At 38.2% G+C, this 144,179-nt stretch overlaps 3 protein-coding genes and 4 pseudogenes across 6 annotated transcripts; 3 read left to right on the top strand and 4 right to left on the bottom strand.

Moving 5' to 3' along the window:
• Positions 1-8,799: 8,799 nt before the first annotated feature.
• LOC149050473 (uncharacterized) lies at positions 8,800-13,498 on the bottom strand (annotated as a pseudogene). Its single transcript, XR_016182630.1, has 5 exons — positions 13,304-13,498; positions 12,699-13,148; positions 10,762-11,788; positions 10,515-10,713; positions 8,800-10,050 (listed from the first exon to the last, which is right to left on the bottom strand). The product of XR_016182630.1 is annotated as an uncharacterized LOC149050473 (transcript).
• A 5,227-nt stretch (positions 13,499-18,725) lies between these two features.
• LOC113682173 (uncharacterized) lies at positions 18,726-24,333 on the bottom strand (annotated as a pseudogene).
• An 11,123-nt stretch (positions 24,334-35,456) lies between these two features.
• Positions 35,457-38,192, top strand: LOC149050472 (uncharacterized; annotated as a pseudogene).
• A 40,781-nt stretch (positions 38,193-78,973) lies between these two features.
• On the bottom strand, positions 78,974-96,234 carry LOC113669699 (cytoplasmic polyadenylation element-binding protein 2). Its single transcript, XM_027185776.2, has 9 exons — positions 94,883-96,234; positions 94,310-94,391; positions 88,212-88,256; positions 86,441-86,560; positions 85,653-85,742; positions 84,820-84,938; positions 84,053-84,254; positions 83,496-83,590; positions 78,974-83,004 (listed from the first exon to the last, which is right to left on the bottom strand). Exons 1-9 carry the CDS (start codon positions 95,747-95,749, stop codon positions 82,780-82,782), a joined length of 1,845 nt encoding a protein of 614 aa, XP_027041577.2. The 5' UTR covers positions 95,750-96,234; the 3' UTR covers positions 78,974-82,779.
• Positions 96,235-96,632: 398 nt separating this feature from the next.
• On the top strand, positions 96,633-105,122 carry LOC113669700 (E3 ubiquitin-protein ligase MARCHF5). 2 transcript variants are annotated; one of them, XM_027185777.2, is made up of 3 exons: positions 96,633-97,217; positions 99,856-100,546; positions 103,849-105,122. In XM_027185777.2, exons 1-3 carry the CDS (start codon positions 97,183-97,185, stop codon positions 103,954-103,956), a joined length of 834 nt encoding a protein of 277 aa, XP_027041578.2. In that variant the 5' UTR covers positions 96,633-97,182; the 3' UTR covers positions 103,957-105,122. The 2 variants fall into 2 exon arrangements, with proteins under 2 accessions (XP_027041578.2, XP_027041579.2); XM_027185778.2 differs by lacking the exon at positions 103,849-105,122 and adding an exon at positions 101,053-101,308 and having other exon boundaries at positions 96,639-97,217.
• Positions 105,123-111,705: 6,583 nt separating this feature from the next.
• On the bottom strand, positions 111,706-124,514 carry LOC113669677 (tRNA (guanine(26)-N(2))-dimethyltransferase). The gene is made up of 8 exons (XM_027185753.2): positions 124,177-124,514; positions 122,979-123,177; positions 121,754-121,985; positions 120,016-120,220; positions 116,934-117,143; positions 114,899-115,090; positions 113,668-113,872; positions 111,706-112,897 (listed from the first exon to the last, which is right to left on the bottom strand). The coding sequence occupies exons 1-8, from the start codon at positions 124,466-124,468 to the stop codon at positions 112,654-112,656; spliced, it is 1,779 nt and encodes a 592-aa protein (XP_027041554.2). The 5' UTR covers positions 124,469-124,514; the 3' UTR covers positions 111,706-112,653.
• A 13,003-nt stretch (positions 124,515-137,517) lies between these two features.
• On the top strand, positions 137,518-138,852 carry LOC149050471 (uncharacterized; annotated as a pseudogene). Its single transcript, XR_016183486.1, has 2 exons — positions 137,518-138,106; positions 138,315-138,852. The product of XR_016183486.1 is annotated as an uncharacterized LOC149050471 (transcript).
• Positions 138,853-144,179: the final 5,327 nt, after the last annotated feature.

The following is a 144,179-nucleotide window of genomic DNA, read 5'->3' as shown; positions in this document are numbered from 1 at the left end:
TTTTAACTTTCCCCCAGCTAGATTCATGGTGAGATGTGTTGCTGATCCTTTTAAGCCAAGTTTTTTGGCTGTATTCTTAAAGAGGAGGCTGGTGGTAGATCCAGAATCTAACATTGCGAGTATAGCGAGGAAATTTCCGTTCCTGTTTATGACTTTCACCTTTTGAACAGGAAACAATCCAGTGACAGATTTTAATTGTCCTTTCTGCTGGTATACAGCGTTTTCGTGAACGTTGTTGCAATTCTGTGTAACTGGGACATCTAGGATACCGCTTTGGAATGGTGCTGCTTTTGGATTTAACCTCGTGATGGTTTCATTTGCCTTGTCATTATGTAGAGATCGGTGGTGGTTTTTTCTACATTTATCGCAGGTTGAGCCATCTGGTTTCTTGCATTCGTTTGTGTGAAGTGCTCTTAGACACTTTTGATATCTCCAATATTGTTTGACAATTCCCCACTTTTGGTTGACTGTTATAATCTTGAAGATAGGACAAGCAGCGAGATGATGTTTTGCTTTACAACTAAGTGGACATGTATTATCATCAGTTTCTTCGCCATCTGTGGTGTTCTTTTCCGCCTTTTTTAACCCTTTTCTTGGCGACGTTCTCTTTGCTCCCCAGACACTGTTACTTTTACCACAGGAACGAATGCTTGTTTCTTGATGTAACCAGGCAATAACGTTTCTGACTTTTTCTTCTTTGCCATCTCTTCTCATCTCTCTACCAAAATGTTTGTTGTTGTTTACATCGAGTTTAGACAAAATTTGAGACATAAAGAACGGTGCCTCTGAAGCCTCTAACAGGACACCCATTATCTTCTGTTTATGTAACAAGATATTGTTGTGGCGAAGTTTGTTGAAGACTTGGAATCTCGTTGGACTGGCCTAAGATTGTTTATTTCAGACAGTAATTCATCCATTAGTTTTCGCCTGTCTGCAAACCCCATATCCAAGATGTTCCAGGCACTCTCAATAGTTCTACAGGTTTTGATTAGGTCTGTCCACCATGATCCTTTAGGCATCGCGTTTCGAAAACGTTATAGTTGTTCCTCTTTTTCATGACCATATTTCATCATCCATTGATGAAATTCCTTTTTCCAGGTGGCATGCGATCTGCAATTTCCATCCCATGTTGGTAGCGGCAATCGTTGTAGACCACTTAAGTTTTGTTTTGATCCTAAGCTTTCCACCATTTTCGTTATACTACTAATAATAGTAATGTAGGATTTCTATAGCGCTCACCCTAGAGTTCAGAGCGCTTTACAATATGTGCAATTAAAATAATTATAGATAATTAACTAAATTAACCAGGAAATAATACTAGCAAATTAATTAATATTAATAGTCCTACTGATCGAAAGCTTGACTAAAAAGATAGGGCTTGAGCTTTGACTTAAATGTCGCAGGTGATGGTGCCTGTCGTATGGTGTCTGGGAGCTTGTTCCACAGGTAGGGCGCAACATAACTAAATGACCTGCTTCCATAAGTCTTAAGTTTAAACTTAGGCACTTGCAAGAACTGTTTGTTAGAAGAGTGTAGAGTTCTAGCTGGTGTGTACTGCATTAGCAAGTCCGATATATTTTGAGGCGCCAAGGCATTCAAGGCCTCATATGTAAGTAGTAATATATTGAAAGATATACGTTGTTTAACAGGTAGCCAATGGAGATCCATTAAGACTGGCGTAATTCTATCATACTTGTGAGTACGGGAGACTAAGCGCATTATGAACATGCTGAAGCTTATCTATTAAGTATTGTGGCAGCCCAGCCAATAATGAATTACAGTTATCTAGCTTGGTCGTTATGAATACATGGACCAATGTTTCCATGTCTTTTAGAGAAAGACAATTCCTGATCCTTGATAGACTACGTATATGGCAAAAAGCCATCTTACAAATATGATCAATATGCTGTTCAAGGTCCATACGACTATCAAAGATTACCCCAATGTTTTTAGCTTTTATTGACTTTCCTACTTTAACACCAGCGATTGTAATCTCGTCTATTGGTGGGCACGGGCAATGTTTGGCATGTATTACTAAAAACCCAGTCTTTTCACGATTGAGTTTTAGTTTATTACATGCCATCCAAGCGTAGATCTCACTAGCACAATCCTCCAGTTTTGCAAGAGCAGCAGATACTTCATCAGGACTTGATTTAAACGACACATAGATTTGACAGTCATCTGCATGGAGGTGGTAAAGGAGACCAAGCTTTTGAATGATGTCAGCAAGAGGGGCTGTGGAACGTTTATACAAAATTGGCGCAAACACAGATCCTTGAAGCACTCCCCATAGTGGCTCCGTAGAGGACGATCTGGTATTCTTTACTCGGATAAACTGTCAGCGATCGGTGAGATTGGACGCAAACCATTGAAGGGCGTTTCCCTTGATCCCATATCGAGTGCGCAGTCGGTTTAACAAGATGATGTGGTCGACTGTATCAAAAGCAGCTGATGAGTCTAACAACGAAAGAAGTACATTTTCCTGTTTAGCGCTTGCATTCAAGATATCTGACTGGACTTTTACGAGAGCTTTCCGTACTGTGAGCAATTTTATAGGCAGATTGGAGCGCTTCCTGCAGTCCATTAGTATTAAGGTAGTCGATAAGCTGAGAAGCAGCGGCTTTCTCAGTCACCTTGGACAATAACTTTAGGTTAGAGATGGCCCTAAAGTGAGGGAAATATTCATAGTCCAGAGAGTCCTTTTTTAGCTTTGGTCTTACCATTGCCTCTTTAAAATGGTGTGGTATATTTCCCGTAGTTAGTAACAGGTTTACAATTCTTGTGATGACCGGCAGCAATAAATTCAAGCATTTCCTTAATAAAATTGAAGGTAGAGGATCTAAGTCACATGTCTTAAGGCCAGAAGAAATTAAATAGTCACTAACTTCAGCACTGCTCACAGTACGGAAATCTGGAAATTCCCATTGACAGCAGGGAGAATCAGGCAGTGGATTAATCACAGAATCAGATTCAGTTGATAAGGTACAGCGCATCTTAGATATCTTCTCATGAAAGAAAGCAGCAAAGTCATTAACAAGTTGTTCATTTGATGATGATGTAGGATAACAGAGTTCTGATTTCCTGTGTAGTAGCTGATTTCCCTTGTTTTTCGTAATAATAGAGGAATAGTGATTAAATTTTGCGTTTTTTATCATGTCATTAGTCACACAACACTGCGTGATATAAAGCTCCCGGTCAATACAGAGCCCTAACTTACGCCATTGCTGCTCTAGCTCCCTTCGTTTCTTCTTCTCTACGTCAATAGAATCATTATACCAGGGTGCATGGGGTCTAAGAATAATTGTGCGCTTCTTAGTCGGTGCGTGTGTGTCTAAGAGACTGGTCAGAGTACTCTCAAAGTTCTCTACAAGTGGTGTAACTTCCATATCTCGATAATCAGATAGGAGCGTCGAAGACATGATGTCAGTCTGCAATAATTTAGTGTCTACTGATCTAAGCTTCCTGTAAGTAATATCTTTTTGCTCGAGTAATGGCCTTTTGAGCTTCACTTAAGAATAAACTGCATAATGATCAAACAATATAGGGTTGAAGTCATCATCAGCACGAATGATGAGCAGATCTAAGGTATTTCCATTCTTGTGAGTTGATTCGCTTACATGTTGTTCGATGTTAAATGCCTTTAGCATGCGAAGAAACTTCTTTGGATAGGTTCATTACTGCTGATGTCATCGATGACATTGACGAGGCTAATGTTTCCACGGTTTTGGCATTTTTAGAAAACAATTCAGAATCATTTTGTTCCTTTTGATAGGCGGCAAATTTCAGCGCAGTTTGAAGGAAATCGGCCTTCACCTGGTCTCCAATTTTCTTAGTTAATAACAAGGATTCATCATCTGTGGCGGTGCCTTCATCTACCAATCTGTCTAAAATTGTTTCTTTTTTGTTTTTTGGTGCTTTGTCTCTACTTGATTTAATGCCGCTTCAAGAGTTTTCTGTTCTGGCTCATGGATCTTTCTCGAAAGTCCCATAAACTTTCCGGGCCCGAAAAGCCACTTAAAAAACTGCGATCTACTTATTCCAGAAAGCTGGCCTTTTACTATGATTTCAAGATATGAAAGGGCAAAGTTATTGCAAAATTTTACTCCTGGAAACGTCTTCTTCTTTGAGATACATAGGAAATTACAGCACCCGAAATTGACCCAGAAAGTTTCGGGAGTTTCGAGAACGGGCTCCAGGTGAGGCTAGCAATTCACGATTCACAACTAAAATTGAACTCTTTACACGAATCACGACCTTTTTCCCCCTCAGATCGGGTGTCTCGAATAACCCTGTACCACCCTGTTCAAAGAAACTTTTGTTCTTGCAGGAAATCTACGAAATAGCTCACTCGACCTAGCACTAGCTAGCTGACGGCGTATTAGACAAGATAGCTGCTGTTTGAGGAGGGATACTGCTGAGACTGAAAATGATTTGCTACACCGAGATATCATCGACAGACGACTGACATGCTGCCGACAGCCGACCATTAGGTAGCGATCGATATGTCGACTGAGTGATCACCGCTAGTATCGATCGACACTCGATGGAGTGTCTACGAAAAGTAGGATTCTATTCATCGACTATCGACCGACTGTCGACTGACATGTCGACCGAGTGTCGACCGACATGTCGATCGCCACTCGACTGCGGGTGCCTTTAGTACACATGATCCGAACAATCAACTTTGTGTACGAATAAGACTAGGTATGTACTGATGATGCTCAAAAGAACTATCTGTGGTACGAGGGCAGGCTTTCCTTTCCTCATCAAAAAAATACTGAGGTTATCATCTTTCCACAAGCTCAGTGGAACGTGAGAGTGAGAAATACTCAATGCGACTATGTTATTTGAGTAAATATCCAGAGAAGAATAAAAGGCAAGATATGGCACAACTTCCTTATTTTGATGTTATAACCTATTAAGCTAAGTCATTTATATTCTTGCTTTGTGCATCATGTGAATGCCAATCAATTTAATTTTATTCATGCAGGTCAAAGTAAAAGCATGGATTAAAATAGCAGAGCCCACTTTAATTTCAGTCCTAATTAAAGGGGTATCTTTGCTTTTCCAGTTTCAAGCCTTTTAAAACTCATGTATCTTGTGACCAATTCCTTATATCAATGTTTAGTTTGGGTACGAGTATTGGTAAGAAACACCATGCGTTAATGAATGAACAAGAGTATTTAATGCAATTCAAATAATAATATTACATGTTACAATGTGGCAACTTACCCTGCTTCAACTTTTGAGGGCTTGAGGTAGAAATAAATAAATATGGTAAACAGTTATAATTAATACAAAGTTGAAAGTTTGAAAGCTAAGAGATATACATTACAATTATTAAATCCTTTGCATTTTAGCAAAAAAGGGTCAGTTACTGTGTTGGTTCTTAACTCCGAATGAGCACAAACAAGAAACTCAACCAAACAGTTTTTAATCAAGTAAACAGATCAACCTAAACCAACTGACAAGAACGTCAACGCGACGTTTTTTCTGAAAACACAATATTATATATCAGCGGTATTGGCCACTACTTCGTAAATAACATCACAACTCCCTTCTCATAAAAAAACTTATTTGCAATGAAACAATCAAACAATCAGTCAGACGACGACTGTTCAAAGTCCTAAACAACGTCCTTAAACAAAGTCTCGTAGTCGTCCCGGTCTATGAATTATTCTCCCAGATCTTGTTTGAATCACAGGTGGTCCTTCCACTGGCAAAGGGGTATTACTAGCTGACATGTTTGCTTGGGATTCCAAATCCAACTGTGGCGATGGTTCCTTGGTCTTAACCAAGTGTCTTCTATTTCTCCTGAATATAGTTCCTTGGAGATCTACCTCGTAGGAGCGAGGTGCTACTTGCTTGGCAACCGTCCCTTTTCTCCACTTCTTTTCTTTGTCTGACGGCAGCGGTTTTATGCGCACTGTGTCTCCGGATTGAAGCTCAGAAAGCTCTTTTGCTCCTTTGTTGTAAAACAGTGCTTGTTTCGTCTTTCTTTCTTTGAGCTCGTCTTCTGTTTCCACCATGGTTGTAATAACTTTCCTGCTGTAGGTTACAGTGTCTTTGTGCGTCGTCTAAACAATCTTTGTACTGGTGAGCCAGTCCAAAATGGCTAGGTATGGATCTTGTCCACTTGCCTTTGCTTTGGTTAGTAACTTCTTGGCTATCTTTACAGCATTTTCAATTTTGCCATTTGATTGTGGATAGTGTGGCGAGGACGTTTGGTGGTCAAAATGCCAAGCGGATGCAAATTCTTTGAATTGTCTGCAAGCAAATTGTGGGCCGTTGTCAGAATACAGAGTATCAGGTATGCCATGGCGTGCGAACTGATTCTTGAGAGACTTGATAACAGAACTTGAGTTGGTACTGGATAATTGGTTCAGTTCAAAATAATCTGACCAATGGTCAACGATGATGAACCACTCTTTGTTGTCAAAACTAAAAAGGTCTGTTAAAACATGAGACCAAGGGCGTTTAGGTGGATCATGAGGTATGAGCGTTTCTTTCTGCTGGTTTGTCTGATAACTGTTGCATGCTTCACATTTAGAAACACAGTCCTTGATCTCGGCAGTCATGCCTGGCTAAAACAGGGCATCTCTTGCTTTATTTAAACAGCTTGCAATACCAAGGTGGCTTGAGTGTACCTGCGTTATCATGTGGGGCCTTAAGGCTACAGGTACAATGACTCGATTTCCTTTAAAGAGGATACCATCTTGAATGCTGAGCTCTTCTTTGAAGTTTAAATATCCCCTAATTTCTGATGAGACTTCTTCTTTTGTTTCTGGCCAACCATTCTTGATAATATGCCTCAACTGCTGAAGACCTTCGTCAAGTTCAGTTTTTTTTCTGAGATCAATAAGGCGTTCACTCGTGATTGGCAGAAACTCTACCATGCTGATTTCTTCAATGGATTTGATTAGATACTCTTCCTGCCTGACTACTAACACCTCCGAGTTCAACTCTTCTGTAGTCGGCTTATTGGGAAGAAATGCTCGACTGAGTGTATCGGCAATGAACAGTTCCTTTCCAGGCTTGTACACTTTATTCAAACTATACCTCTGGAGCTGTAATAACATTCTTTGGAGCCTTTTAGGTGCTGAAAGGAGAGATTTCTTGAAGATGGTCTCTAATGGCTTGTGATCTGTCTGTACTGTTATTGACCTACCATAAACGTACTGGTCAAAACGTGTGCACCCGTGAACTATGCCGAGCAGCTCTTTCTCTATTTGAGCGTAATTTCTTTCAGTAATCTCAAGTGCTCTTGACGAAAATGCTATAGGCCGACCCTCTTGCAGGATGACAGCACCAAGTCCTGATTCCGATGCATCGCACTGCAGAGTTACTTCTTTACTGGGGTCGAAATACTTCAGCACTGGTTCCCTTGTGATCAACTGTTTCACTTGTTTCCATGATTTCTTGTGTGTATCGTTCCAATGCCATTGCACATCTCTATCTAAAAGACGTCTCAACGGTTCCGTCACATCAGACAGGTTAGCCAGAAATTTCGCAAGATACGTAATCATTCCAAGCAGCCTTTGCAGGGTCTTCTTGCCTGAAGGGGTAGGCATTGCTACAATTGCCTTGACTTTACTTGGATCCGGTTTGAGGCTATCAGGGGTTAATACATCAACGATGTAGGGCACTTCTTGCTTTCTCAACTGTAACTTCTTTGAATTCAACTTGATGTTCTTCTCACGACATCTCTCCAGGAGTGCAATTAGGTTTCTGTCATGATATTTAACCGCACTTTCATAGGTGTCACCCTCGCCAACACAGAGTATGTCATCTACAATGTCTTCTATACCTTTGAGACCTTGTAGGCTTTCATGGATTCTTCGCTGGCACTCTTCTGGGGCTGTAAGCGAAGCCAACGATCACGACCAAAAGGCGTATTAAACGTGGTCAAGTGACGACGGTTTGTCTGAACTTGCCAGAATCCATTCTTTGCATCCAATACCGAGAAGACTTTAGCCTTGCATAGCCTTGTGGCCACGTCTTCAATGGTGGTGAGAGGATAATGGACTCTCAGCACGGCTTTGTTTAGATCTTGTGGGTCAATACAAATTCTTAACTTCTCTGGCTTGTTGACTAAGACCACTAGACACCCAATTAGTAGGTTCTGTAACGGGGGTGATAACTTTCTCTCTGACTAACTTGTCCAGTTCTTCCTTTAGACGGTCTCTCAGTGCTACAGGTACTTTCCTAGGGGGGTGAACAACAGGTTTTACAGTTTCATCAAGTTCCATATGGTACGGGCCATATATGCATCCTAATCCCTCAAAAACATCACTGTACTCTTTCAAAATTTGATCTCTGGTTAGAACAGTGTGGGCAGTTTGAACCTTGTCATTAACTGCATTCACAGTTTCTGGTTCTGAATTGCAGGGCGTGAAATTAACTTATTTTTCTGATAGCCATTTGGCTTCTAAATTTTTCAAAGTAGTAGCCAATTCAAAAAAGTTGGTCGCCATTTTTAGAGACACGCAAAACCGTTTTTTACGCTGTCAGCGGTCTATATAGACCCTCCAAAATTAAGTTAGGAAAGATCGTTCATTTCATAGATTCAAATCGAAGAATCGTGACGTCGTTTTCTTTAGAATGGAGAATAAATTGCTCCTGAATTACTCAGTCATCTAAAATTGCCCAGGCCCCAGCTCAGAGAACAAACTCACTAACTCAAACATATTTATTCACGTTCAATACCTAGCCTCCACATTGTGGAAAATAGATGTTAAATAATTACTAATAAGTCGATTGATAATCATTTCTCTAACAAATGGAAGGAAAAGTCTTTCCACAATAAAAGTTGTCCTTTCATGCTTCGTTTCGCTACTAATAATTGATTGTTCTTTATCATACAGTGTTAAACACATACTTTGAACGCAACAAATGAAGGTTTACAACATGAACTTGACAGCCCTCATGGTCTATAATGATTAAAGTTTGTGCAACCATCACTGTTATATTATCATATTAAAAAATGCAAAAATTAAACCCGTGCGGAGATTAACTAGATTAATTTTATTGGCTGGGAAATACATCGTTTCATGAAAGAGTTAGTTTGTATGACTTTGAAGCCTCAGTTTCTTTGAGTCGCAAAAAGCCTTCTATTTCTGGCGTTTTAAGAGATTTGGCCTACGCTACCTTTCGCCTTTGCTCCGGTCTCTCGCAAACCAGCGGTCGACAGAAGGAACAGGATCAAATTCTTCTAGACTCGGACCCTGAGCTGAGATCCTGATTAGCCCTTCCAGTGATGACGTCTTCAAGGAGGCTCTGAGGCTACCCTTGATTCTGTTTTGGGAGGAGACCATTCTTTCACACCCAGCAGCTGATATAGGAAGGACACGCAAGATTTCAACCAGGTGAAGGATGTCCTTGAGATCTGACTTGTACGGGTCTTTGACCAAAAACATCTTCCACAAGCTGCTGTAATCTTTGTCGCGGAACTGGGAGTTAAACATGATCTTCATAGACCGCCACTGTGGGAGAATATCATCAACCTGACATCCGGCCCTTTGCAGAGCTGGTTTGAACCAGTTAATTAGCCTCTCTACGTGGTCATTACCGAAATCGATCAACTTTGAGTCGTTTTGTGGCAAAGTACAAGTGCATACTGACCAGTTGGTTCTTCTGATGTATTAGCATCGCCCGACTTGATAAACACTTTCAACGCTCGGCTGACGTGTTGCAACCACCGTGTCCCAGATACTTGAGTCGGTTTAAGTGCATCTAAGTTTAGCTCACTTGCAAGAGCCTTCAAATCGCGTGAACTTTTGGCGCTATAGTGGTAAGTCTTCCACACAAGGTTAAGCACGTCATAGACTTCTTCGACTGACTTGCAACTCTTTTGCATTTCGAGGAGAGCAAGTTCAAGTCTGTGTGGCAGACAGTGGAAGTCTACAAGATACGGAATATCCTTTCTCATCAACGCCGCTACTCCTCCCTTCTTTCCAAGGTTGACACTTGCCCCATCAGCGCCGAATGCGACAACTCTTTTATCCCAGTCAGTGATATCATCACAGGAGTCTACAATTACTTCTTTAATTCCTACAAGAATCATTACAAAAAGAAAGAGGTGGTCTAAAGACAATATTAAGGATAAAGACTGCATTCACTGTTTAATGAACCATTTCTAAGTCTCAGAAATGGCACGCTTTCAACCATGAGAATGCATGCATTTAAATTATGGGGTGCGTTATGTTTATAAGATCCCCGTATCATAGTTAGCTCGGTGTTTTTTTTTTTTTTGTTTTTTTTTAACATGATAGACTTCGTTCTACCTCGCCATATTCACTCACCTCCTTGCAACGTCGAACTGAAGTACTTTTCTTTTACTCTATCTGTTCAACTTGCCAAGATACTTTACCCCTACTGTCGCCTTATTATCTGACTTATCTTTCAGGTGCAGCTAGAAGCTAGAAAGTTGAATGGGTAGCGGATGTGTCATTTTACCGGCTGGTCCATTTAATAGACGGAATAAATTTAATTATAAAAATAAATAATAAACTTACCCTCGGCATGAGCATGTGTGACAGCCTTGTGTCCTAATATGCAGTTTACAGGCACTCCATCTCTCACAAAGCGGCAAACTACCGTTTCATTCTCAGTACCTCCAAAGTCAGCCGTTCCATCTGCCATTAAACTGAAGTAATTCTTCGAGTTCAGCTCGCGAGTGAGGTCATCCCTAAAGCCGTCAGACAAAAAAGAAACAAGTTCTGCTCAGCTTTTCTTGTTTGCCTATGTGTTATTTAGTATGACTCCATTTTTTTCTCTGCAACGACAGTAGCCCCTCAAATTTTGAAAAAGGCAGCTCTTCTTTAGCAATAAAGTAAGCGGTGTTGATTTTGGCTTCCATTTCTTTCCGCTGTTGATATTTCATGTCTTTGTTTATCTTTGAAAACGACTGAACGAGCTGGCTTTCCACGATCGACTTTTCCTTTGCCTGCGACATGTCCCTTGCACGAATATGACCATTGCTGTTGGCGTGCTTCCTGCTGGTTTCTTTTTTGAAGTTGGAACATCCTTTCAAAAAGTATGTCTTACCGGCCACACTTGAATTTGCCCAGCACAAGTTGCAAATCATCACATTTTCTTCAGCATCGAATAAGAGCCAGGGAAATTCTTCTTCCCATTTTGGGTTAAATTTTCGCGCTGTGCTTGCCTTTTCTTTGCTTGCTTGTTTCTCTAGATTAGGCGATTTTGATAATAGACCTGTTGAAGTTTCATTTGTGAAGCTGGAAAACAGTTTCGTATCGTCAACTTTAGGCCTCTTTGATACACTTGATCCTAGTTGAAAACCAAAGTCTTCAAGACGTCCTCTTTTCTTTGACGTGGTATTGCTTGTGCCGGATGGTTCACTTGGTCTTGAACTCTTCTTTCCCTCGTTCTCTTTAACTGATGTCTTTCCACTTTCTAGACTTTCCGTGCTTCCCTGGATGCTGTCTTCCTGATCAGGCTTTTCCGGTTGACATTTTTGCCTCTTTTGTCCCATGAAGTACAAGGGTACAAAATGATTCGTGGTAAACCACGTACCAGCTCTGTTATCCAGGTCACCATCTCTCGACCACAACAAGAAGAGCGGCTCCGAAGAAACCAAGGTAGAATTTCTGGGACCTTTTTCATGGTGCAGGAAATCGCGGATCCAGGTGTTACAGTGCGGATAGGTTGAGAAAATGGGCCTGGCAAGAACGCTTGATAAAGAAGAAATATGAAAAAAAACCACTCCACTCGCATGACTTACTTGCAACACGCGCCTCAGACCAGATCGCTTTTTCTCTGCAGCAGCCTATGTCGTGAAAGAATTGATCACTGTTGGTCGTCAAGCAGAGAGAAAACAGCGTGTCGGGATGGTGGGAATCGCTGTTGGAGAACGAAGTTAGTCTTGGATGCTGAATGTAGTAGTCCTTGTTCAGCAAGAGTTCTAGGGCCACAAGTAAACGAAGAAGACTTGTATAGGATTCCGTACCATTCAAAACCAATGACACAGCGTTATAAAGACAATACCCATTGCCCGTAGTTTTTGCAGCCACTAGATTCTCTTCTAGCTGCAGAGGCAGATCTTCAGGAATCAATGCCATTGATATTTCGTCTGCCGGGAGACCCACGTGGGCGATGAATTGAAGGCGACGGATGAACTCTTTTTTTCGGCATATTTTTTATCCAATATACGAGCAAACGCTAAAATATCTCCTTTCATGTAAGTGCTGTCGAAATTATTCAAATGATTACATAGATCATTACGATCACTTTCCACATCAATACTTTCCTCGCTCATTTTAAATTTCAATCAGCGAACTCGACGAACCGCAGACGTGGCAAATGTGATAAGCTGGCAAAATTTGCACGTGTTACAAAGTGGACACTAGGATGGATGATATACAACGTTCAAGCTCACCTAAATCCAAGATGGCGTCTAGCTATCGATCGAAATGCATGTTCTGCGCTTTGGAAACAAACGAGGAAGTTTGTCGCGAATTTATCTTTGCAAATTTTTTAAATTCACCATATCTCTAGGTAAGGTGAAGTATTTTAGTCGTCAATTTGGCGACTAACTTTCAGGATTTGGTCGCCAAAGTGAAAAATTTAGTCGCATTGGCGCCTGTATTAGGCGCAAGTTCACGCTCTGAAATGTCACTTGTAATGACCCTAATTAAGTTCAGTTCCTGACATGTTTCGGCACCTAATAGAAGTCTGACATCCTCATCAGTTATAAAGAAATCTGCATCTCTACTCATCTCACCTTTGACACATTTGAGAGTGCAATTTCCAAGGGGAGTCATAGTGGTTCCATTGTACATCTTGAGTATTGCAGATGTTTTCTTCATATAGAGATCTTTGGGGTTCCCCTTAATGCTTGAGAATTCTTTTAGTGATAACAAATTACAAGTTGCTCCACAGTCCAACTGAAATGTAACATCCTTAGCATCATTTACTTTGACTGATGTAAACAACTGTTTTGGGTATTTCTTTTCTTCAACAGCACTGACTTGATACGTTATTACATCGATAATATACTCTTCAAATTGACTCTCATCTGAATCTTCTTGAACATAATTCAAACGTTGATTGGCATGTAAGTTACGACTGGACTGCTTTCCTCCTGTGCACTTCGCAGCAAAATGGTTGCATTTTCCACACTTTTTACACTGTTGGCCATATTCAGGGCACTTTAATCTGTCTGGTACATGTTTCCTGCCACAAAACTTGCAGTTGATCTGCTGAGTATTTCCGTTTGCTGATTTCTTTTTTTTTCGTCTTTCTTTCTGAAAAAATTTTCTTTCCTCTTCCCCACTGTATTTACCTCGTGAAGGTTTTGCATTTGTTTTAACTGGCTTTGGGTTCTTTCGGCAGCTCGTGCAATTTTTAGAGCTTTGTTCAGCGTCAAATCTGGGACTCGCAGCAAACGCTCTCTCACGTTGTTATCAGCGATTCCAAACACGATGCGGTCACGTATCAATGAATTTTTCAAATCTTGAAATTCACAAGTGTCCGTCATGTTACGTAGAACTGTGGCATATTTATCAATGGGCTCTCCACTTTCCTGTCCACGCGAAAAGAATAAATACCTCTCGTAAATAGTATTCTTGCGAGGCTCACAATACTGCTCCATCCATTTTAACTTTGTCTTTGTCACTGTCCCACGTGAAAGCATTGTAAACATCTAGCGCTTCGTCGCCGATTACGGTGAGAAAAATTGCTACCCGAATGGGGTCTTCCTTTCTAGCTGTTCCGATAGCGAGCTCATAGTTACTCCACTTTTGTTTAAATCTTTTCTAATTTTGAGATACATTTCCACTTGAAAGCTGCAGAGGATCCGGCGGGTTCAACAAACGCCTGGCCGCCATTTCACACCACGCGGTTTCGATTTATGCGAACAGCAACGGACCAAGGTTTCCACAAGACAAATATTTCACAAATATGGTCGGCAAAAAACAGCTTCATCCACTTACTTCTGACACCATGTGTTGGTCCTGAACTCCGAATGAGCACAAACAAGAAACTCAACCAAACAGTTTTTAATCAAGTAAACAGATCAACCTCAACCAACTGACAAAAACGTCAACGCGACATTTTTTCTGAAAACGCAATATTGTATATCAGCGGTATTGGCCACTACTTCATAAATAACATCACAGTTACCATTACAACTTCTCCCAAACATTCATAATTACAGGAAATCATTAATTTTTGTCAGTGGTGGTACTGTACTTACAATAGTTCCACTGACACAGATGCATTTTTCTGAAGTTATCTCATAGGTTATGACTGTACAGGTTGTGTGGATGGTTCCTGCTTGGGGACGTTTTAATTACCTCAGCAAACTGTAATCATCAGAGTTGCAAGTCAAGGTGTATTTACCAAGTATTCAAGTTTCAAAAGTAGTAACCTAATTATTACAGTTGAGTTCACTCCTTTTTGAGGCCATCTTTAGCTTGATCATCCTGTTACATGTGAAAACATCAAATGTTACTCACATATTCAAATACTTGCTCGAATCAAAGTGATAATTTTTTTAATAACCTGCTTCCTTTAACCCTTTAATCTCTGATAGTGACTACCATTTAATTTACCCTTTCAATATCACCCCTGAATCAAGCATTAAGGTTATTTGAATAAAGGCAATATTATTTCAACTGAAGAACCTCTTAATTGTTAAGCAAATTCTCCCTGCTAGCACATAAGGAAATGTATCGAGAACAGTATTAAGAATATGCATACTAATGTTAGGGTGTAAAGGGTTAATAGTGCTTCAAAAATAGTATTGGAGAGGAAGAAAGAAAGTTCTTAAAACATTCTATGTTAAATGAAACTTTATTATAAATGTTAGTTGTGACAGCAATGAAAACATCTGTGAAGCTACAATAACAATTACCTTTCCATGTAAGCAAACCATAATGAAGCATGATGTGGATAAATTTAATCTCACCCAGTTTGAATGTAGAATCTACAATCTAATAAATGTGTTTTTCCTACATCTGTCCTTCTAAATATCACAAATCAATCATGCCACCACTTCAGTGGGATTTTTTTTAAGATGTGTACTTTTTCTCATGATCATCTATTTTTAGTATCTATCTTTTACCAGCTGACATCTGAGAAGAATAAAGTCCACACTGATGATTTGACACATTGTTAGCAAACCCTGCAACTGATTAAATTTTATTTGATAAAAAAATGAAGGGCAATAGAGGAAATTGATTGGTACAATTCAAGTTTCCCTTCTTAAGTATTCTTTTTCTTCTACCATAGGGTAAATTTTACAGTTTCCCTCATTTCACTGTCCTCTGTTCATCTGTTTGCTTTCCTAAAAATCTTAACTATTGTTGCCAACAAATGCAAGCTAGGAGCATATGAAATGTGTACAGTTATTAACACTAAATTCCTGAGTGACTAGTATCTAGTTTCTCCTTTCAATATCATCCCTAACTCAAGCATTAAGGTCATGAAGATAAAGGAAATGATAATCAACTGAAGAACCTCTTGATTGTTAAACAAATTTTCCTTGCCAGCACATCAGGAAATGTATGGGGAACAGTATGGAGAATACGGATACTTATGTTAGGGTGTAGAGGGTTAGAGGCATCATGTAATCAGTGTTACATATGTAGAGTATTGCTTGAATATATAATTGTGGTGAATGCCACTGCCTGGTAAACATAAATCTATGGTCCTCTACTCTTCCTACTTGGAGGGTGCCTGGTAAACATCAGTCTATGGTCTTCTACTCTTCTACCTTGGAGGGTGCCTTGTGTACATAAACATTGAAGTTCAGTGCCTTTACCAGGAATGCATGGCTGTGCTTGAGAGGTTTGTTGTCCTAATATATGACCGTAAAGCAGCCTTACGAAAGTAAACGAGGAACAACAAAAGCTCTCTTCAAAGAGGTGTAGAAGCTTAGATAGTATCCTTCCCACTGGAGCATGACTTGAGCAGCACGTCAAAAGAGCAGTGTTTCAAGAAGGCTACGTATGGGGCCAAACCCTCCTTTCTCATGAGGTGCTTCAACAACTTATGGTCACCATTCTGGAAAGCTCTACTGCAAGCAAAGGAATCTTGTCACGAACTCATTCGATGTGGATGCAGAGCTTCTAGGAGGATGCTACTGCCTAAAAGCTAATTTGGCATGCACTGGTTTGTCACTGTGGCGGCAACTGCCGACAGCCATAAATATTTACAACGATGTCTCTAACCACGAGAGTAGAACGACTAAGAATTAGGCATCACATCAATTGTTCGTTGAATTTTGGTTAGATAGGAGAACACTGTAGGATTTCACCTAAGGCGCCGCTCAGTGAAGTGTAGCTGAACAATTTACCACACGTATCCCAAATCTGTTAACCAAAGCTTGTTTATAACAGCTGGTTAATTTTACTAAAGTAACGGAAGAGAATGTCAAATCAACCAAAGACACAAGCTTTACGTTACTAAGGTAAACAATTTTTACCAATCGTGATTCAGAAAATAACGTAAACACGTATATTTCACGTTTAAACATAGGGAACCCACACATGAAAAATATCATAGAGGAAAATCACGTAATGGCATACGATGAATACGAATGGACAGAAAATGACTCGGTTGTTATGTTTGAAGGCTTTTGTCGCAAATTTCCCCAAGCAATGTGGTTAAAGAGGATTTTTTTAATTCTTAGCCTCGTTTCCATGTCAGCGAATGAAATGCTTGGTTCTCGTCATCAGAAGTTAATTTGGATTGGCCCCATATCAGAAAATATTAGTCTTAGGGTCGTAAGTGTTATGGCAAAGTTTCAAAGTTTATCATTGATTTGAACAATTTAGTGTTTTTTTGGTCGATAATAGCTGGACTTTAAGTCACTCTACTAAAAGTGGGACGGGAACGTGAGGACTGGGACTCGGGTTCGTAAGACTCGGGGACGTGGGGACTCGGAGAGACTCGGGGGTGTGATGAACAAACCTCATTTTGGTGCTGAATTTGTAAAGTATAATGTTCGGTGGTCTGAAGAAAGGTGTGTTATATGCTGGAAAGCTTTTCAGTAGTAGCCGATGATTTCCAACGTCCATGGTTCGGCCGGATGTGTTTGCTTTCCTGTTTGACCGTGAGAATCCTGGGTACAGAATAGTGGATAGGGGATTTAAACATTGTGGGCTGCCATGGAGGACTTTCCTGATAAGTAACCATGTTTTCGTACTTATTCTTTTAACATCTGTGCCTTATCCTTGCTAATTTCGTCGCTGCTGTTTACCTCAGGAAAACCGTTGTCCGAAAATGTATATTTTTTTCATTTCATTCCTAGAATGTGCATATAATTCTCATAATGATCTCGAGCTGGAAAGTGATTGGGAACCGGAGAAATGTACGTGTGGAGAATCCGACGATAGGTACATAAATTACTCTATATAGCTTTCACATTTCATTAGGAATTGAAATTGATCGTTATTACTAAAGCAAATGGAGCATTATTGATTACGATGTGCACTATTTGTTTATGAGTGCAATAAATCTACGATCTCAACACTTACCGGTAAGTCATTTGTTCATTCTCATTTGAATTGAAACCAACAGGAATGCTTTGCAGGAGACTAGTCTCACAAGGCTTAAAACAACATTAAATCACTAAGTTGTGCATGCCAGCTAAAAACACAATTTCCAACTTAAACCAGATTTTTATACTAATGACGTTGTGTTCTGTCCATTGACCTTAACACCATTTTCTAACCTTTCTGAGTGAGTAGAGCTCAAGATTAAGCATAACGTTATCCCCTTCCGCCAACGGCAAAAATTCCACTTTTGTCATCAGGCATTTGGAAAACGAAAATAAGTGGCTTCGTCCTTGTCGTAAAGGTGTCATTTTCTCCCTACTTTTCAGAGAATTATTGAAGAATTAAATGTCAAAGTAACGAAGTCAACGACAAGAAACGCTCGCCGCCGTGAAACGTCATGCTAAAAATTTCTCTATCATCGGTCACTGTTGGCAATACATGAATTAACAGGAAAAAGTCACATCTTGTGATATGATAATGATAAATGTAACAGAAACCACATTTATACGACTTTTGTTTTAGTAACGATAGTTGTACCTTTCTTATCATATTAATTGAAGGGTATAATGGCTGTTTTTTTTACCGTTAAAATACCAAGTGCGCTGCCCAAACCTGCGACTGTCACACCCAAAGTTAATTCCGTTTAAATGCAGCTGAAAATGTATAACTTAACTACAACATATCGCATAAACTGAACGTGAAGATTAAATTTCAGAACAAGTTCACTAGCTTGCCACATTTAGAAATGTCAACAAAATACTTGAGCTGTGGCCATGGTGAAGGCGTTGTTGCATAGGACACAACGGATGGAGCACGCAGCACCTATATAACAGAAATTCAGCCTACATAGCAATGTAGAGTTAATTGAATGCCTTGAACGGCTACTATTACGGAATCTCTTATTGTTCTCATGGATAATAAAGCAAACACCGTAGCAAAACGTAAAGTTATGAGAAAGAATAATATACCTTGGCAGAAAAGATGGATATTTTGGTTATGGAAAGGGGGCTTAAATGCCAGTGGTTGACCTTGACAGGTTCAAAAGATATTAAGAGGACACCAAGTAAATGCAAACATATACAGCAGCCCAACATTTGTGCTTGTGCTAGAGACCTAACTACAATTATTCCTTTTGTGTTATTTTCCGATAATTATTGATTGAGCTTGTTTCACCATAACGACACTGATCGAATACACTGGATATTAATTTTGTGGCGAAATGTTCAGCTGGTGATACAGAAAATCTTTGTGTGCATTGGTCAGGCGTCCCCTGACAATGGCATTGATTTGTAATTTGGAACTATTAAAACTAGCACTATCAGTACTATTTCCCTTTCTGACACAAGCTAAATTTACATGAAAGTAAACACCCTGTTCCTTCCCTACTTTCAGAATTCCTGTTTTGTCTTTCCAGGGACGACAATTGCCGTGCGTAATAGCAATGTCATGTGGAGGAGGAGAGAGAGGCCACCATCTGCCATGCGTGCGAATCGTCTGCTACATCCTGTGCAAGTTGTTACACAGGTATGATCGGAAAGGAAGACAAGAGAGAATGGATTGACACTTCCACCACTAACTTCATGTTGTCCATTTCTTCGAATAATCGTTAGTTTGACAGGTTGTTGGACATCCGCAGTTCTTTGCAGCCTGTCCACGTGTTCAGTTACAAAGCTTTCTTCCCTCTTAGACTTTTTTCCTCTCTTCTTTTGGTGAGGCTTTTTTCCAGCACTGCCAACGTCAAAGCCGTAAGTGGACATTTTGGTTACATTTGCCTGCATAGCATTTGAAACTTACCCTTGTGTACCGCGGCTGCCAATGTGTGATCACAGAGGCTTGAGTGTATTCTGTCACCACATGTGGTTTTGTAGACGTTTCCGATACTACCAGTACAGTGTTGTCGTGTTGGAAGCCATCTGTAACTCTTTTCATTTGCAGCAGCCTCCATGCTTTGGCAAAACGCCAGTAATGCCAGACTGCTTACATGATATTGACGATGTAGATGGTGTTTGCGACACTGGGCCACACTCCTTGGCCTTGTTGGTGTAAGCCCTCCTCTCGGGGGGTTCATTTTCTCTACCTTTCTGGGGATATCTTGAGGTGGCTGTACTCATTTGTCAGTCTGCATTCACCCTGATCTAGAATTGCTCCTTCCAACAGTGCATCCTGTTCCTTCACAGACTCGTGGCTTTTGGAAATGAAGATTACCAAACTGACACGCTTGTGCTCAGTCTTCAGCTTTAAAATGTGGTCTTCTGCTTCGTTGTCATGAATGGAATACAAGTCTCCTAGTCAAGCCCTCTGGCGGAGGGGCTTTAGCATAGAAGTTATGATCGTGTCAGAGACATTCCCCACAAACCAGTCATAGAGTGCTGGTTCTTGGATGGTGATTTCCCTTTCGCGGTCATTCCAAACGTTTTCCAGAGAGCAAAATTTTGCGTAAAAATCATCTGCTTCATTGGAATCTACAATTCCATGATATGAGGTGGCAGCGACACTTTTTCCAAATATTTCACACAGGAATTCATTTTGATCCTATCCAAGGATACCTAGACTAGACATCTTCATCTCGACGTTCTTTCGAAGATGGATAAAGCATCTATGATGGTCAGCCTCCGGAAACTCTACTCTAAATGCGTTGGTTACGCACGTTCACCATCCGTCCCAAACGCATTGAGTTGTACAATTTGTGGATTGAAATGCTTCATCGCTGAACCTAGATACCTGTAAGTCTGTTCAGTTTTACTTTGATGAACAAGAAAGGGTCCAAGAAAAACAGGATGCTTACCAGTTCTCACGTCCACGCCAAGAATGGAAAATGAGCCCACTTGGGCACTGTACAACTTGATGTCTTTCAATTGCCGGTCAGAGGCAAGAAAGGCTATAGGTTCTGGAGCACCAACAACTTCTCTAACGAAACTATCTTTGCTCTTGTACTTATCCATCGCCTCTAGCAAGATATCTCTTCTTTGCTTGGTGGAAGGTTGAAAGGAGGTTGTAGACGAAGCTAATGCGTTACTAACTTGTTTCGCATTTCGCGGCAGCTCACTTTTAGAACGACAGAATTCCAATCCCCCTTTTCGACGAACTGATTCGAAAAAGACTTCCCTGGGTTGCCATTTCCTTGATGATACAGTTTCCCTCAGTTCTTGAATGGTGCTTGGTCTCGCTGGTACATAGGGTTCGTTGCTGTTTTTAGAGTTTCCATGCGGTTTAAGTTTCAGTTCACTTCCTCCTCTTCATAATAGTGCTGAAGTAAGACAAGTCGGTGCCTTTGCCAGTTGCTGTCGTACAAGAAGGATAATGGGGTATTTAGTATTCAGCTTCCTTGTCATGATGATGATAGTGCTTGACAACCATTATGAAGCCGGCGTCGTTTCTCTTTTGCCTCGTTATCTTCATATCCAAGATATCCCCACGCACGTTGCGGTCGACGGAAATGTAGCTTTTCAGAGAACGAGTATGCTACTTGCCAAGATCGTCAGCTTTACAATCATGCGGATGGACAAGGGCGTCTAAATCAACAAAAAAGGAGGTGTTTTCCATAACCTGAAATGGCACTTTGGTACAGACAGGCTCTTTTACTCTCATCAAAATGTCGACAACCTCTTCACTTGAATATGCAAAGCTTCTTCCTTTCTCGTGGTATGGGATACGCTTGTCGTCTTCGTAATACTTGTTAGATTCCTAGAAAGAGAACATCAACATATCACATCTTGCATAGCAAAGGTTCCAAAACCGCACCAAGTAACGGAAAGCCCACAAGGTAAAAGCAAAACGAAAATAGATGTATACTGCCATTTCAGTCAGACAATACGCATGAAAACTGTTGATAAATAGTGATACGAAATGCCCAACAAACTGGTGGAAATTGACACAGTCTGTTATTTAATTTACTGGATGGTAGTGAATTTTCAACGCACCTTTTTGAGCTTTGAAAAAGTGCTCAAAATGGAAATATTTTAATCACACAAAAATCATGATGGGAGCGATTATAAGTAAAAACCCAATTCTTGGAGAAGTAATGAAATAATTAACCAAAACTTTCTGGACACTAAAGAAAAGCTAAATACACTTCTTGCTGTTACTTTGCCTCGATATTCCATCAAGAAAGGAGAGTTCTGCTTTCAGTCAAAATACATTTACATTTCAGTTTCATTACTACTGGTGATTTCGCTTTCGTGACTACTGGTGATGATACTTTCACCATTACTGTCAACCATCTCCATGAAGTCTACTTAATATTCTGTTGCTACAGTGCCCTCATTGCCCTCAAAACATATCGCTCTGCACACAAAGCCAAACTCCTCCACTTTTCTTTTCTTGCAACAAGAATAAAAGGTTTATTTAATTTAGTGAAACCCTGTTAAAGGATTCTAACAACCAGCCATCAAGTAACTGCTGTTGTAGGAGTCAACAATAGAACAAATTGTACACAAACAATAAACCTTGTCATGAAAGCCAACTGTAGCAGCCACAGTTGAGGACAAATGTTTAACTGCTTTCGAGTTTTTACACTACTCAGAAAACGGACGAAGTAAGGCTAGAAACATTGTGTCAATGTCAGCAGCTCTAGTCTAGCTTCCTCCATAGGTATCAACCAGTAATGGTTTGCTTGAACACCCAGCTTTCCTGTTACTATGTGTCAATTTTTTCTGTCATGTTCTCCTAACATCACATGTTAGGAGTTGGTGAATACTCATATCATTTTAATGTAATGTACATGCCTAGCATGCCCCTTATGTCTTTTAGCATCTAGTGACTGAACTGTGCTGCTATCAACCTATTAAAGTAAAATAGAATATCGAGCCATAAGCAAATGTATCCGGCCCTAATAAACGTTTGTTACATGCATGCACAAACAAACTCTAACAACATTTTGGATTCATCCAACCGGGATACTAATATTATAAGGAAAAATGCAATGCTTAAGAAAGAACACTAAACACTCACGATATTTCATTAAGATATGAACACACACCTTTTGAGAAATGGATGAAGTTGATTTCAATGCCAAATCACCTTCACTTTGCCTGATAACACTGGAGAAAAAATGAGGAGAAATGAGAATGGGAACAATAGAACTCAAATAAGTCCTGATAACTTTGTAAATCACTGAGAAAAATCTTTAAGGCAAAGAGAGCTGGAAGCTACGGCTTGTGAGGTTATACTGCATTGCACATTTGGGGAATAGTTTTAGTGTATGGAAACAAAATGGTTTTATGGTTTATTAACTTGTCCTACATACCTTCTGCTTCTCTTAAAGTCCCAACCATTTTTATTTTAGTAATGGTACTGCCATTCTGTAAAGCAAGAATTTGATGTTGTAAGGTTATTTAATCTGGGTTGAGAACATTATTATGCACTCTCTTGGGGGAAGAGGGGGCACATGGGATAGTCACCAAGGCTAGTTATTCACATTCCTAATTTTCATAGCAGTGAAGATAAATGAACTGCACTGGCACTTTACCTTTTAATGCTTTCTTATATAATTGTTCACAGCTACAATATGTTACATGTCCATAACTCATACTAATGCACTGGCATGCTAAGTTAAGTGAGAAATAATTGAGCTATGCCCACAAAAGACAACTTGAGTTTATTTTAAAATTTTTCAAAAGCTCCATCAAAAGTTTCAATAGCCAGTCCCCTCCTGCAATACTCTCTTTCTTGCATCTGTATCTTCATTTTTTAGACGTGCTCACATCTTTTTTTCTTTTAATTGATTTCCTGGTAATTTCAGTCTACATCAATTTTTCATATCATAACATTTATTATGCTTAAGTGTTTTTTTACATGAATTATATGCTAGCCAGTAAATCCTGTAAACTAAAATCATCCAAAAGAAAACAAACTGCATGAACATGGACATGCAAGAGCTTAAATATGTGGCTATTTTTTGGAATAAACACTTTCAACACATTGAAAAGCTTGTTACCTGATTGAAATGATCCTGTGTCACATTTGACATTGACCTAAAAACATTCAAGCATGTTGTAAACAAGAGAAATTTACATCGATTTGTGAACATTTTTGGGACTCTCCATACTGTTATAACCCATGAGCTTTACCTAGAGTCCAGTTAACAACACTGCAAAAGATTCTAATTTAACTTATTTTTGCGATGTGACACAAACAGTAATAAGATTTCTCAAAAGTAGCATACCTTTGGTTAAGAGAACACTCTTGTGAACTTAATTGTAAAGCTTTATGAAGATTGTGATCATCTTTCCAAGGTCCATTGATTCTGATTTACAATTTAAAAGCATAATTTTTTGGATTAATTTTCTCCCCTTTGTTGACTTACAGTCATTAAGGATCGGTCATTAATCCTTACTCCAGCACCGAAGCAAATATTAAATCATATGAATTAAGAATTTTGTGTTTGATAAAGCACTGTGAGGTTCATGGGTTTTTTACAATTCATAATTCATAAATACTTTAATTCAGATTTAGAATAGCCCAGTTTAAACGGAATTAGAACGAAGCAGCTCATCACGCTAGTTACCTTCCATTTTTTCCAGTATTGTCATAGGTTTAGCGTCACTATTAATGAAATGTGAAAGCTATAAAGAGTAATTTTTCTACCTTTCGTCGGATTCTTCCAGTACTTTTCTCCGGTTCCCACTCCCTTTTCCTCCTCGAGATCATTACGAGAATTATCTGCACATTCTAGGAGTGAAAATGAAAGAAATATACATTTTCGGACAACGGTTTTCCTGAAGTAGATGTCAGCATCGAAATTAGCAAGATAAGGCACGGATGTTAAAGGATCGAGAAGAAAACACAGTTACTTACCAGGAAAGTCTTCCATAGTTGCCCACGATGTTTTTAACAGTTTCGAGACCCCCTGCGTTGAAACTATTCTCTAGCAGGGGCCCATCAATGGGTTCCTGTCTGTACCGAGAGTTCTCACGGTCGATTTGCTTTTACTACCTATGTAAAGACACTCATTGAATTAAGGTCCTATTTAAGAGGAGTGTCATTTGATAAAGAGAGTAATTTGAACCAGTTGAAAACTTTAGACAATATTATCCTACACATGTGTTCCTTGGTTGATGCTTTTGAGCAACAGTACATTGTGATTGATTAGTTATTTATTAAGTAGTATGTGTAATCAGTATTGATTAGTTTCAATATATTGTTCCAGTAGTTGTGATAATATGAAAGGGTTTCTTTGATTTGGTTATCTTTATGTAATCTATATTGATTTGCATATCATTTAATATAGTGATGGAATTGATATTAATCATCGGTTTTCTATAACCATTGATGTGTGGTAATACATTGTTTATCTTTTCAAGGACTGATATTGCCTTATTTCTGTTCCTTGTTGTTATTATCATGTCATACTTTTTGGTTAGATTAAATACTACCCTATTAAGAAAGAATTTCCTGAAAGAAATTGATCTTCCTGTTATTTTACACTAGTTATCATGGAAGCTACAAAACTCTTTCATTAGTTCATAGCCATCTACTTGCCCACAATTGGTGCACACAATCACATGGTCTTCATTCCCCAAGCACTGTTTCTCCCAACATTTTTCTACCATGACTGATCGTTCCTTTACTTGCTTATAACAACAAATGACTCCTTCCGATTCAACATAAATTATTTTATGGCAATACACTATGATATTGCATAGATATTATATGTTTAAATATTATTAGGGGTTATACTTGGTTTCCTTAAAATACATTTCATATTACATAATTCCTCTTCTGCTTCAAATATATTGCCCGCATTAAATATCTTGTATATCTTGTATAAATATGTATATGATCTTGGTCATGTATCGTCATGAATATCACTTGTATCTGAATAATCGACTTGACTATCACACATAACCGCTATCTTGACTTCTATGATAACTACTGTCATCTGAATATATTTCTTGGGATTCCATGTATACCCATACATTAGATGAAAATGAAAGAATTTCCAAGAATGATAATCGCATATAGATTTTAAGAAATAATAGGTATTATAGGAAAAAGCCAATGCAAAATTACCACGCAATAATAACACAGAATCACTGATATCTAGTGAATATGCGTTAAAAACACCAAGTACTATACCACTATCTTAACTACTTAAACCACTTAGCTAGATTGTGAAGTTTGGGCTATGGAATTGTTTTAGCTAGTTATGCATTTTGTGCAGTTGAACCATTTCAACTACTTAAACTAATTAAGAAAGATTTTGCAATCTGTGCAGTTTACCCGTCCTCCCTGGTTGAACTATTTTACAAGTCCAATCAATTAAAATAGTTGACTATTTTAAATACTTCAAGGAACTAAGCAAGAATGCGCAGTTTGTACCGTTTACTCATTGAGGTGGATTTGACAACTTAAATTACTCCAACCAGTTGAGAAGGATTGTGCAATTTTTATCAGTTGACCTTTGACTATTAAACCACTTGAACTATTTCAGTTATATTGTGCACATTGTGCAGTTGAACTGATTCAGCTACTTATGCTTAACTAGCTTAACCATAACTATCTGCGCTGCTTGAACTATTTTACTAGTTAGCAAGACTATCAAAAACTTGAAAATTCTGTTGCGCATGTGTGCGTAACGGTCGGACATAATTTTTGAAGCTCTGCTTAAAGCATTCAAGAAAGTCAATTTAGGCACTTATAATGTCACATCAACAAGTCAAATCGCTTAGGAAAAGTAACGAGGATCTTAGAGAATGCTCCATTCTGCTCGACGTGATATAAAATCACTAGAGGAGCGAGTTGGTGCTCAAGAGTTGGTTGTCAGAGAAGAAGCTAATGGCGGACGGGAAGCCCAACTGGAGACGGAAAGGAGCTTAGAATGGCTGCATGATTCTGAGTCAAGCTTCCAGAGCGAGGTGCATGGTATTCGGAAACGACTTGACGACGTCGAGGAAAACCTCGGGAAGCTGGAGATTGCCGTGAACGAGATACAAGATTATAGCTACGCCTTCAACATCAAAATTCTTGGAGTCCCTGAGCTAAAAGCTAATGAAGACGCCTCCGAAACCAGTAATCTTTGCGTTAATCTGTTCAATCACATGGCGCTAACATTACTATTAACGACATCGATATCGCTCACAGAGTCCCTTTTCGTGACTCTTCTCGCTCCGACCCCAAACCAATCATTTGCAAATTCGTAAGGAGACTCGCGAGAAATAATGTCATGGCGGCGAGAAGGCATGCCTCGAGTGTGGCGGCTCGAGACGTTGGTTTAGAAGAAAGTCAGGACATGTCCAAAATATTAATCCTTGACCATCTTACACCGAGAATGCAGGAGTTGTACGGGAACGCCAAGTCATTCAAGACCAGGGTTGGTTTCGGTTCTGCTGGGTCAAAAACGGAACCATTTTCCTTCGCAGATCAGAAGATTCACGTTCTTTAAAAGTCCGGTGCCCTGACGATCTCTCTCGGATCATCCAAGATGACCAGGAAGCGCTCAGCTAAGTATTTGTATGACTGTAACTAGAAGATTTTAGTGCTCTAATATTTAGCAATGCCGATTTCAACCGAAGTTAAGCAAAATAAAGCTTTCTTCCTTGAATTACCGTACCGTGGACAGAGCTCCATAATCCAGTGCCATGGCAAATATAATAATCTCTTAACAAATGATAACCTTCCTTCTAAAAAATATCTTGAACGATTACCTAGCATATATGACATTGATATCTTCAGTCTGAACTCTGTAAACAGTAAATTTTACGAGACAGATTTCTCTGCTATTTATCCTATCCGCTGTAAATACTATTCCCCGTATAGTTTTAGTCAGCTAAAAAATCAGTTAAATGAACAACGTTCTGATAGTCATTTATCTTTTTTCATAACAATGTTAGCAGCTTAAAAGGTAATCTCGAAAACTTCCAAACCCATTTGCTCGATGAACTTAATTATCATTTCAGTGTTATTGATTGGAGTAACCGAAACCAGAATTAGAAATGCAAATTCTATGGACTTCAATCCTGAAATTCCAGGTTACACTTTTGAATACGTCCCGACACCTCTTTCAGCGGGTGGCGTCGGCATGTATATTGATTCAGAGTTAAGATACACAGTTTTAGAGAAAAGCCCTAACGAAGCTTTTCAGGCATTTTGGGTTGAAATTTTTCAAACAAATGTAGCAAACATAATCTGCGGAGTGTTATATCGTCAGCATAATTCACCTGAGCTTTTCCTAAAGTATTTTGAGGAAACCGCAGAAAACCTTATAGCTACTGGCAAGCCTGTATATGTCATGACTGACGCTAATATTAATCTCCTTTCCTTTGATTCTTGTAACTATGCACAAGATTTTCTTCTAACTCTCCAGAGCCTTAATTTAACTCCTTGTATCGACAAACCAACTCGTGTGCATAGAAATTCTTTCTCATTAATCGACAATATATTTACAAACAAAGTTAATGAGAATATCATTAGTGGCAATATAATCTCTGATATTAGTGACCACTTCTCGCAGTTTTATTTAACAAGCTCGCTTGTAGTCAAAGGCAAACTCGACAGACCTCTTGCGCGCGATTTTTCCCAATTTTCTGAAGAAAATTCTATACACGACTTGTCACGTATTGATTGGGTTGACATAGTCTCCCGTAATGAAACTAATATCGATAAGGCTTTCTCTTCTTTTTACAATAAATTAAATAAATTGATCATTAAGCACGCTCCATTAAAACCAATATCCCGGCGGAAGCTCAAATCTTTTTCTAAACCATGGATTACAAAAGGAATTCGAAAATCCATTAAAATGAAAAATAAACTTCTTGACGGGGGTAATATTAAACTCTTTAAGATGTATAGAAATAAAATCTCAACATTAACTCGTCTTAGTAAAAAAATTTACTTCCATAATTATTTCCAAAAGAACCTCAAGCGGACCTGGGAAGGGATTAATGATTTGATCAACCGTAAAAAGAAAAACGCGAAGGTGATTGCGGCAATGAAACGCTCTTTAAACCAGGGGATATCCCATGATCCCCTAGAAAATGCTAATATACTCAACTGCCATTTTGCTTCTATTAGAAACCGTCTCGCCTCTGATCTACCAAGTAGCGATAAGTCTTTTCGTGATTACCTCCCATTAAATGTTCCTTCCTGCTCTTTTGTGTTTGACACTGTTCTTTCTTCTAAAATCGAGCTTGAAATAATGCTTACGCCAACAAACAAGTCCCATGGACTTTACTCTTGTCCAACTCGATTACTTAAATGTTCATGTCATATTATATCAGCCCCTCTGGCAACTCTTATAAAAAACTCGGTTCAAAGTGGTATTTTCCCTCCAAACTCAAGCATGCCAAGATCATTCCAATATTTAAGGATGGGGATGAGGCTGAACCGGGGAACTATCGTCCAATATCACTTCTTTCGGTCTTTAATAGACTCTTCGAGAAAATTATGTACAACCGCCTTAAGTCCTTTCTTAGCAAACATAACCTATTCTATGAGTCTCAGTACGGTTTCCGTGAACAGTGCTCAACCGAGCATGCAATCCTTGATATTGTTAACAAACTTCAATCAAACATGGACAAGGGAATGTTCTCCTGTGGTGTATTTATTGACCTTCAAAAAGCATTTGATACTGTCAATCACTCTATCCTCCTTCATAAATTCTCCCACTACGGCATTCGTGGTATAGTAAACCATTGGTTCTCCTCCTATCTGTCAAATAGAATCCAAACCACGCAAGTTGGTCCCCACGTATCTAGAAAGGAAAATACCCTTTGCGGCGTTCCTCAGGGGAGTGTATTTGGTCCCCTACTGTTTCTTATTTATGTAAATGACATTTACATGGCCTCTGACAAACTAACCTTTTATCTCTTTGCTGATGACACTAACCTTTTCTATGCTGATAAAAACCTAAAAAAAACTCGAAACTATCATCAACTGTGAACTATTTAAGGTTGTCGGCTGGTTAATCGCTAATAAACTCTCGTTAAATATTAAGAAAACAAACTATATAATTTTTCATCCATATCAAAAACGCATTAATTTTAACATCTGCATCAAGGCCTATGATAGCCGCACTAAAAATTTTTTTGATCTTGAACGTAAGGATCATGTTAAATACCTAGGGGTAATAATTGACCAACATTTATCTTGGAAACATCACATTAATTATATTGCGTTAAAAATCAGCAGAAAGATTGGAATTATTTCGAGACTAAGACACTTTGTCCCCTTAAAAACACTTCTAAATTTTTATAATTCTTTAATTTCTCCCTATATATCTTACGGCCTCATTACCTGGGGCCAAAATCTATTTAGAAAAAATTCTTATACTCCAAAGGAGAGCTGTTCGCTTGATCTACTTTCTGCCTTTCAGAACGCATGCGATTCCATATTTCGCGCAATCTAACATCCTGCCAATAACAATGTTCTACTTCAAACTTTCATCAATCTTAATGCTTGATATAACCACTAACTCTGCACCTAAAAATATCTGCAATCTTTTTATTTCTACACAAGACATACATCAGTATAATACCCGATCAGCATCTTCTGGTAACTACTATATTAACTATTCTAGGCTTAATCATCATAAAAACTCTTTTTCTATCGTTGGGGCTAAAATTTGGAACAGTATTCCCGAAAGCTATCGAAGTCTGTCGAAGTACATATTCAAAAAGAAAATTCAAGCATTACTATTTGCAACTCTAGGAAGTCTGGATAGTTATGCTGACACTAGCACTCTTATTTCTGAAATAAAAAAGGCATCTTAATTATAATTCAAACATGATATATTAATTTACTTTTTATCACCTTTTCCCTCTTTTGTCAAATAATGTATGCAAAATCGAGTAATTCGCATAATTCGTGTTTTTGTAATTCGTGTTGTATGTCCTTTACACCGCCTGCCTAGATTAGCTCGCTATTTGCAGGAGGTGATTATTGTACAAAGATTTTCCTGCAAACTTAATAAACTTGAAACTTGAACTTGAACCTTGAAACTGCTTAACTGCACTAATTGCACAATCTATCTCAACTGGTTGAACGAGTTCAAATGGTCAAACTAGCTTAAATTGTTTAAGGGGACAAAATGCCTAACTAACTTAATAGGTTCAACTGCACAAAATTCTCAATCTAGTTGAATTTGTTGAACTGGGCCCGGGTAAATAATCAAACTAGCAAAAACTGTAAGAGTGCACAAATTGCACTATCTATATCAAATGGTCAATGTAGTTAAATGGTCAGACTAGGTTAATTGATTCAACCAGGCAAAATGCAAACTAGCTTGATAGGATCAACTGCACAATCAAGCTTAATTGGTTATACTTGTTAAATAGTCAAAGTAGCTAAGACAGTTTAACTACACAAATTGCATGATCTATCTTATTTGATAAACGTTGTTCAAATGGCCATACTATCTTCAATGGTTCAACTGGACAAAATTCAGAACTAGCTTGGATGGTTCAACAGGTTAAATGGTAAAATAAGGAAAGACAGTAAACGTGCTTAAAGAGGTGCAATGGCAAAACTGCCTTCAATTGTTGAGGTGCACAAACGGAAAAATGGTACCCAGTTTCTTTAAGAAGTTAAATGATCAAAGAGGCTTAATTAGTTCAACCAGTCAAATAGTCTAACCGGCGAAGACAGTTATATGCATAAATTGTCCAATGTTTATTCATTGAAGTAGTTCAATGCTGGATCGAACTGGCTAAAATGGTTCTACTTTACAAAATGCACATCTACCTTAATAAGTTCAACTGCACAAACTGCAAAAGCCAACTGAATTAGTTCAAATTGTTAAAATACAGTAATATGCCTATGGCTTTGATGACCAGGATAATATACATATTTATACAAAATAAACAAGAGATTTGAATGAGGGCAATATATTTGAAGCAGAAGAGGAACTGCATAACAAGAACTATGATTTAAGGCAACCAAGGACAACTCCTGATAATATTTAAACATATAATATCTATGTAATATCATAATATAATGTATTATAGTAAAATAATTCATGATGAATTGGATGAAATAATTCCTTGTTACCCTTCCAAATATTGTGTACCACCTATTATTAAACAAGATGATGGCAAATTAAATAACAGAATTACTTTCTTGAACCTCACATAGGCTTTTTTACACAACCAAAGCTTCTTATGGTAGTATTTGTATAATGATGTTAATTCATTTATTATCACTCCTCTTGTTGAGGCTCATATGTAATCCGTTTATATTAATCAGATGTTTCTTTTCATAAGCTGAGCGTAAAGCCCACCATCGAGAGTGCCATTATCTACACCGAATGATATGGAATAACCAGTAAATGTTGCAGATATTCTAAGAAATGTAACATCTATCCAGTCATTGTTTCTATTTTGTGTGAATGCAGTGTATCACTTACTAATGGATCCGGAAGTATCATATACTTTATAGAAGAAATGTGTTGCAGGCCCCTTGAAATCATATCTTTAATGAAATTCATATGTTCCATCCATATCAAACGTTAATTTGTCACTATATACTGTGAAATGTATATCATTGGAGACTCCATATATTGATCTTGATTTTAAGAATTTGGTTTCCTTTTCATCATCATTTGCCATTTCATAATTAAAAAAGTATACAGATGCAAATACCAATGTTGCCGCTTGTTTGACACCATCCACGTATGATTTTTTTCAGCATCATCACCATTTGTTGGTGTAGCTAAATCGATTATTTCTCTTATTACACCCATTTTGAAATCAATGGTGGTCTTTGTAATCGGATTGGCTCGGAATGAATTTAATTTCAAACCGGCTCAGTACTGCATCAATGAAATATTTGAACTGATCAAGTCCTCTTTTTGAGCAATTTCATAATGGATGTAATAAAGTGGTAATTGAACCTCGTGTCGTGCAATTTTTGGTCAAATTATACTTGGGATTTTAAATCGAACTCGCGGTGCACTCTTGTTTGATTTTGAAATCACGCTCATGAATTCAGCCCAAATTGCACTCCACTCAGTTCAATTACCGTTAGTTACCGCACGTATTGACATCAGCGGACATTGGTTTTGTTCAATCAGTTTTCAATAAATTGTTTGTTTGTGTGTCCACACATGGCTTATTTACAGCATCATTAGCATCAATTGGTGTGGCTAAATGAATTGTTTTATAATTAGCCATATTAAATGATATAGGATTATCATCATTAATTGCATCTTGTATTTTTAACTCTGGTCATTTTAATTAGTGTGATGAGATGAAGAATACCATTCATTATTTCGAGCTCTTTATCCCACACTAAGTGGAACATCGTTATGATATCCTAAGATGCCGTAAACTATGACACGAGTGACTAAATCTTGTGCATAAGCCACACCTGACTTATTCTCAATGCTAAATCCATCATCATATTACTAGGTGTCGCATTATTGTACTTGTGGATAAGAACCAATGATCTGGTATGATCTGCAGATTTATTAGTTGATGCCCTGGAAATTGTCTCAATACTATTTGTGGCTGATATGTCAACTGATGAATGGTCAATAGATGCAGAGGGGAGGTATAACTCAAATACCAATGTATATTCACCAGTTGTAAATTTATACATGTTTTGCGCTATCCAAATGGAGATTCATTTCACAAGTTTTTTATTGAACTGATGATAGTCTTGCTCAATGAATTTAACCCCTGTAATGGCATCTTTATCCACCTTTGTTCATGATATATGAAAACGTGTGTTACAAATCCTGCACCACCAACAGACAGATCTGATCAGTCATTAACGTACTTCTGATGATGAGTAATCATTGGTTTATTACTATTATTGATAGTGGTATTGACGGAATTAACATCAGCAGCATGTGTACTTTCATGTGCGTGTGCTGTTTCGACATTAATTATACTTCTGCTGTTCATATTCAAATTACCAGTCATTACTCTTGTACTCTCGGTTTTCAAATAATTGCTTGTTTTTGTATCAACATACCTTTGGTTGCTTCCATCTGTTGTACTTGTTAGGTCTGCTATATGAATCACCTTATTGCCTTTCATATCAAGATGTTTTGATACGCCTAAAGTAAAGGTATTAATGTCAACATAGTTCTTGTCTTTCATCTGCCTAAAGGTTACAGCTTCATCATCCTATTCTGTTCTAATAAGGTCATAAATAGCCTTATTATCAGCTTCCCATCTGTTACCACTTACCAATATCAAGAATTGGTTATCATCACCTTTTTTCTGTATGTTGTCTCACAAAATACGTCATTAACAGCGTCATGATCTAAAGTGGGTGCCTGCAAGTTCTTAATACGGTTGTTATTCATGTTTATATCACCTTGGAAAGTCTCAGAGCCACTCAGTATGTTATTTCCAATGGTATCAACATACTTTATGTTACTGGCATCTGTTACTGGCATCTGTTGCACCCAAAAGTAGTCCTTTTCCTTTGGTTGTCTTTTTTGTTTTGCTTGTAGTAGAACCAGCACCTATGGTACCTGTGTAACTAGGCCAACTACCAACGAATGGTCCTGGTACTTGAGAATAAATGGCTCAAGCGGCTAAATGGCAATCGGGCGATAACAATTAAACTGCACAAAGTTCCCAATGTATCTTATTAGTCAGTGTAGTTGTCAAACTATGGTCAAACTGTCTTACAAGCTTTAATGGAGAAAATTCATAATTAGCTTGATAGGATCAACTGTACAAACTGCACAATCTGGCCTATTTGGTCGAACTAATTCACTTGGTTTAGCTAACTTGAATACTTCAACTGAACAGAGTGCATAACTAGCATACTCGGTTTAACAGCACAATTTGAAGAATAATACTCAAATAATTCAACTGGTCTAACAGTCATACTAAGGTCAACTGAGGAAAATTGCACAATCTATCTGAACTGGTTGAGGTACTTTAGATTGTCCAATTAACTTCAAGGAATAAACGGCACAAACTGCAGAATCTAGCTGAATTGCTTGAGGTAGTTAAAATAGTCAAAGTATTTTAATTGATCCAACTGGTTAACTAGTCCACGCAGCCAAGACAGTTAAACTGCACAGATTGCAAAATCTTTGTGAATTGCTTGAAGTAGTTCAAATGGTCAAACTAGCTGATGTTGCTGACCTAGACAAAAAGCATAACTATCTTAATTAGTTCAACTACACAAACTGCACAATATAGCTTCAATGGTTCAACAGTCACGTAACTAAGATGGTCAAACCAGCTTAGAATTAGGGTTTCATGGACAAAAAGCATTACTAGCTTAAAGGTGGTTAAATAGTCAAACTAGCAAAGAGGCACTTTGTTTCACGTCAAGAAACACCTAACCAACGTTAGTGCCACTGTTTTTTGGAATGATAGAGTGAGTTTTGTTTGCGATGTGGCTTTAAATCTTGATCACGCCTTTGTTAATTCACGTGGTCCAAGCAGCCATGTTGGTTTCCTCGGCAGTGTTATCGCCCGCAAGAAGCACTTTTTCCATCGGAAGTTTGCCTATTACTGTAATGCATTTGCTTCATTTCAACTGAGAAACATACTGGCGTCTGGAGATGTGCATCCTAATCCTGGTAATGGCAGTGCTACGTCTGTTTCAGATGGAGAGAGGGGTCGTATTGCCCGAAAGCCGTCCACATGGAAGTATCGATGTGCAGTTTGTGCTAAATCCGTTCACTCAAACCAGAAATGAATTCTCTGCGATGGTTGCTGTAAATGGCATCACATTAAATGCATCGATATGGACCACAGATCATACACGGAGTTAAGCTCTTCTGATGAAACATGGTACGGTACGAATTAATATTTTCCTTTCAACTTCACGGATTCTTTCTTCGAGGAACCCGTCATTAGCAAGGAGGCTGCTGTTACTGATCCCCTGGAGTCCAATCCAGCCGACAATATTTCTGCCGACAGGGAAAGCTTGTTTCCTAACATTTTGGTCCTGAATGCCAGAAGTATACGGAATAAGGTGTTCGAATTGCAGGCTTTACTGCTTACTGATTGAGTGGATATCACTGCTATGACCGAGACCTGGCTTGACGATAACTTTCAAGATTCTGTACTGCATCGTAATGGTTACAATATCTTTTGGAAGGATAGGTGTAATCGTCGTGGTGGAGTGCTTCTGGTTATCAGGGATCAGATTTCCTGTATACAAAGGACAGACCTGGAAACGGAATCTGAGATGCTGGCTCTTAAAATCCAACTAAATCCTACTTGTAGTATTTTTCTCTCGGTGTTTTACAGACCTCCTAATGCAGATGAATCATTTCTGGCTGATTTTAGATATTTTTTTAATAAATATTCAGGCACGGGTTTGACAAACTTAGTGGTCACAGGAGAGGAGTTCAACTTTCCTTACATCAACTGGAACCTCGGATGCCCCATTGTGTCCGACCCTGAAACTGTGGAGTTCTGTAATGTCCTGGGTGATTTCTTTCTTCTTCAGAAGAACCATCATGTGACCCGTGATACTAGTAATCCTAGCACCAATGGGAATATTCTTGATCTTGTGCTTACCAATAATGAGTATCTTATCAAATACGCCTTAGTGCATACTAATGCCTTTGACTCTGATCATCACCCTCTAACCCTCTCAAGTTACATGTTAAGAAAACAAGGCCACAAAATGCTCGACGTAAAGTTTATTAAACGGTTCCAAATAAACCCGGCCTCAGGCCCTCTTTTCACTACTGCTTAAGTAGTGTTCATAACTGCGAAGATCGCTTTCATATTGACGTAAAGTTTATTGTTACAGAAGAGGAGATTTTAAAGGTTTGCAAGAGACATTAAGAGCTCTACTTTGGGACCTGGTAACATCAGATACTAGTATTGACACCAGCTTAGAGAAATTCCAGGACATGTTGTTTTGTGCTATTGACCAGGGCATACCACAAAGAACTCTGAAACGGCGTTCTAGGCTTCCCTGTATTGATAACGAAATTATGAAATTGATTAGAAGGAAGAAGAAACTTTGGAAACTTTTGAAAACTAATGGATCAGTCTTTATCTGAAAAACTCTAAGAAAATCCTAAGCATATCTGGTCATTCTATTCTAATAATTCTAAGACCAAACGAATTCCGGAAACTGTTATTTATGGAGACACTTAGTCTAGAGACGTGAATTCTAAGGTGGAACTATTCAATGTGTTTTTTCAATCTGTCTACTCTAAATCAACAACTGATGTCAATCTGGCCACATATGTTGTTAACCCAAACTTGTTATTTGAAACTATAACAACAGATCCAGAGCTTGAAGGAATCTTGAGTAGGATCAATATAAACAAGGCACTTGGTGTGGATAACTTACCTGCTCGTATTTTACGTACTTGTGCAAAAGAGCCCTCTTACCCACTTGCTTATTTATTTAATTTATCGCTGAGGACAGAGAAAATACCCACCTTATGGAAATCAGCCGATATTACCCCGATCCATAAGGGTGATAGTAAGGTGCCCGTAACCAACTACAGATGCATCTCTTTATTGCCAATCCCGGCCAAGTACTTGGAGCGTATTGTACATTCTGCTATTTATGATCATATCTCACCATTTGTAACTGATTGGCAGCATGGTTTTGGTAAAGGTAGATCTTGTGAGACTCAACTGATTTTAACCCATCATGATTGGGCAAATGCCCTTGGCGAAGGAAGACAAGTTGATGTAGTCTTTTCAGACTTTTCCAAAGCCTTTGACAAAATAAATCACTCAGTTTTGTTGAAAAAGCTGTGCAACTTTGGGATTACAGGATCATTATTACTATAGTGTGAAAGTTATTTAACCAATTATCAACAGAGAGTTGTGCTGGATGGTAAATCCCCTTCCTGGTCTGATGTCTCATCTGGAGTCCCTCAGGGCTCTTTATTAGGGCCTTTATTTTTTGTCATATTTTATTAGTGACCTCCCTGAAGTTGTTCTTCATGGCAGTACTATTGCCCTTTATGCGGATAACTGCAAATGTTCCAGGATCATTGACACGGCTGGCGATCTTGAATTATTTCAACAAGACCTGGATAATCTGCATCAATGGAATGTTAGGAATTTCACGAACTTTAATGCTAAGAAATGCAAAATCACGAAAATTTCTAGGAAGGTTCAACCACTTACTTCTAGTTTCTTCCTGGAAAATTCTGGATTGGAAGAGGTTACAGAGTTTAAAGACTTAGGAATTATAACTTATCATCACTTAACATGGAACCCACACACTGATTACGTTGTATGCAAGGCCAACAGAATGCCTGGCTTATTTAAAAGAACTTGTAAAGGTCTAGATGACCCTATGACATTGCGTACTCCTTATTGCTCATTGGTTCGCTCAAACCTGGAATACAGTTCGGTGGTATGGTCTCCCAATACAAAAAGAAATATTGATAAGCTGGAAAGGGTATAGAGAAGAGCAACTAAATTTATCTTAAAGAGCGATGATCCCTATGACATTTGCTTGAAGAAGTTAAACCTCATGTCACTGGAGAAGAGAAGATTACTGACTGATGTGACATTCTTATATAAAGTAAATAATGGCAACATAGATATTGACGTCAGTAAAATGTTAGATTTCCACTCTGAAGCAGACCGCTTTTCACTTAGGTCTAAGGACTTTTTAACTTTAAAGAAGAAATATGCCGGAACTAATGTCTTGATGTATAGTTTTTTCGATCGAATAATTGACATGTGGAATCAATTACCTTTCGATATTCGTTATTCTGATAATGTAAATATTTTTAAGTCTAGAGTTGAGAAGTTTATTAGTGATTCTTAAGTATTTTTCCTTTTCATAAATGCAGTTCTTGAATTTATTATCTTCAGTGTATTTATATTAATTAATAGGTGATCTGTTTTTATTCTGATAATGTAAATATTTTTAAGTCAAGAGTTAAGAAATTTATCAGTGATTCTTAAGTATTTTTCCTTTTCATAAATGCATTTCTTGAATTTATTATCTTTGGTGTATTTATATTAGTTCATAGGTGATCTGTTTTTATGTGGGGTTTCGAACTCCTTTACAGATTATCCTTTGGCCTTTTTTGACTATAGATTGTAATAAATAAGTTATTTCAGTTTTTGTTGCTAAACTACGCTTTCTTTCGCTTTATGACACCGAAAAGATGTTTCCGTTTGTTTTTCGCTAAATTTACGCTGTTTTCAGTTTTATCTCACTGAAAACTAAGTTTTCAGCCTCTATGCAGCTAAATTACGTCCCCTTTAGATTTATCTCACCGATCACGTTTTTTCGCTTGTTTGCCGTAGAATGAGCTGTTTTTAGTTTTATCGCACCCAAAAAACGTTTACTTGTGAATCTGGCTCAAATTCTTCGACTGCTTAAATAGTCAAAGAAGCAGACACAAATAGACTGCAAAAACTGGAAAATCTATTTTATTTGGTCGAAGTAAATCACATGGTCAAAGTAGCCTAAATAGTTATATGATACCCATTGATAATATAGCAGAACTTATCCCCTATCAGAATATGCTTACCGCATGACAGATTAATAAACTAGGAGAAGGTATTAGGTTCGGAAGTTCTCTCTTTTGATTTTAGCTTTATTTCAGTCAAATCAAGGTTTTTGCTTTTTGTCGCTAAATGACGCTGTTTTCGTTTTTTTTTTATCGAGAAACGTTTCTCCTTGTTGTAGCTAATCACGCTAATTGAAACTGTATCTTACTGAGACCAACGTTTTTTCTTTCTTGCTAAATTACCCTGTTTTCAGCTTCATAGCACCAGAAACATGGACGATGGCTTAAAAGGATCAATCACAAATCAATTTACCGAAACACAAAACAGTTTCTCAAAACACAAACCAATTTCCCGAAACACAAATCAGTTTACCGAAACACAAAACAATTTCTCAAAACACAAACCAATTTTCTCGAAACACAAACGAAAAGACTAGGCACTTGCGCCGTGATTATCAGAGAGATCCTGGAAGGGACTCATTCCCATGATTTTCCGCTTCCATCATGGCGACTGTTACTCTGTTGTGGACGATTTAACGAAAATGTTCTGCTACAATTGTGGATCTGAAGTGCTAGAGGACTATTTGTATTACTCTCAGTGTGGAAAAAAGCTGGAAATTGCTGTGCCATCTTTTCGATTACTGCTGTCCTCCAAAAATGTAACGGAAAAAGGAAGCAACACAGGCTAACGTTAAGAATGGATTCAGCTACAACGTTATTCTATGCTTTCTTGAGAAGTATCATCGTTGTGTTGCGTTGTTGACGCTTAAAAGGAGGCTATCTGAATGCAATCTTAAAAGAAACAAAGCGGAGGTCGATTTGTCTGACGTGGAGAGATTGATACGAAACGAGCTGGATGGCCCAGGCAGCATTTCTGGTTACATAAGGATGTGGCATACATTGCATGTGAAGTACGGCTTGTATATTCCAAGGGTTGAGGTGGCATCCCTTTTAAGAGAGTTAGATCCAGCTGGAGTAGAACAGCGAAAAAGGCACAAGTTGAAAAGAAGAAAGTATAACTCACCTGGACCAAATTACTGCTGGCATGTGGATGGGAATGACAAATTAAAATCTTTTGGCTTTCCAATTCATGGTGCTATTGATGGCTATCGTCGCAAGGTATTACAGCTTTATGTTGACAGGACTAACAATGATCCAAAGGTCATGGCCAAATATTTTGTAGACTGTGTTGAGGAGGTCGGGGGCTGCCCTTCGTTACTGAGAACAGATTGTGGAACTGAGAATGTAGTAATTGCAGGTGTACAGAGCTTTCTAAGAGCAGAGTGTGAAGATGATTTAGCCAGTGAAAAAGTACTTGATGCACTTCTCATTACCAGCAAAATATGAAAATATTATTTCAACATTTGTCACAATCATACCTAACATCAATGACGACATGCATTATACATTCATTTGATAAATAAAGGGCAAGAATGTCATCATCTAGCTAGAACACAATGTATACTATTTTAAGCATAACTTTATTAATGTGTATTGAAACAACAGAACTGAACAGTCGGCTTTTTTTCAATCTAAATAAGTACTTTGTATTTAGCAAACACAATATCACTTAGGACGTTTTACAAGCACTTTAACTATGTGTAACAGCCTAGCATAATTCACAATTTACCAAAACTAGGTGAGCTGAACATGCGTTCTGTGAACTCATTCTTAAACGACTCATAATTGGCGAGCAAATCACAAACTGGAAAGTTTGAGTAGGTGTTTGCTGTTAGTTTCCTATGGGGCTTATTGTGATCAAACATGATAGTTAAACTTGTGTCAAATCCAATAGCAGGTATTCCATCACATCCTGTTACAAACTGCAAAACATATGCAAGTTCCATTTCACTGGTGTGAATCTCTTCTGTGTCAGGATCTAGGACATTTGAGGTCACTAAGCCTTGATCGACATCTTCCAGGTAATTTGAGAAGTTGAAGGCTATAGCTTCTTCACCTCTTCGTTTGTTGCTCCCCTGATCAGAAAAAGTGCAATGAAACTGGTTGTCTACAATGTCAGCAGTTAGCCTCTCGTTATTATCATCCTGCAGTAACTTGTGATATTTGTCTGGATTGATGAAATTAGAAGATCCTCGCAGCTAAGAACACTACTGAAACTAGTAGTTGTAAATAGGACCTGAAAAAAATTCAGGCCCGTACGGGATTTGAACCCATGACCTCTGCGATAAGGCCATAGGTTTCTAATCACATCCAAGATGCCATTTGTCATCAGTCCTTTAATAAAATGATCAATTTCAGACTGGGTTGATAAAATGAGCTGGTGAAGGCAGATACATCTGATAAATTCTTGCTTGTCTTCAAAAGCCACAATAGGCTTTGTACATCCTGCTTTGAACCTTAAAGGTGTATTAAAAGAAGCTTCTTGCTTGAACTTTACTGGGTCGCTGATGGCTTCCAGCCCTTCTAAAGTTGTTTTAACTTTCCCACTTAGGAGGTCACAAACTGACACTTTCACGGCATCTAATTTACCATACAGTATGTAGTTTGCAACAGGGGCAGCAAACATTGCAGGGCCATGTGATCCTTGATATACTGATAGTTTCTTTCAGTGTCTCAAATCCAGAGTTTTGACTTTGATATCCCGCAGCAAAACTGGATGAAACACTGGCACTACAAGGAGGACGGCTAGGATTGTTGCTACTCATGACACCGCTAACATTAGCATCACATTTATGTACAGTAGTACTACCTGACACAGATGAGGTGGTGATGGAGAGAGGACCTGACAAATCACTTAGTGTAGTTTTAGTATTTGAAGTCACAGAGTTGGTATGGGTGTACTTTGTAATTTTTCTTTGTATGAGTTCACCCAGTTCTTCAAAATCCTTTTCACTATCACCCTCACTGTTACTACCATTAGAAATGACATCAACAAGGCCTTTTAAGGCATAATAAAGGTAATCTGAAGAACTACAAAGATACAATGTTAACCTGTTATAAGGCTTTCCCAGTTCAGCTTTGTATCCATGTAAACTAAATGCCTCATCAGATTCTTTCAGTCGTTTAACTTCAGTTCCATCTGGGTATAGCAGTTTGTGGGAATTCACAGAACTGTAGAAATTTCATTTCCGTTATGTAGCGATTGCTTAGCCACAGCTAACTTTAGTACCTCCTCACTATCTGCTGTTTTAGGACGCCTTATGGGAAGACTTTTTCCTCGCTGAGGCTTTAGCATACTTTCCTCCTCCACGTAACGCAGTATTCCTATGTTTATTGTCACTGGTTCGTCCTTTTTTATTCTTTAACTTCTTGTTCTTCCGCTTAAAATGAGACACCCGCTCATCTTTTTTCTTCTTCGTGAAGGTTTCCAACTTTGGAACAGGTTCTTTGGAAGATAAAACATCAGATGTGCTTAGATCAGCCTCCAAGCATCCAGTTCTGCTGCTATGACGTTCCATCGTTTCGCAGCTAGAAGAACGATCGTCAGAGTTCTGGGCCGTAGGATTACCACATTCTACGCAGAATTTAAAACAGGATTTTACCTCGCTACCGCAATGGCTGCAAAACATGTTATCGAAAATTTAATACCGAAAAGCACGATGAGTTTAGCTTGGTCACATGGTAAACAGTCGCCATGTTCGACGCAGAAAATCGAGGCTCTCTGATATTATAATAAAGTTCGGATATAACGCGCGCTGTCATTGGTTGAAAGAGCGTGCTCTATGAGAGTGTAGAGCATAGAGCTGAGCTAAAGCTGTCACCCCATCTGCCAAATTGTACTATGTTCGACCTTTTCCGGGACTTCTTTTTAGCTTTTTTCCGACAAATGAAAGTGAAATTTCGGAACACGCGAGCCGGCAAGTAGCAACAGACCTTTTCCGGGACTTCTTCTCACTCATCATGGCGAGTTCCGTTCATCACAGAAAAGTAAGCCTCAGAAACTACATCGGCCGCCCTTGAGTGAAAAAATAAGAGGTTGCTCTGATATCCTTTCTGATGCGTTGAGTGGAAAGTCACATCAGTCACTGCAACCGAGTTTTGCGGCGCTGCCATCCCGAGCGATCTTCATGTTCCAGTGAATTCGGCTGTCGTTCATTCAAAAAATACTCCCCTTGAACAGTTTGTTTTCTACCTTGTCATGTGAAAAAACTCGCGTGTTTTATGAGCCATAATTCGGCTGAAGTTCACTGAACATTTCACTTAGAGATTTTGTATTAGAGACTTAAAAACTTCAGGCAAAAGTGTTAAATTCTACCTGCCGAACAATTTTAGTTTGTAAACTAACGCAAAATGTGAACTTTGATGGTTTGACATTTTTGACAGCTTTAGCCTTGCACAGCCAATTAGATTATTTGAACCATTCTAACAGGGATTCTGATTGGCTTGTTGTAGCGTGCTTTATGAGAGTATGGAGCATGCTGTCGACATTGTTGTTCGCTTTGGAAATGAAGTTTGTTTTGAAAATTGAAAGTAATGCTTAAAGACTTTAACGGATTATTTATTATAAATCAAATAGAGAAGCCTTGACTGTGCTCTGTTCTGTTATAAAGCACTTAGGAAGCGGCTAGAGCACTTAAGAACTACGTCTCGTGTTTCTCCCAACACTTCTTTCGTGCTCTAGCTACTTCCTGCGTGCTTTATAACAGAACAGAGCGCAGTCAAGGCTTCTCTATTTGTTAAATCACGGCGCAAGTGCTCAGTCTTTTGGTTTGTGTTTCGGGAAAATTGGTTAGTGTTTTGAGAAGTTGTTTTGTGTTTCGGTAAACTGATTTGTGTTTCGGGAAATTGGTTTGTGTTTTGAGAAACTGTTTTGTGTTTCGGTAAATTGATTTGTGCTTTGAGAAATTGGTTTGTGTTTTTGAGAAATTGTTTTGTTTTGGTAAACTGATTTGTGTTTCTGGAAATTGGTTTGTGTTTTGAGACATTGTTTTTTGTTTTGTAAAAAAACATGTCTTCGTTTGTTTGCTACTAAATTGGGCCGTTTTAAGCTTTATCGCACGTAAAACATTTTCTGCGTTTGTTTGCCGCTTTATTACACCCATTTTGAAATCACTAGTGGTCCCTGTAATCTAATTGGCTCTAATTGGTGCGATTTATTCACGAATCACACCATTTTTTGCTTTAAATCGCATCTTTTTCCCAGCGAATGAGGAGGTTACGTTAAAAACAAAACAACCAATCAGATTTAAGGCTTGTTTAAAGTAACCGATCAAATTGCATGAAAATGAAAGACAAGGAGTATCATGTGGCAAATTTTGCAACTTTTGTTTCCAAAAACGTTACTTTTTTCCCCCAAAAAATGGACATGAATTTAATTTCAGACCGGCTCAGAACTGCATCAATAAAATATTTGAATTGACCAAGTCCTGTATTTGGGTGATTTAAAAATGGATGTAATAAAGTGGTAATTGAACCTCGAGTCGTGCAATTTTGGAAATTGAAATCTGAAATCATACTTGTGATTTCAAATCACGCGTATGATTTCAGCCCAAATTGCACTCCACTCAGTGCAATTACAATTATGAATTGAGCTGTTTTGTGACGATAGGTTTTCGCTCGCTAACTGGGAAACTGAATCTTCGCGGACGGAACAATAACAACTTGGGGAAATAACTCGGTAAAGATCACTTGGCAGCGAGAACGGTGGTTTGGCTAACATCAGCGTGATTGGCTGAAAACAGGCAGAAAACAGGTTATTTCAGCGGCAAAGAAGCGAAATGACGTTTTCGTTGAGCTAAATCTACAGAGACGAAATTAAGCTTCATAAAAGCTGAAAACTTGGTCTTTAGTAGAGTAAAGCTGAAAACAGCGTAAACTTGGCGAAAACAAGCGGAAACATCTTTTCGGTGCCAAAAAGGTTTAGCGACAAAAAAAGTAACACATTGCTTTTCGTAAGATAAAGACCAGAACAGCCTAATTTAGCTGCAAACAAAAGAAAACATCTTCTCGATGAGAAAAAGCTGAAAAAAAGCATAATTTTGCCACAAAAAAATCCCAGAAACGTTGTACTTAGTGAGATCAAGGTAAAGTCCGCTTGATTAGCTGCACCCAGGCAAAAAAACTAACAAGAGCGTAATTCCAATCCAGTCCTTTTGCGTTTCACTGTTTTCGCTTGTTTCGTCGCTAAAACCATTTGACCCGATTAAGCTTGCTGGTGGATTTTGTCCATATGTGCCAATTGAGCCAACTCAGCAACTTTCTACGTTTTGTGCCGTTTGACTGTTTCCGCTGTTTGCACTTTTTTTAGTTGAACTGTTTCCTTGCTGGTTTGACTGCTTAACCACTTAAGCTGTTTAAGGTGGTTATGCTTTTTGTCGGATGAAACCTTAACCCTAAGTTAGTTTGACCATCTTAATGACTAGACCGTTGAACCATTGAAACTACATTGTGCAGTTTGTGCAGTTGAACTAATAAGCATAGTTATGTATTTTGTCTAGTTGAGCAACATCAGCTAATTTGACCATGTAAAGTACTTTAACCAGTTCAGATAAATTGTAAAGTATTTCTCAGTTGACCTTAGTTTGACTGTTAAACAAGTTGAATTATTTGAGCTTAATGGTTCAAATTGTGCAGTTGAACCGATTACACTAGTTGTGCACTTTGTTCAGTTGAAGCATTCAAGTTAGTTAAAACAGGGAAAACGATGATCTGAATTTCTCCAAAAGTACACCGATTCTGGAACTGAAACTATCCTCCTAGCTGGTTATAATATTCTAGTTTTTAAATATGTAAAAATTTCTGCGCTCCTGCCTCTACTTTTTATAGGGGCAACTCGCGAAAAAAGCTCAAAATTAGATATTGCATAATTTGACGATGTTTACATCTAATGTTCTCAAGAACAAACGTTTCAGACAAATGGAACGTGCGAAGCTTTGAGAGAATGTTATCTTATGAGCAATATCCGAAGTGAAATCTCGCCTCTGGTTGTCATCTTTTAAAAAAAATCTGATCAACCTTCATGGAGAACAACTCGACGTAACTACTAACATATACTTCAAATCATCCAGATTCCGAATGCTGCACCTTCTTTCATGGGAATTTGAGCAATCCGAAATCCTCTGAAGACACACTGTTATACTTGTATGATGTGATTTGAAACATGTTGAAGTCGGCTGATCTACACGAAACTATCCTCACACCGGTCATTTGTCATAAAAAAAGCTTGTAAAGGTATAAGTATAACAGTGTATCAAGTACAATTATAACAGTGTATCTTCAGAGGACTTCTGATCGCTCAAAGTTCCATGAAAGAAGGTGCAGCAATCGGAATCCGAATTATATGCACACGATTTGAGGTATATTTTTGTAGTTACGTCGAGTAGTCCTCCATCGTTGATCAATTTTTGTTAAAAGATGACATCCAGAGGCGAGATTTCTCTTCGGGATATTGCTCATAAGATAACATTCTTTCAAAGCCTTGCATGTTTCATTTTTCCGCAACATTTGTTGTTGAGAACATTAGATTTTTGCGACGTTTTTGTATGAAAATGAGGCCCCAGGCCTCGAACAAGCAGCCGTTGATACCATCACGACAAGAATGCTGCGACCTTTAAAAAGGAAATTTTTGTGCATTACCCCTGAGTGCCTAACTGCATGAAAAATTTGAAGGGGGGGTTGAAAATTTTCATTTCCCAAGATGTTTGATTATTACAGAGACTTGCTCTTAACTGTTATCGCTCGATTTACTTAAGCCTGTTGAGCCATGTCAGCCACTTATGTGTTTTGACCAGTTTAACCATTTCAACTAGTTCTGAATTTTGTCCACTCGAATAATTTAAGCTTGATTGACCATTTGAACTAGTCTAACCAGTTGCCATAGATTCTGTAGATTATGCAGCTATACTGTTTGCAACAGCTTGATAATTTTTCCGCTTAAACTGTTTAACCTAGTTATGCACTTTGTTTGGTTGAGCTTTTTAAGCTAGTTTAACTGTGTTCCCTTGTTTGACTATTTAACCAGTTGAATCAATTCAAGTACTTTTACCATTTTAACTACTGGATTCAATTCAGCCACATTGTGCAGATTGTGCAGCTGAACAATTTGACCTAGTTATGCATTTTGTCCAGTTGGCCATTGAAGCTAGTTATGCATTTTGTCCAGTTACGCCATAAAGGCTAGTGTCATTTAACGACCTTAATCAAGTTTTGGCTAAAAAATTAAGAAACTTTTCGCTAGTTTGACTATTTAAACCAATTAAGCTAGTTTGACCATTTTAACTAGTTGAAGTAATTAAGGTAGGTTGTGCAGTTAAACCATTTAAGATAGGTATGCATTTTGTCCAGTTAAATTATTTTTAGCTAGTTTGATCATCTTAACCACTTCAACCATTTAATATAGATTGTGCAATTTCCGCAGTTTCATGGTGTTTGTTAGTTCGATTATTTAACCAGATCAACCAATCAAGCTTGATGCAAGCGTTTGTTCAAGTGTTTGTTGCTTTTTTTCCTTAAAAAGTTTTAGGTAGTTTAAACATTTAAAGAAGTTTAACCAGCTGAAAGTAATTTTGCAATTTTCGAAGGTTTACTGTTTTCAATGTTTAACTAACTGGTTAAATAGTCAAAGCAGCGAAGATAATTAAATACACAAGAAGTTGAAATGGTCACACTTGCCTAAAAAGCTAAATCGGACAAAATGCATCAGTTGAATAGTTCAAACAGTAAAATAGTCAAACTATCCAAAACAGTATAACCTGGACAATCTCGCTGAACTGGTTCACCTGGTTTAACAGTAAAACCAAGGTCACCTGAGAAACGGTCAAATAAGCCAAGACAGTCAAGCAGCACCGATTACAAAATCTTTGTTTATTGGTTGAAGAAGCTAAAATGGTCAAACTGGCTTGAATGGTTCAATTGCACAAAATGCATAACTAACTTAAATGGTTCCGTTGCACAAAAACTGCACTATCTAGCTTAATTGGTGTAAATGGTTAAGATAATCAAACCAGAAGAAACAGTGAAAGTGCACAAATTGCTCTACTGAAATGGTTGATTATGTTTAAATGCTCAAACTAGGTTAATTGGTTCAACTTGACAAAATGGATAACTAGCTCGATAGGATCAACCGCACAAACTGCAAAATCAAGCTAAATCGTTTAAACCCGCTAAAGAGTCAAAGAAGCCTAAACTACACAATCTTTCTTAGTAGGTGAAACTTGTTCAAATGGCCATACTAGCCTCCATGGTTCAACTGGACAAAATGCATAACTAACCTAAATGTCTTAGTTAATTAAATTATCAAAGCAGGGAAGACAGTTAACCAGCTTGAAGTATTGCAATGGTCAACCTACCTTCAATTGTTGAAGAGCAAAAACGGCAAAATCTAGCCCAATTGGTTTAAGAAGTCGAAATAGTCACACTAGTTTAATCAGTTCTACTTTTGAAATAGTCAATTTAGCTGAAATTAAAAAATTGCCCATTTTTTTGAAATGGTTCAACTGAATAAAATACGTAGATAACTTAATTAGTTCAACTGCAAAAAGTTCACAAGCTGGCTCAAATGCTTCGACTGCTTAAATAGTAAAAGAAGCAGACACAAATAGGTTGCACCAATTGCAAAATATTTTTTAATTGGTCAAAGTTTTTCACGTGGTCAAAGTAACCAGAATAATTATATGATACCCATTGATAAAACAGCACGACTTATCCCTTATCAGAAATGCTTCCTACGAGCCAGATTAAGAAACTAGCAGAGGCTATGAGGATAGGAAGTCCTCTTGTTATCAAATCAACAACGAAACAAAGTGATAGGTTCTTTGGTACACTGCTAGCAAGTATTGATGTTCCATTGTTATTAAAAGCATTACCTAGTAATGGTATTCAGGCTTATAGCAGATATCAATTGCCACCTTAAAATCCGATGGTAGTGGCATGCAAGTGAGAACATACAATGATTCATTGGTGCCGCACAGACCACCTCCATTTGTAGGTAGTTGGTCTAAAGGGGGAGAAGTGTATCCTCAGGCAGCACCACCATTCGTCGATAGTTGGCCTAATTAGATAGGTACCGTGGCTACTGGTTTTCATAAAAGCAAAACAAAAAAGACAACTAATGGAAAAGGACTACTGGCGGGGAAAAAACTCACCATTCAACGGATTCCCTCTAGTGGGCACAAGTTTGAAAATAAAGCATTGTCCAATTATGAAATAATTAACTGGGTGTGTTTTTCAGAGATCAGAAGAGTGATAAGCATAGGATAGAATAATGTTATGAATGTTAATGATAGTGTAGGTGGTAGTCCACATTGGGTTGTCATGAATATCTAAGGAGATAATTGAATACTTCGACAGTTTTGGTCCAAAATAGGTTTTAAAGTTGTACAATAGATCATATCTCAATGATGTGTGTAACATCCCACAGTATCAGGATTTGTTCAGTGTCTTATGTGGATAATAACTATTGTTTGTATTACATGAATGACCACAGTATGGGGAAGACATATTATAACGTCATAAAAGTGTTTTCCCATACTGATTATGCTTATAAGAAAAACTCATAAAATAGTACTTCATAGAAGCATATATGCGTAAGATGTCGAAAAGGTGATAAAGGGGACACTGGAGCACAGGGACCTAAGGATGATGAAGGTGACACAGGGCCACAGGGGCCATCTGGTAGTGGTTATTCTGCAGACTTTTCAACTGTTTTATTATTATTGGATGGAACTCAGATAACGACAGGTAATTTGCATATGAATAGTAAAAAGGTTTTTAGTTTTGGGAATCCATCAGGTGTAACAGATGCCAGTAATTCAAAGTATGTTGATACCATTTCAAACAACAAACTGAGTGGCTCTGAGACTTTCCAAGGTGATGTAAATACGAATAACAACCGTATTAAGAAGTTGCATACACCCACTTCAAATAAGGATGCTTGTTAATGGCGTATCGTACTTGGCATAATACTTGTTAGTAGTTTGATATTAAAAACATAGTGTGAAACGAAAAATTTTAAATAGATTGAATTATGTCGATTTTCTTTTACTACCTACCGACACTCATTGAATTAATGTCCCATTTAAGAGGAGTGTCATTTGATAAAGAGAGTTATTTGGACCAATTGAAATCTGTAGACAATGTTTTCCTACACATGTGTTCCTTGGTTGACGCTTTTAAGCAACAGTACAAGAGATAGTTTACTTGTGATTGATTAATTATTTATTAAGTATTATGTTGTAATCAGCACTAATTAGTTTTAACATATTGTTCCAGTAGTTGTGATAATATGAAAGGGTTTTCTTTGATTTGGTTATCTTTATGTAACCTACATTGATTTGTTTATCATTTAATATCATGATGAAATTAAAATTAATCATCGGTTTTCTATTACCATTGATCTGTGGTTACCATTTATATTTTCAAAGACTGTTATTGCCTTATTTTTGTTCTTTGGTGTTATTATCATGTCATACTTTTTGGCTGGACTAAATATTACCCTAAGTAGGAAAGTATTTCCTGAAACATGTTGATCTTTCTATTATTTCACACTGGTTATTATGGAAGCTACAAAACTCTTTCATTGGTTCATAACCATCTACATGCCCACAATTGGTGCACAAAATCACATGGTCTTTATTCTCCAAGCACTGTTTCTCCCAACATTTCTCTACAATGACTGATCGTTCCTTTATTTGCTTTTTACAACGAATTACGTCTTTTAATTCAACATGAATTATTTTATTTGAATACTATATATCATAATATTACATAGATATTATATGTTTAAATATTATAAGGGGTTATCCTTGGTTCCTTTAAATTATATTTCATATTACATAATTTCTCTTCTGCTTCTAATATATTGTCCTTATTAAAATATCTTGTATATCCTGTATAAATATGTATTTTATCTCGGTCATCAATCCAATAGGCATTATCATCCAGTTCACTATCATCTATAAAGCTACTGTCATAACTATCACTACTATTTCAAGAATCGTCTTGACCCTCATATACATAATCGCTATCTTGACTACTATGATAACTACTATCATCTGATTATATTTCCATATATTTAGATTCCATGTATACCCATACATTAGATAAAAATCGTAGAATTTCCAAGAATTATGATAGCATATGGATTCCAAGAAATAATAAGTATTATAAGAAAAAGCCAGTCCAAAATTAGCACGCAATAATAATACAGAATCACTGATATCTGGTGAATATGCGCTGAAGCACCAAGTACTTCACCACTTTCTTAACTAGTTGAACCACTTAAGCTAGATTGTGTAGTTTGTGTAATGGAATTATTCAAGCCAGTCATGCATTTTGTGTAGTTGAACCATTTTAACTACTTCAACCAATTAAGACAGATTTTGCAATCTGTGCAGTTTAACTGTTCTCCCTGGTTTGACTATTTTACAAGTGCAACCAATTAAAGTAGTTGACCATTTTAAATACTTCAAGAAACTAAGAAAGAATGAGCAGTTTGTGACGTTTATTCCCAAAATTTTAAGTATTCCAACCAGTTGAGAAAGATTGTACAGTTTTTATCAGTTGACCTTCGACTGTTAAACCTCTTGAACTATTTCAGTGTATTGTGGATTGTTCAGTTTAGTGTACTATTTTTGTGTAGATTGTGCAGTTGAACTGATTCAGGTAGTTATGCTTTATTAGCTTAAGCAAAACTATCTTCGCTGGTTGTACTATTCCACTAGTTAGTAAGACTATCAAAAACAGCTAAACTGCACTAACTGCACAACATATCGCAACTAGTTCAAATGGTCAAACTAGCTGAAATTGTTTAAGTGGACAAATGCATAACTAGCTTAATAGGTTCGACTGCACCAACTTCTCAATCTAGGTGAACTGGTTGAAATGGTCATGAAATGATCAAAGTAGCGACAACTGTAAGTGCACAAATTGCACTATCTATCTCAAATGGCCGATGTAGTTCAAATGCTCAAACTAGGTTAATTGGTTCAACCGGACAAAATGCAAACTAGCTCGATGGGATCAGCTGCACAAACTGCACAATCAAGCTTAATGGGTTAAACTTGTTAAATGGTTAAAGTAGCTAAGACAGTTTGACTGCACAACTTGCATGATCTACCTTAATTGATGAACGTTGTTCAAATGGCTATACTAGCTTCAATGGTTCAACTTGACAAAATTCAGAACTAGATTAGATGGTTCAACTGATTAAATAGTCAAACTAGGGAAGACAGTAAAACTGCATGAAGTAGTGCAATGATCAAACTGCCTTCAATTGTTGAAATGCACAAACGGGAAAATGTTGCCCGTTTGTTTAAGAAGTTAAATGATCAAAGTAGCTCAGTTAGTTCAACCAGTTAAATAGTCTAATGGGCAAAGACAGTCATGTGCATAAATAGTCCAATATTAATTCGTTGAAGTAGTTCAACGCTCGACCGAACTAGCTAAAATGAGTCAATTGGACAAAATGCACATCTATCTTAATAAGTTCAAATGCACGAACTGCAAAATCTAGCATTATTAGTTCAAATTGTTAAAATACAGTAATATGCCGATTACTTGATTACTATATTTGAGCATATAATATCTATGAAATATTATAATATATTGTATTGTAATAAAATAATTAATGATGAATTGGATGAAGTAATTCGCTGTTACCCTTCCAAATATTGTGTACCACCTATTCTTAAACAAGATGATGACAAATTGAATAACAGATTTAGTTTCTTGAACCTCTTCTAGGCTTTTTTAAACAAACAAAGTTTCTCGGGGTAGTATTTGTGTAATAATGTTACTTCATTTATTGCGTCTTTGTTTAATGATTTATCTATATGATTAAAGTTTGCAACACTCCTTTTGTTGAAGCTTGATCAGATATTTCTCATCATTAATTGAGCATAAAGCCCACCATCGAGAGTGCCATTATCTACACCGAATGGTATAGGGTGAGCGGTAAATTTTGCAGATATTCCAAGAAATGTAACATCTATCCATTCATTGTTTGTATTTTGTGCAAATACAGTGTATCGCTTACTAATGGTCCGGAAGAATCATGTACTTTATAGTAGAAATGTGTTGCAGGCCCCTTGTAACTATATCTTTGGTGAAATTCATATGTTCCATCCATATCAAAACGGTAATTTGTCACTATGCACTGTGAAAAGTATATTATTGGAAACTCCACATTTTGATCTTGATATTAAGATTTGGTTTCCTTTTCATCATCATGTGCCATTCCATAATTAAAAAAATATACAGTTACAAATACCAATGTCGCTGCTTGCTTAATACCATCCACATATGATTTCTTTACAGCATCGTTATCGTTTGTTGGTGTAGCTAAATTGATTATGTCTTTTATTACACCCATTTTGAATCACTGGTGGTCCCTGTAACCTGATTGACTCCAGTTGGTGCGATTTGTGAATAAATCGCACCATTTTTTGCTTTAAATCGTATTCTTTTCCCAGCCAATGAGGAGGCTACACTAAAAACAAAACAGGCAATCAGATTTCAAGGTCTGTTTAAAGCAACCAATCAAATTTCAGGAAAATGAAAGACAAAGAGTGTAGTAGCAAACTTTGCAACTTTTGTTTTCAAAACTCTTATTCCCCCCCCCCCCAAAAAAAAAAAATGAATGAGGATGTGCAGTTGAAAAGTTTGCAGAATCATCACTACCAAATGGCCCCTGTGGCCCTGTATCACCCTTATTACGACCTCTGACACCAATGTCATCTTTATCAACCTTTGTATCTCCTCTGTTACCTTTTGGACCCTAAGGACCAGTATCTTCCTTTCGGCCCTTGTGCTCCAGTGTCTCCTTTGTCACTTTTAGGACCCTGAGACCCAGCACTACCACTACCAAGTGGCCCTTGTACGCTGGTATCACCCTTGAGGCCTTGTGCACCAGTATCTCTTTTGTAACTATTATCAAAAAGTTAGACTAGTTCAAATGGTTAATCAAGCTAAAACAGTTCAAGTAGACAAAATACATAGTTATGCATGGTTCAATAGTTTAAAAGTCAATCGAGCAACAGTTAAATTGCACAAATTGCAAAATCGATCTTAATTGGTCAAAGTAGTTCACATGGTCAAACTACCTCAAATACTTTAACTGGACAAAATGCGCAATTAGCTTAATAAGATCAACTGCACAAACTGCAAAATCTAGCTTAATCGGTCGAATTAGTTCAGAAAATAGAAAGAAACTAAAGAAACTGTGGTGCTGCGTCGGTGGGAGAGTATAGCAAGTAATTTAGTGTTAACAATTGAGTTGAAAACGTAAATTGGCCACTGTAAAGGGTAAAAAAGCTGACGTTTCGAGCGTTAGCCCTTCGTCAGAGCGATTGGAGGAATTGTGGGTTGTGCGTGGGCTTATATGCAGAAAGTGGAGCTACGCTATCGGTGGGAATGTGTTGACGAGAAAACAGGAATAAATTCCCCCCCAAAAAAGAACCTTCCACGTAGCGGCTTTCTCTGTTTTACTAATAGTTTTCATTTTCTTTAATAGTATTCACCCTAATTTTCCTTTTCTTTTTTAATCCGCCCCCAAAAAGAGAGGATGCATGATGTGTTGGTCTTGCCTTATTATTCCGATGTAAGTAACGTGAATCTAGGTGATGTTTTAGAATAACTCTATTTATATGTCTCGACCTTTCAAGTTATATTCTATTATATTCTATCATTTGTAGAATACAATATATAATATAACATATAATGGACTATACAATCACACCTTATAACAATCTATTTTCGCGAATTTATCAGTCAATTCAACACATTGCTTGGTTTTTGGTTTGCATTTCATTAGTTTTTCTGGATCAATATCAGTATCTGGGCAACTGCCCACCTACCCCTCCCCTAACTCAACAACAGTCAATTGACAACAAGTTAAGGTTAATGTTGGGTTAGGGGAGGCATAGATAGGCGCCCAGATGCTGATAATGATCTGTTTTTCCTCCTCTAATGGCAGTCAGTGCAAGATGGCGGCCGGTCGTGCCATTTGGTTGCTCCGACTTTTTGTCCTTTTGTTTCTCCTTTGTGAGGTTAGGGGTTTAAAAGGGACAAGAAATTGCAACATAGCAACCACGCATAGGATTAAAGAAAGTTTTCTAGTCGTGTAATCTATTACGGCCCAAACCGAGATACTGGTTATGATCCATGTGAAATTCCACTCGACTGTATTCATCCGAACCCAGGTGAGGTTATGAAAGGATTAAAGCCTAACTAAGCGACTGGTTGCGACTTAATTCCACCAAGACTTGCTCAGCAATCAGGGGAGGTGTTGTCCCAGCCGTTTAGCACACTGTGTATTTATGTGCTAGATCACGCGACTGTGCCATCACAATGGAAACTTGGTGAAATTTCTCCAGTGCATGAGAAGGACTGCAATCTTATGTAATCCAATTACCGGCCAATATCGATATTACCGTCACTGTCAAAGGCGTTCGAAAGACTAATTCATAATAGAGTCGGCCCATACTTTGAGGATCTTTACCACAAACTAGTTTTCGCATATAGAAAGGGGCACGACTGTGAAACTGCCCTCCTCAGTTTAACGGAGCAGTGGAGGAAAGAATTGGATAACCGAAAAATTGTTGGGCTGGTGTCTATGGTGTCTATCTAAAGCATTCGACATGTTACCGCACAGTCCAATTATCCAGAAACTGGCTAAATACGGGTATTTATTGCTACGAATTTTAATTACTGTGCCGAGTCTTGGCATTTTTGTTGTAATCGCTCAACAGAAAAACTCGAAAAACTGAACGAGCAGGCACTGCGCATCGTTTATCAGGACAAAATCTCTAGTTGTCTAGTTGTTCTAAAATCACTAGTTGTTAAAAATAGATATAGCACATAAGCAAATCAAAGACTTGCAAAAATGTTAATTACAGTGTTTGGAGTAATTGGGAATGGAAACGCACCTACAAGTATTTCCGAGTTATTGACGGCACGTAAATCTAACAATAATTTACGTGGTGATGCTATTTTAAGACTACCTAAAGTAGATTCTACAAAGTACTGGATCAAGTCATGGAGACACCAGGTATGTATGTCTCTATTTGTCCTAACTTTGCTAGAAAAATAAATTTCCTTATGTGCCTCTTTATCGTTAATTTGATTTAAAAGGGAATTTTCTACTTTCGTTCACACATTTGTACGTTATTGTGATTATCAGTATGATTATCTTTATATTTATCTAGAAACAAAAAATCTGCGAAGTCTCTGGTGGACCCGACGGCCACTCAAAAGGGTTTTAGCTCAACACTATCTATACTGACCTATTTTAAGGTACGCCTAAATCCTAAACAGGACGAATGACAAGAGATATAGGCAAAGATATCTGCTACACCGTGTCTTAGAGCTTAAGCAAAGTTGGACGACAAGAATGTCAAAATAGTTTGTGCGTTCTAAATATCTTTACATTTCCTTGGCTCCTCTGTTAAATAGCAATGTTGATTTTGACGTGCAACACGGCTCCTAAATCTTCTAAAAGAGCCAGGTTTAAGGAAAAAACAAGGGAAGAAATACAGTCGCAGTCGCGTCGTACTCATTGCTTAAGCTCCCAGCATTGGTTAACTTAACTGGAAGGTCAGAATTATTTAATTAAATGAAATTTAAACTTTCTATTAAATTTAGTTACATGTGCACAAAAGTGGTTACAATAAATTTAACTTTCAAATAGTCATTTCTGGCAATTTTCTTATTTTCAGTCAGTTTTCAAACCATCTCCCCTTCTTTTAGGTCAGTAATGGACACTTCAGCTCTTACTTCCTTTTTTTTTATCGGGCATTAGGATGATACTGTAAAGAAAGAAAGAAAGAAAGAAAGTAGGAAAGAAAGAAATTTAGATATGGTTATTCAGTTACTTATTTTATTCACGTGATCCTTCCTATCCCCGTACATTTCTGTTTCTTCCGTCCCATGGATGTTTACTATTATAGCCATATAACTTTCGACGTTCATTTCAAATAAACTGTATTGCTCCCAAATCGTACCATTTCTCCCTGGGTTATCGTTTTGTATGGGTTTACGGAAGATCCTAATTGAAGGAATATTTTCCCATCCTTCCGCACACCCCTCCATTTCTCGTTGCCCACTCTGGATGAAGCGCGTGCCACCGTAGCGCTGCCCCTTTTTAATCTCCATGTGAAAGAGAACACGTTGTCCTCTCTTAAGAATTCGGTTTCCCTTACATCGTCCTGTTTGAAAAATGATTCTCTATTCAGACATAGCGGATTGCAGGCGATTGCAATGTTTTTAAACATTTTTTTCGAGGGGGGTGGGGAAGTTTTAATGGTTGTGATTAATTGGTAACTGGTCTTTGTGTCGTCCAATTTTGTCTGTAATCATTCTCTCTATTCACAAATCGGACTCCCGCTCGGCAGTTGTCCGATTTTGTTAATCACTCGTATGATTATCGAATGTATTGGACTCTAATTAGTACTTTTAACTTTATTAACCAATTGCTTTATTGATAACAAAATTGAATGATTGAATGATGGCGTGATTCAATGTTTGATTAAGTGACTGATCTATGCCTCTACAGATTCATTAATTGCTTGACTCATAATTATAACCATTTCAAAACAACTAACTCTATTATTTGGGGAACAATAAAACTTTTTACAATCAAATGGTAAGTGAGACAGTGTGTATTCTTTATTATTTCATAATAAGTTCAGTGTGTATTCTTTATTATTTCATACGTAGTCTGTGTATTTCACCCTGGTATAAAACTGAGTGGCTCAGTACACAGCTGACCATGAAGTCCTCCCACATGTACCTCTGGAACATCAGATTGCATCCTTTGACTTTGCAAGTCACAATCTTAAATGGACATAAACTCAAGTGGAATGCAACCTGACTCCTGCAAAAAAAAAAGTACAAAATCCAATTTTGTCCTATAAACAAAGTTTGTTATGAAAAAAGTAATCAATGAATGTTTGATTGATAAATTCTGGAGAGAAGTGGGAACATTTTTGTTCTTTTTCCAAACCACAAAGTCTAAAACTTCAACAAAAGATAGCTTTACTTACTAACAATAATTTTACTTCTTACTAATGGCTCGACTACACTGCCATGATTAACTTCGTAGAGGATTTTAGACTACTCACAGCCCTCTATTTTCTTGTATTTTCTTTATATCGTTGAATGTGCGGATAGAATCGCGAGGAAAATGGACGCCAGCGCAGAACGAAAGACTTGATTGCATAGATGGGGACTAAGCCGTTCGATTCGTTCGTTAAACCCACCCCTACCCCCTGCGTGCTTTGTGCTCCCTCCGCTCGCTTTTTCTTTCGTGTGCGTGAATAGGCTGGGAATGGTATAAGAAGATTTCTCTCTTCATGGTAAACAACCTTGACCCTCCATTAAAATTCCGACAGAGAGTATACGATGATGTATGTATTTTTAAAAGCATTCGATAACACAGAGGAAACTTTCATGATAATTGAATCACCAAAGTGGTTGGTAACTTCAAGTGTCGGTCGAGTCTCGGTCGATATATCGGTCGTGAATTGCCTGACGAAATCTTACGATATCTTACTTTTAAGCTTCGATATAAAAAAAGAACATCGAGTTCTATTAAGTTTTGCGAAAATTACCTTGCTTCAAACGAATTAATTGGGTATGTAGATTTCACTGACGTTAAAACGTTTTTTGTAGTTATTGACATGCCAAAGTATGTGAGGCTCTTTTTTATGATTTTTCAAGTACTTTTTTATTTAAGCCTTCATTTGTAACGAGGATCTGTAAATATTTTGTTCGCCATGTTCAAAATAGATTTTCTCACCAACCAATAGGACTATGAAAAAAGCCTTTGGCACGTTTGTAGCTTATCACCTGCTGATTGGCACGGTGCAGTTTGTTTGGTCGTGCGTGGAAACTCAAAGGCTGGTAGTTTAATTTAGTAAACATCGACTTTTTTAATGTTTAAAGGTTGCGTGCACTGACCATTAAACCAAATCTTTAAAATAATTATCTCTTCATAATCTACATTGTATTACCTTTGCAGTGATACTTTTCAAAGATTATGTCATAAGCGACGCGCGTACAATCGTTTTTCCGTAAGACACCCCTTAAGGTCTACAGTAACCTTAACCGCGATAGCTATCGTTTTCACATGTGGAATTTAAAAACACTGAATTAAAAAATGGAAGTTCATGCATTCCTGGACATGGATTCAGTTAAAGACTTCTTTGTTGGAAGCGGAAATAAAAATAAAACGAAGGAAGTGGATTGAAACCACTTGACTGATTAAAAGTTTTACCTCTTTGCATGTTATATTCAAGGAGATTGACAAAAAACGCTTCCGAGTTCATACATTATTTACAACATTTTGAGTTATTCGAAACGTAGTCGAAAACCGTGAGCTAAGAATTTCGACAAACAGCGAAATATCATATCATTGATAAGATACCTCGTAAGACTGAAAATAAACTGGAGCCACACCCACGAGATTTTGTTTGATATGGGAGTTTTCGGTCGCTAATTCTGCCTTTTTTGGGTGCCCCAATAATTGACTACGTGAGAGCGCAATCCGTAATGGTGGGTCAGATTTTTTCACTTCGCCATTCGTACAAGCCTCAAAGACCAGATACTACAAATAAATAAATATAATATATACTGTACTGTTTTCAACCTTCGAGCTCCTCAATGCGTCTGCGCATCGCCGCTATTGTCTCCCGGTGCTCAGCCTACCTCTTTTTGTTGAGTTCTTCTGACCGCCTCATTTTTTCCAAAACGGCTGCAAGGTCCTCCTTGACCTCTTTAAAATTTTTTTGTGGTACCATCTCCTCCTCTGCCCTCGCCGCCTGGTTTTTTGCTTTCCTCTGATCTATAAATATCATTCGAAAAATCTAAAGTCAGAAAACCAGGCCGAATCCCGCAGGCGAAATTCTTAGCTCCCATTTATTTCGCTACGTTAGAAAAAGTCAAATGCACACCATATTCTTAATTATTATTATTATTATTATTATTATTATTTTTTTTTTTTTTTTTCTCTAGAATTAGAGGATGTATGTTTTACTTGCCCATCATTGGTCTTCACTATCTGCTTTCTACCTTTGGTACGTTCCTTCTCGGGCGGTGTTTCCGAGGCCATAACTCCACTCACTAACTAGTATTTACGCATTCGCCAGTATCGATTGCGTCTCCGCAAAACCCGCACCTATTTGAACAATCGATAATTGTGTGATCATGCAAGCCACACACCATACACCTTCCTACTCTCGTATCATCCATAACGAATAGTTCGTGAGGAGTTATTCTTTCGTCAGCGATCTTCTAAACCTTACTCCAACTGGCATTGAATTCTTCGAACTTATGCTCATTTGAACCAACCTTGTAGACGTCATGGCGTGAGGAAAACCTGACTATTGCCAGACAAATTGCCCAGCAAAGCAGTTTTAGGACCATCTTAAAAATTTTTTTCTACCGGAATGTCAACATTTTGTTTTTGACGCTCTGGTTGACATAAGAAAACCAAGAAGGACTGCTCTGCTTGATTAAACGCTTTAAAAAAGTCCGTTCCTTTAACCTCATTAGGTTAATCCCAAGACCTTAACATGAACACGCGGCAATCTCTTTTGTTCTTCCGGCTCATCTGGAGGATTGGGCTGATGGCCAGGGGGAAAGATGACAAGATGTCGGCGTTCCACTTCTCACAAAGGATCGGGATCTAATGATTTAATGGTTTATGCCACCGATCTCATGCTATCTTCACACCTGTCTTTTTTCTTTCGACACAAAACGTACATGGAAAGTACGACCGCACCTGAAGAGCTTAACGATGTACCATGTATTAAAGACAGGTTCCAGGTATGCTTAATACTTGTTTCAGGACTTTTGGGCGACACACACGTGCATCTCAGGACTTTTGCGCGTGCTGTTTGAAATGCCTAACTTTTCTCGTGATGAACTTGGTCCTCTTATATTTGGAAATGATCTGGGAGTCAAACTCCGTCTTATAAACTAGGCAGATAAAGGCAGATAAACAAAGAGTCGTGATTGAAAAAATACTTAACACTTTTTTTACTTTTTATTCATTTATTTATCATGTATTTAATGGCAAACTGAAGTAATTGTTTTGTTAGAACAAATTATTGTCATCTAGATCACAGGGATAGTTTCTTCCAAGTATTGTTAAATTTATTGACTTATGATGGGGAAAATTTGTTCCTGTCAAGCATAAATAAGCTAGGTATGTGTGACATTTTAACCCTTTAACTCCCAAGATCTGATTGGTAACTATCCTCTCTAGCTGCTACATATTTCCCTGTAACTTAGTTATGAGAATCTGGTGTGATATCAAGACAAAGACCTATACCTGATAAGTTTGCTGGATAAGTTCAAGATATTTTAGGGAGAAGTTACTTGTTAATCACTCCTGGGAGTTAAAGGGTTAATTACAAATAGGCAGTAGCTTCAAGAATGTGTACCAGTGAATTTAAAATAAAAGAAACTTGAAACATATATTGTTTAGTGTGATATGTGACCTGGTGGGTGGCAGTTTAGTAATGAAACAACAAAACAATAATATTTCACTGATTTCACAAATTTGATTCAAAACTAAAATAAGCAACAAATTTTGAGCAGATTAATTTGCATTAAATGGTACTTTGACAACATTAAATGTTTGAGCTCTGTTTACTTCAATTAAACAGTACTTAAACATACAGGAATGTTTTGGACACATTTAATGTGCACTTAAACCTGCATTAAGTTTTAGCCTTAAGATAGTATAAGCCAGGTTTAAGTCCAACTTAAATCTAGGTATAAGTGACTTAAACATCAACTTAAACTTATTAAACCTGAGTTTAAGACAGGATTAATCCATGTTTAAGGACACCTAAATATATCTTTTCTCCATGTGTTGCAAAGAAAGAGACTTCTGAAAAGAAATGTTAACTGCGCGAACTGTAGAAATGCAATGCACCTTACTCGCCATTCGCAAAATGATAACGGATACATTTGCTGAGTAACTGCTGTGTGTATAGACACGCGTATTCGTCAATTTCAATATCGAAGAGGTAATGTACTGTCTTGTTTTTGTTCTTATACTTCTTCTGTTAACTGTTTTTCTAAGAAACGTCTCCGTTATCGACGCACCTCATCAGTGAGAGTTCAGTCATATTTCGCCAGGAGCAGAATCTCGCTTGGAAGGCAATTGCACTTTCTCTGGCAATGAGCACAAAAGGATTAGTTGAAAATAATGGCGATTGAAGGGACGGCTTCACGGAAAGTGTTAATCAAGTTTGCCCGAAAGTGCCGTGAGGTTACATGGGAAGCACTACTGCGTCACCCAATCCCACAGTTACGCGGCCCAGGTGTTATTGTATAGATTGACCAAGTCAAAGGTAAGTACACAGACAGAAAGCAGTTTTTTCATTTGTTGTTTTAAGGGGTGCTCATATTATAGATTGAGAGGACAAAGATCGAAATGCGGCTGGTGTAAAGTAATTCCCTAGAAATAGAACTGCTCATAGATTTTCTTTTAAACTTTGCCTGTTGATTGTCTATCTTAAAAATACAACCATAGGTGCAATGTGTCAATATTAAGGAAAATTTTGATGTTTGTTTCATGATAAAGGCGCGCACTTTTTAACCGACAATGATTAAGTATGTTCCGAGCATACAGTGTCCTCGTGGCCATAACCAGCTAAGATCACGTTTCTAATGATAATGTATTTTTTCTTCATAGAAATTAGTCTATATTCGTGTTAAAGAAAGTCGGTGTTGGCTACACTCAAACTAAGAGAAAAAGCTTTAGGTCACCGTATTTGTTCACTAGGAAAAGACGATTTGTCTCTCTCTAAAGCCAGGCCGCATAGAAAATAGCCGCCAGCTTGTTTGCGCGCGCGTTGAACGCGCTAGTCACTCATAAAATTCTGCGCAGTAAAGATGCGAAATGCAATACTAGGGAACCACCATAAAAAGAATTGTGAGTTGTCAACCAGTTCTCTTATGGCACTAATGCAAAAGCTCTCTTCCGTGCTAATCTTTCCTTTAATATCAATGTCCAAAGCAGTTAAAGAATCCAAGCGTCATCGAACCAAACCAAAAGAACTTCCTGTCACTTTAATCCTATCACATGGCCATGACAAACTTTCCAAAGGAACAATTGCACGGCCAACCAAAACCGTTATTTACATCGGGCTTTGCATGGTTCGCGTTCAAATTTGAACGAGTTTCGAGGATCGAGTCGAGACTGTTAACTGTCAATTTACTTTTGAGCAGCTGTGCGTTGTCTTTTAGGTAATGGTTGCCGAAACATTAATGAATTGAGTACTAAATTACATGTAACAAAGACGGCGAGACTACATTTCCATCATTATTCATGATTTAGGTAGAGTGGAGGGGTCTTCGGACGAAACCTCGGAACGAGTGTAAGAACAGAGAGTGGGTCTGGGACTACGTATATAAATTCTAATACAGCTTTATTTTGTTCAGGTAGTTTTCCGCTTAGAAATTTTTTACGCGAAACTATCATTGATATCAACTTAATTTTGTCATCAATGACTAACGAATTTTCACTTTTGTTATGACTTATTTAACGATACACTTTATCAGTACCAAAGGGGGTGTCGACTTCGCGGTAAGAGGTGGGTTCTTGGCTTATTTGTCACCCAGTATGTGTCTGCTAAACCGTATTTAAGAGGCTGTCTCTCTTATTTCCACCCGGTCAATTTTACGTCAAAAATAATTTTGCCTAAAACTCTGTCAACAGAAATACTTTACCTAGGAAAGAACCAAATTAGATTTGGTTTGATTCGAAATAATTTTCTGACTGCATTAGGGGCCATAATTATTTCCTAGTCCGTAGGGACCGTCGCAACGTCTCGAAAATTGAAAAATAGGCATATTTTGTAACATTGTAAAATATTTTATTCGCATAGTTAAGCCACAGAATTTATATCAGATTTTTTTAAATACCTTTCTAGTTTGCCAAGAAAGTTAGAATTTGCCCTCTCAATATATTTGAAAAGGCGAATTTTAGCATATTCTGACCACTGGAAATCGCCGTCGGCCGATGGCCGTAAATAACCTTAATTTAGACGTTGAGTTTTGGGATTTGGAACCTAGTTGACAACTTTATCCTACACAGCCGTTAAGTTTAGACCTTTATAGGTAAAAATATGCAAAAACCCCGGTACGTTTTCGATTTTTCAAAAGTTATGACCGTTTGAATCAGCACATGTACGGGTATTCGCGATTTTTTCGCCTACACCAAAATCGAACCACTGGAGCAGATTTCGTCATAAATACAGCTTACCCGCTTTGCAGCCCGGCTTCATGGCTCACTTCGGAATTTTTCTAATACTCAAATTGGTGAAATTCATGATAACCTCAACAAATAGCAAGGTATTGCCTTCGAAAAGTAGGCGGCATCCATCGTGATACGTGGTATCAAAACAATGTCGGAATTGGCCACATTTCGCGGTGAATCACCCATTTAACATCACTACAGAGCTGAATTTTTTCCAAATTCAGAATATAAACTCTCCATGTCTGGAAGCTGAGGGGGAAATGGAGGTTTTAGGCTTCTGAAGTGAAGAAATAATCGCTTAAATTTAGATCACGACGATCCGGTTCGATGTTATACTGTTCTCACAAAGGTCCGCACAAAAGAGAAGACCGCTGATAGCTTGTGCCGTATGTTGTGCCGTATGGTTTTGTTCTGTATCCCAATTTACATCCCAATGTAATATTTGGGGTGAAAAATTTTGGATGAAAAGAATAAATGCTTTTACCCGGAATTTTATATCATCTAATTAATAAATCAGTTTCAAATATCCTGAGCTTGCTTCTCTCGGTTCCGCGTCGATTGTGTCCACAGATCAGCAGCCTGTCAATAGCCGGAGAAATCGGCTACCAACGTGATAAAAACTTTGACACATTCTTCGTATGAACAGATGTTATAAGTGTCGCTTTTGGCAAATTTTCTATCCTTTTCATCAAAACATTTCACTGACTACTAGATATTATAATATATTACACTATAACAACGCCGTCAGAACTTGATTAAAGGTAGTTTGTATCTGTACAGCATATTCTTCACTTTCAGCCACAATATAAGACATTGTTTACATAATTCTACTGAGAAACTCATTGACAATCACTAATCACGTCCGACAGTTTGTCTATGAGGATCTGTTTTTTGTCTCTCAATTTTACAGGGATCTCAAAATGACTACAGATGGCTCTCAACAAAACCACATTGAATTTCTGAAGTGTGTTACTATGGTAACGTTCACAGAGGTCGTACGTGTCGTAGCAGATTGGATGTGAGACTTTGATCTCTTTGTCAACTTTGTCTACCAGATCTTGTCTCTCGAAATTTTCCTGGACGCATTGGACATCTTTCTCCTCATCCAGCGATATCCCGATCACACCCTGATCTTTTCGTCGCATTGCTGCTAGCCGGGAGAAAAAGCTCTGAACTTGGCTCTTTGTCAGCCACTGTTCTCTAGTGAATACGTGCATTTGATTCATTTTTCGCATTTCGAATGTCCACTGCAACTTGGGCGGGGTCTGCCTTTCGCCCAGTTCTTTCTCCAAGTGTAAACCGTGCCGTTAGGTATTCTTTTACCTTATATGAAAATCTAACGCTGCCCCTTGGTTTGCTTACGGCCCATCCTGTTCGTAGAGACGAGTGGGACGAAGTATCCACGGGAGAAGTGAGTGGTGTACTGGAATCTAACGAACAGCTCGAACACTCGATACCAGCGGTATCTATCGACGAGAACTTAAGGACCCAGTCCCTTTTGATTACATCATACTGGCTTAACCTGCTGACTGTATGCTGTCCAACGTCCAGCTGCAGCTCTAGCTGCGAAAACGTTTCGAACACTTCAACACATCCAAACACAGGGCATTCAAACAATGGCGTTGTACTCTCTGTTTCCTTGCTGCCCTTTGAACGACGTTTGACCACACGCTTTTCAGGAGGGTCATAAAACCCTTGAGATTCTATGGTTTGAAGGGACGTTTGGCCTGGGTGCTTGATGTAAATTACGTCATATGGAATGTACTTCCCTTTACCAATGCCATAGCATTTCCAAACTCTCAGACATTTATCTCCATATTCGAAGTTGTGGAAGCTACTAAAATGCTCAATCTTAGTTATACAGAGAGTGTTCTATGATTCGTTGACTATGCTCACTGCAGCTGTTGTTCCCTTCACTGGGTGTTGCGTCAATGCATCTCCCATGTCCGCGGCAGTTAGAACATTGCGCCTTTCGTTGCAGTAAGCACGAATAGAGGACTTCATTGGACAGAGGATACGATCGCAAATGTCTTTACCAGACTGTGGCTCCGAGTAGTCATAACTATGAACTTCAACCCTAACTCCTTTTGTGACATCTCTTACAGCGGCTACTAGGGAGCTGTTTTGATATCAACCGGCTTCATCTGACCTTAGATGGACTTTCTGGAGCAAAGGATTCTTTACTTTCAGCTGCTTTAGAAGATCTTCGAGAATTGACTTAACTGCATACCAGTCCTGAGTGCACTGATTAAAGAGGTGAGCGTACGAGATGACTTCCGTCGTCTTAGACTTGCTTCGAGACACAACGCTATTAATGTGCCAACTTAACCCTCTTTTTCCGCACCAGTCACTTTGCTTCTCTCTATAGCGCAGCTGCAGAAACTTCATGGCAAAATCTATAACAAGAAGACACGAAGTCTGGTCAAGCTTTGCGATAATATCTTGCTTTGCACATTCCTGATTCACGGATCTCATAATCTGAGCTTTCCACTGGACGATAGCCTCCGAAGATTTCTGGATGTCGTACAACAAGTCATTTTTTTGGTCCTCGCTGTAAAAACTTAAGGTTTTGTTATCCTTAACAATCTGTTGCATATTCTGCAAAACGGAAGTAATCTCGTCGCATTGAGGGCAGAGAAGCATGTGTTAATGTGAGCATTTTTCCTGAAAATCTGGATCGTTTGGATCGCTGAGACCAAACTTACGACAGTGGTTGGGACATTCGCTCTCATCTTCCTGGCAGTGACTCTGAAACTGGGTTTTGAGGTACATTTTACCCTCGCTGAGGGCTCTCCGCAGTTCGTCTGCCACGTTCTTTGCGAGCCCATTCTGATCAAGCTCGCCCACTATCCGGTGGAGTTGCGCGAACCCCGCCGACCCGTCAGCTGCTGTGTTATCCAGGCCGCTAAGGGACTTCTGTTGAGAGGCTTCCCTTTCCTCGAGGATGAGAAATAGGGTTGAACGGCCAAGTGGTTCAAACTGTTCTTCTTCGCAGAACTGAAGGTACTGCTTGACCATTGTTGACCTTGTGACTTTGCGAATGACATTTGGCATTGTGATCTTCTCGCCACTGCTGAGCCTCAGTTTCCTCGTACTAAATGATACGTCTTGATAAAAGTACGGGCGATTCGCGAAGTCTAAGAAATGGTCAAGCTTTATTGGTGGCAATCGAACTCGATGACACGGGGACTTTTCGACCATAGAACCTGGACCACACTCTCTTGCATGAGCTCTAGCGCGTCTAATTTGCCACTCGCTTAACTTTGAGTATGGCTCGTAGATTTTCTGAAGTGTCTTCACTGGATATCGATACGCATATAGGCTTAGAATTTGGGTCTTCAAGGTACTCGTCATGGCGTTGCTGTAGGCTTGCATCAACGGTACAAGGTCTAAGTAGCTAGTCCCTTTATCTGGTGTAAAACAGGCCTGAAATAGCTGTTGTCCAGCCTTCGGCGCTATGATGTCACAAACGAGAGTACAAGCTTCATTAGCCTTGCCAATGCAAATCTCTTTCTCATGTTCTTTTGCCTCCTCCCATGTACTTTTCAGCTGAAAGGTCATGGGAATGACACGGCCAGCACCGGTTGCTACCGGGTTAAGTTTCTCCATGGCATTGTAAACGCCGACATTGCTATCTCGCTGGTACTTTCAGCTGCCTCTTCGTCTCTAGAGCTCTGGCTGTCGGTCTCAGATCTGCATCCCAGAGTCCAATCAGCTGTAAGGGCATTTGGTTTCGGTCGAGGCGGCGTCGCGGCAGGCGTTGATGTGACTGTTGCAAGATTTAAAGCTGCCATTCGTTTGGCGAGTCTGGGAGTTGAGAAAATCAAACAAAAATGTGAAGTCCTCCCGCCATGTGATTGACTGCATAGTGTGTCCCCACTGAAATCTTTGCGCGCATTGTTGCGAAAGTAGAATTTGTTGCTGACGAAGAACTCATTCTTCGTCAGCAATACGCGCAAATAATTCCGTTCGGTTCACTATCAGCACCACCGCGTGCAATTGTATGGTACATTAATCAACCGTTTTCTCTTTTTAGGTCATCCAATTTAAAGCCAAAACACTATTTGTCACTTTTTTCAAAAATGTTGCCCATTTTGGCCGCGTACCTGTAAACATAACTTGCTTGCTGCATCAGCAATTTTGCGCAAAATGTTATAGTGTGTGGCCACGCCGAGGAAAACAATTTTGCTAGCATGCAACATTTTAATTGAGCATTTGTCGTTAAAAGTTCTTTAGGTGTCAATGCATATGATGGTCTGCTTTATTTATGGGATCAGGTAGCGTCACATCACCAGTAAGGTTCGTCCTCTTGCTGGTTACTTTCTTCGGGACGTTGCCCTTGCAATAACGTCATGTTCTCCGCGAGTTTGATCTTGTGCAGCTTGTAACAAGATACGCAGATCACTGAAAAGCACGAAATACAACAATAATGCAAAACGATAATAACTAGAGCCATACTTATAGAAAACAAATAAAAATTGTTGCACTATAATCACGTGATCCCGGGGTACTCTCTTAATTTTAGGATAGCGGGTGTTTGCAAAGGTTGTTAAACTCTGACTCTATGTAGGGAAAATCGATGCCTGCTCGTTTTTAAATCAATAACACAAAAGGGCTTTGTGTAAATGTATAAATGTCAAAAACAGAAGGAATGTTATCTTGCATCGGCGTAAACATTGGTCTCAAATTACTCTCCAAGTTTATTTATCAAGTATCTCGCCTTGCGTGTGACATAAAAAATGCTTTTGTAAACATGTAGATGTAAGAGATAAGGTAGGGCAGTAAAACCCAATGTATTACGCATTTTTGCGGTGCAGTTGCTGTGTTTCCCGATCATATACATAATTGACTAACGTTACAATTTTGTGGTATTGGAAACTTAGGTTGTAGATTTCAAGTTTGCTTCGGAGCAATGTTACAAATCGAAGTGTGATTTAACTTATCAAGTTGCACAAGCTACCATGTGGTATCACGGTACGTATCTTGGGACGAAATCACAGCAGTTGTTTTGTTTAATACTCACTCGCGTGCGAGCTTTGGCCCAAATGTTAATAAAATTCCAAAGTACTGAATTCTGACATTTATCGCACCTCAATAAATGTGTAGATATCATCTTAATTTAAACCCTGCCCCTCATTTCAGGACAATACCTTGTTGGTAAGCTAGAATTTACATAAAAATCGTACTTACGGGAACCTTTTGGAACGAATTCTGAAAAGATAGTGTTAATTTCCCCTGACATGTCGAGATGAACTGCATTTCTAGTATTTAGCTGCTTTTCCCGGCCGTTGTGCAGTGGGTACTGGCAAGTGCGACGTGGTCACCAGTTTTTACCCATGTTTCCTCTATGCTTTTCGCAGATCCAAAGTTCTTCAAGTTGATCAGGGGAAAGGTCGTGTGGTAACCCTGACCTTTTAATGATAAGCTCATATTCTTGTACCGTTCCTCTAAGCTGACCTAAGTGACATGCTTTTAGATGATCACTGATATCACCTCTACATTTTTAAAGCTTTATCAACCTCGCTGAAGACTCGCCACAGACTGAAGCCTCTCTGGTCTCGAAAAAGCACTTCCATGCCATACTACACTTGCAGGCCTTCCAGAAAAAATAAAGGGTCAGCGGGTGCAATCGTTCAGCTTTAAATTCCAAATTTTAGTCCCCAAACTTCGACACATAGACTTACAAGTGGAGTTCTATGACTTATTCTTGAAGGGAATGCAGCTGCAATCCAAACTTTCAACCGGACATTAAGCGCGAAACATGGCTTTAGTTTTCGAGTTTAGTTCGCAACAGCGAGTCAAAGAAGAGTATCGATAGATGCCGACCGCTGAAGTTTGCAGGAGTTATCATAAAGTTCACCAGTTTGGGGCGCGAGGAATATCTGAAATTTCACATAAACCCAAGATGCGACGAAGGTAAGCTGTATTTATGACGAAATAGCTCTAGTAGTTCGATTTTGGTGTAGGCGAAAAAATCGCGAATGCTCGTACATGTGCTGATTCAAACGGTCATAACTTTTGAAAAATCGAAAACGCACCGGGGTTTTTGCATATTTTTGCCTATAAAGGTCTAAACTTAACGGCTGTGTAGAATAGGGTCGTCAAACAGGTCCCAAATCCCAAAACTAAACGTCTAAATCAAGGTTATTTACCCAAGAGCTGGGTCATTAGCTGATTTTGTTGGGCCTGGGCGGTTTGCATCCCCTCGATGGCTCGACTCAAGGCGTCACCCTCGCCTGAGAGCTTTTTCATTACATCCCTGAAGCCTTCCTCCTCTGAGTCGCTTTCAGCCGCTCTTGTGCGCTTTCGTCGGTTTTTGCGCTCTTTGCGGCGTGTGGTCTCGGCACTCGACTCCGAGTTTGTAGAACTGGAGGTAGCGGGCGAAGGAGTAGAGCTTCCTTCTGGTGTTTGCTCGGCATCTAGCGCTGGCTCCGGCGTGGTGATCCCGACTTGCCTCAGCTTATTGCAGGTTATTACATTCCTGCAGCCTAGCACCGCGTCTATGGCATCGTAGTGGGGGCTCTTTTGAATATTTTCCCCACTGTTTGCGGTTCCAGTCTTTGTTTTCTTTGTATAGATTCTTGAGGTGCTTCAGCTTGCGCTGGCACTGATCTACTGTTTTTGTGATGCCTTGTTTATCGTTCAAAGCTCTAACAATTTCATCCCAAGCTTTCCTACTGTCCTTGCTTTCCAGGCGGTCGATATTATCGGCCCATAACTGGACCAGGACAGCCTCGTCTCTTGTTTGCCAACGCTCGCGGCTCTTCTGAGTGGAAGGTCCGGGCTTTGATGGCTCAGTTGGGAGCGATGGCGATGGCGATGGCGTTTGTACTGTGGAATTAAACTGCTCTGCTCCTTGCTGCATACCATGACTTGAAGAATAATAAAACCCAGGAAATTGGAGAAATTCCCTCGAGCCACTTCCAGGAAAGTTCAGTGGAGACCCGGGTTGGTTAGGAGAGTACTAACCGAAGAGTAGTTAGGAGAGTACCGAAGCGGCCGTTTTGTTCAATTTATTTGTATCCTGATTGTCATTTCAAGCAGAGGAAATTAAGGTTGGTAACAATAAACAAACGGCGTGTTTCAAAACCTCAGTCGAAATCAATATATTTATATATAAAGTGATTTCGACTGAGGTTTTGAAACACGCCGTTTGTTTATTGTTACCAACCTTAATTTCCTCTGCTTGCTCGTACACTAAAAAAGAAAAAGAAAACGAAAACGAGAATTATAATCGAAATGCGGTAATAAAAAGAAAAAGCAGTCAGAACAAATTCATCCATTTTCATTTAAAATGGGAAAAAACTTGTTTTTTGTAATGTCCCATCTAACCTAAATCAGGTTATTTGGGCATTAAAAGCTATTTCTTTATCTCATTAACATCGCTCCATGTCTGCTATAATAAGTGAATAATTATTGTTATTTTTTGCAACCCTTAAAGGTGATTACACTACGATATGTGAATTTAGACGTCAGTGTTATAAAGTAAAAAAAATTTAATATAGCTTTCAAACCAGTTTTCGCCATTTAACGCCAGACGATTACGTTCACGCCTAAAAGAGGCGCGAGAAAGCAACACAAAACCTGCCCAGAGGCCATTTGATCTTACTGCTAGACGAAATATCAAACCTCTGGATAAAACAATTGCGATTGCATCTTTGCAGCCGTTTTAATTTTTTTCTCGTTTCCATGCAACCCAGCCGTAAATTTGGTCAGTAAATCCCCTGTTCCATTGGTTTATTTGGTGAGTTCTTTTTGCACTTTCTGCTTTTGATTTTACTACTTGACCAGCCCTTGGTCCCTGGCGTGAGCAGTTTTAAACTGGAAGTGAAAATTCTTGTTGTAGGACGGCAAAAACACCTAGAAAAGGAGGGAATTTGTATTTGTTTTTTCTTACGTTTGAATAACTATCACAGATAGATTCGATAAGGCAAAAAAATTCTGTCATATACTTTAAATAGAGTTAAGTACGTTAGCGGAGACAGGGGACTGAATAAAAATTTTGAATCATTTAAAGCCACTAGCTTATACCTGTCAAATATAGCTATCAAATATAGCTCGCCGATAGTTCACCGATAGTCGACCGATAGCTCGCCGATAGTTCACTAATAGTTAACCGATAGATCATCGACACTATCGGCCGATAGATGGACGCTCAAAAGAAAGATATTGACCGAGTATCGGTTGAGAATCAGTCAAATATCGGCCGAGTGCCAGCCGAGTGCCGGCCGAATGTCGGTCGAGTATCGGCCGACATATGGACCGATACTCGACCGATACTCGACCGGCACCTGAACGATATTCGACTGATTCTCGACCGACACTCGACCGACACAATCGACCGATATGTCGACTGGGTGTCGACCGATATGTCGACTGGGTGTCGACCGATAGTGCCGACCGATAAACATAATCGATATGGTAAGGAGAAATTCTATCTTGGTCACTCACAGGAGTTTATGGGTTAAGACACATATGGTAGTCATATGTATGAGAAAGACAACATTTTACTCCAGTAAAATGTTCTTATGTAGAATGAAATTCCAAACTCATTGAAGTTAAGTTGACTTCGTGATTCAGGTTTTAGCTAAAGAAATGTGTAATACCTCTTTACAAGGATGAAAAGGAAAGTCCAAAAATTTTCTTTAAGCAATTGTCTACATATCAAACCGGGTGCAATATACAGTCGCAAAAGCAATCTTATTCTAACTTTCCTCCTTGAAGGGGCTTTGTGTATCAATCATGTAAAGTTCAGTACCTCCAGAGTCATAAGCCAGGATTTTGAGGTTACAAAATAATAAAATAATCAACGAGTTATGCCAGGCTAATTTATCGAGGGTCAATTACGTATAATTTCCTAAAACCGTATGGAAAGTTTTAAATGTGCCTCACTTGTGCTACATATACGGATTTATCGTTCTTAATCACTGATGAAATTCCGAAGGTGTGATTCAATTAATTCAAAAGAAAATATCTAAGCAGATTAGAGAAATGGTTCACCAATTGTCAACTGATTGTATGTTAGCAAAACTTCCCGAAATTATGGTGCCGATAAGAATTTATCGTTCAGAATCACTCATGAAATTCCAAGATTGTAACTCAATGAATTCAACAGAAAATATCCAGGAAGGTTACAGAAACTGACTCTCGAATTAGAAAACTGTAAACAATTATTTATGCTAACCATGTGCTTAGCAGCATGTTTGTGAGCTCAAATTGACAAGACACTGTTTAATAACATGATCACAGCTCGGACGCTTCTTGCAAAATGTGATGACTATCAGTTTCAGAAATTGATTCTTCAGTTTCCACCATCAGGAAAAAATAATCGTATCGCGAGCATGTTCATCATAACCCGAACATTGAGTACGCCTCGAGATGTTAAGTGAAGAGAAATTTGCTCCCTGTTTTGTGAGACAAACCATTTCCTGAAGTTCGAACGAATCAAGTAGAAAGCACGAAACCATAGCGCTGAAAAGTACCTTGATCAAACAATGAAATTCACTCCTCCAGCAGTAGGACTGACACCACTTTTTCATCCACATCTGCGGTCAGAAATTTATTTCTCAGAAGTTTGACGTATTCTCACATGACAATATTGTCAAAATCAAATTACTGCGTCAAACTCAATAAAAACATGAACATCGCTGACTCAATCTCATTTTACTTCAATTTCGGGAAAGGCTGTTACTTTGTTTTTAGGGTAAAACAACACATCTTTGTTAAAGCGCAATTTTTTTTAATGAACGAAGTAAACCCTGCGATAGTTAATTGGAGAGAGAATGATAGAAACTTGCTCACACCGTTCGCTATCATTTGAAAACTTTCTAGGCAAAATGTAATCCGTAAAATAACTTCTTTTCCCTTAACACCACAACTGTATTAAACATTCCAAAGATAGGGCAAGAAATGACTTGAAAAATGCAAACTCTTAATTTGAAATGTTATTCGAGCAATAAACCAGCGCGAGGGTTTTAAAGCGATGAATGCGAAAGCCGTTGTTTTACCGAAACGCGATTGAATTACAAAACTGAAACTAGTATCTAACGATGATTGGCAAAGAAAGGTTTGAATTTTTCTGCGTTAGAGAATTTTTCTGGCGTAAGAGAAAACCTAGATAAGACACCATTTAGCTTCTCTTCTTTCTCGGATCCTTTGTAGTTCGCTTCTTTTTGTTGAAGACCTCTTTTTAGTCCGTTTTCTGGAGCTCTTTGTATTTTCTTCTTACGTTGCTCTTCGCCAGATATTCGCCTTTTAACTTATGCCTTTACTTGTTCTCTTTCGCGTTTCTCTCGCCGTATTCTGCCTATTTTGGCGTCCTTTATAATTTTCTTACACGTTTTTCTCAACGCGCTTCTACTTCTTTTATTTCTTTGGTCGCTCTGTCTCTTTCTTTCCAGAATTTTCATTATTTTCACTCAAAACCCTTTCTCCGCGAATTGAATATAGCAATTTCCTCCGGCTGACAAAGCATTAGCTCTGTCGGTATTGTTGCTTTGCGAGTAGTCCCTTTCAATAAAGTGCAACTCATTCTTGATATCAAATTCTTTACCTTCTTTGTTGATGAAAGAGTCAACAACGACATCTTTGCTGAAGCTAATGTACTTTTCCTCATTATTGGGAATACATTTGATGTTTCCTTGAGTTTTACCGAGATTGTTAACAAACAGATGAGAGTCATGAGCATCCAAGTTGTGAAAGATGGCAGAAGTGAAATTTCGGCCTCTTTTTGTAGGTTGCATATGTAGTGAGCTGCTCCACGATATTTTCCTGTGAAATGGCAGTGGTCTCTCACTTTGTCATTATTAAATGAACCCTAGCAGATCCAGCAGCGCTATTAAACTCACGCCTATCTATCTGTATCTATGAAGATCATATCTTATGCAAAGTCGAGTTCCTTATAAATCTTCTGGATGTTTTTTTCAAGTTTTTCAGCGAAGATCTGAGCAAGATCACTTTTTCGCTCTATAGATGACTGGCTCTTGTTCGTCTGCCGCTCCGCGGCCTGCCCCTGCGGAGCCTGGCCAAAGGCTTAACCAAAGGTCTTCATTATCTCTCACCATCTCACACGATAAAATCATCTTTATCTTCATTTGACTATTCTCTCAAATTATCCTCAAGACTTTTGGTTTGACTTTTTCCATGAACTCTCTATTCAATACCTACAATTCCTTCAATTCTATATCGCCTTGTAAAACCTCTCAACGTCCAACGCTTTATTAGCAGAGTATTTCGTTCTCCTTCTTATAATTTTTAAGTTGCGGTTGACTTCTCTGAGCGTCTTATTTAATCCTTTGATCTTACTTTCATTTTCTTTTGGAGTTAAAAGAATTAGTCTTTCAATCTTTTTCGTTCTCGGCGGAGGAATTGGTTTTTGAACATTCAAAGCTGTACCATTAATGTTTTTCGTTTTTTGTTTTTTTGCTGCCGCTCTTAGGAGGTTCTTTGAAGTGAACTGTGTAATCATTGGAATCTGCAATAATTGTCGACACAACCTCTTTGATTATAAACGCAAGAAAAAGTTTTGCGTAATAAAGCTAAGACAAAAGCCTAGAACGACTTCAAAGCAAGATATACAAATGGAGACTTGAGTAAGTTCAGTGCACAAGTGCTGAAGTTTACCTCAGACGATCAGATGGAGTTCAGTCGAGTGTCTCAGGATCAGACAGAAGATATTGGGATGATGACATGAAGAAGGCACTTAGAATTGGAGGTTTGAAAGTTTGAACTTGAACTCACTCTGAATCGATGAGGAAAGAAAGAGGTGGCAGCAGTTTCATTGAACAAGAATCCTGTGAGCCGCTTAAATGAGGAGATTAAGGTACATTGTCCTAATACTTCGATGCAAAATTCAGAGGAATATCCACAAGAACGAAAAATTTAGCCCTCTTCAGGCGCAGAATCAGAGATGGCTTGCGGGGCCAAATATGAGCTACTAGCCTCGAGAGCGCTTCGCAGTATGATGCACAACAACAGGCTGTGGAATCTCTTATGAAGAGTAAATCAGCTCCTCCAGGAGACCCAGCGTTCAATCAGACAAACAATAATTATGAAACCCCTTCGTTCAAACAAATATGCGCAGAATTTGGAATTTCATCAAGTACAGACTTCTGCTTCAAAGGTTACAATCACGATCTTGGTTTCTGTTTTCATTCATGTGACAAATCTTGGACGGTCGGGAACTTCAAACTCTTATCTTGATAATAACAAGTTTAGTTATGAGCTTGGAAAAGCCATCTTAGGAAATCTGATTTATTTCATAATGAAGGATAAAGTGAAAGTTAAAAAAGTTTGACTTTTTCATAGCAGACAAGTCAGAGGGCTTGACGCAAGCTGGGATGGCGAGACTGAATCAGTCAATTGAGGCATTCGTTTACTGCATTCTTGGTTCTCAAGTCAATGTTAGATCAAGAGAGATAGGAAAATGACAGTTCCGAGACAATGCAAAACCAAGGATAAAAAAGTTTTTTGGGTCAAGCACGGACCACTTTTTATCCTTGGTTTTGCATTGTCCCAGAACTCTAATTTTACAACTACGACTGAGACAAGCGCGGAAATGTCATATAACAATTATGATATACTAACTTGTCAATCTTTAGTATCAGAACGAATTTAGAAAATTTCAAACATTTGACAGGATCAGCGTCAATGTTGTATCTTCACGCAAAGAACTCGTGATATGCCTTGATTTGTTCTTCTGTTAAAACACTGTTTTCTCAAATGAGAAGAGTATGACAGTTTCATTATGAGTTCACGCTTTTAAGCTCATGGTTCATGATGATGAGCTGAGCATCAGGGAGGATTTTCCTGGACTCCCTTCTTTCGTATCCACCAATCTCAATCCACTTCCATGAGGATCATTGTCTCTCACACTCTTGAGATCGATGAATAGAGAGAATCTGTCTCCGGCATAAAATTCTGTTGCCTTTATCGCACTGTTTTCCTTACCAAATCTTCTGAAGACCTCTTCCCACATATCTCTTGTCTTCATTCCTTGGCTGTAAATCTTATCTGGGATTCCATCGACAACCACCTTCATTTCAGTGATGTTAGGATTGAGTGTAGAATCGGAGTTTGGATTTGATACTATGTTGCTAAAAGAAAGGCTGGACGTGTGGCTGCCGACGCTCACGTTCTTTTGGGAGACGAAAATATACCATATTCTATTGCCAATACGAAGCGAAGTCTGTTTAAAATTCCTTTAGAATTAAAATGTTTTAATATATTGATAGCAGACCACGGTAATGCATGTGTGCTATTATTATTTTGGTAATGGTGTTTTGTATAACTTAATTCCTCAAGTATCTGTGTGCCGGTTCAGGGTTGAATACCCGTCAAGAATACAATTTCCTAGCCCTAGAGAAAGCATTCCTTTGTCTCTAAAACATACCTACAAAGTCGAAGCTAACCGATATGTAATTACGTTATCACTTGTAATAAGTAATAAGGAGCTCTGCGAACACAATTTTTTTGATAATATCACGCGAAAGAGAACCTTAGAATATTGGTTGAGTTATGATTATTTTCCATATTCTCATTGGTAAGGATTACTGAGATAGTGAATGATCACATGCGATGTAATGGAGGAACTTACAATCGATTCCATTAGTTTACCAGGAACACTGAATAATGAAATAGGGTGGTAGCTGCATTTGTCGGTCTCATTGTCTTTTTCTTTTTTGTATATGGGTACAACATCAGCTGTTTTCCACATGGTAGGAACTAGGAACAACGTTGCGGTTAGCGCTTACTTTAAACACAGACAGCAACGAAGGAATAATAGCTGTATTGGCCAGCTTGAACAATTTTGGTGGGACTTCATCAGGACTACAAGAAGTATTGGACTTTAATTTTGCTAAGGCATGAGTAATGTTTTCTGCGGTGAGGCTAATACTCGAAATTGTGGATGTGATAGTGCGGGTCTGATTGGAGCGCCATCATGATAAAGTGGTGGCCATTCATGGGAAATTTGTCCGCCTATCGTAAAGAAGTGGTCATTTAGGAGGTCGGCTTTTTTAAAATCAGAGATTGCCAGAAACTTGTCCTCTTTCCTGGTGTTATTGATATGTGAGCTGATGCACGCCTCAATGGCATTCTTGATGGAATTGGTATCCTTTACCTCATCAAAAAGATTCTTGTAGTTATCACATCTAGCAATTCTAACCTCGTGTGTCTTGATTCCTTAGCACCCTGTATTTTGTCCACAACTTCTAATCATTGGAGTTTCGTGCTTTCAGCAGAGTTTTAAATCTGATGTTAATCTGCAGTGATTCAAGGAAACGATTGTTGTCTTAGTTTTACTTCCCGGAAAGGAGCGTTCTTGTCACAGGTTCACTCAACACATTTTATCATGTCCAGCATCAGGGTCATCAAACACGGAACAAACTGACCAAGAAGCAGTCTCGAGGTCGTGCGTGAACGTAGATCAGTCGAAATGACTGTAGCTTCGAACAGAGTGAATGACAAAGGGCTAACGCTGGAAACGTCAGTTTTGAAATTCTTTACGGCGGGTGGCTATTTCACATTATCTTTAAAGACATTTCACCATGCCTAGCATTCCGGTCATCAAACACGTAACAAATTGAACAGGGAGCAGTCTCGAAGTCGTGCGTGAACGTAGATTGGTCGAAATTTCTGTAGCTTCGAACAGAACGAATGACAAAGGCTAATGCTCAAAACGACAGTTTTAAAATTCGTTATGGTGGCTAATTTGCATTATAAACTCGGTTTATAAAAACCAAATTATCTTGTTATACTCCCCCACCGACGCAGCACCGCATGCTCTTTAGAAACTTACCCCTTTGTTTATTTGTTTTAGAGAAAGTTTATTTCCGAATGGCCTTTTCCCGCTTATTACGTGAATCGAGTTCTTCACCAGGACACAACCAGGTTTATAGCAGTTTTAAACACAAAGAAGAGTTAATTTATTTGAACTTTAATGGATGAAGCAAACGGCGTTACATACATTGTAACACATAAATGCCCTTAATACTAAAAAAGTAGCTACTGGGGAAACTCCAGGCTACCTCCAATCATCAAGATCACTTTTTCTATTCCGCTATTGACCATATATAACCAAAATATTCAATTATAAAATTTACTTTATACCTCGGTTGCAGAATTATGAATTTACAGATACCTGAAACAAAGAATTCTTAAATACATACTACAAATGTTTGAATACAAAATTAAAGAGATCTTAAAATAATTATCATTAACCTGTAAGATCTATAATGCAGAGGTCAAAATACGTTTTGAAAATAGCATCAGTTATAAAACCGGCATGCATCATATGAGGTTTTTAAAATTGCGTCCTAGTGATAAATAATGTCAATTGGATTTTGTGTCGCATTGTTTCTATTTCATGGTACATAAAACAATTACTTCCAAATGCTAGTAAAATATGCAAAATTTAAAAACAAAATCAGCTTAACTTACTTGTACTGAAACTAAGAAAATAGTTGTAAAAAATGAAAAAAAAATCCCTGCAGCCTTTTTCCAAAGAATTGTTTACTTTTCCCTCTGAAGGAATCCGTCACTCTAATCTAAACTTCAATTTAAAGATGACAGGTCAATGAAAACTGGCAAACCATATGAAAATAAAGAATTCTTTTCTCAACAGAATACTCGTTTTCTTTGTGAAAATTAGTTTTTAAAAACCATTTAAGTCTAGTTACTGAAGGTTTTATCATCAACCATTTTCGTTTCATTTACCTACTAAGCCTTGCTCGTTAAAAGTCATCATTTCTACTAGGTCTTTGATTTCTACACTATTAACTAGGCTAAAACGGGCATTTTCTTCCCTTCTTTGATATGACTTAAGATAAATTTTATTGTTCTTTATTCATCAACCTCTTCTAACTACTTTACAGTTCCTACGTTTGTAATTTCATAGTTTTATTTCCGTTTCTCATGGTACAATAGTTGCTTCGCTACCAGTAATTATATATTTGATGGTGAGGATACTTTTATTTCAAATTATTTCATGGTTTTCACCTCGATTCAGACCCGTTTTAGGGAAAACTTTCTTGGTTAAGACAGACGTTTCTTCGAATTAATTTGGTTGGGTGCAACCACGTAAATGGTAAGAAAATATCAAATGTATGGCGTAGTCTACAATACTATTAAGGATAGCTAGCGTAGCGTGTATGCTTAAGCTTGTTAATCGTATGGAAATTACGTTTAATTTCTTTTCTCCGGCTACAACCTTTGTGAAAAACAAAGCTTAAGCTTTTGTGCTTAAATCAGTTTTGAAAGCCCACAAACTCGCCCTCAGACCTAGTATAGTTAATCATTGTTATTCTTTACTAGTATTTACTGCTAGTGAAAATTAATGCAGTTATGTCTTACTGAGTGTATAAATAAAGATGCTTGCTCAGACCGTGTGTTGTCTGTGGGAGGGAAACAAATTAAGAACAATTAAAGTAAAAGGAAAACTAATGCACCCACTCTACACAAGGCTTTCTTTTCAAACGTCATTGATATAATATTTTATCCCAAAGATATATCTTACCTTTTTCTTAAGTAGAAATAAAGTAGCATTTTCTAAGTGAAGTGATCTATAAATATTTCATACATTTCTTGCATGGCGGAAAATGGTAATAGTTAGCTCGAAAGATATTGCCTCAAGGCATAAAAAAGATATTAGTTTTGGGATAGTTGGAGGGAAAGCAATCTAGTCAGTCTTGATTCGTATGTGGTATGGTGTAATTATTGAAACTGAAAAAAGATTAGTTAATGATAGTCTTCAAGAACAGTCTAAAAACATTAGGATATTACACTTCATGTGAGATCTAGCTGTGGTGCTACCATTAATTTTCATTAATTGTTACCTTTTTTGGAGGAAGTCCTTAACCAGGCACTTTTTTTCTCGTGTAGATGATGCCCACACAGGTTCTAATAACTTATAAACCTTACACTCTGAGATAGCGAATAACATGCATAAATAAAGCAAAAAATATTATTATACATTTGTACGAGCTAGAATAAGTGAAAAGGTGTAACTTATCAAATTCAGAGATGATGTTTGCGTGGCAGATAGTTTTCAAGTCACCGAACGAGGTAAACGTGCATACAAGTTAAAGCCTATTAAAATTACAAAAGGATGGACAATTTCAAAAATACTTGAATAGCAAATCATTGTGAGAGCAATTTATTGTACTCAATCGTGACGTCGTCACTGACCCCTTTGCTACGAAATTTTAAATGTAAAAAGTCTTCTTGACAAATTTTGAAGAAGTACGTTTATAGAACCTTTAAAAATCTTGAGCAAATAATCTGTTTTGTACAAAACAAAAATTGTAACGAATGTAACATTTAAAGCCAATTAGCATGTTGTGCGTGTGAAATTACATTGATATAGTTTGGGTCATCGGGTCTCAGGTGTAACTGGTAAAAACGGTACAAATTGCAAGTGTTCTGATATGCTTTAAAGTTTGAAAGTTAATTAGAACAGTTTCTTTTTTTCCCAGCAGCACACGATTGTCACTTTCTGCCACGCGAACAAGCAACCCTTAAATTGTATGAATTGATATTTCTCAAACTGATTTTATCATCTTCTAAAACTAAATGTTTCCAAAATTAAACTCATTTCATATATTATTTGAAGTAAATATAAAATCTATAAAAAAGTTCTGCCCTTTTGAACAAAAGATAAAAGATAATAGCTTTATCCTCTCGAAACAAAGTAGAATGATTTCTCCGTTTCAATTTATCACTGTGTTATTCATTATCCAACATCGATAGTACGGTTTAAAAAACCAATCATTATTTCTCATCACAATTGTGTTGTTTTGAAATAACGGAAACAAAAAATATACAGGCTATTTAATCCATTTCAATCCGATTGTCGTGATGTCTTGGTTTTGCACTCCGGCTCAGTGAAGAATTTGCATACTGCCCCCCATCCTCCCCACCCCGCCCCTTCTTTATTTGACTTAGAAGTATTTTTTTTTTTGTTTGTTTGTTCGTTTTTAACAGTAGTCCTGCCCATATCTAAAACTATTTCAACAATGGTAATTCTCCCATGAGTCATTACTAAACATTCTACAAAATTAAACTCCAGAAAAAAAATTCCCTCTTCGCACCAAGGCATAATCTTTGCGTAAGTTTACAACTTATCTTTCTTCGCTGAAATTTAATTTTGCTTTTCAGCTGGTATTTACAATTCTATTAGCAATAATATTTTAATTTCATGTAGTTGTAATTCGTTAAATAAAATAACTCTACTCGTTCAAAGTATGCAATTTTCTCTTCGGTTAAAAAATTAAAATTTAGTACTCGATAAAAGTGTTAAACTACTAAAATGGAAAAGGAAACCTCCCGCACATTCCGAAATATTCTTGAAAAATTCTTCACTTTCAAATTGAAGTTAATTGTGAAATTTAAACGCATAAACTGAGAGTCCACTCGGCGTTGTGGAGTGAATTTCTACCAAGCAAAATGCTTCCTTCGTAAACGACAACCTCGATTACCTGACACCAATTCTATTATATACTTTCCTCTCACTAACTCAACTCCAATTAACATTTACATCATAGACCACACAGTAGTGAAGAAGTAAGAGAGAAAGGAAAGACAAAGCATACCTGAGTTTACTAATCACAACAATTTGATTAAGCAGATTTTTTCATCCAATTCAAGATGGTATTTTCTCTTTAACTGGATAAAGAAATTCTTATCAACTTGGAATCGAGTTGATATTTACTTGAATTAACTATATTTCTTTACCACCTAAATGGAACGGTTCTTGGTCGGTCAGCGCCTTCCTTGACCAGAGGCTTGTGAAATTCCCGCCCTTGCCTGGAGTGTATGAGTGCCCAGCACTGTTCGCAATAGTACTGCAGGCACGTGACATTTGCGCAAAAAAATGGTGCAAATTTACCTGCGCACCGGGCGCCATGACACTCGTCACACAACTGATCATCCAAAACATATGGCTTGACTTCAACCTGGAAAGTGATATGAAACTGTGTTATTGATAAGAAAGGCTATTGCACATACTAATGGAGTAAAATAAAAAATGGGAGTAAAGCTATTTTTATTTAAAACCTACAACTATCAACACAGCTAACTAAGATATCTTCAAAAGAGTTATAATATTAATATATATAATATTAGAGGGGTTTGAGAAATAAGGTATTCCAAGACTTTTTTGCTCAGGTATACGGTATTCTCTCATGATAGTGATTTGCCTTTTTATCACAGGTAGTAATTCGGCATTTAGTGGATGACCAGAAACTAATAATAGTTATTCCCGAATGAAAAACAGTTGGGTGTTAACACTTATTCAAGTGGGCAAAGTAGTTTTTCCGACCTCCGCTATTGGGAACGATGGTATAAGGAGATGTAATATCAGTAGTGAAAATAGGTTTGTCTTGGCCCAAAATCGCGAAAAATTGACTAACATGACATGACTAACAATGTCAGTCGAAAGGCTTACTCTTTTATCTATGTCGCCATGTTGCAGCTGCACAAATCTGGCACTGATAGCGGCAATATAACTTTGTTGATTGGAGAAGGCCACTCGACCAGCACCTTAAATGTAAAGCAAAATGTAATATGTCAAAAGCTGAACAGCAGCTCCTTATCTGTTGCCGTTGCAACTTAATTTAGTGTTAACAACTGGGTTGAAAACGTGTATTAGCCACCGTATTAGCCGCCCTTTACGGTGGCTAATTTACGTTTTCAACCCAGTTGTTAACACTAAATTACCTGCTATACTCTCCCACCGACGCAGCACCACAGTTTCTTTAGAAACTTGCCCCTTTATTCATTTGCCGTTGCAATTTGTTCGATATTCGTAATTTTGCATATGCACGCTTTGTAAAATTGCTCTATTGTCTTCGCTATTTTTTTTCATTTTGCATGTAATCCTTTTCCTAAATGTCGTTTTACTAACCCAGTTAGCTGATTCGAATTTGAAAAAATCTTTCTTCGAGTTTATGCAACTTTTTATTACTGAAACGTAACAACTGCGTTAAGCTAAATAACTCTTACCCTTAGGATATTTCAGTTCAGGATCTACATCTATCCCAGCATAACAGACTCCTCCATACAGCCGATCCATTATCATGGCCAGCTCTATTGCTCTCAATGGGCGAGGCACTCCACCGACAAAAATTGTTTTCCTTGGGTCAAGTGGATGTGAACCGTCCATGACAAAATCTGAATCATTCAGATTCCAAGGTCTTATCTGAACCTGTAGTTTCAAACGAAATGAGTTTTTTTCATACATTCACAATTTTTTCTTGAAGGGGGAAGGGAGAAAGAAAGAAATTTTAAATTACATCCGCTATATTAATTTAACATAGGTCTTTGTAGGCTCTAGGCAACTAGGTTAATCAGAGTTGAAAAAAATTTATAACATCGTACTAACCGATCATAAGGACCGTACAGGGGAAGATTTGCCGGAGGTCGTAGCAGTACGGACTGAGCGCAGCGACGTCCGTTCAAAAGCGACCTTGGGCCAATATTCTCCAGTACAGCTGAAGCAAGTTACGTCAGTAAGTAGTTTCATATGTGGCACCCGAACCTAACCTGTTTAGTTTGAATTTGCCGGCTATCGCGACCAAAAATACATGGCTTATGGCCGTTTCTGTGGAAACGGTCAGCATAACATAATACGGAGTAAGAACCGATGAGGATGTTCGGAAATAACTCAAGACACTTTGCTAAAAAATAAAATGTTAAATTCCAAATTAAGAGTTCTCCTGTCTTCCATCCGAGTTAGAATAATGATAGGGACACAGAGAAAAGGAACTCACGGGTTTGTCTTTAATAGTAGGACTGGACACACACAGGTAGAGTTTGTCATCTTGCTGGAAGCAGGCGTCGATTAGTTTCTGCACCGATTGCTCCTCCAGGTACAGCAGAAATGCATAACCTGTGGAAGAAATGGATTTTATTATAAAAATTGACGTTAAAAAGCGCGATGTTTCTTACCCCGAAACCTTTTTTAGAGAATACCATCAGACATTTTGTTGAAATGAAAGTCACTGTACTAAACAACAAGTATGCGATGAACACGATGCTCCTATCAGAGTTGTCCTACCGTTCAAAGACCAGAAAGCAGCAAATGCGGTAAGACACCAACTCGGTGATCTCAGCCGAAAGATTGTTGCCGATGTCCAGCCCATTTACACAAGTCAGGAGATCAAGGACGATTACAGCCGAAAGAACACAAAAACCTCCAATTGTTAATCAACAAAACTTTGTTTATTATCATAAGTGCGGTCTGTGTGATGCAAAAAAGTATTTACCTAATCGATTCACTTTTAATGTTTCTTTCGCCTTAGCGTTTTTCATCACTCTTGCTGCAGTTTTCGTCAGTATCTCATTAGCATTTTTACAATTAATCATAGAAGCGCATGATAAAATTCTTTATCCTCCAACTTAAAAATGACTGTTGAGCGGTCGAAACGTCGTTCCTTTTTCATATGGAAGAAATGTTTTGATATAGGCGTTATGGTAATTTAAAAGAACCTTCGACATTACAGCGCGAAGTCGTGAAGTAGGAATAAAAGTAGTGCGTTAAAGTTGTCGTGTGTTCTTATTGAAAAGGCCTGAATTCAAAAAGAAGTTCACCTAATAAGCTTACCTTTGGGAGGAAAGTATGACTTGCTCTCTGCTTTGTGAGGCCAATCTACAGTCAAACTACCAAACCGACAGAAACTGGCGTGAATCTCATCTATAAAATAATACATAAGACTTGCAGCTGAAGCTAATCAAAATGTCTCTACTGACCAAGTATCTGGACACTACTAAATCTCGGCCCTTTTAGGTTAATGAGAGTTTCCAGGTAGCAGCAGTGCTACTTTTATCGAAGTAAAGCCAAGTCGCCCTTAAGAAGCCCTTCTTTCATTTACTGACGCAACCCTCAAGGGGCAGAGGTGCCACAAATTCCAAAGACTATTTGCTAGTTTAGTATCTTCAACTAAAGCCATGACGAGTACTGACATATTCAGAAACGGGTTTCCTATAGCATTTGTATCTTGTTTTACCAAGTGGCCGTAAACATTGGAACAAGTTTTTAAGTACACTTCTTCATCCATTGACTTTTATCCGTTGAAATACTTCCTACTGCTGAAATGATGAATGAATGAATGAAAATATTTTTAACAGAATACGTGTTGGTTCATGGACTTGACTTGTTCAGTTGGACCCTTTTGAAACGATGAAGAAATAGATGAAAGAACGTTCTACCTGAAGTAAAGTAACGGGTTTCGATTGAATCAATTTTTCTTACTGAACATTTTATATAAAATACGACTAAATAATCTCGACAATTTAGTTATCAAGGCCTCAGTCTGAGAGTATCCCTTAACGACCTTACTCTAGTTAATGAGTAGTTAATAGCCTGTGCACAAGCATAAAATGTTTTCATACCTTCATCAATATCTGGAGGCAGTCCTCCAACAAATACTTTCCTCGAGTAACGCTCGATATGATCCGGCAAATCCGATGTTGGAGAGCAACTAAGAGACCATATTGATGGTACAATTTGATCTATGAGCAAAAATAAATAAATTTCCCGTACACTTGTTAGTAAAATATAAATCTTGAAAAAGGTTAGTTGCAGAAATTTACCCCGGGTAAGGAAGCCCTGTAGGGTTTTTGCTCAATGTTGGCGCGCGCGCCTGCGTAATGTTTTTCTAGGAAATGTTTATGTTTTTGCTTTTCAAGATCACTAAAAGCCATCAAAAGGCGATGAGCAAGGTTCGGACTATTGTTTGCTGTTGTAAATATTATCAAACTGATTTTCGTTATTAAGCTAAGGCTCCACGAAGGGAAGCGCTCGTCGCTGATAATTTGGCCTTGCCCCTGATTTTCTTCTATCTCTCAATATTTTTAAAATTTGTGAAATTTGTTCTGCCGATCATTTAAAAGCCCAAAAAAATAGGGGTTTCAGAGGAAGTTTCCTCGGTATTTGCAGTTTTGTATGTTCCACCTCTATCTCAAATTTGGTCATGAATTTCTTTTTATCAACAAGCAAACAGTTCAGCAAATCTTAAGAAATTCCATCGAAGGAAACGCGATAAATCTTGCTCGAAAGACTCCGATTTTCTTTGTCGCATAACATTACGTCATGGAATAAAAGTTCGCCAAGATCTATATCTGAGCATGCGTAAACTTTTGGCAATCTTTCCCACGGTGTTTTCTTTTCAGTTGACTTCTTTAGTACAGGGGCTATGAACATTACGGGTGCAGTTGCTGGAAACCCTAGATTCCATCACACAAAAACTGTGTGGAGTTAAACTGTTTTTAACTCACCTTTTCAGGTAACAATCGTGCGATCGTATCGAGCCACCATGTTTGTTTTGCATGGTGACACTCGGGCTATGTTCGCACCCAGATCTCGCGCGGTTAAAAACCCCTATGGAGCCTCCTATGCTTGACACATTTTATAAATGTTTCTATCCCACGAAGGCGGATTTCTAGGCAGCAGTGAAAATAAGGCCCGAAGAAAAAATTAGGCCTGTACGGGATTTGAACCCCTGACCTCTGCGATACCGGTGCAGCACTCTACCAAATAAGCCAATAAGCCAACTAGGAACTGGTCCTTGTGTTGGTTCCATGACATTGTTCATTATGTTGTTGGTAGAGCTAACATTTTTTAATATCAATTTTTTTTCACAATGTTATCCCGTTAGGTCTACGCAATTTAAAAACTACGTAAAATTAACGGCATTGTTACAAGCTCAGAATAACTGAAATCAAGCTTGTTAAGCCATGTCATTATCATGTCACTTTTCGTTCCCATGTAAGTTATATATCTCAGATTTCTGAGATACATAACTTACTTAATAACAGATGAAATTTTTTTCAATTCAGTTTTGGAGAAATTTGGTCGCCTTATCCTCTTTTCAAGGCGACATAATTTGAAACTAACGGACGTACTTTTAGTTAAATTGCATATTTGCAATTTTTTTCAATCATTGCAGCAGGATAATATCTATTTTTTCAAAAATTGTTACAGTAGATATTTGGAAGAGAAAAAGCTTCTTTTTTATTATTTAAGTATATTTCCCAAATTTTTTCATCATATCGGGACTATACAGTCTGACGAAACATGGGCTGCCGTGAACGCAGGGTAATCAATTAGATGATGCTTACTGTGTACGGTTAAATTACAAAATAAAATCGTTTAATTATTTACCTCCTGCGTGAGAAATTCCTTTCTTTTGCAGATGATACTTGAAGGCTGAAATGCAGAAAAGATAGAAGATCTCGTTAGTATTCACATGGCCATGCTTAAGAAAGGCCACCATGTGCTCAAATAATGCCCAAATTGTCGATATAATGCCTAAAATGCAAAGTTGCTCAAAAGTTTTAAAACGTTTCCTTTGAGATTTTCAGCCAAATTTTAAGCTGGCGCCGAACTTTGTCAACGTATTTTTTTGGAAAGTTTGCAAAGAGCTGTGGTAGATTGCAGTTAAGAAAAAAACAAATAGGAGTCATTGACCTCGTTCTTGTTTTAAGGACGCATTATGCAAAAAGTAAGGGCGCTTACAAGAGCCTGTAATGTTACTCTGGTGAACGTACTTGTTTGAAAATTGATGAATACGTGTTGATAAACAATCGAGAATTTTTATGCAAACTCAAGGGAAGCAAATGTGGAAGCTGCTAACCATCATTTCGAGCCAATTTGATTCAACTGAGCGGAAGTCGCTCTTTGCAATCAGAAGATGCCCCCGTTCACCTACTCATTTACCGATTCACCGATTCGAGCTGAGGGTCAAACTGTAAATGTGACATGGGTCAACTATCGAGTATTCATTTAACAAAACTTGTCACATATATGTGGATGAGATAATCATTTTTTGTGTTCTGATTGGACCAATCAGTTACAGTTATCCGCTCATATACCGAGCCATCCTAAAATGGAAAATAGTCAGATCAAGCGTTGTTAAGCTGAATCAAATTTTAGGCGGAAGCAAACGCTTCTCCTGAGCGGTGGAAATTAAGTAAAACAGATGCTAGTCAATGTTATCACGGTAACAAAAAGAAAATCAAAAGAGTCTGATAAAGCTCTATTTGATAGTAGGTATAGTTGAAGTTTCAGTAATAAAAACGTTGCACCTGGCACTAGTGTTATCTAGTCTACAAAAAGATAGAGCACAACAAAGAGAACAGCCGGTTACCTCCAAAACTTTGGGATAACTTACAAACTTTGCCTTAAAATATCTAAGCTAGACCAGGACCTTTATTTACATCAGCTTATCTGTAAACTACGTTCAGGCAGCCATAACTTTGGTTATTTTCCCTTGGCTACCACATAGCAAGACATTTGTGAATTAACACAATGCTTTAGAATAAGCTTGAAGTTCTACAAAGTGAACCGAATACTAATCTCAATCTGTAACTCGTTACTCCTACACCTGGATCGAGACCCAGAGTTGAAGACATTTAAACGAAAACTGTCTTCAATCTCTTCCTTCGCTCGGTTCCACAAACCAAAACAGTTGTCGAACCCAGACAGTTTTGAATGCTTTTGCGGAAGTGTTCTAGCTCGTACCCTTGAACTTTTTTCGGATTAAAAATTTCTTCATTTCACTTAGCTATTCAGGTCCGGCTGGGTAAACTGCTTTTAGCGTTGGATTTTGTTTAGCTCCGTTTTGTTTAGCTTTAGTAATGTTTATTACACATTTCATGTGATTATTTTGCCGCTTTGGCGGTCGGATGCAACATCGACTTACGGGAATTTTAATTTGAAAAAAACTTTGAGAGTGAAAACAAATTTAATAAAACTGAATCATTCCATTCCCGCTTGTTGGATACGATATTGACTCATATCCCAAGCGTGCTCCTGGAGTTATCAAAAACTATCCATTCTCATTAAAAATGATTGTTACAGTACTGTAGTGTCTCAACTTGACATAAGAAATTATGTCTGATACTCAAGAATCAACGTCTCAACGTTAATGTTTACAGAAAAGCACCCATGGCCTCCTGTTGAATTAAAACTGAAATGTTTCGGAATGCACTATGCAGAATACTTCAGTCTCCGTCATCGTCATCGTGAGTGAATTGCACCCACCTGTCGAGTTTCTTTTTCTTTCCAGAAACGTTTTCTTAGCCGTAAAGCAATTAACTCAATAACCAAGAGGGACGTTCTTTAGGTAAAATCTAAAATCTCCAACTTCGGCCTTGTTACAGTGATCTTGCACGATGATTACGGCCCCGGTTCAAGATTTCCCTGTAACGACCTTCCTCTATGTTATTATGTAGTTAATGTCGTTAATATTTGACGATTTATTGATGATGGCATATATCGAGGCGCACGCTATGAACTTTTGCTTTCTTCACAAGAGGTGTAATCAGAAAAACGAAATGATGATTACTATATCTGACTTCTTGGACGTAATCCACAAAATCAACTTAACCTGAATCGATATTTTGAGATATATAATGGCGTTTTTTGACTATCCCTCTTTATGGCATCATTCCATCTTTCAACGCTCGTTTAATATGTTTCTCGTTCTGCGCCCACAGTTTACATTTGTTATTCTCAATTACAAAGCCTCTTAAAATCGTTTTTATTTTTAATAGACCGTAAGCTCATTAAAGAACCAAATTGCACTAAATATGTGACAGTTTGGGAAACAATCTAAGGTCATAACGCTAACGATTACAAAATCGATTGTTCATTCACAAGTAAGAGTCACCGCTTTTAGTTACTTCTTTGTGGCAATGATTTCATGCAAGAAATTTGTGGGCATAATCTCAATTAAATTTAATTAACATTAAAGTTAACGGAGATTATGCCCACGAATTTCTTGCATGAAATCATTTCCACATTTTTTCCGTTTTCTGCAAAAATATCTTTCTTGGAGACATTACCTTCATTACAAGATGATTGGCACATATCCTGGCCTTAATCAGGTCAATTTAGACACCAGATTTGAGACTAGTGAACGTGGTTTGTTTTAACTTAATGAATTGCTTAAAGTCTTTATTACTAGCGGCAAAATTTAAGTTCAACGTTATCCTTTCATCAGACAGATATTTTAACTTTTCTTCATAAATAATGCTCTCGATTTCAAAAGAGTAGGGCAATCGCTCCTTATGAAGAAGTGGAATGTATTTTAAGTAGGACGCAGGCTTTTGGAACAGAGCAGTCTAAACACATTTATGAACGCCAGTAGTATCCTCCCGAAATTAAAATTAAAAATGATTATGATGTATCATAATTTCTCAGCTTAGTTGGTTTATGAAGAAACGCATGAAAGAGAAGGTTTTTTGCCACACAAGTGCACATGTCTGTGAAATAAAGTGCAAACAAATGTTGAAGAGCAACTTCGCAGAGCAGCAATTCAGTTTGACTTGGTTGGAAGTCAAAGGAAAGTGTTGAAATAAATTTGCATCGAGTATCGTGCTGACTTAAAAACTTGTTAACGAGTCTCAATTCTCAATACAAATGAGCACGATTTTAGCCAGACGTTACTAAGGTTGTCTGAAATGGCTAAGGGGTCTCTAAGGATATTCACCTAGAAATCTCATTAGACAACTCCGCAAATCGATGTCTCCAAAAGCTTGGCATCTTCTGAGAGACGTTGTTTGACATAATCGCCAAATGTGCTTCCTTAGCTGCCAAAGATTTGCCTTTCTTTCTCGTAACCAATCAGATAGAGAAATTTTAATGGAGAGTAATTTTGACCTATTGTTACTGAAAATCCATACAGCTGTTATCCATGTTATATTCTAAACTCAGCTTGTGGCCCTATATAAAGGTCCTTTTTGCCAAACGTATGAGAGGAAATGTTGATAATTATTTCAGAATAATATCCTATCAAGAAAATGCACTTCAAAGCGAAGAAGAGCTTTAATAAAACATCACGTCAGAACTACTTTTCGCTATTAAAATTGGTTTTCTCGTTTTGAATATTAATATAAAACCGCGTGCAGCTGAGAGATTTAATTGTGTTTTCAGTTTACTGTAGTAAAGTTTTAGTTAAAAATTCTGATATGTATTCTCGATTTGAACTCTAAATTTCAATTTAAATAAGGACAATTCCCTTTAAAAGATCGAGAGTTGGTTCGTCTCTTCTCTTCAATGGTATCGTCAGCTTTATATCGGTAACTTTGCTCGGTGCTTTACCTAACGTCTGCTACAGTTTTTTAGCTGAAAGCTTAAAAGGGAAAAAGAACGGAAGGAAGGTAGACTTGAATAAATTATCAATAAAATTTGTCCCTCCCGAGCTTTCCTTTCTCGTTGAGGGTTTTCCTTGTATTTCTTTTAGTTTATGATCAAAATTTTCGGTGGAATATTTTCTTTTCGTCAAAAAACATCACCAGTCATTATAACGTCAGCTTTATAGATGCGATCTTACGAACTATGAGATGCCGTATAAATCTGCATTTTACTGCTTTTTTCTCAGAAACCTCGCTTCCTCTGTTTTAGATGTTTAATGTTCCTATTCTCACACTCATAGAGAAGAATTGAAATACGGAAGAAATTTAGTTACTGGGTCTGTTTGTACCTCAGGGACGAAGCTGCGTTGGCGTTTCTTGCGTAAGCCCTCTTCATTGATCTTATACTTTCGCAGTTTTTCGTCATATAAGAAAAACCTTTTTCATTTGTTTGGCGTAAGAAAGACGTTTCCTTCGAGCTCCCATTTTTGTGTTTTCTTTTGACCAATTTTAAGTGTTTGATCAGTCACGAGCCGTAAAAGTGAGACTTGAGCGACACTAAATAGAAATCAAATTACGTTTATTTTCCTTAAAGAAAAGAAATATGTTTGGTAGTCAGACCCAACTGTTGTGATTTTGATTTTGTCTCAGGGGACTAGAGGAACCTTCACTACAAGTTGTAAAAGCGGTGATATTGTGCTTTTTCTCCCTTTCAGGACTAACAGTAATTTCACAAATTTTGTTCGCGTTAAAAGGTTATTCAACCAAATGAGACCGCTGGGAGTCTGATTTTGTAGATGAGTTAGTAGAACTATGGTTTTACAAAGATTGCTAAAGAAGCAAACGCAACAAATTTAAACAGAGGATTATCTGAAGTAGCTGATTATCGTTTTTCAACGGACGGAACGGCGTGGAGACAATATGAAAAACATTCAACAATGTTTTCATGACTTGGATGATTTTTAACTTTTCATACTATGTAAGGCAAAGAAAGGGACATTTTTGTGATCCTTCGAATGAATATTCTGATCTAAACGAAATGATTATGGCCTTCGCCATCTCTGACTTTTCATCTTTTTGACCGTCGCACACACTTCAACTCGAAGGATAGATTTAAATGTCGTTTCCCGTAATAAAGCAGTCGGCGACCATGCACCCTCATGCAGTCCATCTTTAATTTTTCGTTATTCTTTCCTTTAACAGTCAACGACGACAATTCGTTAGAATACGACATGAAACAATTTTTCTTTAAATGATACGAGAAGTGACTTTGAGACAATTAAATAGTAAGGATAATTTTATGGCTTCCTTCCTTTGCAATTTTACCAGTGGTACTTCATCAGCATCCGCAGTGTAGCATCCTAGACATTCATATGACTTAGGAAACAAGCGTACTCTAATTATTTTCTTTTTTATTTAAATTTGAGAAAGGAGTATTTCCAAAATGTAGTTTGTAGTTTTCTTCCAAATGTATCTGTCGAGTCCTCTTCCCACGATTTACGCATTTACCGCCATTTTTAGGTTTATCTTAACTAAAACTAAAAATGCTGATTGTCAACAACACTAACCCATCAATTTTTTGCTTTAAAGAAAATCTTTTATAGATGTAGAACATCTAATTTCCCAAAAAGAAAGGGAAAGCAGCGAAGATATAATAGAAACTTCAAATATTCTTGTTTCTGGCCATTTTGAAAACCCATTAAAAATTAAAAGAACCATGGCGGAAAGTGCAGGTGCCGTGCGCCAGAAATTAGTAGGGAATGAAAGTTTTCATATTCTTACTTTACCGCAGTCTAATAGGGATTTCCAGCGAGATGCGAACGTGAGTGAATGTTCTATCGCGATGCGCACTCATTATTAACCAGATGAACTCTCAGGAAGAGAAATTTCCCATAAAGACTGGCTAAATCTGTAACATGTGTTAAAAGCAATGTACGTTTGCGCACAACCTAATTTCACAAAACAAAATGTTATGCCGGTAAATGAGCGTGGCAAAATTTGATAGAATTGTATGTTCCTGTTGCTTTGGCTCTTATTGAACAAGGTATTTTATTCATGCTTCTTCTTTTTTGTGCCTTCAGACATATAAAGGGATTTTGCGTCGTAATAAAAGATCATACTAACCGCTTAAGTTATCTGGAGGATCCGAAGGAGAACGAATTATATCAAGTAAACGGGTCTCCAAAGATGGAAATTTCATTGAATCCTGAATAGGAAAGAGAAGACAAAAGATCCATTAGTGATGAGAGTTTAAGATCCACAAAGGTTTAAAAAAAATTTCCCTAAATTTCCACTTTTATTACGACTTTACATCATAATTTCGAAGCAGCTGTACCTTTAAGCCAACTTTTTCCCTCATTAATTTATGTATGTTTTGGTGAAAGGACGGAGAAAACATTATTGATTCTAGCGAATCCATATTTCTCATTTTTTATTTCGCTCGTCGTCTCCTAACGATTTCATGGAAAATACCGTGTGGCTTTAAATAGACATCTCTTATCTAATATAAAAGGATTCTTTATTACGGTTTCTAACTGCATTCGTGTGAACGTAACGTTGTACTCTTCTTAATTTCGGTTCAAAAAATAATCTGCATTGGAAGGGAGAATCACCCAACGTACGGTATCTTTTTGCCAACTTGTTCTTTTGTATATGATGTTTCCTTCAAAATATGTTTTATAATTTCTATGATTTTACCTGATACGAGTAAAGGGAGTTTGAAAGCTCGTTGTTTTGGCCATGTGAATTTCCAAGGCTAGGGATATCATCCAAAATCGTACCGTCCACGGGTTGCCGATTCAGACTCAAACTTTGTAATCCCTGCGTTATGCTCTGTGTTGAGATGGTCGATCTTGAAACAGGAGGAAACGTAGGGTTTAGACGATGATGATTTCGCATTCGCGAAGAGCTTGGAAGTGTTAACGAAGACGGCCTAGAATTTCTTCCATGTGGGAAATTTATGGCGTTCAGTGTGTGGTTTGAAGGCCGACTTCCCCACGAGTTTTGTTGTTGTGAAGGCCAGCCTGAAATGGATGGCGGGGTCTGTTGATTCCATCCCCCCAAACTTGTTATAGTAGGCATTGATTTGTTTTGCGTTATAAACGCCGAGTTATGAGGAATCGGTCTTCTTGGCTGATGGTTCATTGTTGTCGTCATATTCGTCGGCCCATTTAATCTTCGTGGCTGGGTTATAACCGGAGTGTTGGAGGGTAAATGAATGCCGTTTACTGGCTGTGGAATTGCGCCGGGTTGTACAAATACATCCTCTACGGTGGCTGGCGACCAAAACGTGGTCGATGCTGCAAAATCGTGAAACATGGAGTTCTCTGAATCTCTCGTGAAATTAAGTTTTGTTTGCTCCAAAGGTGTATTTCCCTGCGTTGAATTTACCTTAGATTTTGGCGAGTCGTCTAAACAGTCTTCGCATGAACCGTTTTTAATATTTTTGTTTTCCGAATGTTCCTCCTTTAGATTTCCAGGGAAAAAAAGCGACGTCGCTCGCGAGTCGCTGTGACTGTAGTCAACTGGTGAAAGTGATCTTGTTGTGTGGCCAAAATCGGCCATATCCCAGAATTGTAGAACTAAGGCGAAATAGTGCCTTAGTGGATTACGTATACAGCAGGTGCTATTGTGTTCACCGCGCCACGTCGTTCCTTTTTCTGTCAAGTTGAACAGGATGCGAGTCAGATGAATGGTTCCGCGGTCAGTATCACGTGGTTCTACCTGCTTATGGGAAAATTAATAATGATCATATGAAATCAGATTCGACGATCGGACGCGCATTTCTAATGTGTTTTCGACAACGGTGGTGTTTGATTTGACCTAAGGAGGAAAATACGATTTTCTGCCCTTATGAAAGAATATTGAATGCGACTGGCGCTTTTAAAGGCCTCGGGGTGGCTTGAGAAACAACATCCTGTAAAAGGCCGAAATGCTAGCGGAAGATGCCTCGCCAATGTAAACAACTAAATGCGTAAATACGATTGCGAGGTTTGTAGGCTAAGGATACAGTCGCTTTTCATGAGCGCGCGAGAGAGAGTCAATAGATTAAAGCGATTGCAATGAATAATTTTCCTTTTTTCGGAATTTTGCACGTGGTCAAGATGGCTATGGACGCCTTTTTAAATAGTAATAATTATCACAAAAGATATGACTCGTGCCCCTATATGTTTGTACAAGGCAGGTATAGAAGGGTATTGTTCATGGGGTTGTCAAAGTTGTGGTTGCCGGGCTCTACCCTTTTAAAAAATCACAATTTAAAGTTTACGAACAATTCATAATGGCTGAACTTAAGTCAGCTCAACCTATTGATTTCCTGACAAAAACCTTTCAACACAAAAGGGAATTTTCCTAGTTAGTAGGCCTCCTTTCATTGCATAGATAATATAGAAAAGAGTTTATTCTGATTGGCAGACGATTTCTAAGAAAAGATTTAATCTTTGATCTGATTGGTAGAGGGCGTCTTGTCCTATTGTCTATCAAAACTTCCAGCTGCTACTGCCGTGCTATTGTCGTGTAAACAGATTTTCAGTTGAAAGAAATTTTGCTCTCGCTAGGTAAAACATGTGTGAAATTGATGCCATTTCTATGTGCATTTCTCCCACTACTGTGTCTAGGAAATCTCCAGTTGAAATGCACACTCTGACGCCGTCAATGTTAGGTTTAGTAAATCATGCTTCTAGACTTTCGCACCCTATCCATCTTGTGCTCTGATATAAAAGCGACACGGCTGCATATCCGCATCACAGAAGTTTACTTTAATTGATATCTTAGCGAAATAGGCAAAATTCTTTTTTGCCTTTCGATATGTTTTCGTGCGTAGGTGAGGTCGGAAGTGATTGAAAACCGGAAGTTTCTTCGACTTACTTTTGCCCATAACCCAACAGGGTCACTCGACGCCATCTTGAACGTTTGCAAAGCCTTACCACTCGCTTACTTTGTCAACAATTTGCTATAATTTTTGTGAAATCAGTGGAATAATTCTGGACTGCATCTTGATGGCTTCTGCTTTGGTTGATGATTGGGATATAAGGTAGGTTAATAAGCCATAAAACTCCTCCAACAGGCCTTTGCCTTCGATCCCTAATCTAACTTGCCAGCTTATTAGAGCGGCTAGAGAGCGAAGGAAGGTTATCTTATACACATAGTTGCGGAGGTCCATCTGTTGTCAGTAGCACCAGTGCTGGCGAAAGTATAAGGTCAGTATCCCCAAGTGCTACATCTTTGGATCCTCCGATCTGCTGCACTAAGCACTAACTCTAGAGAACTTTAAACAACACGCGTTCAAACAAGGAAGCGATCGGCACTCGGTCGGTTGATTTTTCGTCAAGTAATTAACTTAAAATGTCAGAACAGGGAATTTTTTTATGCGGTTAATGGTAAAATTACAGCTGAAGTTGCTGTGTGCGTGATGATCGCCAAGTTTATTGTGAACTGCCTTGGTATTTGTCGTCCTCAGGCCTCAGGTTAGTAAACGTACGCATTTCTAAGTATTGCTTTGGACGAACTTGAAGGATTTTAGTTCGACCATTGACTGGCGCTGAAATAGGACCATAGACTGCCGCTCGAATCAGTTGAACGGTTCGGTTGTCGTGACCCCCATAACTCAGATAATATAGTAACCCTTAAGCTTAGAAATTTGGTTTTGATATAGGTAAACAAGCAGAACAGATAGTTATGCTTCTTGTATTTCTTTCTCAATTTGGAACTAAAATTTGCTGTAGAATAATTGAAACCCTAACAAAAGGGGAATCTAAATTATGCTAGTGACTAAAATGAGCTTTCGACTCCACAAAGAGAATATTAGATACAAAATGTCTTTTGACTTTATTTTGGAAGAATACTGAGCTGCTTGAACTACCTAAATCACATCAGTTTGCAGCCTTCAGTGCTCATAGTTTTTGGAGAATAGAAAGTAGAAAAGAAATTGAAAAGGATGAGCAAATATTGAACCTACTATCCAATCCATTCATGAGACTTTATCTATATGTACAAAAAGGGCTTGTTGAGGATGCAAATACAGGTTTGCATACAACCCACAACCAATCAAAACAATTATGAGAGGCTGCAAATGAAAGCACTTAAAAAAATGTCAGGTGGTACAACCCTTAGAGAACTCAAGCTTAAAAACAAACCTGTAAAAACATTCACATTGTCAGTGCCGCATGTTGCTCTTAACCTTGTTTACACTTAAGCTGAACACTGGTCTCAGTAAGGTTCTCTCTCAGCCACAAATTAAGTTCAGCCATCCTTGATTGCGTCCATCACTTGGTTTCACACAAACTGTGGACAACTTTTGTATATGTTGTTAAGCTGGAACTCAAGTATGGATGAAGGAATCAGATAAACAATATTCCTGGCACCCTTAAATGTTTTTTGGTAGTGATATTGCTGTATCTTTTGCAATTATCCTTAGAGTGGACATTGAATATGAGATGCTAAGTAGCCAATGGGGCACGTTCCATAGGTAGCCATAACAAATTTTGTATCCGATGGGCACAAATAGAATGTTAATTGTTTCTTCCAGCTTTAATTGTGAAGCAATGCACTTGTCTGGTGATCATTTTGCCACTTTTGGGGCCAAAGTTGGTTGTTTGCTCAGTGGTTTAAGCAGACCTTTTTTCAGTTTGAAAATTAATTTTGTAAGTTTTTACAGCAATATCAAAACTTATAGAATGTGTTAGACAGTCATTCTGTTCAGGGTAATTGAATTTAAGACTTAATGCTACTTGTTTCAGTGGCTATTCACTATCTCGTATCCTAGACACTCTTGTGGAACAATTGTCAAGTCCATTTTTATGGGAATTTAAGTCCTCATCAGTGATTAAAGTCAAATCAAACCAGAGCAATGAATAATTTTTTGGACCAACACATTTGGTGTGCACGCAGTTACTTAGATGTTCATGCTACATGGAGGGGGGGGGGTGTTTACTTGACATGTGGTATTTAGTTAACTTGGCTTGAATCACAGCATTGGGCAGTTCTTTTGCAATTGAATATTTTTTAGAGAACAGAGGATACTTTTTGAGTGTTCTTGAAATATCCCAAGTGCTTTTATAATTTAAAGATGCACTTGGTGAATCTTTTATTTCTGTTATAGAAGAAATTTAGGCTTAAGCGCTTGTTTGTGAAGAAATTTTAATTACCAAACATTGATTTTCTCCTTCCATCGTCAAAAATGGAGGATAAGTTTGATAAACTTGAGTAACTTCACTCCTCTGTGTTTGAGGGCTTATTCATTTTCATTTGTGTTGACCACGAGTGGATGTTACAGTGGCTGAATGGTTGTACACTTCGACCAATGTGGTTGATATTTCTGTGGAATGAATCTGATGGACAGGTTGACCATGTCATTTTTGACACTGAAACTTTCCACATTTTCTAGTAGCCTGAGCATTAAATATAATTATTGTGGTTTTTAGAAAAGATTCTCTGAATGAAATAAACATACATGTAGTTTTAAATTTCAAGTGTTTCTTTCTATTTTTGTTAGACTGTGATTAGGTATTCCCCTGATTACCTTCTTACCTTTAAAAACGTTTTTCAACCCAATTCAGTAACCATGGAGCCTTCAAATTTTGAGGAATACATGAAGACCTTTTTGTGTGAATGTTTAAATTCAAAAGATTAAAATTTCTTATTTAATAACCTTTATAATTTTTATCTTATAGACGTTGTTGGGTATGTTTTGCTACAGAAGAAGATGAACCCTTGTCACAGTGGGTTCGGCCCTGTCGTTGCCGTGGGACAACAAAATGGGTCCACCAGATTTGCCTTCAACGCTGGATTGATGAAAAGCAAGCAGGCAGTTCAACAACAAAAGTGTCTTGCCCACAGTGCAATGCAGAATATATCATTGTATTTCCACCTTTAGGACCTCTGCTTCAATCTGTGGAGTTCTTAGATAAACTTATCCATAAGTTCTGCCCCATAGCTGCAGCAGGAGTCATTGTTGGGTCATTATATTGGTCTGCTGTCACTTATGGAGCAGTTACCGTTATGCAGGTTTTGGGTCATAAAGAAGGACTTGAGGTTATGGAAAAAGCTGATCCTTTGTTCTTATTTGTTGGACTTCCAACTATCCCTTTGGCACTTATACTTGGGAAAATGGTTCGCTGGGAGGATCACGTGTTAAGGTTGTGGAGACGCCATTTCAGTAAGATGTCCTTTCTTGGCCATATTCTGCCCAGTTTAGCTGCGTGTGATTATGCATCACGCACTCCAGCAGAGCCCACACCATTATCTGACCCAGTGTCTCTCACCAGGCTCCTTTGTGGTGCTTTGATTCTGCCAACAATCTCCACACTTATCGGCAAAGTGTGTTATGGGTTTGTCCCTTCAAGTCTGCATCGAGCCTTACTGGTAAGTGTTAAATTACTGTGTATGAAATTTAAATTGTTCTGAAAATTTTCCCCTCGACTTTGTGAATACAGTGCACACTGTAGGACCAAAGACTTTAATTTAAATGGTTATACCTACACCTTTTCTGTTCATGCGCACAGAAGATACTTTCAGTTGTGTGAATAGGTAGGCTAATTAGACAAATTATTTTTAATTTCATTAAAATGCGTAAATCTAAGCAAAAACAGATACATTATTGATTTAACCATGGCATTACAAGCAAGAAAAAGAGAGAATGAACATTCATGTACAAGCCGCTTGTGGAGAACAAGTGGGGAAACATTACTGTCACCATGGCCATTTCACCACTTAAAAGCTATGGCTTTCATTCTCCTATATTTCATGGAATGAATGCATAAAGATTTGTTTGCATATAGCAAAAAATGCATGGTCATCTGTTGATGTAATATAATGTTATTGCATCTGAAAAAATGGTGTGTGAAGATCACCTATTATATCACTGGCAGCACCTGTGGGCAATATGAAGCAAGTCCTGTTATCTCATTGGCTACCCAGGCAAGCAAGAATTTTGATCCTTTTCAAGAAAAATATTACATGGAGTGGACTTTCATAGAGTCGCAAAATTTCACATGGAGTTGCAAGAAGCAGCAGATGACAATCAAAGCTGGAAAAACACTGATTTCATGGTTTTATTGTGCAATTGGCATTTTTTTTCCTTGCTCTTGAAATAAACAAATCATTCTTGATTCTTACAAAGCAAAATCTTTCTCATTCTTTTTTTGTGTGTTTATGGACCTTGACTTCATCGTAGTCCATAAAAACCCAAGGAAAGGGAACTCGTGCAATATCTGTCCATCTTGACATTATGCTTAGTCAATAAGATATATGTATGTATGTATATATATGTTGCAATAGGGAAAAATACAGAGAGACTATACTTTCATCCCTACACTAATTAAAAAATCAATAACATCCCCTGATATATATATATATACATACAAAGATCACCACCTCATTGCCTTCAATATTGTTAATTTCTACCCATCCATTTTATACAAGCCCCTCAAGGATGCCCGAACTTTTGCGGCTTCTTATACCAGCATCTCTGTTTAAATTGGAAGAATTATTTTCCACACTAAGTAATTGCTATTGTTCAACGATGACATCCCATGGAACAAGAGGTATTCACCAGCCTCATTTGATGTAACAATGGTCTCCTTTGATGGTGCAGAAACCTGAAAACTAGTGGGATCATAGTTGTTCAACTACTATGGCAGCCGTGGTGCATTTCAACAAAAGCAAAAGAGATCAAAAGAATTGAGAAAGATATTTGCAAAGTGTTCACCAACAATGGCATGAAAATAACAATTGAAGCAAGCGAGGTTTACACTGAACCTAATCAAAGGAACTTATGCTCCATATGCAAACCCAGCAACATCATGCTGTATGTGTGCTGTGAATGTAATCACTCACACTCCATCATCAAGAACGTTCCCCTGATTATCAACTAAAGGTTTCGCTAAATCTCATCAAGCAAAGAATCCCTCGATGAAGTGGCATCTATGTATTAGCAAGTGTTACAACCAGATTCATAGTGAGGAGAGAACTAGGGCAGAAAGATACCCACCCCTCAGCACGAACATCGCTACTGATGCGGGAAAGAAATTTTTAGGTGTTGTAAAGGAATCCTTTACAGCAAGGGACCTAATGAGAAATAGCGAATAATACATGGGTGCACATGGATATGGAATTTCTCTTCAGGTGTTAAACTTAATAGCTCACAAGTGAGTGCAGCAAAGGAGTAAGATGTCAAGTTGAATATGAGAAGAGAAATTTTATATTCACAAGCAACCATGCATTATTTTGTTTATCATATAAACACTATAGCCCTTTACCAAGAAGAAAAGTCAACTTATATTTATGATTGAAAATAAAAGGATCAATAATCCCTGAATAAAGATCGTAAAGTGTATTGCCACACCCAAGATGACCCGTGAGAATAATTTGACATTGGTGGTTTACCTATTCACATTAATAAACATAGTAATTTTTTTCAGCTAATGAACAGCAAAAGGTGTAAAATGAAATATACTGTAAATGGAAACAGTAAGAAGTCTGTTCACAGACCTTCTTTTAAAATATCATTGTTGTTAGTTATAGTTATCTTCTGGATATTAAGAGTCTTCTTACTATTACAATAGTAAGGAACAAAATATAAACAGCCAGAGGAGAACCTAGGTAGGATTTCAGATCTTCTGCGTTACTACTTCATATTAAAGATATGTCAGGACATCTTCCCCGCTGCCCACAACAACGAGACGTATGCACCATTGCCAAATCAGACAAGACGATTGGGTCACACTGAGAGCGGCCGTTAGACTCACTTTGACCATGCAAACGGGACGGTGTCCTCCAAAACATTTTGATTGAATGCGTCAAAGGGTATATTAGGGAAACGGGGAGAGCAGTGTGCGAAACAATGAAAGGACATCACAACAAAAACTCACAACTTAGCAGAACACGTGAACATAACAGGACACGAACTGTTTGTGACCCAAACTCATAAACTAATGGGGTTAAACAAGTCACCCACCCATATATGGAGAAGAAATTACGCAAGTATGGACGCCTTCAATCAACTAGGGCAAAAGTCACCCACCCATATATGGAGAAGAAATTACGCAAGTATGGACGCCTTCAATCAACTAGGGCAAAAGCTGACCAGTTTTAAAGCGGATCTGCAAGGGAACAATATCACAAATGAAAGTGTGCCAAACCTCACGTACATGTAGGGCAACTAACTATCGTGTTCTTTAAAACAGGGACGCGTACCCATTCAGCCTCATAAAGTGGCGAAGACGCCGCAGTGGAAATGTCGCTTTCTGTGATTGATAGCTTCACTCTTCAATTGATTTTATTCCTTTTCATGTGTATTATGATTGAACTTTCATTTCATCAGTTGTCAGTTGCATGGTGAACCAAACCTCTGGGTTTGTTAGATTCAGGGAATTTCTGGCGAAAATTGATAGAGTTTGGGCCATTTGAAGTGGAGGGGGCGGGTAGGTATTTTGGGTGCGGCAAGAATTCTTTTTATCCTTTTGATGGCTGAAAATACAATTCAACGTGTCTAAAATTCTTGCTGAAAAGCTTCAAAAAAAAAAAAAAAAAAGAAAAAGAAAGAGAATCTTTATGAATACAGAAAACGAATGGGAAAGTATCACCTGCACTTTAAAAAGTGGGAAAAAGCACTTTTCTTATTTTATCCATACACAACTTTAGTAATTGTTATGCTGTTATTTCAGGGAGGCATAAGCTTTGTGGCAGTGAAAGGAGTTGTCAGGATCTACTATAGACAGCAGCAGTATGTAAGGCAAGCTCAGAGAATTGTTAAAAACTATGGTGAGGAATAATTCTTCAACATTTGGTGCCTTTCGAGTCTCTTTCAATGGTGATAAAGTACACAGCCACAAGCATTTGATAGATGTTCAGCTGTCTAGTTAGAGATTTATGGCCTTAAGAAGAGGTGACTGTAGATATCAAGAATCCGTCACCAAGACTAAAAGATGAAATATGTGTAGCAAGGAGAATTAAGCAAGCTCTTTTTTTGAAAATTTTTATAGAACTTTGTGGTGAATTTCTATTCTTTAAAAATCCGCCAAAAAGTGAAATTGACGTGTTCGCGCTCTTGTCGTCAATGAATTTTTGCAGTAAAGTGTTGGAACTGATTTAAATCGGTCGTAGAGAAAGACGGCTGAACGTTAATAAACTATCCTAAGCAAGTCAGTTGGTTAGTGCAATTTTAGTACAACCCACGCTGGAGTAAATACTTGGATATTTGAATTTTTTTTTTCAATAGGGAGGTTAAGAATTTTTTACTTGAAACGTTAAATTGGGTGTTCTAAAGAAACATCTCATGAACGTCATGCTCTTAGTTTTCGTTAATGGCAAACTTGGGGCTAATCTTACGCTGCACTCATTATCATTCCCTTTCCCCAAGGCGACGTTTAAAGTGCGCTCATTGGCAAAAAGTAAAGGCATCAATCTGAATTCATTTAAAGATCAACAGGCCAAGGCTGAGGACGTTTTTATCGTGGTCTCCAAGGGGTGTAAACGTGGCACTGAAAACAAGGGCTGTTAACATTAGGAAAACGTCATCTGTTTCAGTCAAGCAAAATCAGAATGTAGCATGTATGCGTTCCTGAACCGTGAAATGGTCTTGCACCTCAATTGTACTGATCCAAGTTATAGTGGATAAAAGCTCCATATCATCGAATGATTTTTGTCTTACTTCAACTTTAATTGAATCACATCTAGACGTGTTACTTAAACTTGGTTTAAATCATATTTAAGCGTTTCCACTTTTGCTTACTATATGTTCCATTACCTAAGCGTTTGCATATACAAACATGTGTGAAGAAGGCAAAGCAACTTTTTTTTAAATTTGTAAGTATGACCAATCAAAACTCGGTGAGTTTCAGAATTAAGTGTCTCAGTTAAGTCAAGATTGGTAAAACTCATTGCTATTTTATTGCTTTTGTATGGAAAGGAAAAAGAATTAAAGCTATTGAATTGTCAAGCGTTTTATCGGTGAGTTGACATAGGAGTAACATCGCAGCACTTAGGGGAAGACAAGTTTAAGTGGATAACTTTTCTGAACAATGCTATAAAAGATCAAAGCATTCTTTAACCCTTTACACCCTAATATCAGTATGTATATTCCCCTTACTATCCTCTATATATTTCCTAATGTACTGAAAAAGAGAATTTGTTTCACGTTCAAGAGCTCCTCTAGTTGGTGATCATTTCCTTTATTCTCACGACCTTAACCTGCGATTTTGGGAAGATATTGTAAGGCCAAATTAGATGCTTCTTACTCTTAGGGGTCAAAAGTTTAAAGAGCCTCCTTTGAGGAAGCGTTGACATAAATTGTAGGATACACACTGTTCTCCCAAATATTCCAAATGGATCCTTGCAGCCAGCAATTTTCTTATAACAGTCAATCAGTCGATGTGTGAGCGCGGAACATTACTTGCAGGACGATTGCTTAATCCCACGTTAAAACCGAAAATTCTTTGCCGCGCTGTTGGAAAGGGTAGTCACAATTATTATGTCCACCACAATAAAGACGTAAACAAAGTTTATTGAAGCGAGGCGATGAGACACAGGACTTGCCTAGCGAAGTGGTGAAAACAAGTGGAGTAAAAGATGTATTAAAGAGAGTATAAATCGGTATAGAGCGGTGTGTTGATGGGGCTTTCTATAGTTCTTCAACTTCAACCTCGTGGACAGCCCAAATATGCAAAACGTTATATGGGGTATGAGAAAACCCAAACGGAAAGATCTAACAATTTTCTTCCCTTTTAGATTTCAAAATGTGAACTTACAAAACACACATAAAACAAGATGAAAGTGAAATAAGATAAAGTTCTCTGGTTTGCGAACAAAGTCCAGCAATCTCACAAATAAAGTCCTCCTAAAGCGCAAGTAAAGTCCTGCAATCTGGCAGGTAGCATTAAAACTTGTGGGTGGTGGGTGGGTGGTAATCAACTTTGGTTCAGGGCTCGGTTTAGGTTGGCTTTTAAGGACTGAGTTGGCGCTTCCTTCTGCTCGGTCTCTGGAACTACAGGCATCACGTGTTTCCCTATCTCAGGAACAAAACAATCATTTGTTTCCTTTCTAGGTGGGGCAAGGTAGCTATCCTGCAGTTTCTTCACAAGGCGCCTCCAGGTCTGGTTATTTACCTTGTAAAGAGATGGACTCGTTCGCTCAGTGATTGTGCCACAAACCCTTTGTCCCACTGTGGTAGAGCAGACCCATACATCCTTGTCATTGACATAAAACTTCAAGGTGCTTTTAGACGGAGGCACTTCTTGTTGACCCTCCTGAACAGTTGTGTGACATCCTGAGGTTTTGGCAAGGGTAGGGTAGGGTAGGGTAGGGTAGGGTAGGGAGGGTAGGGAGGGTAGGATAGGGTAAGGTAGGGAAGGGTAGGGTAGTTTTTAACTCTTTAAGCATGCTAGAGTGACGCTTGCATTTGGTCACCCCTGTATCAAAAAGAGTATCATTAAAATAAAAACCCAGTTTTTCGCCCTTTATGACATCATCTTCCTCATGCCTTAAGATACTTAGGATAGCTGCTCACAACCCCTTGTAGGAGATTGCATTTTATATTCTTTTCATTTCTAATAGTATCCAGAGGCTAAATTGCTCTTTAAGAAACCTAATTGACCGACTGAAATGATATTTTTCTGTTTTTATCAAAAAAGTGTAGTGAAATACCGGTTTCCCATCTATCATGATATTTTTACTACTGTTTCATTTGAAATCTGCCCCGAACTGAATCAGTTCTGCATAAAATAACATTTGAAATATTAAAGTATTCTGGGTCGTAATCACAATAGAAGAGAAAAGATCCTCCATAAGCTGTAGCAAATTATTGAGGTAACACTTCCAGCCAGCATTCTAACTATTGTACAACCTTTTTATCCGTGATAGAAGAGATCTTACAAGCAATGAGGTCAAAATCTAAGACTCTCAATCTCACAATCTCACAATGTTCTCACAATCCTATCCTGACTTGTCCATAGAAAGTTAGAAACAATTCTATTAATTTATTTGATAATTTCTTCCGAAAAACAAACATACTTGCTACGTAGATTAGCTTGGGCTAAAGAAGAGAGTTAATTACCTGAGCCCTACCATATAGAGTTTAACCTCTTCTCGTTTCCACCAATTTGCTGTGTTTTCTAATTTACTTGAGACGTTGTTCATCTTAATAAATCATCATAATCATAAGTTAAATAAACCCCTGGACGTGTAGGCCGAATAGGCCAATTGGGACCAAAGAGATCACCCTTCTGACCGCGATCTCCTCCTAAACCCATATATTCAGATTTAGAGGTTGATCTAAGCCTGAAATTTTTTCAAAGGATTTTAGTATCTCCAATAACATCTTCAGCGAGACTTCGTCTCTTAAAACCCCAGTTGTATTGTCTGCGTATTGTAGTAGCTTTATTACACTGTCCCCAATACTAATTCCACGAAATTTATCATTAGCCCTAACTGCTAATTGCAATAATTCTACCACCGCAATAAAAATATATAAGGCGGAAAGGGTCCCCTTGTCAGACTCCTCTCTCTATTTATATAAAATAATCTAAATACAAACCGTTTTTACTAAATACAGCTCGATACATTAGAGTATAGAAATAAGACCCATCTCCTAAAAACAAGGCCAAGACCAAAATCTTCAAAACGTCTGAATATACAGTTCCATTCAATACTGTCAAACACTTTCTCAAAGTCAAGAAATGCCAGAATACCACTTCTATCCTTAGTCTTTGCAAATTTAATTACATACTTAACATACTTTATTTGAGTAGGTTAGAATAGGGCAGCCAAAGGCTGATGTGGACCTACATACATATGATTAAGAATATTATAAGAAGTAAAACTATTTACAGATGCAAATAAAAAGTTCGCAGTTCATTCATTTGTAAGGTAAGCTCAAACAATGTTAAAAGTAATTAAAGTCCTTGGATTTCATCGTAACAGTGGCAACTTCTTTGTTGAAAGAGAAAGCCTCCAGGTCAGCTTTTAATTTTCTCATAAAAGCTTTGAAGCTATTTAAACTACTCGAAACATCACTCATTTTGTTCATATAGATCCATATGAGGGGTCTTCTGTACCTTAAGGAATCTCTTCCGACCTCAGGCTTAGGTTTGGGTGTAAACATCTCTATAGCTCGTAGAGATTTACCAGTGTCTTTCTTCGAAAACAGTTCATCGGGCCAAAAAGACAGGGAATCAAAATAAACCTTGTGCATAAATACAAGGACAGACTTTTCGTAAAAACAAGAAACAGAGGGCCAGTGAGAATTCAAAAGACAATCAGCATCAGAAATAAACGAATCGAGGTCGAAAATAACTTTCGCTGCTCTCGAATGTGTCAATTCCAGAGAAGAAAAAGGGGCTGTAGAGCAGTTTCCCAAATTAAAATACAGAAGTTAGACTCCGAATTATTGTCTTGAAAGAAGTCTTTAGAGGTAGATACTTTATTCGTTTCATTGCTTTAACCTTTTGCCTTTAAACAGATTTTCTGACTTGAGAAACATTTTCAAACCATGAAAGTCTACAATCAAGCTTCACACCCAGGAAAGTCGATGACTTGCTTGGGTTGATGACTTGCCTCACCTTGCATGACTCAGTCATGCAACATTCCATTTGTTTCGTCAACATACTTTCCTTCCACATAACCACTTTCATGACTATGCATACCATAAGGGGTAGAATTTATTCAATTATTCAAATAAGAACGATCTTTATCTCTCTTATCGATTAACGTAATGACTGCCTGCCTCTGCGAGATGGACAAAGTTCTGATTCGAAAGCAGCATGAAAAGAGTTTATCAAACTTTCGCAGAGATGCCAAAATTTTTTGTAGAACTCAGACAGTAGACCAAAATTTTTCGTAGAACTTAAATAGTACACCATTATTACCAGGGCCTTCATTATCTCTAAAAGTCCTTGAAACTTCCTTGGCCTAATGTCAGTATTCATGGTCTTCATTCTGTTTTCCGTACATTTACCAATGTGCTGACAAGGAGAATTTGCCTAAAAATCAAGAGTTTCCTTAGTTGGTGATCATTTCCTTTATTCTCGTGACATTAATGTGTGATTCGTTGGTGAGGAGAAATTAGATGCTAGCCACTCTCATGAGTTAAAGGATTAATTGTCACCTCACCCTCCATAAGTTCTTCAAATCATCTGTGAGTTTCGGAATATTTGGGTTGTCAAAAAACAAACTACTTTCGGGGCCCTAAAGGTCTTTTGTCGTTGAACAGTATAATTCTTTGTAAAAATTTATTTGACCTTCTAATATTTTATAGGGATCCTTTGTGATAGTTCCACTCTGATTTAATTTTCGTATTTTCTAAATTTCCTCCATGCTAGTCCTAACAATTATTCCATCAATTCTTTTTTCTTTGTAAGACTCTGGGTTTGCTTGAACTTTTTGTATCAGATTTAAAGTCTCCGTAGTCGGATGAATCTCATGAAGCGGTTTAAACTTTTCCAATTCCTGCTTCAAATTTGGTTTCTCTTCCGCTCTTTTCTTTTGTACCTTTTTCAGCAAAGCTTACAGAAAACTCGCTTATTTTATAATTTAGCTAATCCCATGGCATTTGTGAATTATCAAAATTAGATTTAGGCTCGCTAGACCATATTAGAATATTTCGCTTCATTACTTCAATATAATCCTTGTTCAGTAACAACAAAACATTCAGCTTCCAAACACCTTAGCCCTTGACTTAATTTTCTGAAAGTTTGAATTTCAGTTGTGATTGCAAAATGGTCTGTTTTAACTCCCCCGATTATATTAATGTTGTTTTTACGGTATCAAAAAGATAAGACGACGTCAACCAATAATGAAGCCTACCGGCAGAACAACAACAGCGATTTTGACTCTCCACCTGATGTTCCAACTGTCGTGTAAAGTAAAATCTTCTCGTAAGCTATCAATAGGAATTATTTTTTATTATTATAACTTGTCTGAATTACAGGTGTGTGTGGAATCAAAGTACCACCTTTCTTATCCATAAGAGGATTCAGTAGACAACTGAAATCTCCGCCAGTAACAATCCTCACGGGAAACTCCAAATTCCAATAGTAACTGCTGCAACATTGTGGAAAAATTGCGTGGTCAACTATCCTTGTTTGGCACACAAAGAGTTAATACGGAATATTCGACGTCCTAGAAATTTCTAGAATTCCTTAATCGCCTTAATTCCCAATTCACGTTCCCATTGTCTTTCCACTTCTTTTGCACTATGAGTTTCTTAAAGAAAAATGATGTCAGATTTCATTCCTCTAGATCACGTAAAAAGTGGTACCCTACATTTCTTGAAGTTGCTCAAGCCCCTGACGTTCAACGACGTTATTTGAAGCATTAAGAACTAGTTAAACTCTTGTAATAAAATCTGTTTAATACAAAGCGATGGTGAAGCCAAATGAACTCATGATAATGATACTTGTACATAGTCACTATTTACCCAGCGAAAAAAAGTAAACAAACTAATCTGACAACCGTCGACCCGCGGAACGACAGCTGCCCATGGTCACGTTCCCTCTTGAACACATCGAGTTTTCCTGAGTTACAGTCCAACCTGTATTTAACGGCACTGTATTGAAAGGTCTTAATTTAGCAGTCAGTTGTCAAAGTCAGGAAGTTGTTTCCCATTAATCGCTGTAATTTTCAACTCTATTTAAGCAGTCACCTCTATCAAGCAGTCACGGTCACCCTCTACTTAGTCCCAACGGCCTGTTTTTATTGTCCTCCACCTGTACTGAATGGTAACTGAAAGTGGAACCTCTCAAATAAAACAAATAATAATCTTTCAAGTAATTCTTAATCCATATTTCACAGCCAAAATCAAAGTAAGTAGAATTTTCGGGCAAGATTCTGTACATCGAGTAGTCAATTATTGCATAAAGTGGCGTTGCTTTTTATAATAACCCTAGTGTGTGAAACCTGTATTTAGCAGTCAACCTGCCCCTTAGTGGTCAATCTACCATTTCCCGTGACTGACCGTGTTATGGATAACAACTGCCAGATTAATATCTTGAAATTTCTAGAATTCTTACTCATGCTGACGTGCATGCCATACCTCACGTATTTAGGATGTAATAGTATCAAACTATGGTGTTGTAAGTTTTTAGACTGTTCTGTTAAAGAAAAGTTGTTGTGTAACTGAGCCCATCAATCTTTAGAAGTATGTCTCAGATTTTTGCACTAAGCTCTTTAAAGCTTGTGAGTTAGCTAAAGTCTACTCTCAGAAGTCTATGAAAAAGAAGTATGACGAAGTTGCTGAAGAATGTGACTTTATGCTAGGTCAAAAGGTTCTTGTGTTGTTGCCAGTGCCTGGTAACACACTTCATTCTCGATGCTTTGGTCCCTATGTCTGTGAAGAAGTTACACGATCCAAATTACATAATAGTCACTCCAGATAGGCGAAAACAGACACAGTTATGTCATGGAAATATGTTGAGGCCTTATGCAGAGAAAAGTAGTAATCTAGTTGAAGAGCCTGTAAATGTTAATGTAGTTGTTTCTGAGCCCAAAGAATTAGGTAGTGAGCTTAGTAGCAGTCATCTTAGTCCCACTAACACGAAAATACTAACAAACTTTAATGTGCTGCGGAAGTTGGACTTCCTACTAACAAGAATAATCGCTTTGATTTTGTTTCTTTTTGTACCATCAGAAAACTGCTTTGCTTATGACCTTGTGTGTTAACACAAAACAACTTGACAGTTAATGTATCCACCAAAGCCCATAAAAAATTTGGACGAGATGACATTTAAATCTTAAGGTAAACATTTGTAGGTACTGACTGTGAATTTAGAAAATCATATACGTAATGAAAGTGTTCCTCGCAGTAATGAACACTAGTTAAGCAGTAGTGAAAATAAGGCCTGAAAAAAAAAAGAAAAGAGAATAAAACTGCTTAAGTAGTGTTCATCACTGCGAAGATCACTGCACAGGCATTCATTTGTGGGTACTGTTTTAATAACAGACCAGAATATTAAGGTAGCACCGAAAAATTAAAGTTGTGGCGGGAAATTAAAGTCCTGCCGAAAAATTAAAAACAGAAATTTTTTTAAAAAGTCGTGCCAAAGTTAACTTATGTCTAACAAAAAGTGAGGTGGCATTGACTATTGAGAGTGAAATAATATGATTCTGACGCCTGTAACGTAAAAAAAAGAAAAACTCACTGACAGCCATGTAGTTCACTGTGACATTGAAATCTATCTCGTATTGCTAACGCAACTTTAAAGGTCAAGTATGCTCTGTCAACCAAAAATTTATCACTCGCAGGTCTTTGAGATTCCGTTCAAAAAGTCTTCAAATGAGCTCAAAACTATGACCACGAAAGCCGCCATTTTGAAACAAATCGGCTAACTAACCGGATCCGGAAAAATCCGAACGGGCTATTCACAAAGACCCGCCCTTCTGCTTACCTTATAGAATCATTACGTGTGTCAAGAATGCCTTTTCCGTAGCGTTTTATTTTTCAAAAGATTAAAGAAAGTGTTCAGAGATCATCAAACAGTTCAACTTGACTCTCCAATATTCACCGCTGAGCAGTCATCATCACTTCGGGGAATTCTACTTTTCCTAATGTACAGGTTTACATCATGCGAATATTTACACTCGTCACCATACGCACACTTTCCAAGTCGAAATTTCTTACAAGGAAATTGTTTGTAATAATCTTTGTCTTCTTCTGGAGTCCTTCGTCCTTGTAGACGCTGCCTCTTATCCTCTATTGTCTCTGTTTCTTTTTTCCTCTTTGCCCTACGTTTTAACATAACGAACTCATATTAATATAAAGTATCACAAAACCCAAGTCTTTTCCAATTTGACTTACACATCTATAGTATTAACAAGTTCTTCATCTTTTCATACAAGTACAGATGTCTATGTGGTGGCTGAGCAGATTAACATTGACTTGGGACAAAATTATGAACGCAAAAGTGTAGGTAGCGTTAGGTAGAGCCAGGCTTTCGGCAATGACAATGATCGAAAAATGGCGTGGCTCTGGCAGAGAAAAAAATTGGGAGAATCCATAAGCATTGTTTTCGATATCTCACACAGCCATACCTCTTCTTGTCAAACCCCATGATTTGCTTTTTCAGTGTTGGCATAAACGCATTTCATTCACGTCAATAACTTGGCATTGACGTGAGGAAATTTCAACCATGGCAAGAAAGCAACGCACATCGCTCTGCACATTAATGCTTATCCTGCAAATCAGGTTTCCCTTTTAAAACGTGGGTGAAATGAGATACTTTTAACGATTTTGCTCGCCCACTTATCGAATGGCATCGAATCTGACCAAAGAGAAAGGGTACCTGTGGCAGTTTCAAAGAATGGAAGGATTTGGAGGAGAACCAAGGAAAATTTAGGGTAACTTATTAAAAGCTAACCACATCCAAACCCAGAGAATTTTAAAGTGTATCATTATCAGAAATTAAGCTCAATACCCATGCAGATGTGCAGCAGCTTTCACGCAGGACAAAGGATGCCTGACGAAATCACCACTAATGCTTAACTGTGTTACATACCTAGGCTTTGGTCCCCAGTTGGCCTCAGGATTCGCTTGATATCTCAGAAGCTTATTCTTTCTTGACAGAGGGTTTGCTTCAGGTTTTTCTTTGAACGACACCTGAATGGCAGGTTCTTTGCTGAGAATGGCTGCACCTGGAGAATTTTCTTTCCTTCGTTTTACAGGGTGAAGTTTTTCCCAACACCTCATGACATCCCACACAACTAATAGTAGAAAAAATAGTGTATTGCATAAAATGTCGTTGTATTATAGAATTGTCAATTTTTTAAGCATTGGTTGTGGACTTAAGACAAACAACAAAGATCACGCCTCCGAACTCCAAGTTTCGGGGTCAGATCCACCAGCAGCAACTTTATGTCCGAACAAAAAATTGCGATATTGCATATTGTAAATTGTGACGCTATAAAGTTACATGTAACAATAGCATTAAAACTTGGATCAAGCTAAATGGAATTAATTATCTTCATGGTTCAATTTTGTACTATTTTAACCACTGGCAGCCAGGAGGACATCAGCTCATGTCCTCTTGTTTGGGTTGAATATAGCAACATTCGTAATGAGGTTAGAACAAGTGACAATAAAATACACCCAACTAATAAAGGGAGCCCACAAAAATGCTGTGAACAGTTGTACATTTGAGTTTAGAATAAATCTATGGGAATACTGATGCCCTTTGTACTTTTCATTATCACCCAATCAAAGATGAATGGAACAACGTAAGTCTCAGCAGGCACGCGAAAGTTCAAATACGCATTTATTGAGCCTCAATTTCTTGACTTCTCAATTTCTTGACTTCTCAATTTCTCGATTTTATTTGGACTCAAGTTCTAAACTTTTTTAACGAGTTTCAAATGTGGTGATACATAAAGAGAGCTTAGGCTTTTAAATTTCCTCATGCATTGTTTAGACCTCATACGATTGCAGTTTGTAGGTGAAAATTGCCTTGGCGTAGGACCGCTTTGTAATAGACAGAAAACTGAGCTTTACACCCTTGATGGTCCAATCCCGAAGCCTACAAATCGCTAAAATTCGCCGTCTTCAGCAACAGAAACGAAAATTACAATATACTGGGTGGAAGAATGTTTACTGTGATGTTAAATGAAAATATTCGTCGCAATCAATTACAGTAATGTGGATGTGGACAATAATGTGGACAATAATGTTCCCTTTTCAATGAGTTAAATTGAACAAATAGCCTCATCGTTTAGGTGTGCCTCTCTTGTACATACCACTGTGAGGAGCATCAGTTTTGAGTGCTTGTTTGCACGCATGAGAGCTGGAAGCCTTGTAGCCTGCTTCTAGTAGAGCAGATCTGATCTGCACAAGAGAAGGTGTGTTACAATGAAGAACTCCACAGAGATGATCCACACTGTAGTATAGAGGACAGTCAGGTAGTTCTTCATGGATAACATTCAACAGTCCTGAACAGGAAAACAAATTAAATTTTTACACGTAACTTTCATCGCAGTAAATGGTTTGAACCTAGAGGTAAAAGTTGAACCTCTCGTCTGACCTTCCAGGTGAAAGTTATTATAAGAATTTACAATTTCTGATGATAACTTCCGCTCAGGTCGTTAAAGAAGAAGTAGGCTTTATGAAACCGTGTAACTTTTCTCTGTAACATCAAAAAAGATTTAATAAAACTTAGTTCTGACTGTGATATGAAATTCCAATGAGTAACTTAAGCGTTCAATAACTACTTTCAGATTTACTATAAATTAGGCCTCCAGCACCGTCATTTTGAAAACAGTTCCGTAACGCGGCCACACACACCCAAATAGCGAGAAGCATTAGCGTGGTTCAGCTGCTGTTTTAGTGTAACGCAAGAAATCAATGGCTGAGTCAAGAGTTTCGTATTGGTACCTCCGTGGTAACTCAGTCAATTGTTCAAACAACTGCCACCGGAAGAAAGCTGAGGAATCATAGTATAACCTTAAGGGTGAACGGCTGTCTTGTCCCACAGACATATTGATATTCGACACCAAACTTCCTCCACTCGATTCAAAGTATTGTACGAGTAACAAATTTCCTATCGTAGGAGAATGGGCCAAATTATGATGATGAAATGGAAGCATAACATAGTGGAATAAGGATGAAATAATCTTTACAGGATACAAACCTGGGGAGGAGAGAGTTTTTGTTTATTCGGTTTCTTTTTATCATGAGATTCAGAGGATAGTGAAGAGCTTAGTTCCACACCTAACTACACCAAATCCACCAAATGACACTAATGCTGGAAAGACTTTCTAAAATACTGAAAGACTTCTGGATTAAAAAAGAAGCTGAAAAATTTGCGAGTAGCAAGATGGAAAGGTTATCGTTATTTATCGCAAACTGGTATTGAAGTACCATCACTTATCTCACGAAGTGGGATCGTGCTCTCAATGTTTCGAAAGCATACTTCTAGTCTTTTTCAGGCATTGATATTGACAGGATACGTGGCACCCTTATGCTCTGTTACGATTAGCAGGTATTTAATAGCTTTCATCAGTGTATTTTTTGGAGCTTTGTTTCCATACTGTTCCGTTGTTACACAATCCTCATGGTGTTGTGTTTAATGATTGTCAGTATCCACACTTCTGAGATTTTAAGTCCACTGGCCCAGATCATATTGGTGAGACTGAAAGACCTACGCAGGACATAATCAAGGAGCATGAAAAAGAGACAACCGACTGTTAAGACACAGACCTCTGCCATTTCAGTACACGCCCACAACACAGGACACCACTCGTTCAGTGAAGAAGTAAACCTTATTGATCATGATCCTAATTATTGCACATACAAGATAAAGGAGGAAATCCGAATTAGACTACCCCAACAAAATAAATAAGGACAGTGGAACAGGAATTCCAAAATGGGATCAAGAAATACATTAACTGAAGAGCCATGCGACAGCTGATCACTGAGGGAATGCATCTTCACAAATTCACCATAAACAGCTGTTGAAGAACAGGCAGAGAGAGTGAAGTATAATGTTTCAAAAGGTCACGCATATTCCACCCACCTCACCACTTGAAGAAGACTACCAACATGCAGTCAAAACGTTGCGATCCACATTGGAAGTGACTACATCATGAGACGAACTATATTACTATGCTTTGAAAAGATCCCAAGTCTGCTCAGTAATCAATCACAAAAGATGTCGAAATGTGATAAGATCACTACTCACTGAGGGAGAATGAACAAAGTCAAGAAGCACGAAAAGCAGAAATCACTAACTAACCTTTATCAATGTGAAGGAACGGAAATTTCTTTGTTACTTACCAATTATCCTTTCTGATGTCTTGAACAGACCAGGTTGTTCCTTCACAGTCTTGAGCAATCTTTCTACAAACTCAGCATCGTGAATTTTCTCTTTCCATATGGGTCCTCCCATGTGGAATTGCCTACCGCACTGGTCACATGAGGATCCAACTGGAGGACCAATGGCTGGGGGGTACTTCTTGCTAAGACCTTCTTCAATACAGCGGCCCACTAGCAAAGACGACAAAATTTGTGTTCAATAACAAAACTCGTATAGAAGTCCACCAAAATTTTTAACTGAGTTAAGAAACTAATATTTCACAAGTTGATCACACCCAGAAAATTAAGCATACATTTATATAACTGAGAATTTCAAGTCCCCTTCAGGAGCAGATGGTAATTTTAGTCGTTTAATACATTGTTAACAGATGTGCTGGGTAAGGATTGAAATGGGAAAAAAATTAGCACTATGTGATTAGTGAAAAGTTCGCCTTACCAGTCTGAATAGAAAATAGCTTAGGGCCATGGAATTCTGCATAGGAACCAGAGAAGATTACCCGTGGTTCTCCCCCAATACTGAAAGTCCAGTAAATCTTATAACAAAAAATTGCAAAAGCCACTCTGTGTCGAGGGAATTTCCCGTCCTAGGCTATGACAAATCACACCCCCTAACTGGCCGACTCTAAAACTCATAGAAATGATTAACAAAAATACAATTCTACGCATTCTAGAAAGTGCCATTGGTGCAAACACATACTTTGAGCCGTTAACAAACAATAACTTCTCAAAGACAGTACTGGAAAATTCTATTACATCAGTAAGCCAGAAAAGTTGGACCAACATCTCCTTGGAATGTTTCAGTCTCCAAATATAGGACACCAAAAGTAACAAACCATGTCACTGCACCAACAATTTTGAAATAAATTAAATAGATTAAAATGATTCTTATCATTTCGCATATAAAAAAAATATGGAAGTAGAAGGGTTTTCTCCCTTTACATTTTTAACTCCCTAAATGATTATGATCATTCTAAATCTTGCATAAATGTAACATAGAACAAGGAGTTATTATATGTACATGTATTTGTCATTTTCATCATACCAAGAAATCTAGAGGGCCATCATTTTCATTGTTGTAGTAATTGTCATTATCTGAAACCCTATTACCAATGTACTTGCCATAAGATTGATTATACAAGTATTTACTTAGAACTTCATGAGTTGAACTTTATCATACATTTTTGACCACTTCAATTAGTATTACCACAAGTCTTAGCTTTTCTGCAAATAACTTGAAATAAACAGATAAGGAAATTAACACACCCAACATTGGAAGTCCCCTTTCCTTGTCTGTATTTGTGCTTGTCAACAGGAAAATAGGTTAAAAGGGTGGTCAGGCACAGGAATGTGTGCCATGAGTCAGCCCGCTAAACTTATCTTAAATTTTCAGATTAGCACATATTACCTAGATAAGAAAAACAAAGAGTGTCACTGAAACCTTTTTTTTAGTTTTGTTTCAATCAGTGGGCCAAACTGCATGTGCAGCATGTGAGATAGAATGTGTACCAAAAGGCATACTTGTGTTCAACAAAGCTCGTGTGCTGTGTAGCACACATTCTGCTGAATTTCATGTTGCTTTTACTTTCTTGGAAAAAATACCCCTTTGGCATAGGGTTTACTGGAAAACTTGAATTTTTCCCACTCCATTTGGAAAGCATGTTTTATTACAATGCATTGTAAGTTTTTAAAGGTGAAAGATGCTTGTGCAAGTGTCAAAGTATATGTGATACTTTGAATGGTTTTCACTGTAGTGTGGGTATTAGACTCAAATGAAAATCTTTCAGTAATTTTTTTGTCCCACTTCAAGGACTGTTTGCCAGATAACAAGACAAGATGAAACTTTGATTGGATATCCATTAGTCCCTTGACAGTTTCAAAAAACAATAATGATGAACACAGCATGTCATTTGATGCAATTAACACTGAACCTCAAATAAAAACAACGAACAATACTTAATTTTATGAAACAAAATTTTAAGACTCTACTGAAAAATTAGCAACACACAAAAACACAACACACAAAAAAGTAGAAACCATGGCAATCAGTTCTACCCTAAATTGAATGTCTCATGTAACTAGGGCATGCAATACAGTAAGAAACAATACTACTGGCAGTTACACTTCATATCAATGAGCACTTTGAATCAGTCATCACAACATTCTTTTTTGACTGCTTGGCACAAAAAAGCAAAAAAGAAAATGAAATATGCAACTTAATTGTAATGGAAACTAATTATACCTGGGTGCACAAATAATTAACTTGCATGCAAAAGAAAAATGACTGTAAATATATGAAAATCATTACGTGGACTGCAGATAAATAAATTAATACGGAAGCAATCTTCTCAGTAACAAAACACTACTTAAGCAGTAGTGAAAATAAGGCCTAGAAAAAAATTCAGGCCTGTACAGGATTTGAACCCATGACCTTTGTAATACCAGTGCAGTACTCTATCAACTGAGCTAACAAGCCAACTGAGAGGTGGTCATTACGTTGGTTCCAAATAATCCTATGAAGTGATGAATAAATGACTGTAAATACATGTATATGGAATTCATATATGCGAACTACAGATAAGGACATGAATATGGAAGCCTTCACATATATGATTTTCATATATTCACAGTCATGTACTAAAGTGCAGATAAATAAATTGATATGGAAGCAATCTCCCCAATCATGAACACTAATTAAGCAGTAGTGAAAATAAGACCTGAAAAAAGTTCAGGCCCATATGGGATTTGAACCCATGACCTCTGCAATACTGGTGCAGTGCTCTACTAACTGAGTTGACAAGCCAACTAGCCCGAGCTGGTCATTATGGTGGTTCCAAATAAACTGGTGAAGAGATGAATAAATGACTGTAAATATATGAAAATCATATAATTATGTGAACTGCAGATAAAGAAGTGAATAAGGAAGTGATTACTTCCATAGTCATGAATTTTTTTCAGGCCTTATTTCCACTACTGCTTAAGTAGTGTTTGTTACTATGAAAAATAGTTCCATATCCATTCAAAATACAGTTTTCACTACACTCACTTGGCTGAAAATGAAAACTTCCACATCCAATGCACATGAAGACCAGACAGTTTTTACTTGCTGATCTTTTCACTTCTGAGGCACTTGTAAAGACTTGCACAAAAACGCGTACATAGAAATCCACACTTATGCTCAAAAGAGGTTTAGTGTATCGTTTGTATCTATTAGCATGAGTTTCCAAAGAGAAGAGCAACACTCTCAAAGCCTGTGAAGAAAAGAAAAAATATTTGTAGAATTGAGTAACATTTTATGAGGAGTCACAAGCAAATAGCTCTGTAACCTAAATCATGAATTTAGTACTGGTAATGACTGACATAGGGGCTACATTGGGACAAGATCAGTCTTAATCAAGGGATAGAAAGGTAGCTCAAAAATGTCTACAGTGTTAGCGATAACTAAGGTACTAAATACATGAATATGAAAGCAATCTTTGCAGTAATGAACACTCCTTGAGCAGTAGTGAAAATAAGGCCTGAAAAAAAATTCAGACCTGTATGGGATTTGAACCCATGACCTTTGCAATACCAGTGCAGAGCTCTACCAACTTGGCTTGCAAGCCAACTGGGAGCTGGTCATTGTGTTGGTTCCATACAAACCCATGAAGTGATAAACAAATGACTGTAAATATATGAAAATCATATATGTGAACTGCAGATAAGGACATGAATATGGAAGCATTCACATAATATGATTTTCATACATTCACAGTCATGTACTAAATACCGCTGTCCTTCCATGACTGGAAATCTTAAAAAACTCCATTTTGTTTAAACCTCAAAATGAAAAGGTAAGTTAAAGCCTTCTGTGAGCTACAGTAGTTCATTAGCAACTAGATGGATCAAAACCAAGTAATCATGACTGACATAACATATTTGATAATTTAGTGTTAACAACTAAGTTGAAAACTTAAATTAGTAACCAAAAAGCATTTAAAAGCTGATGTTTCGAGTGTTAGCCCTACATCAGAGTGATTGCAGGAATTGTGGGTTGTGTGTGGGTTTACATGCAGAAGATGACTGCATATCAAACATATAACTTACACGCGTAACTCTCAATTGGTGGACAATTGGGGAGAGAGAGAGAGAGTGTGTTGTGTGACATAAGCAAACAAGAAGGCAAGTATACACTCATTATTAGCTTTTTGTCTCAAGCATTTCTTAAGTGCCAATGGGAAAGTATAGGGCCTTGAGTAAAACCAGCCTACAAGAGGAATATAGCACCGATAATTTGTGCCAGACCCTTGGCAAACCTCTCCCTGACCCATCTCAAATCCTTCTGCAAGCAGAGTTATGGGACTCCTGAAGCAATAAAATGAAGGCCTACTCACAGGTTTAGACTATGCTTACTGCCATTCCTTTGCCAAAGACAAAACCAAAACCTAACCACCTAAAACTTCAAATTAAAATTTCCCACCAAACTAAATTGAATCAAGGTCTGTAGCATGCAAGTGCTAGACAGTTTCCCATGAAAAAAGTTGAGTCCAGTCTCCTGAGACTCCATGGGGTGCCTCTGTTTCACTACATGTATTGGCGGTTGACATGTCTAGCAGTCAACATGTTCACTTAACTTAACATGTGAGTCAACCAGAAAAAAAAATGTTTGCAAACTTTAGAAGCAAAAACAACCTACTTAATTTTTTACATGTCTTCTTTGAACAAATAAGAGCTAAACTGGATTAGTTCTAATCAGATGACCTTTGACAACAATGTAGGTTGAACTACACTTGTAGTGTACTTACCATCTCGTGACAAAACTTGGCTTTTAAAGACATACTGCCATATTTTCCAAAACAAGCCTCGCTATGGTTTCCACAGAGCACCCCCATGTCTGTGCATGTTACCAGGAGAATGCCACCATCAGCTACAGCTTGAACTGCACTATCAAGAAAGACTGATGCTGATCCATATGGATCTAAATCTATTGCATCAAAGCGACTTGAAGGAGGATGACGATGTTTGTACATCAGTAACCTTCATGAGAAATTGACAAGGTTCTTAATAAAAGTTTATTTCACTACACTGCAGCTGTGAATGAAGATGAAAAATTTTAGAGCCCTATGTTTTCACAGTAACATACCATTCAAATAATTTAAGGCTCCTAGTGGATAACATACTGGGCAGAGTACAAGAGCAATGAGATATCTTTGACAAAGAACATTTATTCTATTTATCTTGTAGTACAGTATGGTGCTAAAGACTAGTCCCCCGAAAGGTGACTCAATTGTTTCAAGTTGTTCAAGGGTTAGTCTAGCTACACTTGTAGCAAAAACCTAACCCTAAACCTACCCTAGGCCAAAGCAAACTGGAGATGAGTAAAGGGGTAAGTTTCTAAAGAAACTGTGGTGCTGCGTCAGTGGGAGAGTATAGCAGGTAATTTAGTGTTAACAATTGAGTTGAAAACATAAATTAGCCACTGTAAATGGTAAAAAACCTGACGTTTCAAACATTAGCCCTTCATCAGAGCAATTGATGAAGGGCTAACACTCGAAATGTCTAGGTTTTTTCTAGGGGAAAAGTCTAGTACAGGGGAGGGAGAATGAAGTTTTGAGTGGGATGGATTAGCAAGGAATGGAAAGGAACTACATATCTCCTACAAAGAATGTACACTTGACAGAGTACATAAATATGGCATTCATATGTGGAAAGCAGAGTTTTGAAAAGCATTCATAATAAGAACTTACTGCATAATTATAAGTGACCTTTTCCAGAGGAATATTAAAGAGTTTATCATGGAAGGTGTCTTCAGTTTTGAGTGTGGCCATTAACTTCATTACACAATTTTTTTAGCTGTTTTGTGTTTCATAGGGCTGAGTTGCCCTTTAATAAAATACAGTGGAGCAAAAGAAAAGCTCATCAACCAAGCAGATGGATGGTTTCACAAATTTTTCAAGAGCCCATTCATTTAGTTATTATAACCTTTAGTCCTGTTTATCTGCATTAAATATGCTGTATACACACACTCACCCAGCATCCTCTTTGCTTGGCTTTACAATATGCTGCACATTATTATGCTCAACATTTTGCTGAATCATTTTGTAAGCATCAGCACTGATATCATTGGCAGTTACACTCTTTACACCTGCCACTTCCAAGGCATATCTCACTGCACGCAGACCAGATGCTGACAAACCTTCCAGGATAGTGATTCCATCATTTCTTTTTTCTTGATGATCACATAAAACAACAGAACTGATGGTGCATATCAAATCAAGTAAAGTCAATCAAACCTATTTCAACAACAGTCTAAACTGATGCAGCCTTGAGTAGCATTTTGAAGCCCTGATTACACTTTTTCATTTGAATAGGTCCTCCCACCCACCCATTTGCTTTGATTTTACTTGACCTAATTGTAAATCTACTGAGCCCCCACAATTTGAGATAAATGCCTATTTATTATAAATGAATTATCCCAGTATCAAATCTGACTACAATAATAAAACTTCTGCATGATTCAAAACAAAGTGGGGATTTTTCAGTATTCCTATTAGTTACTTTGCAGTTTTTCAGTCACTTTTTCTTGTTAAGAGTTTGATAAGTGATCATTTTTCATTACAGGAACAAACCAAATTTTTGGTTCTATGTGGTATACACTGAAACAATTATTAGCAAAGTTTCCGCACAGCCCCATACTATTGTAAAACAAATCTGTTTTCCCAACGGAAATGTATTGTTTTTGTCATTGTTTTCTCTGTTCAAGAACTGAATGCATAATGTAGGATGGGGCTGTGTGGAAATTTTACCCAATTATTCACATCAGTGTTAGTGAAAGAGGTGGAAATTTACCAAGCTGCAAAGGAGTGAGGTAAATATGCACTAGTATTCACCTCCACGTCAGTGTGTAATTGTTCAATATGTACATAAAAAGATTAACTTATTTATTTATACATTGGCGGGACAATTATAATTGACTGAATAAAGGACTTCCAGTCGAAGGATTAAGTCACGATCAAGTGATTCTGAGAGTATTAGTAGGTAAGTGTACTGAGGTAAACAATGGAAACCAACTTCCGACTGTTCAGAAATTTGATTACAATGTTCTTCTAGAGGAACTTTCTCAGTGAAATTTGAAATTAAAAGTTTCGGCTACTAGTTTTCTTTAGATAGTTTTGAAATTTTTAATTTCTTAAAAGTTGAATTATAAAATGTTTAGATCAAAACTTACGTTCACTGGGTATTTTCCCTGAGTATAATGCCACTTTGGGATTAGACTTCTCCTGGTCAAGTCCTTCACACGTTTCATCCGTTCCCTCGTCTTCTCCATCGGAAGTACTTTCCAAATTTGGTTTTCTCTTGTCTTCCAAACGTTCCTTCGAAAACAGCTTTATGACTGCTGTACTTAAATCTCTGTTAAATTCTTGAACGGGGTTGTAGAACACAGAATTTGAATCAGGAAAACAGATCTCTGCCTTTCCCTCTGTTATCTTAATATCACTGCTAACCTTTCCCGAAGACATTTGGATTATAATCGATATTTCGGGAAATCGCACAACAAGTCAACCGCTGGTCTGTAAGTTATATAATACGTCATGTAAAACCACAAGTTGAGCCCTCGATCAAACGAAAGGTACCAGTCTCGAGCCCAGGGTCAGTTTGCCTCCTTGTCAACGGTATAGTAGTTATGACCTCTGGGAGAATGCAAAAATATCTGCGGTACGCAGTTCAGCAAATATTAAATTACTGCATGGTCTTGTGCGGTTAATTAGGTGTATCATAGTGTCTGTTTGTATCTCGGTATTTAAGCGGTGTTAGGTTTTTTCCGTACGGTCATGTAAGTGTCTGCGAACGCTTATAACGCTTTTATTGTTTCGCCCTTTCCAGCTAATCAAACTAATTATTCTGGTCGTAAGCGGGCCAGAATCAGAAATTCTGCTTGGCTTTTTCTCCGCAGTAAAGTGCACAATAGGCGTTACGTTGCAGTTTTTAATTGGCGCAAAGCAATGTGGTGTTATGGTGTATCAGGCTTGAAGTACTGGACTGCGCATAAACAATAACCAAGCTTATTACAGTTTACACTTATCTTTCGAGTAAACTTTAAAATATTTATTTAAAGCTCAAACCTAATACCGTAGATCGCTTCAATTGTTAACGTACAACAGTAAATGGTTTGAGCCCGGAGGTAACATGTAATAGTGTAGTTTGATCGTCCGAGTGAGTGTAGTCCTGAGAAGGACTGTTGTCGGTAGTGGTGACTGACGTTTCGACAACCTGAGCGGAAGTCATCATCAGAGTCAAGTGAAAGGTTGTTGTCAGTCGAATGTACTTAGTCCGGTTTGTGTACACTGATTGGTCAGTTTTGCCGTGATGTTATTGGCTGTAAGACTCAAGTGGCGTAGGTCAGTCGTGATTGGTCGGTTTGGATCCGTTAGTGAAGTTAGGTCGTTCTGTTGGGTTCGTTTGTAATGTTAATGTCGTGGATGAGTCGTTTGTATGGTGCCGGTAGTGGTTGACACCTGTTAAGGGGAGTCTGTTCCAAGTTAGATAGAATTATTGATATTTGCTCTAAAGCGAGAGCGGAGAATTTCTCGTCTGTAGAAGCCGAAGTTGTAGCACACTTGAACTTGTAACAATGTCAACCAACACGCAGCGTGTGACTTTAAAATCTCCTAAAATGTGCGATAAAGATTATAAACAATCAAATTATAGACTAATGAATGCTTTGTGCCGTACAAAAGCCATATTTGCTGATTATAGCAAATCTCCGAAGTAATAAACGACAGAAGAAAGAAACGCTACGATTTTCCAATCGATTTTTCGTCTACATACATCTCTCTAAACGTGAAATTTTCCATTCCTACGAAAAATCTCGAAAGTTTTTCACATTTTTTAGCTTTCTTGCTCAATCATCTTGTATGGAGAGCTAAAAAATGTAGGATTATTCGGTCAAGTGACCGGCCAGAGCCAGAATTGCGTGACAGGTGTAGCTGAGAGAAACTTGTCACAGTCGCAGATTTTAAAAGGCATCCAAGACAAAAGTACGGTAGTGCCCAAAGATTTTTTTTATGGTTTCCACAGATGAAATGATGGATTATAAAGGGGAATTAAGATTAGTATTTGTAGCACGACTGCCCGGTGCTCTCGTGGACACGCTCTTAAGTGAACTTGACCGATCAGCGTACAAGAAGAACCATAGCACCGAATCGGCCTTGATAAAGGTTCAGGGTGACATTCCACGGGCCATTGACAATAACTGTTGAGTGATACTGCTGCTACTTGACCTTTCAGCGCATTTGATACTCTTGATCATCGTATCCTCCTAGTCTGTTACAACAGTTTGCTAGCGCTGGGAATGCTTTGGAGTGGTTCCGCTCATACTTGTTTACTCGGCACTAAGATGTGAAAGTGAATGGTAACGAGTTTACTTGTCGCGAGCTCTGCTGTTGTGTACCCCAGGGTAGTGTCCGTGGACCCATTCTATTCCTGCTTTACACGTCTCCACTGGGTGTTGTCACGAGATACCGTCATTTCAAGTTCCACCTGTAAGCTGACGATACTCATGTATCTTACCCTTTGAATCGTCTACCTCTGTCAGATTATTTGATCATTTAAGTTGGTTGCCCTTTACGTGGAGGCTCAAATTTCCAAATGTCTAGCTGCATTTGAGAGACTACGGGGAGAATCGCCTGCGTGTATCACTCGCCTTTTAACACGTTATAGTGATCTTCACTCTCGTAATACTAGGTATGCAAACCATATCTTAGTTTGCTCAAAGTTGAAACGTAAATTAGATGGCGGTAAGACTTTCAGTGTTACCACATGTCAACTATGGAACAGTTTCCCTATGACCTTACTACAAAAGACATCAATAAAAAGTTTTAAAAAGGACTTTAAAAAGGCAGTTTTTTCTTGGAAACCAACAGAGTTTGAATCATTTTATAGTTCAATTAGGTTCCTTTTTATAGCTTCCCAACTCCTAAGATCCACTTGATTTTAGATTTTATCATAGGATTTTCAATTTTTTCAACTGTTCATCTGTTTCTATGTTCTTCTATGTTTCTAATGTATTAATTTTTACTTCTTATTGATATCTATATTTGTTAGTTTTTTCTCATTTTGACTGTTTGGCTATTATTTAGTTTATCTGACTCGTTTTTTAAATACTTCTATGTAAGATATTTTTTAAAAAATCATTTTAGGCTCTATTGGATAGCGATAGAAATAGCGCTATACGAATAAAGTATTATTATTATTATTATTATTATTATTAATTATCAATTCCACTCAAGGTTTTTTCCACGTTTTACAAATGGACCGTCCTTGCGCAACCAAAATTTTTCTGCTTGTAGCTTACACGCTTTCGAGTTGGTCACTGTCACCTGGACATGATCTGGCGATGTCTTAGGTACAGTTAAAGTTATATTTTTCAAGAATCAATTCATAACACTATAGAAATATCGCGAGATAAGAGAACAAAAATATGTTTACAGACAAATCAAACTAAATGCATCCCATACATATGAAAGCACTCGAATCATGTGCACTAAAGGTAGTGTCGGGTTGCTATTGCATTCGACTCAGCGGTCGACATGTCGATCGATTATCGGTGGATAAGTGGTAGACATATATCGGTGGAGAGTCGTTCGATATCTCGATCGAAGAATGCCGATACTCCATTGATATGTCACCGACACTTCACTGCCATTTCACCGCTATTTAACAGAGTATGAGTTGGTTATCGGTCGATAGTCGGTCGAAGGTCTGTCGATGCATGTCGAGATTATACTCATATTTCATTACCAGCTAGGCTACTTTGCAATAAAACAGAATAACAGCATTGGAAAAGTTAATAAAAGTTTTAAAATGTTATAAAGTGTTGTGACCGGTTTCGTTTTTCTTTTCTTTACAAAAAAGAAAACAACAATGCTTAAAAACTACTATAAAAAGGTTAACACTATCTAGAAAACTAAAATTGCTAAAGTTAAGGGAAAAAAACATTTCTTCAATGCTAAGACTACTTACAGTACTAATATTTTTTGTTTTGTTACAATAGTATTTTCCTTGGGAAGCAGACGCTACCAACAGCTTTGAAATTACTTTTAATACTATGTTACTACGTGACTTACCTGTTTCACTCATCTTTATCATTTTTGTTTGTTTGTTTGTTTTGTTTTAGACTTTAAGACTGTGATATTTCCTGCTAGAGTTAACTAACGATAACTCTAACAAATTAGTAGGAAGACGAGAGTTCTAGCACAGCCCTCAATCAATTTGAGACAATTTTTCATTGCATTTTGATTTCACTTTGATCACACTTTGATCCCGAAATTTCACACTCTCCCTCGCAAAAGCCTATGTCCATGAGCAGGAGTGGAAATCGTGTCAACGACAACATGTCTCTTGCCATCGTTCGTAGAGAGAGCAATCTTGTCGAGAGTTTTAGAGAAGAGCGCATGCTTGGTCGAGTCAATGCAGTTCATCTTCCTGAGCTGATATTCGGTCAATCTCTTCAGCGGAACCTTCCGAGGAAAGTTCGACCACATCTTCCTCCTCTGTCCGACATTCATTCACAAAAAGACTTACGATGGCTTCGGAGAACGTGACAAAGACTTCTTCGTATTGACTCCACTCTAAGATCAGATGGATGATTTGCTCAAGATCACCAGTCATGTGCGCAAGGGAAAAAATGCACTGATCATTCTAGATGACTGCGCGGCTTCGAGAGATGTGAAGACGAAGACAAATGAACTCGTGAATTTGGCATTCAGCGTAAGATAAGAAGGTATCAGCCTGTGTGTTCTCACATAGCAGATGTCGAGTATCGCGAAGGCATTCGGAGAGAATATGGCTTCATTGGTTCTCTTTTACACAACAACAACCAAAGACATATTAGTTTCGATGATTACGCAAGTGAGATGACGAATGATTAAAAGAAAGAACTGATGGCAAAGCTCAAGGGTGAGAAGCATTAACGTCTCGTCTTCTGACTTCGTCATCCCTTTTTGCACTGATCTTGAATTTCAATGAGAGTATTTCCATTCCTCAAATAAAATGAAGATGACTGACAACGAAAAAGACGCTGTCAATGATTTTCTGAACATTCTCGAGGTTGAACCTTCAAATGATTCAGATAATCGAGAACAACTCGCTGTTCTCGTTGCAACCGGAAAAGCAGAGGAAATAATTGAGCAAGACCTAACTCAAGATAAGGTTAAGAGACTTTCTAGAAAAGATATTGAGGGGTACTTCAGGAAATGTGAGATCTAATTGTCTCCAAAAAATTGTGATGCGATAGTTGATACATTTCTTTAGCTTTCATGCAAAGCATTGGCATATTTTCACCCTGTTGATGAAGGAAAACTTCTGAAGGATTTGAATGAAAACTTCGCGGTCAAGAGAGAACTCGGGATGATTGCTGGTGCATTGAATCTGAGGTATGGAAAATGCATGGTGATTGCAAGTGCTGCTCTTAAGAATGTTGAATACGATCGCGCACATCCTCCTGAAGAACTTGACAAGAACTTGAGAAGGAACTTAAAAACAACGTGAGAAAGAACTTGAGAAGGAACTTGTCAAAAACTTGACAAGAACTTGAGAAGGACCTTGTCAAGAACTTGACAAGAACTTGAGAAGGAACTTGTCAAGAACTTGAAAAGAACTTGAGAAGTAACTTGAAAAAACTTGAGAAGGAACTTGAGAAAGAACTTGACAAGAACTTGACAAAGAACTTGACAAAGAACTTGACAAGAACTTGACAAGAACTTGACAAGAACTCGACAAGAAACCTGACAAGGAACTTGACAAGAACTTGACAAGTACTTAAGAGCTAATGTCAGCATGCATCAAACAAACAGCGGCAAGTCACCCAAATTGGTTTTCCCTCCTACTTTTATATTTTGTATCCCAATATGTTCTAATAATTGCGGTGTAGTTTTTTTGTAAAAATATTTTTTAGTTTTCGAGAAATAATTTTTTTCGTTCGACCGCTCAAATATGCAAATTTTCACCGTGAATATTACCCGAGTTGTGTGACCTCTTGTATCGAATGTACAAGACCTACGGTGTTTCCTTTGTTTTATCATCTAAACTTAATCCCCTGTCGTTATTGAAGCTGCCAAAGAAGATAGAAGACAGTTTTAACAATGACCGATATGACACAATCTACTGAGCTTCAAACTTTTAAAAGACCAAAGGATGGTTGTAAAGTTACTGTAAAAATTTCCTTTTGTATTTGCGTTGTTCTATCTTGAGAGGAACTCAAAGTCCGGCAAAATTTACTTGATAGCGACTATGAAATGTACATGGTGCGCCTACTTGTCGCCACCGTTAACTGGCATAAATCACTACAATTTGCAAAAAAATCTAACATAACACTCTTATCTTGTTTATTTATGATTTTATTAGCTGTTTCGATGATCACATTAATTATGCCCTACCACATTCTAGCCGATTTGAGTTCCAGTTGCGTGACAAGCGTGACACAAATTCAAAGATGAGTCAACCTCCGAAATACTAAGAGCTGGGTTTTTTTTTTCCTCTTTGCATGACATCTAGAAAAACCTTTCAAGAATTACTGCATTCAGAAAACTTAAATGTCCAGATCCATCAATGATTCCTTTGCCGGCTGAAGTCATAGTATGGTCACAGTGGTCAATTTGATTGACAAGCTACATACTGATTTAGCTAACTGATCTGTTTTATAAGCGTCTCATTTTACATGCAACATGGAGATTTGCTATTTAGGTAAATCGTTCGCTGGTGAAACTTGTGGGTTTAGTTATCGAGAAGACCAAGTCGTTCCCTTAAGTGATTGTTAAAAAGACATTTCATGTCACTTGCGGAGTTGCAAGTTTTTAAGATCCAGAAAATGAAGTTGATCTTGGTTTGTCGCGTGCCGGCATCTTAGAGACGCCAAAAGATATCGATGATTTTACAAATTGCCCCACTCACAGATCAAACCTCAGTGTTGGGTGGAATCGTGGTTCCAATAGCAGATGTAGGGTGCCAAAAGAAATGTCCGCCCATGGTAAAGGTAGGGTTACGTCGATTCCAAAAGCTGATAGGGGAATTAGCAAGCGTGTATTACAGATAGTATTCTAGATGTCTGGAAAATTCATACAATTTGGCTTCGGTAAGTAGGCTACTTACCACCGTGAGCAAAATTACGCGTGACGTCAAAGTTAAGTTTCGATTGGGAATTGGTTAATAGGTTACCAAAAATTCAGACAGAGTCGGAGTTTTCTGAAATAATGTCTGAACACTTTGTTGGCTTTCCGCCGTCTGGGGGGACGCGTAACTATGCACACGGTGGTAAAGGGCCCTCCGCACAGCGACTAGACGCTGACAAAACATGTTTCTCTTCGCCAAAATCACATCAGAATTTGTTCTTGCTAAATGTTTAGTGTGCTGCACGTATTAGTACCCTTAGGACCCTTTACATAAGAGGGCGGGGGTGCGCGCCTGGAATTTCGAAAACGACCGCTATAAAATTGTGAAAGGTGCTTAAGTCTTATCCGTGTGGGAGTGCACCAATTAGCCTGTAAAAACAAGTCTTTATGTCCTTTTCTGTCTTTTTCAATGCTTCGCTCGCTCCTACAGAGGATTCATACAAATATGAGAGCCGTGCCGCGTTTACATTGTACAGGTAGAAAAGGTCGTCCATAATGATTGTTTCGTTCTGTAATGAAAACCCCAATAAACTCACTCAGAAATGACTCATTTTGAATAAACTTTACGCTGGGTATTATGTGGCAACCGATATGAACTCGTTCTTGTACAAAACTCATTCGGATATCATGTAAAAGGCCCCTAAAAGTTTTTATTCCCAGAGCATCACGCTTTGCTCGCCTGACTGAATACTAAAAATTTCAGTAGCGTTGAAACAACAACCCGCTTTTAACTGCTTCGCTGCCGCTGAAGCAACTATTAGTGAAGAAAGCACATATTTTAGTATTTTTAATTCAACGTAAACAAAAATCTTTATAAATGGTAAATATTCACTTGTGTCGGTATCAATTATTGCGTGAACAACTTATGATATAAATGAGGGAGGGGAAAACACAACGCAAAACCTGAGCTCCTGTCAAAAAGTAATACCCAGGCGAAATATATTAATCGAAACGGCTAATAAAATCATAAATAAACAAGGTAAGAGTGTTATGTTAGACTTTTGTACCAATTGTAGTGATTTATGCCAATTAACGGTGGCGACAAGTAGGCGCACCATGTACATTTTATAGTCGCTATCAAGTAAATTTTGCCAGACTTTGAGTTCGTCTCAACATAGAACAATGCAAATACACAAGGAAATTTTTACAGTAACTTTATAACCATCCTTTGGTCTTTTAAAAGTTTGATTGTGTCATATCGGTCAATGTTAAAACTGTCTTTGTTTTGATACTACTTTTCGACATAGGAAAAGTATGTTGGACAAAAATATTCACCAAAAAATAAATATTTCTTTGGCAGCTTCAATAACGACAGGGGATTAAGTTTAGATAATAAAACAAAGGATTATGTTCACAGAAATACCGTAGGTCTAGTACATTCGATACAAAAGGTCACACAGCTCGGGTAATATTCATGGTGAAAATTTGCATATTTGAGCGGTCGAACGAAAAAAGTAATTTCTCGAAAACTATAGTATATATTCGCAAAAAAACTACACCACAATTATTAGAACATATTGGGCTACACAGTATGAAAGTAGCAGAGAAAACGAATTTTGGGCGACTTGCCACAATATTTAAAATTTGTTCGATGGATGCTGACATCCTCTCTTAAGAAGGAACCTAGCAAGAACTTGAGGAAGAACTTGAGAAGAAATTTAAGAAGAAACTTGAGAAGAAACTTAGCAAAACTCGAGAAGGAACTTGAGGAAGAACTTAAAAATGAACCTGACAAGAACTTGAAAAGAACTTGACAAGAACTTGAGAAAGAACTTGGCAAAAACTTGAGAAAGACCTTGAGAAGGAACTTGAGAGAAAACTTGAAAAATATTTATCAAGTAATAAAATGGATGAACGTGAGGCAGCTAAGACAAGACCCAAGAAAGAACCTGGGAGGGTTGTAGCTGGCAAACGGCTTGGCGAAAACAACAAGAAATTGAGAAAAACGATGAAGGATCGAAACTTGTGTGAAAACTCTATTGTGTCTGATTAACGTGAGGAGGTCACCAGGCAGATAGTTGAAACATCATTCGCACTTACTCAGATACTTTCAGTTGCAAATATTGTTCTTTCACTGGGTGGAATGTAATTCAAAAGTGAAGGGGTGATGACACTCTTAAAAAAATCAGCCAGAGGCAGAAATGGAGCAGGAGACTAAAGATCACCCTCCGGTGAGTTGGAGACCAGTCACAGGAATGAGACCAATGGATTGAAAATTTTTTCTTCAAATAAAGTGTTTGAGAATAAACTGATGAAAACAGTGTCCGATGCCGCAGTGATCACAGAGATCAAAGCCGGATATAGATGGATCGCGAAGAAGGTAACCAAAAGGGTCGATGATTTCTGACTCGAATTCCAATTTCGTGAACTTTGTGAGGACCACAGTGACTGTCACGGCTTCTCTTGCAACGAAGTAATACCTTGAAGACCAGAAAATTTTACCAGGAAATTGAAATTTTTTAGTGGTTTAGAGTCTTCTGCTTGATCGCAGGCAGCATTCTTCTTCATCCATGAAAGAGAAGATATTGAAAGAGAGAGGATGTGAAGAGAATTCTTCGCCGCCACCGAAGACGCAAAGCTCCAGTGGAAAGAAGGGTATGGTCCAGCCTTGAAGAGGTGAAAGGGTTAGTAGATTTTCATTCCTCTTGATATGAAAACTTGACGAATAGAATGGCGAGCAAAGCAATAATGTTGAATCTCCAAAAGCAGTTCATCAACCTGATCTTCATTTCCTTTCCCATTACCAACAAGAGGGAGGAAGGTCTTCAAGTACGCAGTTACAGTTGTCGATGTTGTGAGCGGATTCAAGGTTGCCGAAACTCTCACCGGGAGGGATCCTTCTACAATTTGGAAAGCTTTTGACACAATTTATGAGTGAGGACCATTGACATGGCCGATGGTTCTTCAGGTCGATCCTGGGCGTACATTCGTGGATGACGTCACGTAAGAAATGGAAAAGCGTGATGTGAGGAACAGAAGAGGGAATGTGAACGTTCACAGGGGTCAAGGAATCGTTGAGAGATTCAATCAAAATTTGGGTAAACGCTTCTTCTCCTCCCAATACAGTCAAGAGATGAACTTCACATCTTCATCAAAGAGATCCGCTGAAGGGGTCAAGAGGCTTCAGAAGTGGTCTCAGCTTTTAATCCTGAAGTGACCAGGTTAACTGGAAAAAGCCTGTTGATGCCATAAAAGAGATCACAGTTGACGTGAAGGTTTCAACCAATTATTGAAGGCCTGTTGGCTTTAAAGAGGAGAGAAGAGACTCCACGAAGAATGTGAGTTAGAAGGTGTTCAAAAAAGAGCAGCAGATCCAATATGGCCACTGAAGGTTTTCAACATCAAGAGATCAATTGTGGACAAAGGTGAACCAGTTTTCTATTTCCTGAAAGATGGGGCAAAGCATGAATTCGCCAGAGATTGTTCCTCATGTAACTGAGCTTCCTCTGGAAGAAATTCGTTGATATTGAAATATTTTCATTTCAATATCATCTCCCGCCAGTGAGAGGTCCATTAGTCACTCTCACAAGCTCTCGGTACACAATTTCAACCTGGGTGTCTGAGAGGATGATGTGACATTTCACATTGCCTGAACCTGATCCATTTCTGTGAATCTCATTCGATGTCAATCCAGAGCCATGAAGATCATTGTCTTTCATGCTTATTAGATTGATGAAGAGACGAAACCTGTCTCCAGCAAAAACGTCAGTCGCATTCATTGAACTGTTTTCCATCCCGAGTCTTCTCCAGACCTCCTTCCAAGGATCTCCCGTCTTCATCCCCTGAGTGAACAATTTATTCGAAATTCCATGGATGGTCTCTTTCACCTCAGTGATGTCATGGTTGAATGTCTTTTCACTGTCCCTCGCTCCTGCAGCATATGTCTCGTAGAAGATCTCCCTGGAACATCGATGCTTTCATTGATTATCGTGCACGTTTCTTTGGCAATTTTCAATGTCTTGTGATGTTTAACACGCTCATACGTGAATCTCCTCTCACTCTAGAAATCTGATCCCACTTCATTGACAAGTTTTTCATTGTGAATCACTTCATACGCAAGCTTTCCTGATTCAGATCTCTTCACAATGTTGCTTGAAAGTGCGAGCCTGAGTTCAAAAACAAGATCATTTGAAATTCATTTCGGAAAGAAGACATCATCATTTTTTAGAATCTCACAATCCAATAATATAGTCTAACCGGTTCTGTAAATCAAATTCAGTTTGATCTCTTTTGCAACTCTCGAAGTCTTCTCATCTCCAGCATTGCATCTGATCTTTGAAAGGTCGACATATTGAATTCACTCTCTCAGCATGTTCGATCCTTCATGCCCCGTCAAGAAGAGGTCTTCAGAGAGTTTTCATAGTTTGAAGCCATTTGTGAATTTCAAAGTCATCAACTCTTGTAATTGTTCATGAAGAAATTGATTGCATAACTACTCACTGTCAGGTCGAACATACAGTAAGAGGTCCTGTTTATATGACAATGCTGTCACCAAGCTTTGGAGCAGAAAATCAGAATCTCACCTGGATATGCTCTGCTTGGATTGAATGTGTCTCGATAAACCATGCGTTCTCCTTTTGGAGCGTTCTATGTTTTCTTTTCAAAACCCGGATTGATTCTCTCATTGACTACTACTTTATTTAAAGGTTACTTTATTTCAACGGTTCAAAATGGTTAAATTTGGAGACACTGATCCCCTGTTACAACACAATGACGACGACGACGATGATGATGATGATGGAAATAAACAACACCTTTTCGACGTGATTTCAATGTAACCCCCAGTCCCTCAGGTGAAGATATTTCAATGACGACAATGTGGGGGAGAGAGAAAGAACCAAAGAATGCAGAGATGTCTCTTATTCGAGGTGGAATACCTGAACTGCTTGAAGAAGTTTCACTCGTGATTGCTCGTGAAAAAACTTGACTTGGAATATCCAGAGAGGAAACCGATCAAGCTCAGAGTTGAAAACGGAGAAATTTTTGCAATTACCAATGCTTTTAGCAAGAGAGCTCTAGGAAATATGAAGTGCTCAGAAGAGACGGAAGATTTCAAAAGTCTTTCCTCGATTGTTTAAAACAAAAGTCTTGGTCCATCAAGAGAGGAACTAATTGCTGAGATAGAGGAAAAAATTGTAGAGAAACTGAGGTCCATTTAAGAAGAACAAAGGTTTGCTAGAAAGAGCAAGAGAAAAGGTGGCTGGGAAGACACAACAGCTCGATGGTCTTATGAACGAGAGAGAAGAGCTAGAGGCTAGATCATCACTCAATGAGAGGGTGAGACACTTTCAAAAAATATGGCATCACGGTTTCAGCTGTCGTCCTCGCAGTTATAACAACGATTGGAGTGATTGTGAGTTCATTAACTGGAGGTCTGAAGTCTGTTGTCAAAGGAGTTGAACATGGTTTTAAGACTCTTGGAAGCAAGATCGGGGGAATCCTCCAAGGTCTCGTTGATTCAGTTCTTGGCTTCGTCTTCAAACCTGCCAGATCAGTGATCGGCTTCCTCAGTGAGAATGCATTTATTCTGATAATGGACGTTGCGATCTCCATGTTTGAGCAGATTAAAAAGAAAAATTGAATCGTTAAAGCTGAAACCACGTCTGCCACTGATATCAACCTGATCTTGATTGTTTCACGACTGGATTCACTGACTCTACAGGTTTGTGGTGGTGACTTCACCTGTCTCGCAGTTAAAGTTGATCCTTCCCTGTTCGGGAATGATCAAGGGTTGGGAGGGTTTAGGGTTGAGAGTTCACTCTGTCAATCTTTGATGGACCTCCATTCATTTGCCAGACTCCCACTAATCTAATCTCCAAGTTCACTGATCTGTTCACTCCGAGTTTCATGTCAGCAGTTGCCCTCTTCAAACTGTTATTGTACTCAACAGTACTCTGAGTGTTCAGAAGAAGATTTGAAGGCATGAGCTGAGTACCTAGAGAAACTGCGAGATTGAGTCTGACAATTGCTCCATTAAAAGTGAACTGAAATCTCTCAACACTCCCTGAAATGTCTGGCTTTCTTATCGCATTTAAACCAGAACGAGAAAGTCAGGCTGAGAATCCTTTGCACTTCCTGATTGACTTGAGAATCAAGATTGCAATAGAGAAATGCTTCAATCGACTGATTCAGTCTCTCCATTCCGGTGTGTGTCAGACCTTCTGACTCACCTGCCATGAAGAAGTCGAATTGCCTCTAAACTTTCATGATGTCACACCCCAGAAAGTCGATCATATTTCTTTCGATGGCTTTTCCACCTTCGTCACTGAACTTCCCTCTTCCTGGATAAGAGTTTGAAGTTGCTGACTAATTATAACCCGTTCACACCAAAGCTTAAACATGTTTAAATCTTGTTTTACTAAACTGGTTTTATTAAACTACTTGTTCACACCGCGGGCGCGTGTAGCCAAACATGTTTAAAACCGTGTTTAATAAAACTACCTAAATGAGGTTGTTTAACTTTCGTGTTTAACTAAACACATTAAAGATGGCGGTTGCCAAAAAAACCCGCGGAAGGATTTGGGAAAACCAGGAAACGTTATTGTTACTACAGAAGTGGGGGAACGAAAAACGACTCGAAAAACGAAAAGAGGCCTATATGGCAAGAAATAAGTGATTTTATTCGAGCGGCAGGCTACGAAGACCGTGATGAAGATGCCTGCAAAACAAGAGTACACACATTAGTAAGTGCGTATCGCTCCTACAAAGACGAATGTGAGAAGACCGGAAACGGGACTCCAAAGAGGAAGCCGGCGTTTTTCGACGAAGTCGATGAATTTCTCTCAAAAAAACCATGTACCAAACCGAAGGTTGTGGTAAATTCTTCAAAAATTGTCATTGAGGCGGACAACGAAGAAGAAGGCAATGAAAAAATTAAGAACGATGAACCAAACGAAGAGTTGCCTTCCTTCAGCGGCGGCACCAGCGTCGGCAGCAACAACAAAACAGCCGGCAAATTTCCTCAACCAAACAAGGGTGAATGTTTGACAGGTGAGCTTTGAAAACTTTCGCTGATTGGAGGGTCAGACAATAGGCCAAGAAAATGTTTCAATATCGGCGCCTACGTTGTCTGTAATCTCTAACAAAATTTCTTGATAATTTTACTTCCAAGATGAGTGGAGTTGAACAAAAATATTGAGATAAGTATTGGCTCAAACTTTAACTTCTGCCTTTGAAGATTTCTTGTATTCCTTCACAGAAAGAACAACAGATGCTGGCAAGCCATTTTTCAAACCCGCTACGAAGAAGCGGAAGGTGTCAACGACGGATGCCTTAACACAAATTGACAAGGCGTTGGAGGCATTTGTTTCCTATCAACAAGCTGCTGATGGGAGTTTTCTTGGCGCAGAGGAGGCTCGTGAAAGACGAGAAGAAGAAAGGGAGGAGAGAAGAAGGAAGGAAGACCAGGAGTTTCTGCTGAAATTGGCGCAGGTACTTCGAAAATAAAAAGTACGTGTCTTCAACAATTTAATTTGCGATCGTACCTGCGACAGTTTCAGTTGGTTTAGTTTTCGGCTTTATTTATGCTGTAAGTTGAACGATGTTTCACGAAATCTAATGGCCGATTCCCAGTCGTTGGAGAAGGTGCAAGAAAAAAAAGAAAACTTTATTGAACTTACCGATTAGATCATTGATGTTGACATGCTCTGGTTAACTTTTCTTTACTTGAACTAATTGTCTTCTATAGTTGTCTTCAATTGAATATGCTTTTTTTTTTCTTTGAGAAAATAAAAATCGTTTTTTTCCTTTAAGTGTTATTTTTAATTTTCCGGCAGAGCCTAGTTGTTCAGAAGCCGATTAACACTAACCCAGGGTTAAATTTTGATTCAGCTTCTTTATTTCTTTATTCAGGAGTCTTTTTTGGGATAATTTTCCCTATTCCTTGAGAGATGAGAGATGAGATGAGAGATGAATGGTGCCAATTTCCTCACTTGCAGCCAAGGGCTGAATTGCGGAGGAACCAGAGAGGTGAGATCGGACGTCAGCATATTAAAGGCGCCTCTGGCAGCCGCTTCAGTCCATTGTGATCACACCTCACCCACCCAGACCTACGACGGCACAAATCGAGATAGACCACAACACCGGGCACTACGTGCCCTACTCTTTGCGAACAGTGCGTGCGTTCTTTTACGTCCCACAATTTTATTTGTAACATAGAAGGGTTGTGAGACGGGACCTCCGGCTTTACGTCTTATCCGAGAGACGAAGCAAAGTGGGTAAAGCATCTTGCTTAAGGATACAGCGACATGCCCCTGGTAGGACTTGAACCCGGGCCCTTCGACCCAGAGTCCAGCGCACTAACCACTGGACCACTGACGCCCCACGCCCCTTTTAGACCATCTAATCATCAAATTGTAGACAAAAAAAAAGAAAATGGATTTCTTTTTAAATTTTCATATTTGAAATCAAATTTCACACTAACCCTGGGTTAAGTTAAGCCACCTTTAAAAGGCTTGGCCCAGAGTATTTAAAAAATGCTCCAGAAAATTAATGAAATAAATGAATATTTTTGTGCACAGTGGTTAGGATCTTTTGGAAGAATTGATTTAATATTTGAAATAAAGTTTTGATCCACCTTTAAAATGATGAAATTTGTTTCTGAGGTTCCATCAGTTGTTCAGAGAGAGAGGGTCATATGAATGATGTCTTTTAAGTCTCCTTGATAAATTTACAACAGAGAGCTTTGTGTGTTTGTTTGCTTAATTATTCTTTCTTGTAAGGGACTAACCAAAAAAGTCTGGTGTATAATTACACAGTCACTTGCAATGGAACAAGAGCAAAAAGTTAGTGAATTAAATTAGTTTTGCTGACATTAATGCCAGCTGAGGCCATGTCACTGAGTGAGTAGATCTCCTTGCTATTCGAACTGAACACTTCGATCGAAAAGCTGAGATTGTCCCCCTCCTTCTTTATGCCTACATCTAATACTCAGAGAGGAAGATGCAAGTCTTGCACTCAAATTAATATTTTATGTGAACATGTAGTATGCATGGCTAAATTAGCATATGTCACACCATGGGTTTCAAACTACTCCCTAATTTTTTAGCATAATTTCAGTGCTAATATGTTTATTTCACATGTGAAATGGCAAACTTGCAATGACTGCATCTTTAATTGTTCTCAGATGGTGTCCAGGTTTTGAAATGTTCAAAAAAAATGTGGGAGTTTCAAAGAATACCACAGACAATCAAAGTTTGCCATCAGTAATTTTAATTTACACAATTGACAATTTACTTTTCAAATCTCATTTATACAACTGTAATTACAAATGAAACACTGCTTGACCCTCTTAGAGGAGTGTCCTTCAAAAGATCTTGACTCTCCCATTATTTATGAAACTATTTGCACTGTATACAATAAACCTTAAAGGAAGAAAGTATTCATATAAACGACTTTTTTGAGCTAGAGATGCAAACTCTTTGATGGATTATTTGCCTGTGAGAGATGCTTATGTTGAACACTCATGTTCAAGTGATGCATGTGACAATGAATATTTATATTAAGAATCTTTTAATTGCATCTCTTATTGCAACAGCATTTGTGTTCTGCCTTTGGTTTGGATCACCTGGACAAACTCCAGCATGAATGTGAATATCATTGAGCCATTGGTCATCAAAAGACTCGTTTCGCATCTCACAATAATTATGTAAAACACAACACGCTGCGATGACATTGCAGGCATTTTCAACTTTTAAGTCCAGTCTCTTCCCAATGCTTCTGAACCTTCCCTTCAATCGACCAAAGGCATTTTCAACAACTACTCTAGTCGTGCTGTGTTTTATGTTGAAACTGCGTTCCTCCGGGGTCAGATTTCCACGATCAATATATGGTTTCATCAGCCAATTGCTGAGAGCATAAGCTGAGTCACCTAATATCAGGGGAGGAACTTGTACACCAGATATCATCACCGACATGTCGAGCGGAAGAAAAGCTCTGGCACAACACAAGGCAAACAATAAAGAGTTCTTGAAGACACGTGCGTCGTGTACTTTACCCGGCCATCCAACACATATATCAAGAAATAGATAATTACAATCTACTAGCTCCTGGAGGATTAATGAGTGGAATCCCTTCCTGTTAACATAATCATCTGGACTTTGCCGAGGTCCAATGACTGGGACATGGCAACCATCGACTGCTGCAACCACCTGGGGAAAACCCGCGCGACTTTTAAAACCTTCAATTTTTTCTTGGACTTCATGTTGATTTTGGGGAACGTTTATATAATTGGGAAGAAGAACGTTCACTATCACCTCGCATACCTGTCGCACAATACCACAAACAGTGGATTTTCCGACACCAAATAGATTTCCGATCGTTCGAAAGTGAGCCGTGTCCGCAAGCCAATATAATGTTATGGCAACTCGATGACGCACTGTAATGGCTTTCCTGTAATTGGTGTCCCTTTTAGAGATATGTGGCGAAAGATCTCGGCAAAGGCGATTAAATGCTTCTTTAGACATGCGAAAATTCTCATTCCAGTCCTTTTCTTCCCAATCTTGGCAAGTCTCTTCCCAAAATATCTGCGACCGGGGTTTTAGCCAAATACGGCGAACAGGAAGATGTTGGAGAAGAAATCGAAGCAAAAAACGGAAAAACAATGATGAAACGAGACGTCTCCGACGGACATAGCGATTAAACCGTCTCTCTGCGTTTCTCTGTCGGTTTTGTGTAATTCTGAGGTTTTCCCTCAGCCGTGACTGCGCCAACAACAGCAGGATATAGTGATTTAAACTGACTGCCATTTTTATTGCGTCTTTAATTTTGTTGGCAACAATTAATATCAAAACGAGGCTGCGTAATACCTAACCCAGTCTGCAGTGTGAACGGTTCTTGAGCAACACATGTTTTATAAAACCATGTTTAAAAAAACTACGTTTAATGAAACTTGTTTAAATTGGTGTGAACAGGGCATAAGATTCGAGATATAGATGAAAACGGATTCAAGATCATGATTCTCTCCTTCTTGACAACGGAAATCACTGCTCGAGTCGATTCCAAATCCTGCACAGATTCTTTTGAATGGTAGTGTGTCGTAATTGATGTCAGTTTGGTCGAATGTTGGATCACTTGGGAAAGCCGATTCACTCTGAATTCCCATCCATCTCAAAGAGAATCCTTTTGACGTTGAAATAGATTTGAAACATTGATAATGATATCACTTGAAATATTGATACAGAGTGACGAAAATCTCCACCTCTTCATTCAGGGATCTTCCGAAGGAGGTTCTGACAGGTTCCTCATGAAATGAAACTGCTGGCACCTCCTTCTCACTATCCCCCCTCATCCTCCCCACCGGCTCAGAATGAGTTCAATGGGAAAACCCCCAATGCGCTAAGCTATCTTCATATCAATGCTCCAATATCTTTTGTCTGATCTTTAGACACTTGACTGAACTCCATTGTCATGAATAAAATAAACTTCGGCTGATACCCACCTTTATTTTTTATTCACTTGCCTGTTAAACTTGATCAAATCCACTTTGGGATATCTCGCTTTGAAATAATTCCAGGCTCACCCTTGCTTTGTCATCAATTATCTACGCATCATCTGTTCTCAATCAAGCAAACATATTTATTGCTGGGATGATATAAAATAGTTGTGCTTAGAGTGATCGCTGATGCCAATGATTTCAAAGAACCCCCCCCCCCCAAAGTTTTCATCAGGCTTCTGAGTTGTTCATTCTACAACTCCTGACAGAAGTTGAAGAGGGATGGAGAGATTTCAACCTCTGATGATGGTCATGGCAATGCAATGATTGAGAAGATTCCTTCGAGTCATTACACACTCAACACCATCAAGAAGAGCTCAAAAGAACATTTCAAAAGCAACAGCTGGACGTTCAGTTCAATAACGCAAAGGGTGCAATTGTCATTGGAAATCTATCCAACAGAAATGTTCGTTTCGATCGTGATCTTTTTCCCCTCCCCAGATCCCAAGCATGAGAATTTTCGGTGAGATCATGGATTTCAACCGTCTCCCAGTGAGGCTTGAAATCGAGATAACTTGAGAATAAATAAAATGGCTGCTGAAATTATTCACCCGACTGCTCCGCCACACATCTATCCTCCTCTCCTGAAGGGGGAAGATTTCAGATTGAATATCTGTGATTATCAGAAGGAACTCGAGAGTGACATTTCTCACTACAAACAAGTCGCAAAAAATATCGAAGGGTGAAATTCATTGCTCACGCAACATCAGTTTCAAGTGGTGTCACTTCCACTCTCTTTTCATTGAGGGAATCTCTGAGTGGAATTGGCATGGTGATCAGCGTACCACTCGCTACCTCGAACATTTTTTTTGCTTTTCGTTCAACCGGAGCTTCTGTTTATGGCCAAAGACTCGAGAGAAAGATTTCAAAACATGAGAAAACGATCTCTATCCCGGAAGTGAAGCTTCTCTCAATCAGCAAACCATCTCAAAAGCTTTGGATGACAATTAAATCTCAGATATTGCGAGATTGTAAAAGGTTGAGCAATATTATGTTTTAAAAGAGAAGCTCAGACAAACATACCCTTCCAGGAGCGAAGAGAGAATTGATGTCGAAGCTTTGAAGGAAGAGATTAAGAAAAAATATGAAAAAAACCTGGCTCTCTGCTGACGATAAGCGGAAAAAGTTGATGCTTGAATTCGACAAGAGATCAAATGGGTTTTCTTTGTCCATCTCTCGATAAAAATTCTGAAATTTAACACATCTTTCGGCCATTCGTACCAGATGAAGAGATATGAAATGTATGTAAAACTGAGTCACTAGATATCGACGGTACTTCGGACCCGCGGTTGCTAAGGTCATGTTGCTCCTGCATATCCACGGTTACCTTTAAGCCTTGTGCACATCGTACTTAAGCATCTTCCCACACCTCTTCTCCCTGACAAAAAAACTTTCCTCTTCAATTTTTTTTATCTTTATTCAAAATGAGAGATTTATTTGGAATGACGGATGGAGAGATGAAGAGCAAAAAGATGCTTGAATTGAGAAAGTTGGCCACAGAAGCAGGTCTAAAAGGACAGTGGAATCTCAGGAAAAAGAAAGATTTCATTAATTTCATCCCTAGGAGCAGAG

Source organism: Pocillopora damicornis, chromosome 2 (genome assembly GCF_964200805.1).
Source record: "Pocillopora damicornis chromosome 2, jaPocDami1.2, whole genome shotgun sequence".
NCBI lineage: Eukaryota > Metazoa > Cnidaria > Anthozoa > Scleractinia > Pocilloporidae > Pocillopora > Pocillopora damicornis.
This window is presented reverse-complemented; position numbering and strand designations above follow the sequence as displayed.

Excerpts from the sequence above, each read along its gene's own strand:
- LOC113669699 (XM_027185776.2), bottom strand. The coding sequence starts at position 95,749 with ATGGCCGATTTTGGCCACACAACAAGATCACTTTCACCAGTTGACTAC. Across the intron at positions 94,392-94,882 it reads ACTCCCTTTACTCGTATCAG|GATTCAATGAAATTTCCATC; the intron begins GTAAAATCATAG and ends TTTCCTATTCAG. Across the intron at positions 84,255-84,819 it reads CTACTATTAAAGACAAACCC|GTTCAGATAAGACCTTGGAA; the intron begins GTGAGTTCCTTT and ends TTGAAACTACAG.
- LOC113669700 (XM_027185777.2), top strand. The coding sequence starts at position 97,183 with ATGGCTTCTGCTTTGGTTGATGATTGGGATATAAG. Across the intron at positions 97,218-99,855 it reads GTTGATGATTGGGATATAAG|ACGTTGTTGGGTATGTTTTG; the intron begins GTAGGTTAATAA and ends TTTATCTTATAG. Across the intron at positions 100,547-103,848 it reads GTCTGCATCGAGCCTTACTG|GGAGGCATAAGCTTTGTGGC; the intron begins GTAAGTGTTAAA and ends CTGTTATTTCAG.
- LOC113669677 (XM_027185753.2), bottom strand. The coding sequence starts at position 124,468 with ATGTCTTCGGGAAAGGTTAGCAGTGATATTAAGATAACAGAGGGAAAG. Across the intron at positions 120,221-121,753 it reads CCAAGTTTTGTCACGAGATG|GCTTTGAGAGTGTTGCTCTT; the intron begins GTAAGTACACTA and ends TTTTCTTCACAG. Across the intron at positions 115,091-116,933 it reads GACATCAGAAAGGATAATTG|GACTGTTGAATGTTATCCAT; the intron begins GTAAGTAACAAA and ends TTTCCTGTTCAG.